Genomic DNA, 132,454 nt, shown 5'->3' with positions numbered 1-132,454 from the left:
CCTCATAGCAGCTGATCCGAGCTCATCTGATTCTTTTGTCTTCTGTTCTTGTTTATTATAAACAGGCCATGTCAGGCTTGACAGCATCTTGCACAGCAGGTTTCAGTAAAAGACTGTTGGCCTCTTGCATGTCTGTCAGCCTCTCTTTCTCTCTGATCCCACTGTCCTGGTCCCAGTTAGCTTAGATGCTCAGCACTCAACCACAGAGGCTGCCACAAAATCTCATGGGACTTTCATCATTAATATCAGCCACGTGCTAAAATAGAAAATTAGCAAAACATTGAAAATATGTGGTCGAAAATCTTCGTCACTCTTTGAAGTTTAAACACTACCAGCTGTTAGCGGGGGTCAGTGGCAGAGCGCGGATAGAGGGGAGTAGAAGAGTGAACTTATTACTCTGAAGAAGCAACTTCCTCCAAAAAAGCTGAACTCGGAACTGAAGGAAGCCACTGCCTCCAAACCATTCACAGCAAATAAACTCACAGTGATTAATGGCTCTTTAATTCCCTGCAGCAAGCTTTATAACGTCTGCGACATGCCCAATGTCAAAACTGATAGTTGTGTAAAGGAAAAGCATGAAGTCACTTCAACAAACAAAGAGGGGAACATTGTTTTGGTCTTGAAGTTTTCCTTTTCTCATGCAGTCAGATTTCTCTTCATCTGAGCTCTCTTCCCTTTTAGGGCTTATTTTTATAATTTAAAGGAATAGTTCAACATTTTGGATAATAGCTTATCTGCTTTTTTTGTCCCAAAAGTGACATGAGAAGATTGATAACAATCTGACATCTTTGTGTTAAGTACGGAGCTGGAGTGGATAAACAGGAGTTATGCTAGCTTTGCATGAAGACTGAACTCATGGGAAAAACAGCTAGCCTTGCTCTCTAATGCCTCGCTAGCAAGACATCTGAAGCTAGCATTTTTTGTGGTTTTACGAGGAATAAGGATTGGCAACACAATCCCCAGATAAATGTTGGCATTGTACATGTCTGCAAAACACAGATGTGTTACAATTGAACATCATGATGTAGCAGATACATTAAAGCTTAATGTTTCTTTATGTTTCAACAATGCTGTTGTTAACATGGTTAGGTTAGTCACAAAAACCACTTGGTTATTGGTTTAGGCTTAAAATACCTGCTTTTGTAGCACAATCCCACCTCATATACTGCCACTTTAGAAATATTGATATGATAGGTAAGAAATGTAACATATTCATGTCTTGCAGCAATGTACAATGCCAACATTTTCTTCTGGCAATTGGTCTAATATTGGAATAGTTTCTTGACAAAAAGCTGTTTCTCCATCCCCCAGTACTTCTGTGCACCTGGCTGTTGTTTGTTGAGACTTCATTTCAGAATGTAATTTGCCCTAAAACCACAACAGTCTTGATTACATTTCTTTTTGTACATGGACTAAACAAAGAAGATACAACTTGCCAAGCAAGGTTCAACACATTACCACTCTGACGTCATCACATATTGATGTTTGGTCATGGACTTTACACGTTATGCTTGTTACATGCATTCTCGTCTTTCAAGATACACTTACGTTTTCACAGGAAATGTAACGTTTGCATACAGTCTCCTTCAAAATGAATGCACTTCATTGGTACAACACCCTGAATTGATGCTTTTTTCCTTCAACAACAAAAGCATGTGGTTGGGTTTAAGGAAAAATAATCTTATGGGATGCAAACACCACTCTCCGAGGTGAAAGCTGGTGTTTGTTAGATGTATCCATTGCCCCTCTTACCTGCCCTTCTCAGATTTTTGCTGCCTTAACTTTCGTCCTTGTCCCTCCACATTTCCCCCGCTGCAGCTGGGCGCTGTTAAACTAAATGCTGTTAAACTATAACAGCAACGGCTGCATATCATGCCGACGTTAAAGGACGGCTTTTTTCGTTGATGTCTGACGCTGCAAGTCACTGGCCAAGCGCAGGATTTTGACAACTTCGGAGTGAGACTGGCTAGGCTAACTACATCCTGATCCAAGCTTATACTTAACGCACAAACATGACATTGATCTTGATTTTCTTATTTCTCTCTTGAAACGCAGATGAATGTATTTTCCCAAATTTTCATCAAATCCTTTAACAAACTATTTACAACATGTGCAATTCCACTCTGTTTTAGTCATTTGGGTTTGCTGTTGACCTTCTGCAGTAACTTGATATCGCAAAAGTGTAACGTAAACAAGAACCACCCAGTCGCCAGAGGAAAATGTTGGCATTGCACATTTCTGCAAACCACGAATATGTAACATTTGTACGTTTCATATGTCTCATATAAAGGTTTCTAAATTGACGTAGTTCTGATGACATGTGTAGGAGCTGACTTTGTCATCTGGGAGTGGAGGGGACAGTGAAGGGTGTGACAGGATGGCTGCCAATATGCAGACCACTGCTCAAGACCAACAAACGACAAAACCGGTTGCTTTAGTGAGACAGTGGCGGCATTTCCAGTAGTGATTGCACCCACAAAGCAAGTGTTTAAAGCCCAAACACATAGTTTTAGCATAAGTTTTAACATATTCACTAAATAATAACGTATGAATGTTACATATTTGTGTTTTACAGAACCGTACAATACTGACATTTATTCTGGTGATTGTGCTGACAAGAAACCTTTCTTGCTTATTGGCTGCCATGTCTTCAGAAATGGTGAGGCCTAATTCGCAATATTTACGGCACTTGTTGTAAAAGACACAGTGCTTTAATATCCGCTCTGAACCTGATGCTGAACCTTGCAGAGCACAGGGGAGACGCCGAGGGGAAGTAGCAAGTTGGTTTCAGGAGCCTGGACCTCAGACCAGTTGGTCATAAAGCCACAGTTGAGTGTATTAGCCGAGCCACAAACCCTCTGAGAACAGAAACTGCCACTTTCTTTGGCTGGCTGTCTGACACAGGGACATTATTCACGAGAAATTAGAGGTTATGCCTCCACGCCTCGGCAGAGGCAGCAATTACGTCCGACTCTGGCCTTTTCTGGTCACCATTCAAGATCCGATGCTTCTCATCAGTTCACGGATGGAAATAGTGGAGGGATATCCCTGATGTTGTTGCTCCTGTTTTGAGGGAAAGTGTGGGCCCTGGCATCTGCCACACCCCTGTATCTCAATTTGTATGTCTCACCATTGGCCTAACCTTCACCCTGTCCAGACTCCAGCAGAGGTTTCCCATAGGTCAGGGTGATGGATGCAACCACATGCGACGACTTTATTACACATTACACAAGACTTATGTGGGGAAATATCTTTTCGACAGTCTTGAAAATTGTCTGTCCGCATTTTGGGTGGACGAGTAATAAATATATATCGCTTATTTTTACAGCCATGCAGTCCTCCAGAGAGTGAGCTTTGTATTGTGATACTAGCTCAATTGTTTTAAAATGGAACAGCTCTTTTGAAGTTTTTAAAAGATCCCACATCTCCTCGGGTGTTCTGCAGCAATATTTCATAAAAGAAACTAATGAACAGTAAAAATTCTTTCCAAATATTAGAAGTGGCTTTCCGTCCCCTTCAGTGTCTAAGGACCGTTTTTTAATATAAAATCACAAACTGTTGCACAGCAGCAGCGTGGTTTGCCTGCGATGCTGCCATTAAAAACATGCACATACACAACGGCCTCTCAGAGCTCCATCCAAACAGAGAGCAGCGCTCTCTGGTAGCCGAAGACGAGGGGGTGAACACGGCTTCTGTTCTCAATCTGTAAATTAGCTTTTATATCATTACAGCATGCTCACACCACCAGGTCTGTTGGAGCGAGCCTCGCGTGTCCTGCTCACACGCAGCTTGCTGCCTCTCTGCATCTGTTTCCTTCCTTCGGTCGCTCACAAGATCTCCTGATTTCACACTCCTCAGAAGGTGAAAGTGCTGTCGTGTGATTCCCTTCGTTTCTAAGTGATTTTTGGAGACTTTTTAAAAAGGGCTTTCACTGCACTAATGAAACCTGACATTCCCTTTCATAAAGTGTAAATAACAAGCCCGTATGACAATAAATAAACAGAGAAATGTGTGAGCAAATACCACATTTCCTGCGTCAGATTTCAAGGCTGAGAGAGTAATGTCTGCAAAAAGGTCACAAAAATACTAATATCGGTCATGACAGCTGCGGCTTTTGGTCATTACAAACATTAGGCTTGTGATTAACGAACATTCTCTGTGTTCAATTCTGACCATCATGCTCAAAAAGATTTTTTGCACGCACAAATATTATGTTTTGAACAGAAACTGTTATGCAAACAATAATTTAATTTTAGCAAACAAAAATCCCATCTGTTCTAATTTCTGTGTTAAATCTTGCTGCTCATAAGAACATAATAATAACTTCTCTCAGTCACTGTGATCAAGCGTCCAAAGGTTGGAGAGTGCTCAATAGGGAATTAGAGAAAGAACACATGAGTACAACTGAATGAGAGTAGAGTTTATTATTGTGTGTTTTTGTGAGTAATAGCAAACATACACTTTATTTATTTATTGAGCACACAATAGATTTTCGGCTGCTTAAATTATATAGTTCTTTGATTGATATAAATTTCTCTACTAAATTTTGCAGTGTAATTAGTTCACTCAGGGCGGCACGGTGGTGTGGTGGTTAGCACTCTCGCCTCACAGCAAGAGGGTTGCCGGTTCGATCCCGGGCGTGGGAGCCCTTCTGTGTGGAGTTTGCATGTTCTCCCCGTGTCAGCGTGGGTTCTCTCCGGGCGCTCCGGCTTCCTCCCACAGTCCAAAGACATGCAGATTGGGGACTAGGTTAATTGATAACTCTAAATTTTCCGTAGGTGTGAATGTGAGCGTGAATGGTTGTCTGTCTCTATGTGTCAGCCCTGCGATAGTCTGGCGACCTGTCCAGGGTGTACCCTGCCTCTCGCCCGATGTCAGCTGGGATAGGCTCCAGCCCCCCCGCGACCCTCAAGAGGATGAAGCGGTTAGAATGAATTAGTTCACTCCAGTAAAAGTGATCATTTCAGTGTTCGCCAGGAAATAAAATCGCATGATTAACTTTGACACATGAAAACATTCTTAACAATTGCGCTGACAGATGGCTAAGCCTTACACCAGAGGTGTCAAACATACGGCCCGCGACAGGGTCCAATCTGGCCCACTCAATGAATTTGCTAAGTGTAAAAATTGCAGAGAAATCATTAATTCCACTTTTTCAATTGAATACACTGCAATTCCTGTTTGTCCAAATGAACCAGTTCCTGTTTATTCACAGAGGTAAATGGGAAGCCAGTGGGCTTGGTGTGCTCACAGCATCTTTCAGTGCTCAAGGAAGTGTACATTCAGCAAAACTTAAACTCATCCTGGCAAAAAATGCAACAACTTACAAGGTCAGCTAAGAACAGAGATCAGTTAATTACTGGCAGGTTTACAGAAACACAAGTCTGGTTTTAGTTTTTGCCCAGGGATCAAGGTTGCAGCTGTGAAAGCTAGCTACCTTACTGCTAACGAAATAGCATTGGCATGAAATCCACACTTGGAGGATGAGGTTGCTGAAAAACAGACATATTGATGAAATTGCGCTTATTTTTTATTCAGCCTTCATCTCAGGCTGTTCATCATTTGTTTTTAAACTAGACTGTTCATTGATTGTGAACCTTTTCAGGATGTAAGCTGCTTGTAATGTTACTTCTTTACACTGAAGAGAGGGACAAAGCTGAGGGCTTTTTGTATTTACAGGTTTTCATGCAATGGTTTTACTGGTCCCGTCCACTTGAGATCATATTGCGCTGCATGTGACTCCATGAACTAAAATGAGTTTGACACCCCTGCCATAGACCAAAATAGAAGAAGCTATCATACCTTATTAGCTGTATTGCACCATCTAGTTTTACTTAATGTCTGTCAGAGCATAAACTTTACTCAGAAGAGGTGTAATTTTAGACAGTAATGAGTCAAATACGGAGCTGAAAGTTAGCAGGCCCAGAGAACTTGTTTCCCTCCCTTCATTGAATGAAATGGTGTACAATCCTGGGAACAAAAAGCTTGGGCACTTATGTGACTCAGCATAAACCAGGCTGTAGGGATGAGTGAGTACACCATTATCTGTATCTGTGTCTGTGTCTCTTTAACCAACTAAATTATCTGTGTCTGTGTATCTGTACTCAAAATGGATAGAGTTTAGACCAGGAGTGGGTGGAGTTTATATTGAAAGTGGGCGGGGCCTAATTGTAAGTTGATATTTTAAGCCTGTTGAGTTGATCAGAAGTTGCTATATTTATTATTGTTTAGAAAACTATTTACATACAACAATCTCAGTATTGAGCTTTAGGTCATTTTTGATCAAAAGAGTCACGCGTACCCAAATGTCCCCACACCAGGAGTACAGATATGCACATTCTAAGCATGTAGTATTCGTTAGGGCTGCAATGATTAGTCGACTAATCAATGACTAATCGACTACTAAAAATAATCGGTGACTATTTTAGTAGTCGACTAATCATTTTGAGTTATTTTTCATAGAAAAGTACTATAAAAGTACCCCAAAATACTCTTATTGTTGCTTCTTACATTCAGATATTGGCAGCTTTACACACTCTCCCATGACGGTGAACTAAAACCCTTTGGCGCAAGTACGAAACAAGACATTAGATGACATAGTTTTTGGGTTTGGGAGAGACAGACAGACACTTTTCAACATTTTAACACAATTTTCGATAAAATGATTAGTCGACTGATCGAAGAAATAATTGACAGATTAGTCGACAATGAAAATAATCGTTAGTTGCAGCCTTAGTATTCGTATGAAAATGAAGTTAACATAGAAGTGCCAAAAACTGCAGTTCCTCTAATGGCCACTTGAGGCTGGCTCCCAGAGCGAGTCAATACACATAGAGCCCTGTGTTAAATTGCCCAGTTTTACACTAGAAATAAAGATGTTTACAGCCTGGTACAAAACAGTTTTTGTCTTTATAACTTCCCTGTTCAATACAGCTTGTTTGGGGGTGAATCCTTATGTAACTCACCCACTTGGTATGGCTTATCAACCAACGGGTGACGTTACGGTGGCTATGTCCATTATTTTCCTACAGTCTATGGCTTTGACAATGCCTTAAAAGGAAAATTCGTCGCCTTTTTTTGTGACTGTCCAATCAGTATTGATGGTAAATGTAGTCAGTTGAAGCAATAAATTCCTGCTTCGAGTCCTCCTGCTCTCTGAGCCATGCCAGTGGTGCCTGCATGTACCAGGATGGATTGAGCGCTATCTCAGATCCCTGCCATAATATCCTCTGGCACCGTTAATGCAGTCGCAGCCTTGGCCTCTCTCTGCTGCATTTCTTAGGCCGTATCCTCTGGCTCGTACACGGCTACCTATCAGTGTCAGCCAAAACACTGTAAAATGTATTCTTGTCCATAACATTGTCTGCACTCTTTTTTTTTATTGATGCCATTTTCGCTGTTGGAAACGTAGCTAGTTTTTAATACAAGCGAAGAGACCAGGAAGTTCTGTTTTTTTAGTAGCATCCAGAGCATGCCCCATGGCAAGCTGAAATAGCCTGTAGTTCTTCCTTGCCTCCAACTATATCAGTGTCACATAAAATGTTGGTGCTGGATGCAGGAAGAACAGCAGATCTTACACTGAGTTGATAGAGCATGCAGAGGAATTTACTGCTTGACTCAACTACCATCAACACTGATTAGACGTCCACATTGAAGGTGGCAAATTTTCCCTTGTGAGCCTTCAGCTGCAGCACATCAACAGTGCAGCTTTTTGTCTTATCAAAACATTTTTCTCCCGTGATTCCAAGAGGCAGAGCAGATTGGAGGAGGCTCTGTGCAGGACTTCTGTTAGATTAGTCATCCTGGCTCTTCCTGAACTGTTACACCACTCAACATGTTAGCATTTCTAATGAAACAGTCTTTACTCACCGGATCTAATGTCTGTCTGTTGTAGTCAGTGTAAGGTAGAGGGAGGGGGGGCGTGGGGTTTAGGATATGCCTGTCAACCACATTAACAGATCATAGCGTTTTTTCTGTACCTGACCTTGAAATTGAGGAAATTGTGAAATCTTAGACACCACTGCTGATTTGATGAAACTTGGACGGTATGACTGTAGCTTTAATAAAATCACACTGATTGGGCCTCAAAAGGTAACTGCATCTTTTTTAAGGAACAACATGTTTGCAGTTATTCTCTGTGTGCTGATTTACTGTCTTTCTCACTCTTCACCTTCCTTCATAATGTGACATGTGATGATGTTCAGAGTACTTTTCAGCTTTGTGTTCACAGAAGTTTTTGCATGACCTACAGCCTTTCTGGACCTTTCCCTCTCGCAGTTACATCAAACTGGAGAGGAGAGGATACTGATAGCCAACAGGCAGTTATATTCATCTGCAGACGAAGGATAATGTCTAGTAAAGATGCTCAAAAATGCCAAGTTCCTCACACAGCAGACAGTGATGAGTTGGCACACGCTCCCAGCTGCACAGCTGTGAACCATAAGCGCGGCCAGGTTTCCCCTGCTGGATCGTGAACCAACCTGAGAGCTCCGTATGGCACCCTACCAAAAATTATATTATCCTAGAGCTTTCATCACAATCTTTTCATCAAGCTATCACAACTCTGGACCTGAGGGGAAGACATGCAACTGAGGGGAATAGCACCAAATCAACAAATCATCAGCAAGGCATTATAGAACATCCTATTTAAATCTGTAACTGATTGCGCGCTTTGAGACATGAGCACAAAGTACAGAACTGTGGTAGACGCCGCCGGCTTGAGTTTCTTCACAGAATTAAGAGTAATATTTTCAAAAGTGGTCAATTAGGCAAATATTCAAAATGCGTTTTTTCCGCTTTGGTGTGGTGTTGCATCCTTTTCATGTGGCATTCTCTTCTGTTTGACCCCTCTACTCCAATTTTTTAGTCTTTGCTTTGACTCTGACATTAATAAATGTCCTTTCCCTCTGTGCGATGCATAAATAACACCCTGTTCCAGTCTAGCTCACCGCTGTCTGTCAGTTTGCCCAAGCACTCCCAAATACTTCAGGGCTTTGCAACTGTCTGCTCACATAGAAAAATACCTGGACGCTCAACAACCAAAGATAGCACGACCAGAATTATAGAGGCGATGACACTCGAATAACTGAAACATTTCACTGAAGTTCTCACATTGGCATAATAAATGACAACGTCAGATATGCCTCTTTGTTATTCTAACATGAGTGAGTGCTTCTGGCGAGGCTCTAGGCACACAAAACGCACGCTTTGTCTGACTTAATTCGACTTGGATCGCCAGTGCAAGAAAATCAGAGGGTCCGGTTCACAATGAAAGCATGTTCTCTGACAGATGTATCCATCACCTCGATGTACACTGGATACTGAGCTGGCATCTCCTCCCTGAGAAGCAGAATGCGTCTGTGTCGTAGCCATTTGTGTATTCTTGGAAAGCCATATTTAGAGAGACAACAGAGGACGGGAGGGTTAAAAGAGTATTGGGTGTTCCAAGTTGCAATTATTCCCCACTGTAATTTCAAGGAGCAATTCCAGTGACTTCTAATGGCACTTGGTTTTGACTCTTGATTATTTTCAGTAGACATGGACAGACAGCACACGTTTCAACTCGCTGATTAGTGTCCCAAATGTTTAAAACCCCTCTGAAAACAGTAATTGGGTCATTTTAAACAACCTGCAAATTTTCTCCTCAGTCACATTTTCCACCAAAGCTGGCAAACTATTGAACAAATATGTCTGTGGCTTTACAAGTAGTCCGTGTGCTACAGTATGTAATTCCAACTTGGTTTACACGGCGAAATTAAGTCCAAGTCTGGAGTGAAAACATCAACTTAAATGAGGGGCAGATTATGGGTGCAGAGGCTGGGGTTTTAAAAAATAATTTGGATTGTAATGGCGTAAGGTGTTGACATTGAGCTCACACTGATTTCAAGTAATGGCCACCTTTCATAGCCAGATCCTTTAATACACATTGAATGATGAAGTACCCCGAGGCAAAAACAGGGTGTTCACTGCTGGATCCATGATGTGAGACGAATGTCTGTTTTTAAATTTTACACTCACAGCCTCAAAAAGGGCACACAAGTCTTCGATTTGGGGCTGCAGCTACGATGTTGATTTCAACTTCTGATGCCTCTTTACTACAATACTTTATTTATTAAAAAGCAGAAACATTTGATTGCCTCCGTAAGTGGTGTGTTTTCTGTAAAGGGATCAGAATTAAATTGGAAGTTTAAGGAGAAAACAAATGTTATGAGTGCAAGGAAATAAAACTTTCACTACAGCCGCCCCTCTGGCAGGCCAGACCAAACCCACATACAAATGAACTCCAGTAGATGTGATATTAAAACAATACAAGACTGAGTGTCATATGTATATAAAACATGTACAGGGATTAGATGCAAGAACAGAGTTACATGTTCCCAAAATTACACTGACGTATAGCATTTAAAATTAAATCGTCTTGGATGGAGGAGGTGGGGTGACGTCAAACTGAGGTTTCTTTTCCGGCATTATATGAAAACGAAGCTCCAGATGTTGGGATGCAGAGCGCAAGATATCTACTGATATAAATCAGTGTATAGATATATTGGGCCTTTATTAAAGAGGTATACCAGCAGAAACACTAAAACAAAGATTGGGAATTAGTAAATGACGGATCTTTTTTTTTTTTTAAATGATCGTAATGGGCAGAGGCCAACACATCTTGACTTCCAGTCACATCAGTTTTGGAAATTTCAGAGCAAAATTAGCTCATTTCAACTGAATCACAGCAATCAACAGATTTATTTACAAGAGGTAAATATGCACAAATCTTTTCGTTTCATGTTCAACTTGCATTTGAAATTTGTACTGTTGACCAGTAGCAATCCATCTTGACTGTGCTGACGTTTGATGAAACTTGGCTGGAGATTCGAAAATAGACAAATTTATCGTTGCTTATTAGCCGTTGTTCACCGTCCACTTTTACTTAACTTTCCTCTGCCAAAGTACACAAACTGCTCCACACATGAGGATTTTAGGCATTTAGGCAATTACACAGGAGGTGATGGTACGAACAGCCTAAGTCTCTTGCATAAACTATGTCTTGCTAGTGACAGCTAACTAGCTCTCATAGTTGGCATGCTAGCTAGCTTAGAGAGCTTTCTTCTCCCTCCTTAGTAACTATTTAGTGAATTTATTGATTTGCAATGGGAATAAAATGCCATGGAGAGTAAACGGCAACTTGTTGTGACTGACTAGTGCTAGCAAGTTCCAGACTTACCGGAGTGTTAGCTGTTAGCTTGCCAGCTTGCCTACAGTAGTTTACTAACTAAGCCAGTACTGAGCTTTGTTGTGACGAGCTTTATTTGGCGTATTTTCGCTGCTACCTTGCCACCAGCCAGCCTTTCGCAATGAGAAACTGTTAGGTTATGCTCTCCTCAAAGCCACCAGACTCCACTGACAGAAACAGTAATTTTATCTCACAGGACAGGAGTCGCTGTTCTTCCGCTGGCTCTCGTTTGGTTAGCTAGTTTGTGTAGTTTGTGACTTTAGGAATTGCTACTCTAAACTAGATCGATACAATTTTTTGCAAGATGCTCAGCCGCGTCCTTCACCCGCACTGCCCCAGGCCCAGCCTGTGTCTGTACAGTGCTGGAGACAGGGGGAGGGATTAGAAAGACTCATGCAGCAGAGCAGCTCTGTACTATGATTACTCTGTGCAGCCCCCATGGTAATGAAATACAGTTTAATATATTTGAATATATTTCTTACTTTTTCTGTGATGGTCTGAATAAGTTGCAAAATCTTTGGGTAGTGGCGTTTCAGAGAAGACGTCGATAAGAGGTTCTGAAAAGTTGCTAAATCTAGTGAGAGAGTCACTCAGGGTGCTTTCACACCTGCCCTGTTTGGTTCGGATCAAGCCTTCATTTGGGCAGGTGTGAACACAGCAATCACACTCAGGTGTGCACCAAAACAACCAGACCGAGACCTTCTTGAAGAGGTGGTCTCAGTCCAGTTACAAACGAACTCTCTCAAACTTCGTTTGTGATAAGAAGGTGTTCCGACCTGGATGTGAAGCAACTGCAGTCACATGACACATTGTTTGGGTTAAACATGAGCATGTTACAGTCCTGGAGGATTATTAATGTGCACCTCCTCCTGTACTGCCTTAATATGCACATTCAGCACATCCAATGCATCAAAACATTGTTTTCTAGTTGGAGCTGCGCCTCGTTTTCAAACTGTATGGTTTGACTAAAATGAACAATGACAGCAATATAGTCCACGATGAGCAGCGCTAAAATCAACCTGCGTAGTTGTCCCTCCATTGTGACATTAGAAAGTGTCACATTTATCTTGCAAGTGTACTCTTCTTCAACGATTGCTTTACTTCCTGGATTTTTCCCACATGGAAATTCTGACCAGTCAAGAGCAGCTTTCTCACACAAGGCATTTGATCTGGTCCTCTTGTAAATGCTGCCATGAGAACACGAACCAACTCTAGGCAATTATACAACTTTATGACAAAATTCGTCTGATTCAGACCAAAGCAAGTCACTCTAGGTCTGAAAGCAGCCTAAGTTGGCACCACTGCTTGAGTCCAAGCTGTGATAACCCCGATGTCATCAAGCTATGTCACCATCAGGGTTACTTTACATTGTTCATTCCTATCAAATTAGCAAAGAATGAAACCAAAACAGTTTGATTTCACAGGTAAAAATGCCACATCATTGGGTCCATAGGGCAGGCACACTGCAGACTTCGGCTGACTGAGACTGCTACTTCCTGTTTAGCGCTCTGCTAACTTGAATGTGGATGAAATGTTTAAATTGTGAGTGAATTCTTTTAGACTTTTGAAATATTATGAGACCAAATTGATCAAATCCTGATAGTCACAACCCCCACAGTCATTTTGTGGGGGTTGTGACGCTCAAAAAAATATATTCACTAATTTTCATACGTCTTTCTCACAGTGTAGGTCTATGGGTAAAAGTTGTTTTGGGACCAGTTGCATCATCTGTTGGACTTAGAAGTTGTATTACACTGTTTGGCCACTACAAAAATTGTCTTCAAAGTCTGGTGCACTTCGGCTGGTCCTGAGACACAGAGGACACAATACAAATGTTTTCACAGGATGAATTGTAGCTCCTCTTTATTATAAGTCAACTGACTTTGATGTGTGAAATTTAGGATTCCCTTTAACCAGAAATCAGACAGTAAAATATTTTTGTAGCGATATAAAGGAACCTAAACGGGTGCTGTAGCCCATGTGTCCCTATCCTATGTACATGAGAGAGTCAGGTGTCACATGAAAAGAAGCTCCTGAGCTCCTGTATCATCTGCACAGTGTTTCAGCTGTCTGCAACTTCAGACTAAAAATATCGGTGTATTGGTATTGGTGCCAGCCTTCAAAAACCATTACTGGTCAAAGCCAAAGTGACCAGTAGAGCTACAAAGATTAGAGGACAAGGAAAGCAGATGCCAGTGTAGTTCATGAACTCCAGCCTGAGATGAAACAGAGCTGTCCAAGGGACGCCTGCAGAGTCCCTGCCACCAACCCCTACAAAGCACGACATCATGATTGATGTTCCTACCTGTTGGATCGTTTTGTACGCCCACACTGGACAACAGGCAGGAGACTGAAACACAGATATAGTGAGCCAAAGCAGAGGTTTGGGAGAAGGTGGATTAAGTTTAAAGAGATGCCAGCGACAAGTCCATATTTTCCCATCCCTAAAGAAGGTCGTTACAGGTTCAGATGACAGTTAAAAGGTCACGGGAGGTAACAGAAGTTCACTTCAGGCGAGAAGGAAAACATACACATTGTGTATAACCTAAGCAAACAAACCCTCCCCAAACTTAATTAAAGTGATTACATGACTGGCTCATTCATAGCATGTTTGCACAAGCTGTTAGTAAAAGTTAACTTCCCCCGTTAAATGAAAATAAGCACAAATAAACAATAATTACATGGATCCCTAACCCTTCATATGGCTCTTGCTGCTTAGTCACGTCCCTTGAATCACTACTTTGGATAAACCCCAAAGGAACACACAGCTGAGGACCTCAGAAGCTATGACTCATAAGCCCATAATGTGACAGCTTTTATAATGGGAGCCAATGAGAGGGTGCATCAGGAGTAATCAGCAGTGGCATGGCTATATACAGTAAGAATCTCTCTTTTTCTCTAAATGTTACCAAACCAGCTCGGATTGTGTTTGAATCTGATGAGATAATTATCATTGCAGCAAAAGCATTGATGCGGACTTCAGCTTCATGCAGCATGAGGAGGAAGATTCTCTACAGAGAGAAGACTTGCAACTTTACTCGGGTTTGTAATACAAAGAAAGTTACTCCTGAGGTGTTCTAAAATCTAATGTGGTAAGGATAAGACTAAAACATTTGTAGGACCAAGGTGTAATCATGCAGTGAAGGAACAAGATACAGTCTTTACAAGCATCCAAAACAGGTTTACTGCACTGTAAAGTGTGCCTGCAGCAGACAGTTGGTAATGGGTTTAACTCAGTCTCCATGCACAGTGCAGAGGCTGTAAAAAATGTCACTCTCACCAACTGACTGTGTTTCAGTATTGAAAGATTTTCCTCTGTATGCAAAGGCACAGAAGAAGATTTAAATTGGTTCCAATCTTGTTTTCCTTGTTTGGTGAATTCCTTCAGTCTAAGGCCGACTGCCACGTGGTCACGGCCTGGGGCCCCAGACTCTAAGTGACCCCGAAGCTAAGGTCACTGCATGTGAGTATGTTTTTATAATTCGATTGATTGCAAATTTGTTCAGGCGAGTGCGCCACCTATGGCCTTTACACACCGGGGACGAAATGATAAAATAGTGGTTGGCGATTTTTCGCTTTCAGATTTTTTTTTACATCAAGACCAACACGAATGTTTGTGCTCCATACATTTAATCGAAAATCAAATGTTTGCATCATCGCACAATCACCAATTGATCGTGTGTATATACAACAAAAATAGACTAATTGATGTAATGTTTTAGCTAATCCAGTGGTCGGGTTTTATAGTATAATGTCAGTAGTATAACGTCATTAGCTTAAACAGTTGGAAATTAATAATTGTTTGTGATATATTACCTCGAAAACCAAGTTTTTACCCTCAACCTCACGATCAAGTTCAACTGCTAAACTTTTCCAGATGTTCTCTTTTCTTTATAATCTTAACTTTGTTAAAGAGGACACTATGTTGTGAGAACAAATTGATCATTCCATCAGTATCTATTGTTGTGTGACAGTGTGAACAATGGAGTTATGACATTGGCTAGTAATATCCGAGAAAAAACGTTCATTGCACAAACAAAGTTGTTATTTTAATGACTGACTTGTTTTTATCGCCATCTGAAATTTATAGAAATTGAAAATCCTGCACCATGAAATTGGAAAGTATTTGATTTGGTGTGGATAGGTCATGGACTTTCACGTCCAGATACACCGGGCACCGTGTCAAGTTCTGCCTGTTACATGCATTGTCTTCTTTCAAAATACACTTCTGTTTTCACAGGAAATTTAACCTTTACATACAGTCTCTTTCAAAATAAATGCGTCGGTACAACACTTCAACAACAAACATGGTTAGGTTTAGGTAAAAAGAACAGGGTTTGGCTTTAGAACTGTACGAGACACAAACACCGCTCTCTCTGGTGAAAGTGGCTATTTGTTGGATCCATCTATTCGCCCTACTCAGACTTTTACCGCCTTAACTTTTGTCCTAGCCCCACCGCATTTTCCCCCTGAGGCCTAAACTATAACTGCAGCCAACCTCGTATCATGCTGACATTAAAGCACACCTTTTTTCGTTGGTTTCTGACACCACATGTCACTGCCCAAGCACTGGATTTCGACGACTTTGGATTGGGACCGAGCCTTGGATAGGTTTTTAGAGATAGCTGGGTTCCCATTTTTAAAAAGACAAATTATATATAATTACTTGGCCGCAGACTGTCATGTATATCAGCAAAGGCAGGTTCTGCATTATTACGTATTTGCACAAATTAAGTATAATTCCAGTGCAGAAATACAAGATTCAGTGGACTTGATTGGACAGGGTGTAGGCCTACACATATTGCACAGCTTAGACAGGTGTAGATACATTTTATCACCATTGCAGAGAGTCAGGCCAGCAGTTTCGTCTGTGTGCTAAGCTAAACTAAGCTAAGCTAGGCAAAACTAGCTGGGCACTTGAAGTAGAATTTAGATACCAGTGATATCAATCTTCTCATCTGACCTCCACTAGAAAGAAAGTTTATGCATTTTCTAAAAGCTGTTCCTTCAGTGACTTGTAGCTGATCTATAAGACATGAGTTGCTGTTGTATTAACAGTTAATGAAGCCATTAGTGACTGGATACTTTAACTTAATAAATCTTTATGTGGGATGCCTTGTTAGAAAGTTGCACCAAGGCTTGAAACAAGGAAAAACATGATATGATGATATTATTAAGAAACTGTAACTAGCATCAGCTCTGTGAGGAGGAGATGTTTTCCCATGTCAGCTGGACACATTGGTTTCAAGCAAAGTAACATTTTCAGACTCCACCATGGATTCAATGATTTAAGGAGCCTACTTTTTACAGCGTGATGCCTCCCTCCTTCTCCTCCCCTCCGCTGGCCGCGGCCCCAGAACCGGCGTAAACCATCCACAGTATGTTCGCAGGCTCGGGCTGTGTACTAGGAAACATGAGCAGGGTGAGATATTCAGAGTCCCGGGCGGCGCGGCGCAGGCCGCTGGATAAAGCGGAGGAGGAGACGGCGGTCCGTGTGGTTTGAGCTCAGGATCTCAGGACGGGAACATGTGAGCAGGGAATGGGCGACTGGAAACAGGATTATTGTTCTACACAGCAGAGAGACGCAGGAGGGGCCCGGGACAGGTAACTGACCGAGACACACTCACTGACACACTGAGGGCTGTTTTAGGAAGGGACCGACAGGATCAGCTTGGACATGGTGCTCAGTTTATTGAGATTAGGAACCAGGGATGTAGGGAAAGATAAACACACTTTGCTCAACTTTGAATGGGCAGGTTTGAGTTCACACTGCTCTTTATTCTGGCGTCTTCTAGAGTCTTATTAACACATAATATATAATATAAATATGAATCCTAAACCCACCGCTGGTATGCTATTTGTTTATTTCATCACTACATGGTCCTGTTGGCTTCATATTTGGCAGCAGGGCACTGATGGCACCACATCACTGTGCGTCTCTCCCCGTGACAGATCCAATATTCAGCCTGTCCAGAGAAATCCTAAACTCAAAGTGAAAAGAAAAACAAAATGTCACTTTTCTGGAGCTTGCAGGGATGTTTGTTTTGCATTAAAAAAAGGGAGAGCACCAACCAAAATAAACCATTCAGGGTTTATAGCGACGCGCGACCGCAGTGCAAAAGAGGCTGGACAGAAATATTCAAGATGCTCTGGAATTTTTAAAACACTTTATTTATAAAAACACACAAATCAAGTTTTTACAACCAAACCGCGGAGTCTGTACTGTAGTTTTACTGTAGCAAATTATATGTTCGCCATAGTTGTTTGTTGAAAATAAAGTGAAACTGTATTAAATAGAATTGAGCGGAATTATGTCACTTGTTCTCAGAAAAATCAGGACTGAAGCTGAGCAGAAGAATAAATAGTTGAGATTATGGTTTTACTGCAGCGCGGCGTTATTACGCGCAGGTAAAATAAAGAGTTTACCCATATGATCCATAATGGACCTGTCTGCACTCATAATCAGTAAAATCATTTTTCCTGATATTTTTTTGTGCGTTTGCTTCTCTCCAAAAACTGATAGCTCACGGATGTGTGGACCTTTAGGCTTTACATAAATCCTCTGTTATGATTTGGAATCGCAGATGCAAATGTTTACAAAGAGCGACCTTATAATGACGCATCACAACAGCGCAGTTACGCACGGTCCGCCTCAGCTCAAGACAGTCTGCAGGCTGGTTCATCCAGCGTATTTGTATGAGCAGGCACATAGTGGAGGGTAACCTAATCACACACACCGGAGTTAAGGTGTCACGTTTAAGTTTAACCGGTAAATGCGTGTTTTATAGCAGAAATATTAAATGCTAACCCAGAGATGATTTTTGCTGATTTAAGAGGATTTTTTTCACCAACCAAAGGTCACATTTTAGACCACACTGCAGTTTGTTGAGTGTATGTGAAGACTTCTTTTGTAAAATATCCTCACTTGGTCCACAGGAGAGACACGGGGACACTGTGACAAACCCGAGGAGACTTTTTTTTCCCTTTTTAATTTTTGCGCATCAGAGAAATCGGAGGAATATCTGGCCAAAGATGAACACCATTGTGTTTAACAAGCTGAGCAGCCAGGTCCTGTTCGAGGAGAAGGCGAAAGAGGTGGAAATGAGCAGCAGAAATTATCTAGAAGTCATCGACGGGCAACATCCAGACCTCCTCTCCAGCAACCAGACCATCAGAGACAACCAGGCCATCAGACACCGGCGGAGCGGGTATGTGGAGCATTCTGTTGGCGTTTAACGCCGCTGGTCAGCATGTGTGGCTTTTATTAGCATGTGGACTAACTGGAGTCCGGAGTTACTCATGAGGAATTCCTCTGTTTCACGGTGATTTCACTCAGTATGATGGTTTTGTTATCAGAGCTGTGTGGTTATCTCTCCACCTTGTGCGCAAACAGGATAAGAAATATCAGCTCAGATCGGGCTGCTTGGGTCAAATTCCTATAGAGTTACATTGGTTATTTATATAAATGTGTGTGTATGAGCCTTCGTGAGTGATAATACTTGACTATTACTTCGATTTCTGTTTGATAAAATAGTTTCTTTAGATGTGCAAAATTACGCCCAGAAATCTGAAATTTACGCACGGATAAAATATTCCCAAGTAAAGTCTTCACAGGTCTAAAACTTTAACTACTTACAGTTAACATCTCAAGACTACAACCCAGATTTGATTATCAAATCTGACTTTTTTTATGTGGCTCCAATGCAACAGGATCTGATGGATCAGGGAATTAATATTTAACCGTCTCCAAATCTGGTCCTCATTTAGGTGTTGATGTTCACAGCTAATCTTAAAATTAATAAGTAGGTCAGCCGTGTTCAGTAGCATGTGTTATAGAAGTCCCCATCTGTTTCCAATAAATAAATTCGCCCTTCAACTCTCTGTGTGGTCTAGTCAATCACAGAAGGGCCAAGTGTTTTTTTTAAACACTTATTTTATTTTTGTTTTCCTCTTATGCGACTGTGGAGCAGGTGTAAGAAAACATCACGCAGCTCTGTTATTTGTTATGTGTTATTTGCATGTTTATCGGGTACATATGAGAGACAGAGAACAGATGGGCAGCAGTGACCTTCAGAAGCCTCCACGAGGAGTAACATTAAATAATAAGAGAGAGTTTAGTGACTGTACGGTGCCACCTCAAGGGAAGCATCAGTGCTAATGAAGAACATTAGATTATTAAACAGAGGTGTGTGTGCGTGTGTGCGAGTGTTTAACCCAAAGTTCAGAACACGGAGTAAAATGTCCTTTCGGATGTTCATACTGATCTAAATTACAAGGAAAATATTTGTAGAACATGAACCTCAGGCAGACTTGAGGTTAGACTAAAATATGTTACATCTGCAGTCAGTGGAGTTTTTGGTGAGATAAAGGGAGAAGTGGAGCACAGCACCATACTGACATCTACAGGTTCATAAAACCTGGAGTAAGGTGAGACTTCACAGAGCAGGAAAACCATCAGGCTGCTTCAGACGCACTTGAATGAAAAATGGTAATATTCCTGTAGGAGCTCACAGAGTATCTGTGTTCCTCAATATGACATTTATTGTGATTTCATGATATTTTGTGGTGTTTTATTTTCGATAATATTCCTGCTCGTACAGGAGCTGTCAGCAGCCGTACTCACCACTGAGTTGCTGATTTTGGATTTAAGAATATACATTTCTAATCTCACGTTTTATATCCCTGCTGTGATGTTTTACAGCACATTCCGGACATGTGTCACGGCCCTTTTTCTGTAAAGCAAAAACCAGAAGTATAATTTCAGTTTTTTTGTCAGTCCCTTGTGTGATGGCTTGGCTGTGACTCTGACCCGGCTACATTGTTCTCCGTCCACTTCTCCTGGGTGTGAAATGTTAATCTGGCAAAAATGTGCGCCTGAGCAAAATGTTTTTGTTTGTTTCGTTGCAACGTGTTGGCGGTTTGTGGGACACGCAGTGAAAAATAAACAGCGAGTGGCTGAGTGTCTCTCTCCCTGCCTCTGTCTGCTTCACTCTCTCTTGCCTATTCCTCTGTCTCCCTCTTTTAATCCAACCTCTCTGAGCTTAATTGCAGAGCTCTGGGTGAGAAAATTGCACACTGTATAGAGTGTTCACTTTATGTGTCATGACTAACGAATACAGACAACATGCTGGTCCACTCAAGACTCCACTTGCAGCTGCACAGCATTGTTTATTTCACTCTAATAGATAACATGTACCTGTTTCTCTTTCATGGCTCTAAAATCTGATTTTACTTTAATTTGAAAAAGGAGAAAATTTAGACTGTTTACCAACATTTTATCCTGATATAATGAACACATCATGTTACTGATAAATCCAGATTAGGTGCATGCCAAATCATCTGTTTTACACATATTGAGAAAGACTTAATCCTGCTTTTTTTTGTTGCCAAAATTTTTAGTCAAAAAAGTGATTTGTAAAACATGTAAATGAATAAATGCACTGGACAGAAAAGAACAAACAGTCCTGGTTTAAATAACAGAAAAAAGGCCCAGAAATGTGTCACATATATGTCCAAGTCCCCTTATACGTAGTCTAACCTGGTTTTATTTGTGCATTATTATAATATCTTGTAATAGGTTTTATTTTACAGTGTATATATCCTGCTGATATTATTCTACTTGCTGCTCCACAGGGGTCGTCCCAGCGGCGGTAAAGTGCGACACAAGCGTCAGGCTCTGCAGGACATGGCGCGGCCGCTCAAGCAGTGGCTCTACAAGCACCGGGACAACCCCTACCCCACCAAGACGGAGAAGATCCTGCTGGCCCTCGGCTCGCAAATGACTCTGGTCCAGGTGAGTCCACTTTGCGGTCTTTGTCACTTGTTGGCGAGATGATGGAAAAAAAAATGAAGTGAGAAAAGTGAGGTTTTTCTGAGTATTCATGCAGGGATGATGTGTGATCAGCGAGGGGGGAAAGTGAAATCTGATTTCTGTGGTTGGGTTTCGGTCTAATCAGTTCTGAAGAGATGGATTTTGACTTGCATTGGCAATTAGGAGGCTGTGAGTAGAAAGTGTTTTTACATCTTGAGCTGTTTATTTTACAGCTCTTGTGCAGTGGTGGTTGATGTTATTTCTACTTGCGTCCAAATGCCATTGGCAATTCTTTTTTATTTCACTCAAATGTGAAAAACTAGCTGTAAATATTAAAATCTGGAGTTATATAAGTCGGTGGTTATGACCCTACTACTCAATCACTCTCGTCATATGACCAGAGAGGGATTTATTTTCTTTTATTTTCAAGTACAAGTAAAAATATTCAGAAGTTTATGAGAAAAAATATAAAAAAAAATCAACTGAATTTTGTGCTCTGGAAATGCATTAGCTTCTCTCATATTCTTTGGGTTGTCTCTCAAATCCTCATATTCACCCTCAGACCCTGTTATGGCCCTGACCCACAGGTTGGGAAGCACAAGGTGTACTGTAGGCATAAATACAGGTTTCGTATATGCTACTGCTCCCTCTACCGATAATTCAAGAGCACAGCGGACAACTTGACTTTAGTGGCTGACAAACTGACCGCTGAGAGGAAAACCCAGTGGTGAATATGAGTGTGTTTTGTGTCTGGCACTTGCAGCTGTGTATGTACAGTATCATCTGGCTGACAAGGTCACTGATACGGCCTCAGAAAGTCTGTGGCGGCTTTTTCGGGCCGCCGGCCACAGTGCTTAATCTGGTTCTCATTTTGGGAGCCTGATGGAGCTGTTTGTTTTGGTGAGGGCGAGCAGAGTGCAGAGGAATGCTTTGTATTGGACACCGGGATGCTGGGCTGCGAACACACACACACACACACACACACACACACACACACACTCACAACCTCACAGTCTCACACACGCATACTGTTTAAGCTGACACCTCCAAATACCAGCAGCAGTGTCAGAGGTCAGCGGATGAGGGGGATGACAGGCAGGTGAATTATTTTCACCGCATTTTCCAACATAAAGGAGGTTTCTCGTCTTCTTTTTAACTCAAGTTATTTTTATTGTCTTTTGATTTGCGGTCATCTATCCAGTAAAAATTTAAAAACTTGATCCTAGTTTCCTAGAATATGTCGCATTTTTTAAGTGTTTTTTATCTTTGTAAATGACATAAAAATTAAATATGCTCTGGTTTTTGACTAAACAAGCATTTTAGAAATGTCACTTTGAGTTCTGGGAACATGGGTGTGTTTTTCATTATTTTCTGACATTTTAAAGACCAAATAATGAATTTATTCTTCAGAATAAATCAATAGATTATTCAGTAACAAAATAATTATTAATCGAAGCCCTAGGTGGCATTCTTTTTATTGCCTATCCATTTATGGAGGCAAAGAACTACCCAGTTCTTCCACTCTTTCATCCAAACACACCAGTGCTGCCAGCAATGTAGAACGCATCACTTCCTGTGCATTTTTCCCTGGAAACACCCACCTGGCACCAGGTGTTTAGAGCAACTAAATCTGTCATGTTTAAGTAAAACAGCCTCCTTCTTTTCCATCTAAACACTGTAAATTATTTCTCTAAAGTTTGTGTTAAAGCGCCGGTGCCATCTCTCCATCACCATGCCTGCATGCCGTCTCCTCTACGGTACACACAGTACAGACAGGCCACGGGTGAAGGAGCTGGTTTGGCTCCCCCTTTTTCAATCTCTCTGGGTGTCATCTGAGCAGGCGTGCCATCCCTTCTCTGTTCTCTCTCCCCATTGACAGCCATCTTTCCTCCAGTCCTCATTAGCGAGCCGTCCCACGCCTCGCCTCGTCTCACCTCGCCTCCCCTCCCCTCCCCTCTGGCCAAGCCACATGTACTAGATGCCGCCTTCCCCCCAGAGTGCCACAGCACTGGGCTCGAGACAAAGGGATGTGGGATGGTCTTAGTTAACGAGAAACACGATACTGGAAGAGGGGATCAGAAAAATAAGTACTCTAGCATAAGGCCCCTGTCCCAGCCCCTTCATAAGCCGCTTGAAGTCTATTGAGCATGAAAAGTTATTCTAGTATAACATCTAATGGTCTCCCTTCCCAGTGAAAGGAAGAGCGCCGGCTCAAGTGTCTTTTTTATTGCATCTTGAAGACAGTGTTGGAAAAAATGTATTATTGGAGGGAGGCTGTGAGTCCAGAATAAGCACGGGGGACGCAGATCTCGGTTGGAACATTAGTTAATGAAACGTTGCGTTCGCTGGCTGTTGGGTGTTTGGAGGGTGTTAAATGTTTCGACATGGCGTTGATACAGAAAAGATGCATGCTGGGGTGTCTCTCCGGAGCGTCTGGGATGTTTCTTCAAGCTGTTTCAGAGCTGCTCTGCAACCTGACTCTGGTTCTGTCTTTTGCCTCGGTCCCTCTTGGTTTTTCTGAATGAGACTGATGGCAGGCAGAGAGCAGACGTTTTCATAGTCCAGTCTTTGTTTTGCTATGGATGTGGAGGTGTTTGCAGTCCAAACAATAACATATGTTTCTATTTGCTGTGTCCTCCCACTTCCTTCTATTTCTCCTCTCTCAGGTCTCCAACTGGTTCGCCAATGCCAGGAGGCGACTGAAGAACACGGTGAGGCAGCCAGACCTGAGCTGGGCGCTCAGGATCAAACTCTACAACAAATATGTCCAGGGCAACGCAGAGAGGCTGAGCGTCAGCAGCGAGGACAGCTGCTCAGACGGTACGGCTCAACTGCAACTTCACAGCAACTCATCTCTCTTCCAAGAGGCAACTAAAAATTGGCAACTGTTCTGTCAGTATTTTCTTTATTTATTTAGCAACTTCTCATTTTATCTAAAACAGCAGTGTTATTTGATTTTTGTCTGTGGCCCTCAGGGCTGGGAATTGTTTCAGAAGTTACGAAAGCAGAAACCTTAAAGTGAAGCCGATACTGAAAGAGCCTTTCAATAGATGCCTTTTATTTCTACTTCATTCGTTACCCAGTATCTGAATAGAATTATCCAGTTACATAAAATGCCACCAGATGCCACAGATGTGTAGTATAGTCATACCTTTGTTTGGAATGTTTTGATGGCATCTCAGCACGCTGAACTGCCAACTCAAATACACTGCACTTGACTCCACCACACCACCGACTGTATGTGTTGTAGCTGCTGCAGTAGTGGGCCAATCACATGTTGTGTTAAATCAACGAACGCTTGTAGTGATCAGCTGTGAGCACAGTCATACAAATGCATACTGTTTTTTTCACCGGCTTCACTGGAGACATTTCGATATGACTTGGCACTGGGCTATTTCAGGTGATACCAAGGCCTCTAGTGACCCTTGACCTCTTTAGTTATTGTTTATTGTAATAAGGACCTAGGAAGTTTGGAGTTGTCAAATCCCAACGTTTTGTCACGACCCTTGGCGTCAGATATCGATGCTAAAGTCACTCTAGTGTCATTGACGCACTGAGCTTTCAGCTAATTCCAGTGTAAACTCATCCGTAGCCATACTCGTCGCTGGGAGCAGGTGACGTTGTATAAAGAGTGAGGACCTCCATGGAGGGAGGGAGGGAAGGGTGGTGTATGGGTCAAACAAAACTGTCACCCAGGACACTGCAGTTTGTATCCTGCGTGAAAATGAAAGTCAATGTTTTAACATAATGTTGCGCAATTTGTGTACGGTCTATGTGCACTGACATCACTCAGGTAATGTTATGTTATATTATGTAACAGACTTATTTTAATCTAAATCAAGATCTTTTTTAAAACCTAACCAAGTAGTTTTGTTGCCTAAACCTAACCACCACCGTTTCACAACATTAATCACGTGATATAATGTGTGTTTAGCTGTGCGTTGCATAGAGATGCTAAAGGGTGTCATGTGTGTCACTGTCAGACACAGGGTACGTGACAAAGTGTCAGTATTCAATTTATAAAACAATGCATAGGATCCATACTAAAAATGTACGTACAGACAAAAGCCAAAAATGGAGTGCACCAAGAATATTCAACAATTTCTACAATCATGCTTCCACTTCATCGTCTGCGTCGCCAATTTCCCGTCTCCAAAATGTTGGTAAGCATGAGTTAAAGTTTCTCCCATCAAGTCTGTTTTCATAGATCATAACTTTTGCATGGAAAGTGGCGTACGCCTCTTTCAGGCCTCGTTTTGTGCGTACGCAGTGTTTATAAATGAGACTTCTGGGAACAAGAACGGGTTGGTTCTTTAGACGAAAGCAAAAGCTACATTAACATCCTTCAATCTACATCTGAATCTCCATCATCTAATTTGTTTGATATAGATCTACATCTTATAAGCATGGTGGAAAACTTTCCCATTTGCGTTCCTGCTCTGCCCATCAGTCTGATTAACAATCACTCAAAGATATAACATCCAAATGCACTTCTATCATAAACTGGTCACATACCCTGGTGTGAACCTGATGCTCTTTGTACAGAGTGACCGGGAGAATCTCCTTACATCATACTTCTTATGCCCCGAAATTGAAATCTAGCATTATGACATGAACTGAAGCCAAAGGCCAGGCCATCTCCCCGTCCGTGCTCGTCCTAAAGCGGGCTGATGCTATGCAGAGCCATGTTCTGGGTGTATATAAATGGCGAGTGTGTGACCCAGCCGAGAGACGCCGAGGCCGGCGGGCTGCGACACGCTGTCATTAAGACACCCCGCTGAGCCAACCTCTGTCTCCCAGCCTACAATTGAAAACGAGTAGCCGTGTATTTACAGCAACTGCCGTTCTCTACTCGCTGACAGCACTGAAAACATGGTCAGGAAACAAAAAAATACATAAAACATACATTCTCGCACAGTGAGAGGATGAACAGAAAGGAAGAGTGCTGTGGTGTCAGTGATCTCTAATTAAATTTTTTGAGGAGGAGAGGCTGAGCGTGTGGCTGAAGGAGGAATGTGCGCATGGTGTTTGCATTGTGTCCGCCACAGGCCACTGTACCACCGGAGGCTCTGTATATCTCCCTGACTCTTCTCCCTGTCACATTATGGTTATGAAGCTATCCGCAGCCTGCTCCCACTCCTGACCCATGCACTAAAAAGCCCTCCATTATGTTTGTAAGCCTATGCTTTTGTTCCAGAGGCTATTTATGGGGCCCGACCTGACCCCTCTGACTCGGCGTACATTCCTCTTACTGTCCTGAAATGGTCCTGCTTGTTCTATAGCGTACAGTAAAACAATCTGAGGGAGAAAATGCTGTTTTTTGCTTGATCTGAAGAGGACATGCTGTCATGTAGGTGTGAGCAAAGGAAGTTTCATTTTAAAAGATGGCAGACCCAGAGGTAAAAGGACACTGCCATGGGATGAGAATGAGTGGTCAGATTTATTATCGCCAAAGCACTCGCTAAACTCTACCTCAAACTGCACAGAGGTAGGGGAGCAAGTCCGCTACGTCCATGTGTTTCTGATATGTGGGAGCTGTAATTTTAATTTGGCCCAGACTGAATCAAAAGTCCAACCTGCCCAAATTACAAAATTACAGTCTTGGCAGGGACAGTATCTTGAGTGAACTTCTCACTGATTTCCCTCCTGCCAGAGGATATCTGGTTTTTCAGTACGGTGTTTTATCTTTCCCCCCCGTTTCTTTCATCAGGTAGGGACCTTTGCTTTAATTCAATCTCTTCGGGCTGCGGAGCACCCTGGAAATTATTTATTTCTGCAGGGGAATAGAGGGGCAATGTGGTCTTGATGGAGAGGAAATAGGCTACCATCCGTTATGGTTTGGTAATGCGTCTTAAGTCTCGGCTGGGCTTTCTGCTCTTGAGGCGATGCCAACAGGAGGGCAGGAGCGCCAGGTTGAAATCTCCCTGCCCTGGAATTTAGATTCAAGATTAGCTCAGAATAACCAGACTGTGAGTCAGTGGGGATGAACATGCAACGCACAGAAGTTAGAAAATCATTTAAACCAGAGTGTGTGTGATTGCTGCGCGCACTTAATGGGGAACGACAACCATTTTCTAAATTCATACTATTCCCACGGTTGAAGACAGTCCCTCTTCTCAAAACTAAAAATTCTAAAAGAAGAAAAAACAAAACATACACACCTTAAAACTCAAAGTGTAGCTTGGAACGCTACAGTAGAATAAAACTCATTTGGATGTAAGAAATAAAACAAACATCCTGTGGGTCCACAGAATCATTGTCTATGGAGCAGCTCCAGCTTTATACCTGGTGACATCACAAGTTTGAGACTTACATCTCTGGTTTCTGGCTGGTTTATGTAGCTCATGTTCATAAATATTGACTGAACTTTCCAAAGCCTTGGAAATAACACTTTGGAATTTTCAATTTAGGTGGCATTCCCTTTTTAATGTATAGACCGAATCACAGTGACGTCATGCTAACAGCAACACTCACCTTCGATTACACATCTTGCGGTTTATTCCAGCTGCAGAGATACATGAACTGGGCAAACTTGTTTTTCTCTGTTGTTCAGCTGTAAATGTAATATTTAAAGATATATAGGTATTATTATTATTATTATTATTTATTTATTTATTAGCTTCCAAATAAGTTCAGAAATAGCCGCCCACAGACGCCATAAGGGAGATATGATGAACCCACTGTCTTTGGTTTAACTTTACCCCCTGTTTGATGATCCAAGGTGGTTCGGTTGGTTTTAGAGTCGACTGATTTGCAGGATGTATGTTGAGTTGCAAGATGACGCTACAAACTGATTGTCTTAGCCGTCGCGCTCAAAAGAATGAAAACAAAAATCCCCAAATAAGCAGGCTTTTACAAAAAACAACATTGAAATCAACGGGGAATTAAATTACTTCATCAAACAATAAATACTAAGATGAACCAAAAACACAGTGGTTAAAGACTGTAACCCCGTAGTGTCTTCCACGCTCCACACTCCCTTCAGCACACCTGACTTTAATTAAAGGTTCCCAATATGCTAGTCAGGATCAGGTGGTGCATTAGAGTGACTCAAAAATAATAGGAAAATAGGACTTGCTAGAAATGGCTCTAACAGTAGTTACACTGGGTTGTCCCACCTATCTGATGTTTCAGCTGTGCTTATTTTATGTACTAATCTACTGGCACGGAAGCTAAACAATGTTCTGATGTAGGTAGGGGCTGTAGCAGAATGTATTTTAGCGACCTAAAAAGACTCACCTAAAAAAAATTACACTACGTCAAATTTATACTGTATTTGGAATATTTTTTCCTGCTTTACCAGAAACACTTAGCAATTGAGGCAGCGGTAGACCAGCAACTACCATGTTATGTTAAGTAAAATTGAGGGATACACGATAATATCGACATGTTATTGGTATCAGCCGATATCAGCTTTAAAGTGAACTATTACAATCGGTCAACGTGTTTTTTCTTAATTTACACAATGAATAAATATAACGCACATTGAAAAGTATTGTATTTCATGTCTCCATCTGCTGGTGGTCCGTCACGATGAGAATATGCATGTATAATATGATGTTAATTCACTACAGAAGAGACTTGATGATCACTAAAATTAGGTGGGGAAAAAAGTGGATATATTGATACTGGTATTGGTTATCGATCAAATGAGATGTGACATACCGGCATATCTGCTGTCAGCAAAAAATCCAACATCTGCATCCCTATTGAAATGACTGGTTTATGTCAGTGGAGACTGGTGGCTTTAAGATAAAGGCTGTCTGACGACAAGGTAAAGCCTTGAAAATATTCTCAAAATAAAATACACTTAAGCTGATACTGATTTTTTCAGGCGGGCCTTTTTTGGGCGGACTATATCTAGGTGCTGTTTTATAAATACAGTGGGGCTAAAAGGGCCTCGACTGGCGTTAATGTTTTGCATAATAATAATCAGGGTTTATGAATTTAGCAAAAGAATAGAAAAATAAATAAAAAGCGGGGAACTGCATTATGGATTTTACACATTAAAAACTACAAGATTATGGCGTAAAGGCGAAACAAAACTAAAAAAAAATGTATTATTCAAATTTTGAAAATATGGACTTGTGGTTCTTCGCCGATTTTCTTCAATTAGAAAACCGTACATGTCACTGTTACAAGCTTATGTGAAGTTAATCAGTGTGCAAAAATGAGCATTTTAAAACCTGAGCGGAGTTCTGATATAAATACAATGTGTGTCTGTAGAGGCTAATTTAACTGTTAAAATGAGCATTATTATAACACTTATCAGTAAATAGAAGCATTCACCTGTCTATAAATAATTACACATGATTTGACATATAGATACAAAGGTTTTTTAAGGTAAGCACAAAAAGATGAACACAGGAAGAAGTATGCAGGACAATATGTGAGCAGTGAAATGAATGAAGATAGTTCTAATTGCTTTGAAAAAATGTATTTCTGTAACAAATCCAATTTTTTCTGATTTTGTCCCTTGATGGTGTAGATGGGGACAACCCTCAGAGGACACAGAACGGACCCCAGGAGCTCAACAAGCCCATGTACCAGAGCGTGATCAAGAAGGAGGGCTCCTCTATGGTGGGCATGGCCATGGGTATGGGCATGGGCGCGGGGCTGCGCTCGGCCGCCTCACTGGCCGAGGACTACGTGTCTCCGCCCAAGTACAAAAGTAGCCTGCTGCACCGCTACCTGAATGACTCGCTGCGCCACGTCATGGTGGCCAACGCCGTCATGGATGCTCGCAAGAGGAACCACTCCGGCTCCTTCAGCTCCAACGAGTACGACGACGAGCTGCTCTCGCCGTCCTCCTCTGAGGCTGAGGCGAACTTTGTTTATCGGGCTGGTAAGGAGCCACATTTCTTGCATTCTTTCCCTTCAAGAGTCTCGCTCACACACGACATCCTTCACTTTTGTTCTTTTTTTGTCCCCTCCATCTGCACATTTTGTTTTAATTCCTGCAGCTGGTCCATTATTTCTGTATTACACTGCGGCTGCTTGCTCTCACTCTGCTCCTCAGTGTGATGTTACCGAATGTGTTTCTTATGACCCCTGACATGGAGATGCAGCAGAGAGGGCCCCGAGCCTTTTAAAAACAAAAGTTCTAATAGATTTAATCGAGGTCCAGTGTGTCCAAAACCCTCCAACACACATATATCACACATAGCAGAGGAGCCCATGTACTGTCACTTCACACTCTAACACAAGAAGACTGGCTGTCTCTCACCCACTGCAGCCGAGCACAGAAGGAATTCCCCCCAGCCAGCTCCTCTGACCAGGCTTTAGCAGGCCAGACACAACAAGGCCATGTGGAACATGCTCACTTTCAGACTACTGTTTGGCATGCCTTTGATCCTGCCATGAGGTCCTGCTGAGAGAGCAGGGACAAGGCAAATGGGCCGTGTGTTTGTGTGTTGGCAGACTGCGTGTGTGTCTGTGTGTGTGAGCGTACATTTCTTATTATAGGCAGAGAATAATACCTTCAAAAAGTCTTAGGTCATGTGATACAAAGTTTAATCTCTTAATTCAGGACGCTGGTAGTTTACATTATTGCTGCTGATGTTCTCGTCTTCAGCCGCACATTGCTTCTGTCACAAAAGGTCATTTTCTGTCATTAATTTTTCTGCAGGATGAAAAACACATTCCAGAGTGAGATAAAACCAGATGAAGTGGGTTTTTTTTGGTTTTGTAAACGCCACAGCTTTATTGTGCCTTTTTCCTTGGATGTGTCTTTGCACAGTGTGTTCTGTTTCTGGGTTCTGACACCTACTGGAAGGAAATAATCCCTTAAAAAAATGTCGACTTACGGACTTTATTACAAGCACGTGTTTTTATTTAGGGCATCTTTGTTGTGCAGCAGAGCACGTCGAACTCGACTCTACATTGTGAGCTTTTTCAGAATTAATGACAACCAACTAAAGATAAAAAAATATATGGCACAACTTGAAAAAGTAGATGTAGACAGAAATGAATGAGATGTAATCACTGCGAAATGTAGAAGAATTTAGTGGAATCAACAAATAGTTTATCTTTATTTTAAATTTATTTTCTAATAAAATGACTGTAGATGAGCAGAATGAAATGTTGAGAAGCATCATAATTAAATGGTAGAATTCCCAGCATGCACTGTCTTTCCAGGGACACTATTTGTAACTGAAGAAACAAACCCTGACGCGTCCTGTTTGTTAGCAAAGTAACTGATAGCTTCACATGTTGTCTTTGTGTCAGGCAGCAGGGAAACTTGTGTTTTTTAACTTGAACCAGATTAAAATGTTTTACAGTGATGTAATTGACGCTGATCTCCGCCTAATTGTGAATGTAGTGTCACGACCTTGCAAATCACAAAACTCTTTCTTCAGCTCACAACTCGTCTAAGCTGCGAACAATCATGGTCAGATCTGTCCAAGTCCTCCTTCAGCTGAGAACACTGGGTCTTTGTTCACAACCTATAGTGATGTTTTCACTTTCTGTTGAGCATGGATAGGGCCGGGAGGGGGGCGGATTTGAAGGTGTAGGTGATGGAGTGACGGAGGAGGAGGATGGGGGCTTTGTGCGGGGAAGAGCAGATTTTATTGTGTTTCATTCGGAGCTCCTCTTCAGGACAAATGTGTTTCATATTATCTGAGCGTGAAGGAGGGTGGGGGCGGGTGTGGGGTTTGTATGAAATGCATCAGCGGCGGCGACGGTTACAGTCCTCCTGATCGAAGAACTTGAAACCCTGTGACCTGAACAAGCATCGGGCTTTTTCACATTGAGGCACCTGCTGGGACTCACAGATGGAGAAAGAGAGAAAGAGATGGATAGACCAAGTGAGACTTATAACTCCCTCTCTACCAGATTTTAATAAGAGAAATCCCCAAAAAAGGATTAATTCACCTGGCTGGCCTGCTGTTTTTAATAGAGAGTAACTATTTTATCTCTATGGTTAATATAATTTCTTGGCGCTGACGTCTCCCTCTTGGATTTCTCGGGCTCTGGCACTTTTACAGAAGTGTTACTCTGTTACATGCAAGAGAAGCTTTTGAGTCCACACATGGAAAGTTCTCCGAGGCGGTGTTGACTCATGGGACCGAACACCTGCTGGGGCCCTCTGCGATGCGATCGCCCAGTTGAACAAACGAAACAAAAGAGAGGTCAAGAAAATGAAATTTTAATTCCACATCTGATCTCACCGACGCAGACAGAGCAAATGAAAGAGGGAGGCAGAGAGGAATGATTTTAAGCTCTGGTTTGCATCATTTCCTCGGTAGTTTTCTCTCCTGTGGCTGCACATTCCAGATATTTTTGTAGTGAATGCATTCCTCTTTTACAAATACTTTTATTGTGTTTTTATAATAAGAGAAAAATGTTTCCCTGAGTAGCATATTTCACATAAATCGCAACTTATATAGTAAAACAGAGGAAAAAAAGAGAGAATAAATCAGATTTAAGCTCTGAATGTTCCCCCTCTGTGGACAATGACAAAATGTCTGACATTTTCAGTAAGTAGGGAGGAAAAGAATTTCAAGTTGAGAGAAAGAGCACAAACGGTGTCTCTTGGCACATTCTTTTGACAAATCCATTCCTGCAAAGCCATTTGGATTGGTCAAAGCAGAAGTGGTGTGCCTGGCAACCATCATCCCATTGGCTAAAAGTCCATTAATGGGCCGGTTGGCTGTTGTGGCCGCAGCCTGAGCCCACAGTGTTATCTGTGACTACAGAGGGCAGTCAGACGTGGCAGGAGATGGAGAGTGTAGATTTACCCCAGTGGAAAACTACACTTCTGCTGGCTTGAAAGGGCTAACACACTTGCACACACACACACACACACACACACACAGTCATGTACCACTCACAGGCCTCATACAAGCACACACACACATCCAGTACAAACACCCACATGCACACACACACCTACAGGCCAAAGCCTGTGGGGAATTTCATTGAACACAAGGAGCAGTAGAATTCCATCACACATGCCAGGGGTTTCATGCCAAATTACCCTTTAATGGGATATTAAATGGCAGGAATCTGGCTCAATGTTTTTCTTCTCCCCCCGTACCAGATTTCGCCCCGTCCGATATCATATAGATCATTATACGCCAAATAGCTCCCAACGTTTCTGCGGACGGAGACGGAGAGATCTCGGTCAGACATTTTACACGAGGTTGACACTGGTACATTTTCTCAGGTTCTCTCCTTTATGGACTCTGGTTACAGCTGAGTACAGGAGCCTGATGGTGAACGTAGAGCGCTTGCCAATGCTTCTATTGATGTGGAAAAGTACCGATAGCTGAGAGCGAGTCAGTGGCCACCAGCAAGTTTCCAATAATTTGATTTTCATGTGCCTCTTTCGAGAGTGCATTTATTGAATTAAGATAATGGACATTTTTCTGAGTCCGCAGCAGAGTGGCTCTGTGAGCTAAATGCTGATGTTGGCATGCTGGAGTGCTCCGAATGAAAATGCTAACATGCTGATGTTTAACAGATAATATTTACCCTCTTAGTTTGGGATGCTAACATTTGCTAATTAGCACTGAACACAATGCGCACATGAGAATTGTGTCATTTTATTGGACACATTCTGATCTTATGTAAGTCAGTAAAATTTATTTATAAAGTGCTTTTCGCAGACAAAGGTCACAAAGTGCTTCACAAGGGCAACTATGTGTACCAAATTTAATTGCAGTCCATCTGATAGTTGTCAAAACACTTCACTCAGAACCACAAATGTAAACTCATGGTGGCGCTACGTTAAAAAATCATGCTTCTAGTGCAGCTAAAACGTATTTTAAGAGGGTCCTGTACAGCAGTAATAGCTAAATGCTAATGCATGCTAATGTACTTTGAATGTTAATGCCCAAAAACTTATATTTAGGGACTGTTTTTTATTTATGAGAGGGGACGGGGTGGTGCATCACAGGGGAGGCATTTTCCCAAAAATTTTAAGCACTGGGGAGGGATTTATATTTTTTATTTTGGCTCAGGGGAGGGACATAAAACTTTTATATATATTTTAAATACCCTCTGAACCCCTAAATTCACTGGCAGGTTTTAAAGGCATGTTTTCTTTTAATAGAAACCACCAAAGTTCCACCATTCATCATAGCCAGAAATTGTGAGCAGAAGTTGTCGTCAGATTTTTTAATTTTCTGACAGTCCTTGAACAAATCATGTGCGACGAACGCCTTCCTTCAAGAAACACAATCAAATGTAAAATTTAAGATACTAATATTTTATCGAATCATTTTATTTGTGCTGTCTCATTCAAAATTTCGCCAAAAACACAATTTGCACAAACCAGATCCTGTAAAATAAATAAATAAATTCTGCACTCTGCATGCATGACAACAGTGAAAAACTGAGGCTTTTGTTTTCAACCTAAAACTTAATTAAGCATGCTAGTGGTTTGATAGCCTCTTTGCTAATTAGAACTACACACAAAACACAGCTAAGGGAATCAGTTTTGCACTGACCTGATGATGCGGCTGAATGAAAAGATAAGGGATTCCCAAACTTACTAAAATAATTCCAAAGGGAGCACAAATCTGTCTGCTATGGCTAAAAAATAAAATTTGTCTTTTACTGCTGTTTATTACGTACTGCATCAATCAGAGATTCTTGGTCGTAAAAATCACCTCACCTTTATTTTAAAGCACTAGCGTGACTTACTTCTCGGTCACGTGCCGTTCAACATGTAGTTTTCTTAGAAATACGTTCAACGAAAACACCAGTGTTTGACGGCAGCCGCTGAGATCCTAAGGGCCTTTTTAGAATTAGGTCACAGTGAGCGCCAGACAGTTATTGAATCCTGGAGAGTTTAGTGGCACTTAAGGAGCTCTGGAGTCGTCCAGGTGAATGGAAGAAAAGTAATCTTAATGTGGAAAAAAAAAAAAGACTGTTTGGATTTCTTGTCTTGAGGTAGAAAGATGTGATGGTTGTTCCTGATAAAAAGAGATTTCTATCACGGTTTTTCTGACTAATAAGATACACTTAACTGGATTTCCTTTACCATTAATGTCTCTCGTGTTTCCTCTCCAAAGAGAAGCCCCACAGTGATGATTTATACAGCAGTGTTGTTGAGGGATGGTGGCTGTTATGTCTGATTAAAGACTCCAATGTCAAGTTTGCTGACTGATGAATGGTGGTGTAATTTACTGTCGGCCGCAGAGCAACAGGAAAGACAATGCTCAACGCGGGGCGGCTCTGTGACAATGAGCCACTCCCAGACAGTGATGGATGAGGACTCCTCATCTTAGGAATCCAGAGATGTGGATAGACTGGCTACGATTTGCTCTTTCCACAGTTTCATAGGAAAGGAGAAAGGGAAGACAGAGAGAGGAGGGGGTTGGGGATGTTGTTCCAAGACAGCGGCTTTCGCCAAGACTCACTGGGTTCAGGTTGGGCTTTAGGAATCAGTGTGGAAGGGATGAGAGGAGGGAGAGGGAGGCACTTGTTCCATCCAGATCTAGAGTTGAGTTTCTCCAGCAGCGGCCTGTTGGGAGAAGAAAGACAGCGCGGTGGCAGTGACTAAGAGACACAGAGACCGTGGTTGGAAGAAATGAGAGTGTGTGTGTGTGTGTGTGTGTGTGTGTGTGTGTGTGTGTGTGTGGTTGTATTCCTTCTCACAAAGATATGGAGAAGAGGGAAATCTGTCGGAGTGAGGACAGCTGACCAGGCCTCGCTTTATTAAGGGGCTGTTTTCGGAATAGGACTTGGATTTAAGGGTTGGACTGAAATGACATTTAAACTGAGGCCAGGGTAAAGCTCACGTTCATATTTCTCATAGTTTGTTCATATTTTTGCACTTACACCAAGTGGTGTCTGGCCATGTAGATTTTCTAGTTTTACTTTTAATATCCGCCTCTGAAATGTCTGCCACTGACTGAGGTGATTTGAATTTTATTTGTGCTCCTCGGAGTATTTAAAATTTTCATATTAAAACTCTACAGCAAGATGTCTTTCCAAAACCCCATGTCCCTGTTATGCTGGATTATCCAGAGACCTTACTGCCAGCTGTTTTCTCTGGTAGAAGACTAGTTGAAATTGGGAACATTTTAAAACTTAATTTTGAATGGTGTATTCTCATGTTTTGAAAGAAACTGAATCATCAGTTTTGAGGTTACTGTGCAGATTTGCAGTAACCTATTGAACTTTTAATATAGAGTATGCTAAATGGTTTCTTCCATATGTATGTTGGCCTGAATTATTTTTGTAGGAACAAACACACATGACATCATGCTGTGTTTTTTTATTTCTTGCAGTTCCCTGAAGTATTGCATGTGATAACCTTTCCGTGCAGACGAGTCATTATGGCGGATTTATTGTAGATATTTCCTGTTTTTTCTCCTGTTTTGGCACATTTCAAAATGTGATATGACAATCTAATTTTGCGGTGAAATGCTATTTAAAATAATGCACTGTGGAAAAATGAAAATTAAATCTTGTGGCAGGCTTTGTAACAGAGCAAAGGGACATTGTTTCTAGAAAGCAAGTTAATTTTTTTTTTGGCAGATGCCATGCTTTCAATGCCGTGAGCACCACAATCCCAGTCATCTCAGTGGTAAAGGTGGAGGAGAGGGAGGTAACTAAAATATCTGAGTGGCTACATATTACTAGGGGTATGGTAGAAATTTGAGTGAACTGACCCTTTAAACTCAGGCTAGAAACAAATATGCACAGATGCTCCCACCAATGTTTTACAGTTAAGACATGCTCATGCATCAAAATAAGAGCCTCACATAACATCACATGACATAGGCTTCTCTTAACCCTCTAAAACCTAGAGTGATGTCACTTTTCTTGTGCTGCTTTCATCCGCCTTTAGCAAGTGTTTAAACCTTTGGAGTATCAGAAAATGCTGCTACCTGGTGCGTCTTGCACTGCCGCTAAAGGTCACTGAGGGTCACTGCCCAAGCTTCAGTATTTGATGGGTTGGGAGTGATTCCACACAAACCCAAAAAGTTAATTGTCTTATTTTGCCTGTGACTCTCACAACCCTGCGCCGTATTTTGCACTACAAATGTAGCCAGTAGAAAGATAGATTCTGCAGCACATTGTCTTTAATGTTGCCAAAATATAATAAAAATACCGGGGCTGTCAAAGGTAATGCGTTAATAACAAGTTAACACAAATTCCTTTTAACGGCACTAGTTTTTTTGATGCGCGATTAGTGCACGTACCTTCTGTAATTTTGACCCTCGGCCCACCCATGTCAGAAATCAGGAAGCGATGCAGCAGCAACACTATGGATGGTAGGCAGAAACAAACCTGTGTGAACAGAGATGGATAAAGAAAGGCACCTTTTGAACGGCAAGCTCAGCTTCAAAGCTCGGCCACATGATTCTCTCTGCAAGACCAAAGTTATTTGCATTTCCTGTCGATGTAAATTGAGTTAGAGACCGAGTAAGTTGAGCTGCTTAAAAAAAACAGGAGATGTTTATTTAACATTTCCAAGTGTAAAGTTAGACATCATATTGCGTCAAAGCTAAAATATCCCTTTAAGGTTAATTTAAAACAGATAAAAAATGTGCAATTAGTTTGCATTTAATAACAAGTTAACTGTGGACAATCATGCGATTAACCGACAGCCCTAAAAAAATCCGTACCCAAGCTAGCTCACAGTGACAGCTTTGCCACTCAGGCGCAACGAGGTGTGACAGTGCACCTGCACAAACTAGGATGACGCACAACCCGCAGCTTCTACTTTAGTCATACACCATCTTCCAGCAGCCTTCTCTTTCTAACTTTGAGCACAGAATTGTATTGAAAAAAAGTTATTTGTCAAAAAATATTTGGCTAACAGTGTGGCTCATCAACACTGCCAGGAAATGACTAAACTATGAAATATAAAAATGCCAAAACACCCTGGACTGGAGCTTTAAGTCTTTTTGCACTCGGTCTGGATGATGTGGAGTCCTCAGTGATGTATATGAAAGGCTGTGAAGTGTCCTGCAGGGTGTGGCTGGTCCAACGGTGGGAACGACTGGGAGTTGGCAGAGGTGAGGTATAATCCTGGCATTAAGCTGCGGTTCAGCTTCATGTGAATGGAAAGGTGGATAAAAACACAGAGAGGCAGCGAGAGGAAGAAAAAAAATACCCTGATGGTGAACCTCTGTCACTGGAAGATGGGATATTGGCTTCCGACCACTAAACAGAAGGTTGGGTGCGAGACAAACAGAGAAGACAGCACCAGACTGAGACAGTGTTCATTCTAGCCGTCATCCTGCGGAGAAGTGTTAACAGACAAACATCGGAACAGACACTGTTTATACGCAACTCCCTAACATAGAACTGGGAGAGCACGGAATAACGAGCCCTCTAAACCTGATCGTTTTTAAATCATCAGCACGCCAAGGCTTTTAGACACACACACACACACACACACACACACACACAATCGGGTCATCAGATTCAGAAAACACAGCTGCCTGCCTAGTCAGGGAAACCGAGCCGCACTGCCCCGGTCTGTATAAAACACAAATTGTTTCCATTTTAAAGGCCGAGCCGCGTCTAGAACAATAGGCTGCCATTGTGTTCCCACGGGATAGAGGAGAGCAGAGAGAGGTTTAATGAGAGAGCAGAGGTGTGACATGGAGAGGACACGGGACGCACGCACACACAGAAATCCCCCAAGAGTGTGAGACGGCAATTCAACCTACCACTGCGAAGAATTGCAACATAATGATGCAGTGAGTGCAGCTCAAACATATCATTTGGCCTCCAGCTCCCGAAAAAAAGGATATTTTTGGGCACATGAAAACACTTAAAAATCTGAATAATGTTTACTCGTGGTTTCTTCTTTTTTCCCTAATGTGTGTGTTTTGTGCACCGCAAACAACAACCGTTCCTCCCCAGAGGATGTTACTGGGAAACCTGTGATGGGACGGCCCGACTGGGAAGAGTCAGCCCTGTTCTGTCTCTCTTGTACCTGTAGTGTCGAAGCAGCGGCGAGAGGCTCATCTGTTCATCATCAGCAGTGTCGTTACTCCTCCGTTGTCATGAGGTCGGCATTTAAAGCATGAGCTCGGAGATCCTCGGATGCTATCGCTGTCCTCTCTTCAATCGTTTGTGATGATCGTTTTCAGGCGATCATCTGTTGTCACGCCAAATCCCAATCCCTGATTCCTCATGATGAGCCAGTTGGTTCCTTTTTTTGTTTGTCCATGACACCCCGGCAGTCCACGCGCACACCCCCGCACACACACACAGGAGAAGACACTCGCCATGACAATGTATTTACTTCTTCGTCGAGACGCTCTCCTCATTTTGGCTGATTTACGGGGGCCCTGATTACACTCTGTTTACTGGCACTCGTAAACACAATGACAACCTGGCAGGGCTTTAACATCTGAAACACTGTTATTATTTCTCCATCTAGCAAGAAGACACAAAGCGTAATCCTCATTGCTGGATCTTGGTTATCTGCCCCGACCGCAGCCACACACACACACACACACACACACACACACACACACACACACACATACACACACAGCAGTGTGTCATCTGCCGGGCAGACATGGAAAAAAAGCAACACAGAAAAAGAAAGGCAGCGGATGGGAGAGTCACTTTTGGGCAGCAGCTCAGTATCTGTCTGGCTCTGTCACCGTGTGTATGTTCTGTTTAATAGCGTAAGAGCTAATTATTCAATATTTTTTAAGTGATGAAAGTGTTGTCAGGGCAAAAGGAGAAGGCATTAAATTCACGCCGTGTATGATGTCTTTGGCTCAGTGAGTGGAATTGACAGTTTGGTTCTTTGCAGTCTCAGACTCAGACTCCTTCGCCACCCGTAGAGACAGAAACAGGGAGGGGGGAGAATGGCTCGAGGGCTAATATAAAAGTACCGTTGGCAGAGTGTGAGGCAGCAGTGCCAAGGCATCTCTAACTTCATTTACAGACTCTTCTTGACATTATAAAAAAGCACAGATCATTAAAGAAATAGATCTGAGAGCTCCGTGTCGCACCTCATGCTCAAGGCTCTGTGGCTTGGTCTGGTGTCAAATCAAAGATAGCATCAGTGGACGTCGCCATAAGTCGCCTGAAGCGTTCATCATTTCCTTTTTGGTTGGAACCAAAAACACTCGGCAAAAAGAAAGCGGTCCAAGAACTCGCATGTCTGCACATTCAGTGACTTGAATCTAACTTTATATCCGGTAAGCTTCATGACGCAGGCGTTGCTGGAGGTAAAGTGCGGCTGCAGGATGAAACATTTTCTGTCCAGTGCAGAGTTATGACTCTCCTGTGGTGACAGTAAGCCCTGACTCATCCTCAGACCTCTTAGACCTCGACTAGCCCGCCTGAGAAATCAAAGGAGCCGCATAAGCACATGATGATCTGTTCTCATGCTGACCTGTTCTGTGGTTACACAGGTCAGCAACGAGCAGATTGTCGAGTCTGCAACGCCACTCTGGTTCTCATCAGGTGCTTTAGAGGAAATCGGCTTAGCTCATTTCCTTACTTCAACAATTGAGTTTGGGTGTGGGTGTGTGTGTGTGTGTGTGTGTGTGTGTGTGTGTGTGTGTGTGTGTGTTTCCAGCTATCTGTCTTTCTCCAGTGGTGGAATAATCTTCTCATTCTGGTCAAAGTAAATGCATTTCACCTCCTGCACGCTGACACACAACTGCTTGATTACACTTTTTAAGTCCAGGCTTCCTTTACAGAGAGTTTATTAGGTAAAATGAATTGCTTTTATAATTGTTAATACATATTTTCTAGATCAGTTATTTCAGCTATTTTTGAGAACAACTATTGAGTTGCCAGGTGCTTAAAAAGACTCCCAGCCTGGGATTTATCCAGTGTAGTATTTCTGATAACATTTATAGCTGCAGTCTTGGTGGATTTTATCAATAGAATATGGTAATATTTATACTTTTTGACAACTTTATTCATGACTTTATTAACATGAGTAAGTGTAGACTTGATAGTTTATCAGCAATAATAACTTACTCATCATCAATTAGATATTTCACAGCCTGGCAACACTGAAGTTATTATTGCTAATAGATCTAAAAGGTTTAAGTAAATTAGGTAATCATTAATAAAACAAATTACAACTCATTAACACTTTATAAACGGTAACCTATAAAAAAGTGGTTCAGACTTTTCTTCTTTACTTTTTTAATTTTTCTTTACAACTTTGACAAAATAACCTAAAAGAATAAATTTGGTATTTTCCTACGTCTTGTGTCTAAGTTACTATTGGAACAACAGTTTTTGACACTGGTCCAGCTTTGAGCAAGAAACCAACATAGTCTCACTTAGAAGTTGTCGAAAACTGCGGCTTGGTCAGTGACTTCAGTTGTCACAGACACAGACGAAAAAAGGCATTCTTTCACATGGGCATGATACACGGCCGGTTCCAGTTATTGTTTTATGGCACCTGGTGGCATCAGGAGGATACGCAGCGGGATAACAATGAAAGTTAACGTGAAAGGTGGGCGGAAGGGGTAGCAGATGGGTCCAACAACAACCTAACTTTACACGGGAGGCTGGTGTTCGCTTCCCGTATGATTGTTAAACCAAACCCTGTTCTTTTTTTCTAAACCCAACCGCGTGCCTTTGTTGCCTAATTCCGACCATGAGCATGTGTTGGCAAAACATAACCACGTGCATTTGTTGTTAAAGGAAGTGTTGTACCGACGTAGTGCATTTATTTCAAAAGAGTCAGTATGCAAACTGTACATGTGAAACAGAAGTGTATTTTGAAAACAGACAATGCATGTAACAGGCTGAAGTTGACTCGGCGTCCCAGAACGTCAACAACCAACACACCCAGGGTACCTCGCACATCATATGTGGACGTGGAAAGTCTGTGACCAAACGCCGATATGTGTGACGAGGTCGGAGTGAGAATGTGTTGGAGAAACAGAATGCAATGTAACCACTCTGGGCATGTTTGGTCCTTCAATTTACTTCCACTAAATGTGTTTATTTTTGCACTGACAGGCTCAGATTGTTATTCCAAGTGTCTGACAACATGAAGATTATTTTTGTTCAACCAGAAACAGTTTTACAATCAGTATTGCCACACACACCAGGCTCCATTTAAATAAATAGTATGATTTAACTTGTTGGAAGTTGTGAATTTAAAGCTCACAGCAACTTGATATGATATGATATGATATGATATGATATGATATGATATGATATGATATGATATGATAGGGCTTTTGTTTTATTCGACTGGCATAACTCAGAGTCAGGTCCAGTCCTCATACACAGATGGTGCGAACACAGCCCTGAGTGGTTACATCGCCGTGGTCTCGCTTCATACTGGACCAGTTTTAAAAAATGTTGTCTCCATTAGTCACTTAGACACAAAAACATGGGAAACTAGGGGCCAAATCAAACTTACACTTTAACTTACTCATTCTAGATTTTTCTTTAACTTTGAACGACGTCACGGTCTGCATCAGCAGATGGAGTTGGCTCAGTCGTCTTCACGTGATCTAAGTATGGAACTTTGGTTTTTGTAATAACAGGCAGTAGTAGCTCGTCAGGGCTCCATAAAAAGCTAGTAAGTGGACTTAGAGTTGAGACAATCTTCTCAAAGTCTGTTATATTTACTTTACATTTCTTTAGCTGATGCTTTTATCCTAAGCGACAACACACACTGCAAGAATCATGCAACAATCATTCAAACTACCACCAAGAATAACAGTTGTTTGTCGCTGACAGTTAGATGAGTCTCACATATGACAGTGGTAACAATCATCTCATTTAACCCTCAGAATCAAATAAGCACATTTCCCTTCAATGTCAAACTACCCCTTTAAAACCCCGTCCTTCCTCTTATCTGCTCTGGTCTTTAAAACACTTTATGTGGTTGTTTTATGATCATGGGAACATTGTAAAGCCACTGAAGGCTTATTTTAGGCAACATGTGATTTCTGGTGACCTAAGACTTGACGCTTATTCTAAGTCGCTTTGGATAAGACCACCAACTGAAAGTCTGCAACGTAAATGTCATATAAAATGTGTGTGTGTGTTTATTTGTCTGGCTAATTCAGCCCAGCCCTTGGTTTGTGCAACAGGGCCTGCCTTGTTTATTGTTGTATGTTGCTAACAACAGCACCAGATGGTAATGATGATAGTCAACCGCTCTCCTCCGCAGTCGTCTTAACAGGTGTAACCTCATTCCCTTTCTAATTTGTCAGCCCACGCTTGTTTTCTCTCATTTTCACCCAGTTTTCTTAAAACTCGTCCGTTTTTTTTTTCTCATCTTTTTTTGCCCTCTTATTGCTCTCCCTCCATTGCCCCGCGGTGATGTTAAGTGAGCTAGTATTTTTGGACTTCCAGCATGACGCCAGAAACCATCAAACTTCTTAGCTTTCCCCTTTGGCGGTCTGTGAAACCCCACTGTCAGTGGAGCCCAAAGGCAACAGCAAAGTGGACGGAGTGTTCAGTAGCAAAGTAGTAAAGAAAAAAATAGGAAAAACAAGGAAAAAAGGATGATAAAATAATAAAAGGTTTCTCCGTGATTTATTGCCGATTTATTGAGTCTTTGGCTCTGCCCTTGTTTTTAAAAATCTGAGTTTTAAATGTTTTAGGCACGGAGCTTTGGAAATAGAGTTTTTCTATGCAGTGGTGCATTTCCAGATCCTGGGGTCCGGGGTTCCCAAGGGCCGGGACTGGAGCCTAATCCAAGGGGGGGTCCTTGGGGTCTGGGTGGCCTCAAAAACCCAGTTTTGTGGAGCATCTGGACAGTGGCTGCCTCGCACACACTGGAAACACTTAAAGCTGTGGATGGAAAGACTCGCACACTACATATGTCAGCCCACAGTGACTTCACAACACACAAAGAGACATTTTATTCTGCATGTTGTTTGTCTTTGATGTCCCTGCTGTCGACCCTCCTGCTGCTGTCACCAACCAATCTATACACGGAGCGCCGTGGCAGTAAACGCTGAGCTAATATATTTTGGGGGGAACGTAAACAACACATGAAAACAGTGTAATTGGCCTGTAATTACAGAGCTGTGATTATGGAGAATGGTGCATATTTTTACTTAGGACCAATCTGCCTCCGAGCACTGGGAACAATCATGGAGATAGAGTGCAGCGAGGACGCTGTTGGCGTCCTCAAGTGTCTCCCTGACAATCACAATTTAGGCCAAAACACACCTGCTAAATATATAAATATATATATATATAAGTATGTAAGTTTGAAAAATGGCTAAAAACTAGAGAATAAGAAAACAAAGATGATGAAGAGGAGATGGATGACAGTGAGGGCTTTCAAAAACAGCTTTTGAAAGAATGGAAGAAGTGCTTTTATTCTTGACATAGCACAGAGTCACCTCTTATTAAAACATAGTCGGGAAACATCACATTTGTTTTGGCTGCGCTGCATGAAAATGGTCAGTCTCCGAGTACCTGGATCAGGGGGGTATTACAGCAGATCGCTGCAGCAAGTGGAGGACGGAGGACGAGGGACCTGAGGAATATCAATAAAGGGAAAAGGGACTCGCTGATGAAGCAAGATAAAGGCCGAGGTAAAGATAGGACAGCAGGGAGTTGCGGCCAGACGAGAATGTGAGGATTTTGTTGGAACGCTTTGACGCACTGAAACCTCAAATCTCATTCTGTGGTTTGTACTTCTGGGTTATCATGTCCTCATCTCCCTCGCACACGTGCACACACATTCCTCTCGTCTTCTGTCTAAGAATCATCAACAGGAGAAAAATGCGAAGACTGAAGTCCATCTCTCTCAGTGGAATACACCTATTACAGAGCGAACAGGAAAACTACAGGAAATTTCATAATCAGGTCCATATTAGCCTGAGGCCTCGCAAACCCGGCACTGTCAGCGTGGGTCACGCTACACAGGAACATTTTTGGAAAACAAGGGAGGGCGTTGGGAATAATTAGGCACTTATGGCAGCTTGCACAAGCCTGAACGCTGGATCCAGATCTTTGGAAAGTCAATGAAGAGCTTTGGCGAGGTTAGAGGTGACAAAGCAGAACGGTAAAATCTTGTTTGTGTGTGCTTTCTCCGAATTTGGAGTTTTGGCTCTTCGTCTCTGCGGCTGTCTGCAACCACGATAAACCCCAAAACACAGTGTCCTCGTGCAACCTTTTCCAGTCTAACAATCATGGGAATGAAATTCCAGTGAAAATGAAGGGTGCAGATTTTCATTAGCAGGAGGGAACGATCAGGAACGCCCGTTGACTATTGTGTTGCGGTGACGGTGGCACAAGGAAGGGCTTGTTAAAGCAGCAGCTCAGGTTTATGCATTTGCTTTACTGGGAAATGTGGCGTGGATGGTGCAAGGCACTGGTTATCCCTGCTGGGAGAAAAACCTAGTTAAGACGAACTCTTTTTGGAAATTTAAGATAACTGCTTTCTTTTGAGCGTTCTCAAGTTGACCAGTCATCTATACCTGGTCACGACTGAACTTCTTAAAAGCTCACAGGGCCTGAGCTGTTTGTTTAGTTTACTTAAAGAGAGCGCCTGGAGGCTGCACGGCTAGGAAATCCAGATGCTCTGCTCTCTTTTAATGCCTCATGAAACGCCAAGCCTGTGTCATCATATTCACTGCTGGGCAAAACCTACCTAGAGCTGGACCCAAGACAGAAGACAGGTTCAGCCCAAACACACGCGCGAATTAACCCACATACACGCGCCGACGTGCACATGGCCTTTCTTTCGGAGTGAGCAGCATGCTGAAGTAAACACACTGGTTGCCCTGAAGAGAAGTTTGGTTTCATTGTTTAATGACTCTGCTATTCCCCGCTAATGTTTTACATATGAGATAGAGATTGCTCCCATTTGAAGAGAAAAAAAAAGCGAGCAGACATCCATCTTTCTCTCACTGACTCACTTGCTGCCTTTTCATTCCCACTCAAATCTTTTACGCTCAGTCATTTTCAATCTGATTTCCTCAGACAACTCAATTACGTTGGCCGGGGCCCATTTGTTTTCGAACAAAATATTAGGGAATGGAGTTTATGAGTCATAAGAAACATCTTTCAACTCGATCCTATTAGTCACCTTGTTTCTTGACGGCTTCTTGCAAAACGTCCTTTTTGTCCAGCATCTGAGTAAAGAGAGAAAACAGAGCAACACATGTTTGCACAGGACAGGGTGTACGCTTACAGTGCAGACCTCACACAGAACCACGCACACACACACACACACACACACATCCCGAGCCTGTATGTTCAGCTAGATTTCAATAAATCCTCATTGACCCTGGAGAACTCTGCAAAACTAACCTTTTTTTCCCCTTCTTGTACTTTCAGAAACCACAGACCATGGATCAAGTAAATGTGACAAGTGAGTGGACTCTCGTACCTTGCTGACCTTCTATTTTCATTCATTACAAGCTGAACTTGACCTCTAACTCCCTGCTCTCTGTTTTGTCCTTTCCTGTGCGTGTTTGCGTGTTCCTCTGATCATCAGCAGCAGCGGTGGCGTCGTAGCTGCGCAGAAAGAGCGGGTGAAGGGCAAAGACGAGACGTACTGGAGGGAGATCAACGCTGCCATGGCCTTGACCAACTTGGCGCAGGGGAAGGACAGCGCCTCCGGGACCACCAGCTGCATCATCCAGAAGTCCTCTCATATAGCAGAGATCAAGACTGTTAAAGTGCCGCTGATGCAGAAATATTAGCCCTGACGTCATCCTCCCATCTCTCTATGCAAACCAGCAAACATTCCTGTTTCAGCAAACTCGCCGGAGTCCAAATAAACTCCCTCAGCAGTGAGAAGAGAAACTGTCGTTTAGGGAGGGGGTTGGTGTTTGAGGCGAGGAAGTGTGGAACAAAAACTTTTTTTATTGGTGTCTAAAAAAAGTGCAAAAGAGGCCTTGACCATCATTTTCTTTGCTGACAGACAAATGTTGATGAGTTTCACTGCAGTATTTCCTAAAGCAAGACACTTTTGTAATGTTAACTTATTTTTGATGAGTCTGATTTTTTTATTTCTTCTTCTTTTTTTTTATGCTACAAAATTTGTATTTTGCCTCAAGTGCCTTTTTGTTATTTAGAAAAATAACTCGCCGACTGTGGTCAGTGCAAAGTACAGAAACAGAGGTGCCTCTTTTTACTAAGTTTAGTGTCGCAGTCGTGATTCAGGATTCGCTTTGTGAATGAAAACTCCCATAACATAACAGCCTGTGCCTTAAGGACTGAATGAGCACACCATCCGAGGCACTGATGAACTCAAATAGCATACACGCTCTTTTAGAATATATCCAGCAGTAACTCCCTGAAGGCATCGTGCTTGTTTCGACTGGAGTCTTCATTTTGACTGTAAACCGAACGCTGTTTTGTCTCAGTCAGCCCCTCGCTGCTGGCAGGCCGTCGGATACGTAGATAAGTTGCCCTAATGTGAGCAGCAGATCGATAAGCAGCCAACGCGCTGTGCCGTGTCCACACGTCAGCCTTGGATTTCAGCACCCAGCGAAGGATTCCTTTGTTATCGTGGCTTATAGCTGCTGAAACGTGCCCAAACGTCAGCTGGACCCAGATGAAGTCACATTCACCCTCGCAGTGACACAGATGTACGGGCACGCTTTAATACAGTATCTGTTCTGACAGAAGAATGCCATGACCTAAAAGGGATGTTTTTGCTTTGCATTATCAGTGTTTTTATGTGGACAGTGTTGCCTTTTCACATGTTTGTGCTCAGAACAAGATAGTCCGGAGTGAATGAAAGAAAAAAAAATCCACCACCAGCTCCCCCAGCCTTTTGATCCTCAGCCCTCTCAGCTGTTTAGCATTACATTCAAATTGCTGTTTACAAGAAGCCAGAGGATAGACTTAAAAGTTTGACTTTCTCCCCCCTCGCTTTTTTTTTCTTTGTTTGTCTTCAAAAATACATTTCAGTATTATCTATTTGTCAGCCAAGCAAGTGTTCAAAGTATTTGTTATTGTCAGTCTGTATATGTGTGGTCGTTTTGTTTTTGATCAGAACTTGGTTTCACTTAGCCGCACCGCATTAAGAGCTTCTTTCGTCATCCAATGGAAAGAGTCTCTTTTCTAGAAAGTACTAATGTACGGTGCATATGTTAGAAACGTTTGCGGCGAACGATGCCAAGTTCACAAACTGGGGGAAATCGAGTTGGACTTATGGAAGAAACTGAAGTTGGCTCTCTGTGCTGACTTTGTAATTTTATGTATATCTTAAAGGTACTGTTTATGTGTGTCAAAATGTACACTCCTTCATAAATTGTGCCGTTTTTTTTGTTGTTTTTTTTTGGACAGCCCATACTGTGCTTATGGTCAAGGACTTTGAGGGAGTGAAGCTGCACAAAGTGACTTTTTGACCTTTTTTATGTCTTGAATGTGCAAACTGTTAACAAAAAAAAAAGCTGCACTTACAGTTTTCAATCAGAAAACACACAGACTCCATTGAGAACTTCTGGTGTTTTTACATTAAGGTGAAGAGACGTAAAAGAAATGAAGGACAACCCTATATTATTCCTGTTAGCGTGCCTATGGAGGTATAATGAAATCAATCGCACTAGCCAATCCCCAGGCACTATTTGCTTATGCAGTGGGGGTGGTGGGCTCCCACATGTGTTTTTTATACACCTGATCCAGGCTGGGTAGCTGCGGGGTAGTGCCTGGCCCACTCCTTGTGTTTCCAATCGCACCTCTGAACCTCTGGATCACTCACGACCCTCACACCTCACACGATACCCGCCTCGCTGGGAAGAGAAGGAGCGAGGGAAGGAGGCTTCAGAGACAACAGAGTAGCCTTTGTTGTTCCTACCGGCGGTCACTCCTCAACAACGACACCAGTTCTAACAAAGGGGTTTCCACAGCCGAGACTTTGGTACTGTACACGCCTCTCTCCAGCACAAGCCCTGCTCTCACAACCATGCTGACAAATGGGAAGCTATGGTATGTATTAAAGCCTATAAATTATTATTGCGGACTTTGTAAAAACAAAGTGGTGACCATAGTTTGTTTTTTTTATTGTTAAGTTATATAAATTGAGATTTTTTTTTTGTTTGTTTTGATAGAGACTGGATTTTCAATCCAATGACCAAATGCATATCTCCTTGTATTGTCCGAGTTGCTCTCATGTAAAATTTCTTTTATAAAAACAGTTGTTACTTGGTCAAAGCAAATAATGAATGAATAAACCTCTGAATGAAATGAAAAGCATCCTGTGTTTTAATGTTCTTTTTTTTGTTTATTTACTTTAGCATCAGCACATTTTTTGGCCACATGGGGGCAGCAAAAGCAAATGTATACACAAAAATATATGACGTATATTGACTTAGTATCACCATATATCAGGCTGACATGTTTTATTTTATACATTTTATACATCGCCTCACAACCCGTTCTTGTTCCCAGGTCGCCAACTTTGGCGTCTCATTGTGATGTACAGTGCGCCCATTAGCGTCTCTATGTTAGCACAGCTGTTCACGTTGTAATTCGTGGTTATTGTGGAATTGTTATGGTTTAGAAAAAAGATCATGTTTTGGGTTTAAGTCAGTACGTTTGCTACCTAACAATAAGGTCATGTGACATAATACCTCACACAAGTGACATCATTGCGCAACAACTGTACAAAAATGACATAACTTTCTATCAAAACATTGACTTTTGGTTTAACGCTGGACGTGGGTACATAAATTATGTAATATTACATCAAAACAACATTGACTTTTGGTTTCACACGGCACACTAACAGTCTCCTGATGAAAGTCCGGTTTTGTTTGACCACCCACCTCCCCAACCTCTCACCTTACAAAGACTTTATTGCTCTTTATACAACGTCAGTTGCTCTCAGTGTCAAGTATTGCCACGGATGGATTTACATTGGAGTGAGTGTGAAGCCCAGTGCGTCTCATAAAGATGCTATAGCGTCCCTTCAACATCATAATCACATGCAAAGGGGCGTGGCACTAGCATTAGCATTACATTAGCATTTAGGAAGAGACACATCGTTGGGTGTTGTCAAGTTACCCTTTAACGCAAGTTTTGTACTTTAAGTAAAGTTACTTAGGTTTGCATTTGTCTGGAGTGGTGTCTGTGCTCACCTGAGATATGTGAGTGCATCATTCACTCTCCTTTTAGCTCTGTTTTGGTCTCCACCAGCAACTTTATAAACGTTTCTGGCTCTTTAGCTGCTGAATGCTCCACTATGTTCCTTAGTTGCTGTCTGTCTGCTGCTTGGTGGCAGCCAGCTGGTATACAACTTGAGTTTTTGTGAGACTGAACCCAAAACTGTAAATTTTCATAATGTACATCAAAGCAAATAACTAAAAGACGCTAAAAGACTGTGCTGAGAGGAACTGCAGAGTTGGGAGATAATTCCTTGTGGGTTTGTCACTATGAGCAACACCTTTTACATTAGTTTTAGTTATTTGATTTATTTTTGATATAAAAATCAACAATTAGTGCAGCTTTAAAAGTGCAGTGTGAAGGATTTAGGGGGACATATTGGAAGAAATGGAATATAATATTTATAACTATATTTCCTTGCCTGAAAGTAAGAATCTTTGTGCTTTCGTTCCTTCCGAGTGAATGATACGTAAAGTCAACGTAAAGACACGATTAGACATAAAGGCCCTGTTTAGACAACAACGGTTTCTCTAAAAACGTAAAAGTCTGTCCGATCCACATTCACAGCCGCAAAGTCTACTGGAAACGCTATAGTATGCACGCCAGGCCAATGGGTGGCAGAGTAAATTTGCAAAGCAACACCACGGCATGACACCATGCACCTGCACTGAAGCGCCTTCCTCTACAACGCGGTGATTACAAACCAAAACAAAGAAGACACAATGGCGAAAGCATGCACAGATAACTTTGTCTGGATGGACGACGAGGTGGAGTTGCTCCAGTAACAGATCTACACTTCACTTCAACTCAACAGGGTGAGCAGCACAAACAGAGCTCGGCATTGTTGTTGTGACCGTCAGCATACCTAGTGACTGGAACCGTAATGCACATGTGCGAAAAGTCTTCAGAGGAACTGCATATTGCAAGTTTACATGACAACGGAGACGCTGCCATTTCCAAAAAGTTGCACTCTGGAACCTGTTTTCAAAATGTTGCGTTTTCAGGCAGCCACAACGCTGCTGTCGTGTAAACGATCGGCCAAAACGCAACTAAAGTTTACCGTTTTCAGTTGAAATCGTTGTCGTATAAACGGGGCCAAAGACGCACTGGGTAGCTCGATGGACAATATGATAATAAAGCTAAATATGCAAATTAAGTGACACAGATGAAGCAAGTAGTGCAATTTCGCATCATACGTTTATTCACAAGAGTTAAAAAAAACAGAACTTCAGGGACCAATTCACACCACAATAGCCAATCACAATTGAGGTCATCTGGGGCCGTATGACGCCAAGGACACACTGGCAGACGTTCATTCATCACTTCAGCAATTCTAGTGTTAAAACTGGCACGAGTAACTCAATGTGAAAATTTGCATTGCGTTTACTGTGAACACAACATTAGAATGGGCTGTTTATGTCTACATACAAAGCAGGTCCTCGTCCACAGAGTCCGCCATGTTGTTTCTACAGTAGCCCAGAACGGACAAATCAAACACTGGCTCCAGATAGGGTCTTAGTTCTCTCACACACACAGGAGTTTCAGTTCTGTAACCTTACTGCTAGACGCCACTGAATGTACACATTAAACCTTTAAAGACAAATATTATACATTTGACTTGATCATTCATTTTGTCAGTAGCCTCACATTCTGTGCTGAGGTGTCAGAGTGTTTATCGTTTGAAAGGAGAGGGAAAGAACAAATTCTGGTCTGCTGAGGCAATTTCAGTTTTCCTTTGTTATTGTCACCAGGCTAAAGTCTTAATTCTAACCATGGGCCACCGCTCGACACTGATCGCAATATGGGAGATGTTTGTTTATGACACACAAGGCGGGGTGGTTTTTAAGAGCTAAACAAACTAATCATGACAAACCATTGGAAGAGCTGAATGTATACAGCAGTGATCTGCGTCAACCACACACCGCACATTAGTGGTTTGGGCCCCAGCGTTTGCTATCTCCTGTGTATTTTTGCTACCTTTAGAAGGATGTTGGGCGTTTCACTTTATTTGTTTGACCCAGTATCAGATTGAAATCTGTCTCTCAGGAGTTCACGAGGGCAGCAGCAGCAAGAGATAAATGGCCTTAAATAAAGATTTCATAAAGTTTGGGTTTGGCTATATCCGCTGTCGTGATGTAGATACCTAGAGAGGTCTGTACATATAATTTGAACTCTTGTGGTATTGTGGATCCAGTATGATAGCGTCAATAGACAACCAGGCCTTTGTGTAGCGTCTGAGTCTGGAGGCATCTCAGGGAGGCCAGGGGAAGACTGAATTTATGTCTCATACTTCCTAGGTGTGTCCCTTTCCTCAGGGCTCAGTTCTCTTTCCTGTATATTAATGGCTTCACCATGCCACCGCTGAGCTCTGCCACAGAGCTGAGACCCATCTCACGTTGGGAACGAGAAAGATACTGAAGGAGAAAACAAGATTGCAAGAAGCCATTTGAGAGACGGGAATAAAGATGTTGACAGCAGCTCTTCAAAGGCTGGTAGCAGCGAACGCCACAAACTGTAAATGCTGCCCAGTGCTGGACGGCCCTGCGTCCTGTGGTTTCATTGTCAGTCAGAACCAATCAGGACGCAGCCTGTAGAGCGGCCAAACACCCAACAAGATGCCCCACTGGTTTTCCTGTGGATCAGCTGCCTCCGGACCTCAGCGTGGCCCCGTGAGACGGCTCACCCCGACACTTCCTGAAATAATCCTATCAGGTTTGTTGACCCCTCGTCCCTCGCTGCACTGAGCCGGCCAAACCCCACCTTCTCTGAGCCACACTTTCCATTGAAAAACTAAGTGATATTCCATGCTGCCTATAGCTTCTCCCTTCATATTTTTCACCCATGCCTCCTCTCTGTGCTGCTGACAGATTTGAAAGGAGTCGTGGAACTACACGGTTATCTCGGCGCACGAGACGGACAAGTGGAGATTCTCGCTTGGCGCACCCCGCAACTTGACAGACTCCAGACTTCACCTTGGCCATTTAGTCCGCCAGAAACTCAGCTTCACCGACAGCGGGCAAAACCACACGGAATGAAATCCAAGAACGCAGACGTCCTGAAAATCATTTCCCATTTGATGAGGAAATATGACTCCCGTGGCATGCTGAAGTAATTAGTTACCTTGCTGTGAAGGATGCTCCAAGGAGCCCCTGTTCATTAGAGCCAGGACTTTGTCTTTTGCTTACTCCTGCCCTTGGACACAAATATGAGAAAAATTGCCGGGCCTATAATTGTTAGATTCCTGAAAGAATGAGCTGATTAAAAATTGGTCCGGCCTTGCAATCATTTTGAGACCGGGGCTGTTTTGGATCAGCTGTTACTTCATGGATGTTTGAGGAGGTGATGCATGCAGGGCCACTGCTCAGATCACGGACACTGTGTGAACCAAAACTAATCACACGGGAGACAAAGGGTCAGAGACACGTTATTACTTTGCAGACAAATTACACCCCTGAAATTAGCATATTTTCCCAAAGGGCACGTCTGTCGTCTGTAGATGAGCGCACTTTGAGTTTGCATGATACTGGGAACCTGAACTGGATGATATGAGGAAACATTAGCTAACACGGAGGCGGAAAAACTGCACAGTGCTTACACCGATTACTGACTAAATGAATTATTTTAATGAAGGAGGTATGCACTGGGAACAATGTGTTATTTCAGTGTTAGTTCTGATTTCTGGATTTCCTGCAAACATTTAATATTCTTTGAAATACTTGCTCATACATATGTTCAAAATGGAGACAACCTGTTGATCCAGGCTGTTCTCACCCAAGTAAGAATCAGATCCCTGTGCTTTTCTTCTAGATCACAGACTTCTTATTCTACTCCTTGATGTCTCATTTCCGCAAATCACTCATTTTAAAGTAAGCACCGTGTTCCCTGTTTGTATTCTTGATTGTATTAAACACATATTTCAGCTCTTCCTCTGGATCTAGCTCGGCTGTGAGGCGGTTTGTGAGTCTCCTCTGTGTTGAGCTAACCTAAGGCAGTTGAAAAATATTTCCTGTCTTCATTTCTCATAATAAACTTCTTCAGAAACCACGAGGAACAAGAGGGAGAGAGCTATGCTTACACGGAACCGCAAGTAAACGCTGCGTTTGGCCAAATGGGGACATGCCGGCTGTTATTCCAGGTGGACATCATCTCTGTTTTGTTTTGTGAGAGAGTCTGGGTCTGAAAGCGAGGGGGAAAAATGTGACACATGCCAGTTTTAAACAAAAAGGGTCAATTGCTCTTGTAAGAGCAGACTGTGGAGGCATGCACATTGTTCTGACCTGAGAACATTGGGAAATGGATAAACGTAGATGGTTTAGAAACACTCTGCTCGGCTGCCAGAGTAAACTGCTCTCACAGAGGGAGAGACACACTTTTTGTGAAATGGAACAGGAATGGGTCTTTGGGGGCGAGGGAATGCAGGAAGTCTCTGCTTTGATACCTGGTGTCAAGTTTTCATTCACATGATTTCATCGACTGCGGTTGCTCGTACATGCACTGCGCCGTGTTGTCGGCGAGACGTCGCTTACACAAACTCCAACCACGCAAAACATTTCTTCCTCCTCGCTGTAAACTGACATAATCCCAGTCACAGTCTCGCCGCAGAGCCCTGCAACACAACAGGTCTCATGTTCAGTGCTATTGTTCAGAGGTTAGTCTGATCCTTTTTCATTTGCCTCCAACATCCAAACAGGCCCACCATGCTCAGCCACATGCAGCCGATCTCTCTGTTTGTTTATTGGAGGATAATGCTTGTGAATTTCCTCCCTGGATCCCTCGTCTCAGTCCATCCAAGAGTCACTCGCACACACAGCTAACAGCAACAGGGCTGGACATGCAGGCGGTTTAGCTGCCTGCAGCTCAGCTGTTTCCTAACAACCTAAATCCTGGTAATTGGCCGCTCTCTGAGCTCCTGAGACAGACCGACTAAACAGCTGCTACAAACAATGAGACCCCTTCCAGAGGTGCAGTGGGTCCAAGTCAGTGCACGCTGCCAATATGGGATCAAGACGAAGCAGAAGAACCTGCGGAGAGCAGAATGATGTGCAAACTGAGGGGTGAGAACTGGTACTTTCTCTTCTGTTGGTGCAAACAAAAGTTTAGATGACATATCTATTTTCATATACACATGAAATCCCCCGATGATAGTCCGTATTTCAGTGCTCAAAATTACTCTGAGAAAGTTTTTAACGAGTCGTCTTTGATTTCAGTCAGACATAAGCTCATTCACAGTCATTGTTTGGAACTCACAGAACACATTGCTGGCTCTAAGGGATGCAACCCCACCAGAGTGCACGCATCTCATTTTAGGTCCAAAGATGGGCCAAGGAAAGTCAACGCCTCAGATTTGAAATGCTACCTCAGATCTGGCCGTGCTTGGCTCCTTCTCCCCCTAATTGTTTTTTTTTCCTAACATTGGCCAATTACTAGGAAACAATGTTCTTCTATTTACTCTAGCCCACTATGGCTGGCCACAGTTTTTAATTAGCCACACCCCGACACGTTAGTCTGAGTCAGGTGTATGGTTTAGGGCTGTGGTTCTCAACCTGGGGGTCAGGACTCCACAAAGGGTCAAACCTGTGAGGTCACAAAATGATTATATATTTTATTTCTGTTACAAATAAATATGCTTTGAGCATGAAAGTATGTTTTTGACTTTGAGCACAGTAACAAAAAAAAATCAAGCTGTTCCCATGCACTGTTCGTATGTATACCTACGAAAAGTAATGCACCAGGATTCGCACATAACCCACAAAATAATGCGTTCGTTATTCGTTATCGGAGAGGCTGCAGTCACATGACCAATGAACTAACGGCCATTAAGAAGGATGTAGTTTAAAGAGCAAATGTCCACATAATGAGAGAGGCTGGGCTGGTGGATTGGTCAAATAAACACAGGACTTTCCCCCAGGAGACTAGTATTCATGTCTCAAGTGAAACCAAGTGAACTTTGAGTTATTTTAAAGTATGTCGTCACCATGTTTCTTTTCCTAAACCTAACCTACATAGCTTTACTTTAAGTATGTAATTAACATTAAGGGAAACGTGACAATGCCCTTTTTCCAAACCTAACCTACGTAACTTTAAGTACGTAACTTACGTTAGGGGTAACGTGGCCATGCTAAAACATGTTTCTTTTCTTAAACCTAACCTACATAACTTTACTTTGAGTATGTAACTAACATTAAGAGGAACGTAACGACACCCTTTTTCCAAATCTTAGTACGTAACTTACGATAGGGGTAATGTGACTGTGCTAAACCATGCTTCTTTTCCTAAACCGAACTCATGGAACTTCATTTTAAGTAACGTGACAATGCCTACCCATATTCCTTTTCTTAAACCAAACTTACGGACCTTTACTTTAAGTATGTAACCTACGTTAAGGGGTAACATGACAACACCCAACTGTGTTTCTTTTTTTAAACCTAACTTACATCATTTTACGTTCAGTACATAGCTTAATGTTAAGTGGGTAACATGGCAACACCCAGCCACTTTCCTAAACCTAACCTACGTAACTTTACTGTAAGAATGTAACTTACATTAAAAGGTAACGTGACAATGCCAAATCATGTTTCTTTTTCTAAACCGAACTTATGTAACTTTACTTCATGTCTGTAACCTACATTAAGTGGGTGACATGACAACACCCAACCATGTTTTTTTTCTCTAAACCTAAACTACGTAACTTTACTTTCCTAAACCTAGCCTATGTGGCTTTACGTTACATAATATAACAACACTATTTGTGTGGTGATTATTAATTAGATATAAAAATGAACCATTGTATGTGCATTTTCGTAAGATACCATACAAACAGCTGTGTGGGGATATTTTAAAGACTTACAAATCAAGGTACACTTCTTTTTTTTTTTCCAACTACCTCTCATGGTTTGCTCAGTTTTCATTGCACAACAGAACTTTGGTTAAAGACAGAACAAAAACAAATGAACGGCTTAAAGTAATTGGATGTTGAGTTACGAATATTTACTCACCAATATTTACACCCACGAGCCAAATTGACATCCAAAAGGAAGCGTGCATCTACTCATGGACGAGAGGCTTGGGCTCTGGACACCGAGAGATGTAGACATTAATGTCGTCCTCTTGGCTGAGATGTAACGTTAACTAGCTCAGTAGTGCTAGGTGAGCTAGCAGTAGATGCACACTTCCTTCTGTGCGGTCGGTGATACGGTTGGTGGTTGTAGGTTAGAACTAAAATAATTTCTACCTTAAACTGCCCACAGCAAGGTCTGTGGATTATCTTGAGTAACCAGGTGATGATTTCTGGGAAGAGACATTGCTGTTGAGTTTTTCAAATGTCCTTTTTTGGTGCTTTGAGCACCACAAGCCGAGTGCCATCTAGTTCTGTCATATTTAAATGAAGGCAGGCATCTATCCGGCCAATATCGCCAACACTCTGCAAGTCACATTAAAACATCTAAATTGATTAAGGTGAGAGGGAAAATATGTATTCTTGATTCTGAGGTGAACTGTCCCTTTAAGTCAGAAAGCTTGGGAATGTCTGGTCAAGCTCTTAGTATTGCAGAAGTCATAGTGGGAAACTGAGGATCTACTGTTCTGGAAGACTTGGTGTGCAGACAAAGGTCATGGTCGTGATGTCAAATATTTCAGCACAAAAATATTATTTTTGCATTTGAGGAAACCTCTCATTGCAGTCTTATTTCAGCTCCTGTGAATGAACATTGGGTGTTGCCAGTCGCTGAGGCAGCATAACTCCAAAATAACACTCACGGCAGCACCATATGCCATGATTGCATGATTGTTGTTTTCGCATTCTGTGGTGTCACCAGCAGAGCCACTTTGCCCTCCGAAGTTCATCCTCCAAAGCAGATAGGACTGCCCGTTCTGTGTTGGGTTTTCCCTCAACCAGGCACTGAAATGTTGGTTTCAGCCTGATGGATTGGGCTGTTAAGGAAAGTGGAACCTTAAAAGGAGGGCAATTTGCACAGACAGTGTCTCACTGAGGTGGCTGTATCATCCCTGCACGTTCACACGGCCACTTAAAAAAAATCTTGGATTCTTACCTCAAGGAAGAACATTATCAGTATACATATATACGTGTCTATAAGTGTCGTGTATCTCTGTAATAGTTTAATTATCATCTAATTCAGTAGCAATAAAAAAAAGTCTTGTTTCTATCTTGCTTGATTGAACTGAATTTTTTTCTTTGGCCAAATGGGGGGAGCACAACAGTCTCATTATATCAGTTAATATGGCTGAAGTGTTAGCAAATAGCTACACACCCACACAGAGCAACATTAACTTTTATTGAAAGTCATGATCCTGGCCATGTGATAAATCTTAGTCCAAGATTCACTCTACATTTAGTTTGGTTTTCTCTGAGAAAAAAATCTCGCTCTGCACGTTCACTATGTGCTAACAGTGCCCTCTGTTTGGTGCTTGGCAGTTAGTTCAATGGGTTTATCAGAGCTTCTTTGCTGAGATGAGCTGTCCACTGTATCAGAAAATAAAACAGATGAGAGTGATGAGACTGAACATAAACATTAAAGATGTGAGCCACAAAACCAAAACAATGAGCTAAAGGAAGCTAAACCGGCTCTGTACAGCTGAGGGCAACTGCAGTTGGGCAATAATCTCTATGTGCTCACATTTCATGTTGATATTTTTTCTATTGTTAATATAAAAATAATGATGGGTGTTAAAGCTTTAACTTGTGTTTTTCATTTCTTGTCACTGTTTTGTTGATGTTATGCCTGTTATCCTGCCTGTGTAATATTTGTTCTCTTTAATATCTTAATTTTTAAGCTGTATGTAACTTCTGTTAAAGATGTCATGTGTAAGATATGGCCAGAATGTTTAAAAGGTTTCATTTCTTTTTGATACCCACGATATCTTGTAATAAAGTTCAGCAAATATTTTGTGTCCTTTACTTCCTCTTCCGTTATTGGAAAAGCCTTTGTGGTCCTATCTTGCTTGCTCTGTGCGATGTGTATTTACCAAAAAGTGTTTGCAGAAAATAAAATAAAGCTCACAATTGCTACATTCGTCAACATGGCCGTACGCAGCTAATCCGAGCCAACTAGACCAAGTTAGCTAGCAGGCTCACCAACCCTGTTTTGTAGGCCTGTGCAACAATCCAAGGTCCAAAACTGACAATCCTATGCCGAGAGGCCGGGTCTTTGTCATTGGTCCGACAGCCCATTGGTCCAACATCCCATTAGTCCGATGGTCCTGGTGGGCGTATTTCTACCTTGATGGTGCGCTGCGACCGGCTCTGGGTCAGCTGGGAAAGGCTTGAGGCGAAGCAGGCGCACGGCTTATGTGTTTGTCACTTTCTTTTTCATTTTAACCCACACCATGATCTTTTCCTGACCCTAACCAAGTGGTTTTTGTGCCTAAACCTAAGCAGACCTTAACCACAGGGCATCATGATGATTTCGGAACGGACTTCGGAACAATGAGTTTAATATGGTCGGAACAATGGGATGTCGGACCAATGGGCAGTTCCTGTGAGGCCAGCCTCTCCAGGCCGGTAAACGGCCAAACTTGCTAGGCTAAGCTAGCTTGCAGGCTTACCATTCAAAGCTAATTCAAGTACACAGTCTTAAGTCGATGTCTCAATCCAGGTATCTGTTGAAGCCAAAATATGTCCAAAGCAAGATAATCAAACAGGAAAGAAGCTTTGTGGTTTATTACTATGCCAATCTTACAAAGGAGGACGACACTTGTTTGTTTTGCTATGGAAGCTAACGTTAGCTAATGTGCTAGAAAGTTAGCGTTCCAGAGAAATCCAATATTCCTCTTAATCCCTCCCCAGTTTCTGATGAGGTGGACATGATAACCCTTAATACACATAACCTTATTCATCCCTACAACAGGAAATACTTTTTCCCTAACCTGATATGAAGTGTGCGCTGCACATGTGAGCATTTTTGATGATGGCCTCCGTCCAGTCCTTTGGTCTTATCACATTTAACCATCTTTGTTTTGTTGACAGGCAGTGGTGGCTGGTTTTGAGCCATGACTCCTTCTATTCTGGCTCCCAATAACACAACAAGACGATATTTTAAGACTCCTATGTAGCCTCATTTTGACATCGGCCCTTAAACGATCTATTCTTGCCCTGCTGTTAGTGAGTAATCGGCTTCCACATGAAATACTGCCCCCCATTAGCTGTGGCCAGGCATTAGTCATTGCACCTTTAAAAACTTCAGTCTAAATCAATCTTACTCAGACCTACTTATTGACTGGCAAACTTAACTACCTATAAATTATTATGTTGGGGGTTAAAGTGGGCAGTTTCATTTCTGGGGTCTCTCTGATCAATCTCCTTTTACACGGTACTTCGGAGCCAATGTCCACATCAGGACGCTGTTGGAAGTCTTACGAGGGCAGGGAGTATTTCCACCAGCCGTGGTGAGTTGTAGCAGCAGCAGCACTGGGCAGACAGCGGAGTAAAACAGAAGCCACAACCACTCATAACATAATGACAGCCGGGGGATCACAAATAAGACATGGAGGAGAGCAGGGCCTGGTGTCTCTGTGTAATATTTCATCACAGAAAAGCTAAATAAATTCCTCACAACAGTCAAGTGAAACCACGTCAATGCAGCAGATGTAAGAAATGGCAGCTGCCGGAGGAATGCGGTTTGGCAGCGAGCGAGGCCTGGAGAGAGACTGGAAGGTCCTCTCACGTTAACACTTTGTGTTTGGGAACACAAAGATACATTGTTGACGGACTGAGTGGGATTCGAACGCCTGCTTGTACCGTGTGTGTGTGTATATACAGTATATGTGTGTGAAACGGACAGGGTGGTGGGTCCAATCTCCTTCATAGTCACATGGAAAAATCCCACACAAATCGGGCCTCCATGTGTCCAGACCTAGTGAAACTCCCAGTACATATTTAAAAGGATGGCATTACGGAACAGTCACAGTGTTATTTGAAAGGTATTAAACACAGATGCACACACACACTGTTTTACCATTTTATAAGAGCATATTGTGATATTTAAACACACAGGGAGGTGGAGGGAGAGAGACATGAGACACAGAGACAGAGTGAGTGGCTGTAGACCTGGCACGCAGCATGGCATGAGTGTGGCAGCCAGTTTTGAAGGCCAGCAAATAAATAGGCCTCACATTGCTCAGGCATACAGCCGGAGCCAAAACTGTAATGTTACCATAAATCTGGAATCGAATGGGCACACTCAGCCAACGCAGGAGCCCATTCCTCCAGATGTTAGTTATGGAACTCTTATTTTTATTTTTTTTCCCCCTCTCCCCCCCGTCAGATAAATATATACACATGTTAGGCGTAAAATCGTGGAGTGGTGGTGTCTGGATTCACGATCTCGTCACGGGTAATTCGCAGTTTGATGAAGTCAGGTTACGACTTCACTCACTGCAACCACTCTGCTTTAGCGGACTGACATTTATCAGACATCTAACTCTGTCCAGAGAGTGTGGGTAAAGGGGCTGCTGGGTAAAAACATGTCAGGAGGGTTTGGTTTGACTCCCTGCAGCATCAAACACTTCATCTTTTTTCACATACACAGCCCATTAATGTTGGGAGGAGTAATTATTTATCTCAATTTATGTCTCTGCTTTAGAAATACTATCTGACTGTGTCATCTATATTTATGCTGCCTCCATAATAACCAATTCATCTTTATTCACTGGCTGTAATTTGAAAAATTACCAAATTTCATCACTTTTAAATTCTGTTGGAGTAAACTGTTGCTCACATTTTTAAGCCATCTGTAATCAGAATAGTGTTGTGTTTTCACAGTGTGTAAAGGATAATGGAAAGCAGCTGGTATTGATCATCAGCTGAGTCGGCTGTTAGCGTTTAATACCAATGGTATGTTTACTGTCAGACCCTTTTTTTATGACATGTATGATTTGGTCATAGATTTAGAAGGTGGAGTTACAGAAAGTAGAGGATATAAAGCTTGCAGTATGTGATGCAGGTTTTACCAACCCCCACACAAGATGTGTTCAAGTGATGTCAAGGCAAGGAAGCTTTATTAATATGGCATATTCCAAATATTAAGTACATTATCTCCATTGTATGTTTGAATTTTTTGAGGCACATGCACTTTAGCTGAGGATTTCCATGTTGTGCTACCTTTCTACCACCCAGATTTGAGATGGAAATATTGCACCTTTTATTCCACCACAGGTGCAGTTATTAGTTATTTTGTGAATTAAGATTGTACACGCTTAACATATGATAATTTTTAAAAAAGTACAATGCATTGCTATGACGTAAACTGCTTAAGAATGCATGAGTTAAATAAACTCTATTTGGGCCAGATACATAAAACACAGCTCATACTGCTTGTTGATGCATACATCAAAGTAAAGCCATTATGTAATACAACATATGTTGTTTATTGGGCTTATTGGGCTATTCCATGACTGTACAGATTTAAAAAATACGGAAATATCTTTTCGTTTTTGACACAAGGCATCACCGCAATGTTAAGAAAGACACAGTATAGTGCATCAAAAAAAGTGACTAAAAATAGTCATAGTATAGTATGTCATAAAAAAGTCATTAAAACAGTCAGAGGATAGCATATCGTAAAAAAAAGAAAAGTCATAAAAAAAGTCATAGTATAGTATATCGTCCAAAATCATGAAAAAAGTCATAGTATAGTATGTCGTCCAAAACCATGAAAAAAATTCATAGTATAGTATGTCGTCCAAAATCATGAAAAAAAGTCATAGTATAGTATGTCGTCCAAAACCATGAAAAAAAGTCATAGTATAGTATGTCGTCCAGAATCATGAAAAAAAGTCATAGTATAGTATGTCGTCCAAAACCATGAAAAAAAGTCATAGTATAGTATGTCGTCCAAAATCATGAAAAAAAGTCATAGTATAGTATGTCGTCCAGAATCATGAAAAAAAGTCATAGTATAGTATGTTGTCCAAAAATCATGAAAAAGTCATAGTATAGCATGTCGTCCAAAACCATGAAAAAAAGTCATAGTATAGTATGTCGTCCAAAACCATGAAAAAAAGTCATAGTATAGTATGTCGTCAAAAACATGAAAAAAAGTCATAGTATAGCATGTCGTCAAAAACCATGAAAAAAAGTCATAGTATAGTATGTCGTCCAAAATCATGAAAAAAAGTCATAGTATAGTATGTCGTCCAAAACCATGAAAAAAAGTCATAGTATAGTATGTCGTCCAAAATCATGAAAAAAAGTCATAGTATAGTATGTCGTCCAGAATCATGAAAAAAAAGTCATAGTATAGCATGTCATCCAGAATCATGAAAAAAAAGTCATAGTATAGCATGTCGTCCAAAACCATGAAAAAAAGTCATAGTATAGTATGTCGACCAGAATCATGAAAAAAAAGTCATAGTATAGTATGTCGTCCAGAATCATGAAAAAAAGTCATAGTATAGTATGTCGTCCAGAATCATGAAAAAAAGTCATAGTATAGTATGTCGTCCAAAACCATGAAAAAAAGTCATAGTATAGTATGTCGTCCAAAATCATGAAAAAAAGTCATAGTATAGTATGTCGTCCAAAACCATGAAAAAAAGTCATAGTATAGTATGTCGTCCAAAACCATGAAAAAAAGTCATAGTATAGTATGTCGTCCAAAACCATGAAAAAAAAGTCATAGTATAGTATGTCGTCCAGAATCATGAAAAAAGTCATAGTATAGTATGTCGTCCAAAACCATGAAAAAAGTCGTAGTATAGTATGTCGTCCAAAATCATGAAAAAAGTCATAGTATAGTATGTCGTCCAAAACCATGAAAAAAGTCGTAGTATAGTATGTCGTCCAAAACCATGAAAAAAAAGTCATAGTATAGTATGTCGTCCAAAACCATGAAAAAAAGTCATAGTATAGTATGTCGTCCAAAACCATGAAAAAAGTCATAGTATAGTATGTCGTCCAGAATCATGAAAAAAGTCATAGTATAGTATGTCGTCCAAAACCATGAAAAAAAGTCATAGTATAGCATGTCGTCCAGAATCATGAAAAAAAGTCATAGTATAGTATGTCGTCCAAAACCATGAAAAAAAGTCATAGTATAGCATGTCGTCCAGAATCATGAAAAAAAGTCATAGTATAGTATGTCGTCCAGAATCATGAAAAAAGTCATAGTATAGTACAGAACCTCATAAAAGTTGTTAATAAGTCACATTATAGAATGTGATAAAAACTATCAATAAAAAAGCCATTCAATATTAAAAATGTCATTGGATAGTATGTCCTTGAAATTCATAGTATAGTATATCATTAAAAAAGTAATTTGTCAAAAAAGTCATAGTTTATTTTATTATAAAAAAGTCATAGTATATTATATTATTGGAAAAAGTTAGTTTATTTTATTATAAGAAAAAATCATAAAAACAGTCATAGTAGATCATTCAATAACGTCATTTATTTTAATCATAACAACCACTGGTTGAGTTTCATTGGAAGGAGAACCAGACAGAGGAAATCAGTGACACAACATTACAGTGACTTCAGCCTGCTGAGGTTTCTGAATATCTGTAGTTGCTTTTTCACTGGATGTTTGGTTGGAAATTTCATCAAAAATATAATCAGTTCCTCCAAAATCCTGGATATATTTGACAGTCATATGGGTGCCATCACCAGCCAAACCACACACTTCAGTTCCAAGACCAAGTCCAATTTCTAGAGTGGACCTCTGCGTGGCTTCCTCTCTTTGGAGACACAGCGGCCTCATCTTCAGCCGTGGTTCATCAGCCTCGGAGGAGACCTCAGCGATGTGTACAGTAGCGCTTTATGGCCCGCAGCGTGACTTTAGCACCATTTGGCAAGGACCGCACGAGACCTCCCGAGGCCTTCGGAAAATATGGTCCTTTCACTGCCTACAGAGCACGCACTGTGCAACACTCTGAATTCTTTCTCTAATCACGCTTTATACCATTTTTGGGTGCAGATGGCTGTGGGACCACCTCGTGAGGACATATATGGTCACATACAGTATCCTTTTCATTCACAGTCACCTGGCTGTGACCATTGTGGGCTTCATTTCAGGGCTGTCAGACATACGCAGAGGAGGCCATCCTGTGAATCAGCATTACTAACAAGAGGCGTGCAGAGATGGCAGGTTGTATTCTCACTACAGAGGAAGTGTCCATAATTTTGATTCCTCCCTCACATGTGACACAGACTTTAAGTCCAAAAAATCTGCATGGAGTTGCATTTTGTTCCAGTTGCATCATAGTACATACAACTAAAACTTCAGTCAGTGTTGCCATGACACAAAGCAAATATTGCACTCTTCACCTGAGACAAGTGTCATAATTTTTGCACCAGCTTGGCTGAGCCAGAGCCAGTATGGAGACCAGTGAGATATAGTGACTGAAAGAAGCCTAATGGCCACTGTGGTTATGTACTGAAACAAAAATGTGTCTGAACAAGAGGGAGGACATCAAGTACAGGAGCGATGATACATGTGTTGTCTTCTGTTATTACCACTCGGTAGGAATGTGTGTCTGACTCTGGTCACAAAGCAGATACTGCATCTGAAATCTGATTTAAAGGTCCAGTGTGAAGGATTTAGAGGCATCTATTGGCAGAAAATGTGTATAATGCTCATGTGTAATCACCTCAGCATTAGGATCTTTGTTACCTTAGAATGAGCCGTTTATATCTACATAGGGAGCGGGTCCTCAGAGCGGGTTCTCTCTCATGGAGTCCGCCATTTTGCTTCTACAGCAGCCCAGAACGGACAAATCAAAAACAGGCTCTAAATAGGGTCAAAGTTCTCTTACACATAGGAGTTTCAGTTCTGCAACCTTACTGCTAGACGCCACTGAATTGTACATACTAGACCTTTAAAGACGAATATTAGACATTTGACTTGATCATTCATTTTCTCAATAGCCTCACATTATATGCAGGAGTGTTCATCGTTCAAAAGTAGAGGGAAAGAATAACTCTAAAAGACAAATTCTGGTCTGTTGAGGCAATTTTAGTTGTCATGCTTTTGTTACCTTAGAATGAGCCATTTATGCCACATGAAAGGCCTTTCCCAGACCTTTGCCTACAACCTCTACCTCCTCACTTTCACTCCATTTCCACGTTCATGAGGAGGGTACGCCACATTGAGAGCGGTCCCAAACTAACTAGTGAGGAGTGGAAGTGAGTTTTAAGACCCCCTGACAACGAGCCTGCACCAATGCCGCCTTGCTGACCACGTGCAAGGCGGTAATGTGTTCGTCATGGAGGGTGGTCCGCACAAATAAAGTTCTGCCTGCTCTCAAACAGACAGACAACAGACTCTCATTTGATTGTGGTGCTGTATATTTACAAGAACCAGCAGTGGTTAGCATTGTTGTCTTACAGCTTCTGTGTGGAGTTTGCATGTTCTCCCTGTGTCAGCGTGGGTTTCCTCCAGGTGCTCCAGCTTCCTCCCACAGTCCAAAGACATGCAGGTTAATTGGTGACTCTAAATTGTCCGTAGGTGTGAATGTGAGTGTGAATGGTTGTTTGTCTCTATGTGTCAGCCCTGTGATAGTCTGGTGACCTGTCCAGGGTGAACCCTGCCTCTCACCCAGCTGGGATAGGCTCCAGCTCCCCCGTGACCCCAACAGGATACAAAAAATGAATGAATGAATGAATCTTACAAAAACCAAGCAGCTTCTAAACATATATATTAAGTTATTTATTTCTTTTAATGATAAAAACACAATATACAAAAATGAAGGTAAGCAACAGCAGAACATACAAATTAAATACAAGTGCTACAAGTACATATGAAGAAGATAAAAATTGATTAAGCTTTATTTTTCTCCATGGTTACGAAAGGTTATAGCAGAGAGTGAAGCTTGCTGCTGTGTTTATCCCCTACACCTTGGTGAAGGGAGCTTCATTCAGCTGTGAAGGTGACTACAAACAGAGTGACACTCCAAGACCGAGTGGGAGTGGGTAGGGTCCAGATTTGGAAAGGCCCACAGAGAGGGTCCTCTTGCATGGCCTTCCATGTTCGCCCTGTTGGTTTCTACATTAACCCAGAATGGACGACCACTGGCTATAAATAGAGCCATTTGCATTTTTGCGTTAGCCACTGCTATCATATCTGTCTGTTAAATACAAGGCTTAGTTTAGTTTAGCTTAACATAAAGATTACAATATAGACATAGCTATGGAGTGGTTGTTTTACACTTTAGTTTTTGCACAGATTTTTATAGATAAAAAAATATGACACGTTAATTAGTGAGCTTTAGAGGTGCTAGTAGTTGAATTATATTATCTTTAGACAAAGCCAAGCTAGCTGTTTTCCCATTTTTCAATTCAGTTCAATTCAATTTTATTTATAAAGCGCAATATCAAAAATCGCTATTTACTTTACAGCATACGACATGCCTCTGTCCCTCTGGACCCTCACAGCGGATAAGGAAAACTCCCCCCAAAAAAACCTTGAACAGGGAAAAAGAAGTCTTTATGCTAAGCTAAGATAACCGTCTGCTGCTTGTAGCTTCATATTTATTCTACAAAGACAAGAGAGGTGTCATTTTCTTCAACCAACTCTCTGCAACAAAGTGAACAACGGTATTTTTGTAGAGGAACTCTAGCTGTGTCAGTGTCAGACCAGAAAAGGAAAGAATCAGACAGAAAAATTAAGCAGAGGACATCCTCAGTAGTTTTCCCCTTGAAGTCTGGTCTATTCTGGAGACAGGCGCTGGTCTTTGATCTCTACATAGCAGAGGTGGTAATGGATGGATGAATGGCAGCTCATGACCTCACTGAAATATATATATGTGCTACTGTCTGCTGCTTGATTGGATGAATGTAAATATTTGAGCGCAGCACTGCTGCCTGCTGGGAGGCCGAGCCCACGATCCTGCACCGTAAATTTGGGAGCCGCTCCGGGCCCTGTGAGCGAGAAGCCAAGGCTGGAACTGTGGTGAAGCAGAATCATGCTACACCCACACACCACTGTTACACTATCTGTTCACAGCCCCAGGAGGGCACAAGGCAGCGCTGGGGTGGAGGTGGGGGTTGGTCTTCCATTACAAGCCCACTCTGGGCACCGTGTTTGTAAAAGCTGGTGTAAAGCAAGACAGGAGAGAAGAAACAAGCCAGAGCTCTGCAGGATAATAACATGAGCTATGCTGCAACTGGAGGTGGTGAGGTGTAGACAAAATAGCCACCCCAGAGCTGTAGCTACCATTACACTCCACTGCTTTCACACACAGACACAGTCACAAAGGCAGCACATACAGGCACGCATTAATGCCCACATGCACGCACATCTGGTTAGCAAGTCTGAGGCATCTGAAGGTGTCGGTTTCCTCGGACATTTAACAAACACTTGAAAAATGTTCCTTAAATTCCAAGAGCAGCATTACCCTGCAAAGCCAAAACACAGTCACAAGATATTTAGTCCATTAAGGCCAGAGATAAGGCTGCCACCTGTTCTGTATATTATCGCCCTGTAGGATAATGAGGGAAAAAAAGCACTGTCCCTTAATGTATGTTCATGCACACCCTCCTCTACTGTGAACACTAATCTGACTTAAAAAAGGAGAGTTTATTGTAATGGTTCCACCCCAAAGCCTGAGGGCTCTGAACCCTTGTCCAAGAGCTCTGTTAAGCTAACCGGTGAGATGACGAGTTCGTCTTCCCAAGTATAAAATCATCTGCATCGTTGGGCCAATAGAGCAAGCGCAAAAAAAGTTACTAAAACAAACAAAATGAAAAAACAGATTTAGTCACCTAAACCCTCCACCCTGCAGCTGCTTATGCATCGTGTTACTCAGCGACGTGACCATCAGACAGTGAGGAACACCGGCTGACAGACAAATGGACGAGATAGACAAGACGGACAAGACAGAAAGACAGACCATCAAACGGACACAAATAGACAGGCACCACAGATTTTATAATTTCACAAGTTTGGATCTGCAATGGGGCGTCGATAGCTTAGTGGATAGTGCCGGCGCCCCATATACAGAGGCGATGCCTCGTTGCAGTGATCTCGCGGGCTCAACTCCAGCTCGCAACCATTTGCTGGATGTCATCCCCCCCATTCTCTCTCACTCCCCCATTTCACTCTCTTCTGTCAATTAAAGGCAAAAAGCCCGAAAAAATAATCTTAAAATTTTTTTTTTAGATGTGCAACATGAATATTATATGCATACATATATAAAACAGTACATGAATGAACAGAAACAAAACATTCTTGAGAAAAATGAGCAAAAAAACCCAACAATTTTCAATCAAATCCCAATGAAATTATTTAATTGTCGTTTTATGACAGAACCATTTTTGGTCATGAATGTTGACTAATTGCCTGTGACTGTTTGGGCTCTGTGAAAAATAAATAAAGAAAGTTTGAATTTAAAAAAATTATTTAATTGTCAGTCTCTTCTCAGCTTTCAAATAGCTATCCAACCAACTAGATGAAAACCTGATAGTGAAATGGTTCATTTTGCAGGAATTGTGACGCTCCAGAAATTCCATCCACTTCTTTACAGACGTCTCTTTCACAATAAATGTCTGAGGGAAAAAGTCTTTTTGTGCCCAATCGCATCATGTTGTTGTAATTCCAGTTTGGCCACAATGTCAAATTGATTTCAAAGCCTGGCACTAGCAATTGCACTTTTAAGTGCGACTTTCTTAACTTGCAAAATTATGTTTTGAATTAACAACATCATATGTGTAATTCATGGCACAATTCAAACAGGATTTGCCTCTTGCCACAAGGTCCAGTGGGAAGCTGGAACAGGATGGACTTTGTCTCTCTATATCCTATCATGGCAGAGACAAAAGTAACACCTGCCAAACTGTTCTGCTAACTAGCTCAGTGGTTCCCAACCGGTCCAGCCACAGGGTCCAGATTTCTTCTTAGTCATTAGTTCAACACATTCAACGTTGTACTTGCATTTGGCCATGTCATTGAGCCAGTTTGCTGTCTCCGTCAAGTATCTGTTGGTTAGTCACTCACTCTACAGCAGGAACAGCATTTCAAAATAAAAGCTCTGTGCTGGAAATTAACTGTATTTTAAAATAAAGTGTGTTTTTTTACAAACTTGACACATTTGGAAGTCACTTGCGGTCCATTCAGAATGGGCCTGCGACCCACTTTTGGACCGCAACCCACCAGTTGGGAACCACTGAACTAGCCTAGCTTAGCAGAGCTGCAGTTACTATTACCAGCTATTTCTCACTTTGGTGGATTTCATGTGGTTAAGGGCAGTTACACTATGTTTAAACTACTCAGTTATGTGTATTAAATTATAGATTCATTTATTAAACGTGTTCATTAGTTAAAATAGACGAGAGCTGAATACATGGTGTTTGTAGACACTGCGTATGTCTTTGTAGGGCTGAGCAATTAGAGTGCAGATTTTTATATGAGGCCAATAAGACATGTTTCATGAGTGAAATGGATGCAGACTATTTAACTAAAATCTCTTTTTTTAATCTGTTATTTGTTCATCAGTTAGACCGGATTGATAATTTCTTTCTCTTCAGCATAACAAAGCTGAACTGCCGTGCACTTTGTGCCATGCTGACAAACCTCCACTAAAAGACCTGCTTCCTCATTTCTTGATCTTTAAGTAGCTTTGAGTAACCAGAGATCAAACAGTGTCCTCTGTCAGGCCATTAGGCAGACAGACGCGCCTGTGCTTGAACCCTGCTAAATGACTCTTGCAAGCTATGTGATTACAAAACACTTGTCACGCCTCTGTTATTCCACATAATCTGATTGTAAGGGAATCCTGTGACAGAGTGGATAGTGGATACACGCAGCCCGACTCAAATGAAACCCGCGTACATGTGAAGTGTTTGTGTGACCTGGGTATGATGTCCTTGGAGGGAGCTTTATTTGACTTGAGCTTGCTGGTGGGAGGCTGGGAGAGGTAGAGGTTGGCTTTGTGTTTTCAAATTCAATTGTCCACTATGCAGTCAAAGAGCCCCGAGCTTCCTGTGGTTTGCACTAATAAACCTAAACTTGGGTTACATCCAAGGCACAAAGGACTGCAAATGGTCAGGAAAAAACACAGTGATGTGGACCTGTAATAAGATTAAGGCCCCAAGAAGACCCTGCAAGACCTTAAGAAAGAGCCACAAGGTTCATTCTCTGAACTCTGTCCCTACACTCTGCTACGCTGAGATCTGGCCTGGTGGAAAAACAGCTTCTATGAAGAAACAGCGGATCTTCCAGGGCCTTCCAGACCTCCTTGTCTCTTCAAAGTCAGTGAAATTGAGGTCTTTAGACTTGGTGGTTTACAACAAATTCTCTGGTCCAACCCCAAAATCGAGATCAGCTTGGCAAAGAAAAATAAGCAGCGCAATTACAACACAGGGGCCAGATTATTTATACAAAATAATGAATTTGTTTCTATACATGCCAATCATCTCACCCAAAAGGGAGTTTATTAATGTGGATTTTTTTTCTTCGCTGTGAGCAGAAGCAAGCGTCTAGTCCATGAAAGTGTTTGAGGCATGTGGAAAGCTTACACCCATCCCATGTTGACACAGAGTGATTAGTTTATTATAGAAGCCGATGGCCTGAGTACATGGGTATTTGCTTCCATGTTGTAGCGGTAGCATGAGTGAGATCCGGCTTGGCGTCCTGACACACTGAATGACGACAGGGCCGCGGAATCTGAGAAGGAGAGGCGGCGTGTGGCCAGAGATGTGCCACATGGGATGGGAGGACCGTGAACAAGGGGAATTATGGGTGTTGAGATGATGAATGAAGTTACTCATCCTTCCATTTTGTTTCTACCGGGCTGCAGTGACCCCGCTGCTGGTCTGTTTGCGGACCTTGTGCTTATTGCCACAGTAACCTGAGGCCGGGATGAAAGCAACCCCCGCTGTGAGGGGAGTTTTCTCTTCCAGGGTGAGGAGTCCCTGTCTCCTGCTTTCTTTAGGGCCTGTACACAGGGCGCTGTATTTTTGAAAATAACAAGAGTAGGTTACAATACAATCATTTAGGTTTAAATTAGATTGACAGAGTATCAAATATGAGGAAACTCAATTAGAGCTCTATTACTAGCTGAATTGACTTACATGGATTCGAGGCCAGAAGTTCACACCAAACAAGGACAGAGGTTTCCTGCTTACCCGAGGCCTGTTCTTATTAAGTTATGGGGTCTGGTGTGATTGATGGGTACACACACAGGCCCACTGCTTCTAAGGATGTAGGTGGGACTGTGTTGATAGAATCCATAGAAATTCCTGATCGGACTTACTTCCAAAGATGTTTTTACTCTGTTCATTTAACACTACGACCATTCAGGTAATCTCCTTTGCTGAAATATTATTTAATATAAAAATACCCCCAGGCCCACACAAGAAGGTTCAAGGACTGTCACAGTGATTCAAGAGAAGGGGGGCTGACTGACTTCTCTGTAACCCAAAGGACCTAAGGCCCACAGCAGGTCACACAGCTCAAAACAGATCAGAGTCCTGAAACGGGACGCTCCCATTGCCTGATGAAATGTCAGAGGGTCTAAATGCAAACGGGTGCAACAATGTAAACATGAGGTTCCGCGTAATCAAAGTGTTTCCACCTGCAGTGACAGAGCCATCAGTTCTGCTGGTCATTACCTCAGAGTTTTCTGGTGCTCAGAGGGTAACCTAAGAGAGGCCAGAGCTTGGCTTTGGCTGACTTTGGAGGAAGGAAAAAGCAGGAGCGAAGGGGCATTTTCCTCTACGTCACCTCAGAACGTAAACACTGAGACAGTCTGCAGACCTACAGGTGCCTCGGAGTCTTTTGTCCAGGACAAGGCAGGTTGTATAGAGAGAAAGGAAAGCGAAGTTTGATCATGTTTGTAAAGGTTCAACCCAAAGAGCAAAGGACCTTGAATTTTTGTCTTGTTAAAGTGAGCTCCGCGAAGGCCTTCTGCACCTCAGTGTCACCCAAGGGGTGGACGCAGCCAGACTGCCAGGAGCTTCTCAATTTTAAGGCCACCCTAAAGGGCATTTCGTCCAGCTTCCTCCACTGCAAGGGCACCCTAAAATCTCCAGCCCCAGCCTGACCCTAGCCTGACTGAAATGACTGAACTTGCCAGGGCCAGCTGGGTCCAGATGGGCTTGTAGACCTCTACCCTAAAGTGCTCTTCATCAGGCTTTCTCCACTGGAAGGGCACCCTGAAGTAGAGCCCTGCATGGGGCCAAAAATAACTCCAGCCCCAGCCCAGCCCTGGCCCGTGGTATTTAAGCCCTGGACTGACTGAATTGACTCAGCTTGTCAGGGTGAGTTGGGTCCAGACGGGCTTGTAGACCTCTACCCTAGGGGGCATTTCATCAGGCTTTCTCCACTGGAAGGGCACCCTAAAAACTCCAGCCTAAGCCTGGCCCTGGTCTGTGGTAGTCAAGTCCTAGCCCAACTGAACTGACTCAACTTGCCAGGGCCAATTGGGTCCAGACGGGGTTGTAAACCTCTACCCTAGAGCAGTGGTTCCCAACTGGTGAGTCGTGGCCCAAAAGTGGGTCCCGGGTCCATTGTGAATGTGAATTTCTGGCACGGAGCTTTTATTTTGGAGTGTCGTTGGAAAGCTACTTGAGGACATAGCCAACCACAAGTATGACACTGAATGTATTAAACTGTGTGGACCTTAAGCTAATGCTGAAGGAGAAATCTGGACCCTGTGGCTGGACCGGTTGGGAACCACTACCCTAGTGAGCACTTAACAGGGTGGAAAAAGCTCAGTCCCATGGGGTTTGGCTTAGGAACCAGGAGGTGGCAAGTTCAATCCCGTACAGACCAAGAATGGAGAGTAGACTGGCAGCTGGAGAGGTGCCAGTTCGGCTCCTGAGCGCTATTGGGTGGCCTTCAGCAAAGCACCAAACCCCAAACTGCTCCAGGGGCTCACTCCTGGAGACCTCACCAGCCCCCATCCCCTGAGTCCACCAGCTGTGTCACCCAGCCCTATCACCTTCTCATTATCACAAGGCTGACCTCATGGTGAACGTATTACTTCCTCACTTCAATACACAGTTCAGGTGGTTGTGGCAGAAGATGATCTTTCCAATCATCCTCTCACCCTCTTCTTTTCTCTTATAAGCCAGCATGGCAAAACAATTACCTGATAGCAACCCGGCAATGAGCATGACAAAGTGAGTGACGTCTGGGAACCCAACACCTTATGAAACGATGCCCGACGTCTCGTAACATTTTTATACATGACAGCATGACTGCTCTCCAGAGGGGCTCGTCTGAGCTCTAATCCATACAGCTCGCCGCAGCGACAGGCAGAGGAGGAGCAGGGAGACAAGACTGTGTTAATGAGAGCCAGATCTGCTCTGTAAGCTTTGCGCCTGGCTGCATGCTCAGACACAGACAGCAAGACAGAAAGCAGTCCATCAAGCTGGAACTGCAGAGCAGCACACAGGCTTCTGAGGCAACAAGGTCGGGCAGGACATGAAGGCTCTGGGAGTTTGGCATGTTACTAAGTCTGGATTTGCAAATGAGTGTTTAGTCTCACCCTTCATTTTTACAACAGCACAACTTCCTTGCAGTTTTTTGTTGTTGCTGTGCTGCCAGGCATCGTCACTGATCTTAAAGACCATAGGGCTCTATGTTCAGTTTGTCAGCGAACAATTCTTAGCTGACATGAAACACATCTGTGGGTGACCTGGTCAAACAAAGAGTAGCCTGCTGAAATATATATACCAACAACTGTTGGATGGATTGTCATTAAGTTCTTTAAATTTTTAATTAACATTCCTCACAGGATGAATTTAAGTATTGCGTGATCCCTTAATTTCATGTAGCGCCATCATCAGGTCAAAATATTATGTTGTCCAACACTTTGGCTCAAATACCTGCAAAACTATTGACATTTCCAGCAGCCGCAACTGTACTGTGCTGAGCTTGTGTTCTAATATGCTAAACTTTGATGGCAAACACATTAAACTGCTAAGCATCAGCATGTTAGCATTGTTGTTGTGAACATGTTAGCATGCTGAGGTCAGCACTCGTGCAGTCTCACAAAGCCATATACAGTTGAAACCAGAAGTTTACATACACTACATAAAAAGGCACATAACCTTTTTTTCTCACCATCTAACATTAAATCAGATTAAACTTTTCCTGTTTTTGGGTCAATTAGGATTACCAAAATTATTTCTATTTGCTAAATACCAGAATAATGAGACAGATCATTTTTTAGACAATTTTTTATTACTTTCTTGAGAGTCAGAAGTTTACATACATTTCATTAGTATTTGGTAGCATTGCCTTTAAACTGTATGACTTGGGTCAAACGTTTTGGATATGCTTCCACAAGCTTCTCACAATAGTTTGCAGGAATTTTGGCCCATTCCTCCTGGCAGAACTGGTGTAACTGAACCAAGTTTGTAGGCCGCCTTGCTCGCACATGCCTTTTCAGCTCTGCCCATAAATTTTCAATAGGATTGAGATCAGGGCTTTGTGATGGCCACTCCAAAACACTGACTTTGCTATCCTTAAGCCACTTTCTAACCAGTGTGGCAGTATGCTTAGGGTCATTGTCCATTTGGAAAACCCATTTGCGCCCAAGCTTTAACTTCCTGGCTGATGTCTTGAGATGTTGCTTCAGTATGTCCACATAATGTTCTTTCCTCATGATGCCATCTATTTTGTGAAGTGCACCAGTCCCTCCTGCAGCAAAACAACCCCACAACATGATGCTGCCACCCCATGTTTCACAGTTGGGATGGTGTTCTTAGGCTTGCAAGCTTCCCCTTCTTCCTCCAAATGTAACGATTGTCATTATGGCCAAAAGTTCAATTTTAGTTTCACAGACCACAGGACATGTCTCCAAAAATTAAGGTCTTTGTCCCTGTGTGCATTTGCAAACTGTAATCTGGCTTTTTTATGTTTCTTTTGGAGTAATGGCTTCTTCCTGGGAGAGTGGCCTTTCAGCCCATGTCGGTACAGGACTCGTTTCACTGTTGATAATGACACACTCTTACCAGCTTCAGCCAGCATCTTCACAAGGTCTTTTGCTTTTGTTCTTGGGTTGATGTGCACATTTCGACCAAAGCACGTTCATCTCTGGGACACAGAACCCATCTCCTTCCTGAGCGGTATGATGGCTGGACATTCCCATGGTGTTTATACTTGCGTATAATTGTTTGAACAGATGAACGTGGCACCTTCAGGCATCTGGAAATTGCACCCAAGGATGAACCAGACTTGTGCAAGTCCACAATTCTCTTCCTGATGTCTTGGCTGATTTCTTTTGATTTTCCCATGATGTTACACAAAGAAGCAGTGTGTTTCAGGTGTGCCTTAAAATACATCCACAGGTGTGCCTCTAATTAACCCACATGTTGTCAATAAACCTATCAGAGGCTTCCAAAGACATGACATCATCATGTGGGCTTTCCCAAATTGTTTAAAGGCATACTAATCTTAGTGTATGTAAACTTCTGACTCTCAAGAAAGTAATAAAAAATTGTCTAAAAAATGATCTGTCTCATTATTCTGGTATTTAGCAAATAGAAATAATTTTGGTAATCCTAATTGACCAAAAACAGGAAAAGTTTAGTCTGATTTAATGTTAGACGGTGAGAAAAAAAAGGTTATGTGCCTTTTTATATAGTGTATGTAAACTTCTGGTTTCAACTGTATGGTGGTATAGTGAAGTTTTAGAAACCTGAAGGAAATTTGTGGAGTCTGCATGTTCTCTTCATGTCAGCGTGGATTTTCTGCAGGAACCCCAGCTTCAAAGGACCAGCAGTCACCAATGAGAACGGCAGTCACCGGCAGTTGGCTGCGGTCGGCGAGACATCTCTGCTACCCACTTGAGGGCGGGCAGCCCGGCTTTTGGACCTTCTCCTGAAAGGGTCCATCTCTGGCACAGCTTGGCGTGGCATGGTGCGTCTTAAAGGACAATGGAAACACAATTTGGCACTGCATGGCTTTACTTGGCGCAGCCAAGAATGACAATCCCCCCCCCCCGCAACCCCTAACAGGATAAGCAGTTATGGAAAATGTATGAATGAACAATACACATTGCTCTCATAATGCTTACCTCTTGCAATCCCCGCGACGGGACGCCCAGGGAGGGAACAATATGCTACCTCTGTGAAACAAAGTCTGATTGTACTTGTTTCTCTCATTTAAAGCGATGACATGCTGAGGTATGATAAACCATTAATAAAAAGAACTAATTAAGAATTAATAAATGATTAACATAAAATGAAAATTGAACATAAAACTGTTAAATTATTCAAGTAATTTATCATTTAAGAAAAAAAATTCAAGCTTCTCAAATGCAAAAATTTCCTTTTCTTCTCTGTTCAATTTGATTGTAAATGAGTATCTTTGGGTTAGGGAGAGTTGGTTGGACAAAACAAGTCATTTGAAGACGTCACCATGAGCTGTTGGAATTTATTTTCATATTTTTCAGTTTTTTCAGACATCCTATACAGGGTGTCCTACAGGTGTCAGATACTGGTTTTAAACCAAGTTTAAGACCAAACGGTTAATCTACATCTTGCCAACAGTTAAGTTCAATTATAAAGTAAAACCTCTGTATTAGTTCCAAAGATTTGTAACATCAGAAATGTGGACCTCCACACCCAAGTGCTCATTTTGACTCAAAGAAATTAAAAGGTGGAAAATTTAAGTGAAATGAGATAAAATGTTTGCGGCTATTATGACCTCACAAATTTAAATTTAAGACTATTTAACGACCTTTAAGGCCCTTATAATTATGACACTGAATTGAAGACACTGTATGCCTTTTCAAAAACCTGCAGACGTTTATAGATTAAAAAAAAAAAAAAAAATCAATAACTGATAGAAAATTATTCTGTTGCAGCCCTATTAGTAGTCAGTTCTGTGTTAGATAGCATTTCTGACATTGCTTGTGCACCAAAAAGAGGCATTACTCAGTTTTTAAAGGGCAGTGACTGTATATTTTGAAGGCTACTACACGCTGCCCTACTTCTCATGATGTGGCTATAAAAGAATGTGAATCAACCAGCTTTATAACTTATTCTCAGAAAATATCGAACCCGTCAGCTCAGCCGTTGGAGCAGCTGATGTTTTTCCAGTGTAGGCATGAGGAAACAGCAGTGCTACCGCTCAGCACATGGTTGGACCACATGAAGGCATTATTATGCCGTGTGCCTCCGTTGTTGTTTGACTGAGACATATTTCCAGACGGCTGCCTGGACTGTGGCAGGAGATGAGGGATATGCTACAAGGGAAGAGTCCCTCATTCTCGCTGCCAGCTCTGACCCTTTCATAATCGCCCAGGAATTATGCACATCCCAGTTAAAGCACTGGTAGAGTGAGTTATGGCTGTGGTGGTGTTTCCTGAGAAGTCTGCCAAAAAGATGATTTAGGTAGATCACACGTCTGGGGTCTGAGGGCTCCTCGGACACTGTTTAAACACAGGTCTTTATTCTGAGGACAGAGGAATGTGAAGGGTGCGGAGTGAAAAACCCATCACCTAACAGTGACATTTCCAACATGGCAACCACCACAGCAAAGTTAATGACAGCCAATTACTAAAAAATACTTATCCCTGGCTCTTGGAGTTACAGATGTTTCAGCTTGGAGCTGCATTAAAACCAAAATATTCACTTGTGTTTGCTTAAAAAAGAATTTTATTTAGTTTAATACACAGGGCGGTTTGTAGTGAAATATGTTTACATTCAGCTTTACAATTCATACAGGAATTCTCCCACCAAATTCCTAAAATACACACAATTTACAAGGTTTCAACACATTTCTGAAGACAAAAAAGACAGCTATACGAGTTAAATAAGTAAAAGCCTACTTCCTTTTTGTTTTGTTATACCATTAAATTCAAATGGTACGCAACCTTTTACATTTAAGCTAAATATAAGTTAAAGTGTTTATAGTAAACAGCCTCTGGAGGCCGTTCACTGGACAAACAAATACAAATAAATGGCACGCAGAGTTTTCCATGCAATTAAAAACAGATTAAAAAAACAACTTGTGATAAGACATGCTTGCATCCATGTCATTTTCACCGTCCCTGTTAGAAGATCAATCTCTCAGAACTACATTTCCCAGAATTTCCCGGAACACACCAGCACTCGAATACGACAAACATGGTCAGAGGTCAGGGGTCAGGGGTACAGTACATTTATAACTGCGCCTCGGATACAAATACAGAGATAGGAGTACTGTGAAATCCATTAGCAGTGTGGAGCACACAGCTTTTGCTTTGATTTTCCAAATTCAGTGGAAACACCCTTATGACTCACTGCCCCGTCTAATATTGAACACTTTTCCTTTGTCTCTGTCCAGTCAAAGGGATCTATATGAAAAACCATAGTAGTGTTATTACTGATATTATCTGTCTGAGTGAGGGAGTGCCAGTAGGTCGCACTCCATTAAAGCAACTCGTTACAACAAAAGGCGTGCAATTTTAAGAGGTTCCCTCTTCTTCGGCACCCAGTGGAAAGCTCGCTGGTGCCAATCTCTTTGATTTATGCGCTCTTCAAAAAAACACCAAAAGTTTGAAGTCCAAGTCAATAAAAGTAGTAAAACGTCATTCCAGACGGTTGGTAACTCTATTATATTCTGAAGAAATGAGGCAGTTGTGTGGACAACAGAGACACATGATCCAAGCTTCAGACGGAGAGTGGTGAGATGGGATACAAGATGGCTTGGCTTGATAAGCTTCTCCATAAGCAGCACAATGTTCAGAGAGTCTGCGGGCAGGATCGGGACCAAGCACGGGACAACGCAGGGGAAAGACAAACACTGGAGGAAAAGTCGGCCCTGCATTGATACAGATGTGCTCACTAAGGCAAGGTGCTCCGAGGACAATAAGCATGCTGGAAACGAGAGGGAACCCTTGGTCAAAACTTTCCGTTCTCATTATCATACCTGAGACATTTAGCCACACGCCTGACAAACTTTGGTTTACACTTTTGGACTTGTTTCACTGCACTGCTTTGAGTAAATCACACGTATGAAATGAGAACAGTTAATATTTGGACCAAGGACCCCAAACTGCAGAAAACTTTAAACTCGAAACAAAACAGAGGAGAGAAAAACTCACTCAAATTCCATTAAGAGGAAGGCTGAGCTGCGTTTGCATTTTAGCGCAGCATTGTTATTAGAAAGTGTGCAAAAAGTTGTGTCTGTGTGAACACAGGTAGTGTGTGTATGTGTGTGTGTATGTGTGTGTGTGTGTGTGGACGGTCAACCCTTACAGCTCAGTGGAGGGGAGACAGTTGGACCTCGCCTTCATGTCTGAGGAGGGAGCTCAGCTCAGGACAGCACACAGTGGGAGGGGGGGGGCTGTTCTTTCAAGTGTGTTTGTGTGTATGCTTGTGTGGCACTGTGTGTGGTACTCACATGTATGTTTGAACACGTGTGTGTGTGTGTGTGTGAATGTATTTGTGTATGTGTGCGTCGTCTAGACCAGGGAGCAGTAGCCGCCGCAGCTTCCGCCTCCCGCGTCTTCGTCGGTGAGCTGGACTCCTCGGCCGTGGTTCTCGCTCTGCCATAAGCCGGGCGTCTGGATGATCTTCTCCACCAGCTCCTCAAACGCACACTGAACACCGTCCCTGGTTTTAGCACTCGCCTCTGGAAGGACAGAGTGAGGAGGGGAAAATAAAGGAGGAGAAAAAAGAGGAGGGAAGGGACAAAAACAAACACAGAGGAGAGGAGAGGAAAAACAAGAGAGGAGAGAAATGAAGTGGATTAAAAGAGAAGGAGGAAAAGAAGATGAGATACAGATACAACAACTGGTAATGTCTGCATCTTGATGTCATCATGTGCCGGAGTGAAAGGGCGAGTGGTGGAAAATGTCTCCACAATAACTGTCAGTCCCCGGACGCTAATAGTGAACCTTAGGAGGTCATTAGGGGATATTGTCCACCCCGGCTACACAACATGATGAAACCAGAAACATTATGAAACAGTAATAATCATAGGATAAAGAAATCAGTGACATTAAAAAAGCCAAATCGGAATTAACATACTGGGAAAGATTAGAGTGAATTCTTTCCATTTCAACAAACATTTTTAAAATAATTCTTCAGCACTCGATGACAGTAAAAACTAGCACAAGTCACTTTGACTTTTTCCAGTAGTCCTTTACTGACAAATGTGAAAAACAAAAGCATGGGGAAAACAACAGAGTGCGTGGAAGATGATATATGACGCCTGTTTTATTAATAGAACTATGCGAGCATTCCTCAGCAAGCATGATAGTTATTTCAAAAGCTGTTTCCCCCTGTGTAGTAGTCTGCTGTAACTCATGCCCAGCAGGTCTTTGCGGAGAAGGGAATCCTCCTGACTTACCTATAAAAAGCATGGAATGTTTTCTTGCAAACTTCAGCCCTTCGGCCCTGTCTAGCTCGTGGTTTTCCTAAAACAAAAGAGAGGTAATGGCTTATTTGAGGTCTGCCGGGGCGGAGCTGTCAGCTACTGTGGTCGTCACGGGGCAGAGAGGAAAAGTGATTTTCGCAGACAAAGAACAGGACACAATAAATTCATAATGCTCTACTTAGTGGGCATTTTTATCCCCACTGACTGATTCTGGTATCCTGGTGAAGGAGCTGCTGCCAAAAATATGAAAGTGGGTCTGCCACGGTCGTTTAGTTCGGTAATTTGTCAACTGGCTGTAAGCTGAGTTTTATTCTTAAAGATACTTATTTTTGGCGATTTATTTTCCTCTTTGGTGAAAATGTGTTTGTGCAGAGTTACTGTATATTCCTGTTTTATCTATAGATCTGTAACATCAGACAGAAAGTGCATAATAAGACCATTAAAAATAACAAATTAAACAATTAAAAAAATCATAATGTGCTGCTCCTTTTTAATCAAACAGCCTCGTAAACCTGAGTGAGAACACACTTAATACATCACCACAAACACTCACCTTATCGATTTTATTCCCCACGAGCATTTTCACCAGGTCGTTCCTCGTGCAGTACGTCTCGAGCTCGTTGAGCCAGTTGTCGAGCTTGGCAAAGGTTTCCCGCCGTGTGACATCGTACACTGTGCAAAGCCAAATGAAGGAGACATGCTCAGGATGAAGACAAACACATACACACATCGTACATTTCCAAGATAAGTTGACGACACATTTGGTTCTGAGTAAGACTACAGGAAAGGCTTCGGGAATTTTCCATCTCTGAATCAATGATGGTACAAAAGGTTAATTTTGCAGCATGGGAATAATTAAACCAGTGTAATCATGGCACTGTTTTGCAGTATTAACAGTTTATGTACACATACAAGACAATTAAAACAGTGTTTTCAAGAATGATTAAGTCCAACAGAACATATTTGATTAGTTATTTAAATAAAAAACAGACCTGATAACACTTCTAATAATTCTGAGGTATTTAAAAAGCTACAACAAATTAAGACAAAATAAATAACTAAAATAAACTGTTATCCAACTAAAAATACATGGCTGATAAAACCAAAGGGCTTGAAGGCTTCTGATAGTGTCACACTGGGAGCTCTCATAATCCCTGTGCTATAGCACGGCGCCTTGTGTTTCTATATATCATTAGAGTGGTCAAAAACCATAAGCTGCAGAGGAAGTCTGTTTTAAAGGTTTAACTTAGTTCCTGTGTGTGTGTGTGTGTGTGTGTGTGTGTCTGTGTGTGTGTGTGTGTGTGTGTGTGTGTGTATACATGCTGTACATGCATGTCCATATGAGTCTGACTTAAGGGTATAAACTAACTACCAGAGAAAGAGAGGCAAGAAGAGTGTGTGCGTGTGTGTGTGGGTCACAGGATGAAAAGCCATCACTCTCTTTACAACCAGGGGCCTGACTCTGAAGTGAAGAAGGGCACACACACACACTGAGACACACACACACACACACACACACAGGTGCTTGAACCATGATAGCGTCAACAGCTTGGCTTACCCAGGATGACTCCCTGAGCACCGCGGTAGTAACTAGGCGTCAGGGTTCGGAAGCGCTCCTGTCCTGCAGTGTCCTGCAAAACACAAACGGCTCAGCACTACTGGACACACTCGCAGGGAAAACTGGAGGCTCAGACAGAAGGAAAACCGGGGCAGACGGACATAAACAACAAGTCTGACTCCTCTGTGTCCCTCAACCAGCATGTAGGAAGAAATCTGTGTTACGTAAGCGCCATCTTGTGGCCACTTGAGGGAACAGGCAGAGGGAGCCGTGGAGGAGTTTGATAGTTTATCTCTGCACTGACAGACGGAGAGGAGCCACATTTTTGTTTCATGAGCGTTACTCAGAGGCCAAGTGAAATGATGAATACAATTTCCCAGTTTCAATCATGTGCGTCTGTGTTAACTGATCATTTATCTCATGGTATTTGCCAAATATATATTTTTTAAAAAGTCAGTATCACTTTTCACTTCCTGTAGAACAGTTTTAAATGTTCAGTGACACATCCTGCACTCGAGTCTTTACAAAAGTTCACCTTATCATACGTGACTTTGGGCAACTAGCGAGCAACACAGGTTGTAGCAGCTAACAGAGCAAAATAAAGAGAGATTGGAAGAGATGTGTGTCTGGATATAAGTGGGTTAAACCTTTGTTTTCATAACCAAAACAATGTGGCAGTCCTCATCCTCCTCCTGATCTAACTGTGAGGAAGGCGTGTGTGAAGCCAAAAGTTCATTACAGCTGCTGAACTATAAGCTCGCCTACTTTTTATCGGTCCAATCAAATGCAAAAGATTTTAATTAATCCCTCTTGCAACTGTAAACTGCTCAAATGATACATTTCCCCCAGAAATATGTCACAGTATCAATGCTAAAGACGCTCTAACTTCCATTTCACTGGGACGTAACGAGAGTGAACAAACAGTGAACAGTGTTTGACACTTACCCATATCGCCAGCTTTGCCTTGTTCCCGTCCACGGTGATGGTCTTCACTTTGAAGTCGACACCTAGCCAATGAAATGCAAGTCAATCACACATGCTGTCATGTAAGGGAGGGCGATATGGCCCTAAAATAACATCATAATATTTCAGGGTATTTTTGCGATAACGATATTCTTGACGATGTGACAAATATATTAAAAAACATATATTTTATTATTGATTTAAGAAAACAGTACTGCAACAAAATAAGTCACATAGTTTTACAGTTTGCTTTCAAATATGATCTCTCATTTCTTTAGTTAGTGAACAACAACAGTAACTCAGAGTGAAATTCAGATCCTGTTAAAATATTAATAGTTCAACTAAATAAAATCTACCACAAATTACACATTTAAACAGCTCCCAAATACAAAAATGTCCCCTGGGATCTACATATATAAATCAACAGGTGATTTCCTTCTTTTAGTAAAATCCTAAATGATTTTTTTTTTCCCACCTGGACGTTTATGCTCTGCCATTTCTCCTCTAATCATCACGCTGTAACCTGTGACAGGCTGTTATGATACCACAACTATCACACACTCACATATATGGAGTTTGTTGTCGAGCAGCAAGCATCACGTTACCAAAGGTTTATGACAAAACAACACCGACTCGTGTGTGCGCACGGCGAGAGAGGAGAGGGAGAGACGCTGTGCTGCTGCCAGAGGAGCCGCTGAATGAGTTCCCTCTGAGCGCTAAGTCACTAAAAGAGTCTGAGAAGTCCGGGGCTGTTCATAAAACATTCAGGACGCCACAGTTTATTCCACACTACTGAAGCTGCTCCTCTTTTTGACAACATCCGGAGTCGGTAATAATTTCACTTTCAGCTATGCTTGCTGTTGCCGTGGGTAACAGTATGACATCAATATGTTAACAAGTCGAAACATCGCGAGTATCACAATATGAATTTTTCATATTTTTAAAAATATACCGGTATTATCATGAACAAGATGATATGACACACCCCTACTGTCATGATGACCTCATCCTGCATTAGCTGATATGAACTTCTGCTAACCTCCGCTTTTCACACTGGCATTATGCCCATCGTATGTCCTGTGTATGTACAGTATATCCACCACACAGGGACGGTGTGTGGTTTAATATCCCAAACGGAAACAAATCAAGGTCTGCATTAAACAATAAAAATCCACCACCTATGCACTGGTTTTGAGAATCATTATTCACCCCTAAAGTTTCAACCAGGTCCAAAAGAACCAGACATTTACATGAACGTAACGATGTTGTCCCCCTCCCCTGCAACAAGTAAATCTCCTCTTGCCTTTGTGCAGTGTCTCAGCGAGCAGAGCGTACAGTGTCTGGATGACATATCCACTGACAGATTTACCAGGGAAATGTACACTTGTGTTGGGCTTGTTTTTACATCTGGGGCTAGGGAGGGGAATTCAGTCCTGAGCCAGAACAGAGGAGGAGAAAAGGGACATTAAGACAGGCCGAGGATATACGACGTACAGTGTGGGTGCCACACACACAAATATACAGTCTGTTCACACAGTCAATCACAACAGCTAGCTCTTCCTCCAGTCCAGCAGGGTTGCTCAGATACCACTGCCAGATGCATGTGGAGATGAGTTTACGCTGAACATTTCCCTGAACCTGGACGAGTCTCTCCTGCTTTCGTCCAGCACAAAGTCAGACGGGCCTTTTCCAGGGAACATACAGTAACGCATCTGTTTGTGATATCACAACACAACAAGATGCCACTACAGCTGGAGTCAACTGAGCTGATCTGACCTGAGAACAGCCCTTTGTTGTATGATATAACACTGAGAGCATCACAATACATGCAGCTGTCAGCAGGCGATAAGCTTATGAATGAGAGTGACGAGACAGACGGCGTGCTAACCTGTCTGCCGAGAATCTGTAACCTCATTAAAAGCAAAAGATGACGTAAGTGTTGCTGTGATTCACCCCCGCCTATTTAATACCATTAATACACTGTGTGCTAATGTGACAATGTTCTGAGAAACCTATTATCACTGGAAGAAATACCTCAGCTGCACTGCTTTAGGTGGCAGGGATGAAAATACTGTAGATTAATTGAGATCAAGTGACGCCAGATTAAATGTGATTTCTGTCTGAATGAGGGAACTCGAGTCAATGAAGGAGGCTTAACGCCAATAAAGACATCTGTTTGGCAAAGAGTCGCAGCTGGCCAAGTCAAACAGCAGAGATCCATGCCTTAACCTTGGAAAAAAAACATTTAACTGTTTCAACCTCTCCTGGAATCTGTGTTTGAGTCGGTTTAACAAAGACGGCATTGTGAGCTACAAGCGCTTCACGAAAATCACAATAGTTATGGTGCAAAATAAATCTCGACATGTTGAATGCTTTAATAAACATAAACCTCAAGGCCACCAGAAAATGTAGCAGGCGTGTCCTCGGTTTATCAAATGATTTATACCATTTAAAAAGATGATATCATTCGCAGATCCACCAGAATTTTGTAAAAACATCCACTTCGGAAAAAAAACGTACCACTAAGTTCACAATTTCACTGGATAAGATGGATCATCTGGTCTTCTGCAGGAGTTTTTTCCAAACTCCTCATTAAGTTTGAAATAAATCAAAGAGCTTCGTGGCTGTGTGGGTGTGTGGTATCATGGTAGCTTTTACTTACAGCTCGCCAAATGCTCATACCTTCTTACAGCAGATCTAACAGGCCAAATTTCTGTGCTGTGACCTCAGCTTCACTTTGATTCCAGTATGAGAAAAAAATCTTTGACTTTCAATTTCTGATTTAAATTATTTGCAATAAATACTGGGTGTGTAACTGACTCAAGAAGCGAGTGTGGTGATTGAGCTAATTCTAGTCCTGGAGCAGATCACAAGGGTTCTGTCATTTTGTGGATTGTTGTGCAGTACGGGATCTGCCAGCAGCTTCACCCGAGCCTACAGATGACCAAGAGGCAGACTGGAGAACAGTTTGTCTATTTTACTGAATGTGGTAGCCTTTGTTGTCGGCGGTAAGGCTGAACCATTAATTGAATTCAAATCTGTTCAACAATCTGACCCACCAGAGGATCAGAAACACCTGCTCCTGTGGGCTTTACATGCACACTGTAGACTGTAAAAATAATGGACGTAGCTACCATGACATCACACAGTGGTTTGTGAACTCACATTCTTGTTTTTTGGAGCCAGAAGTGACCATATTTGGACGAAAGGTGGATCTGACTGAGAAGCCGAGGACACTATCAGCAGACAGCCTGTCACTCAAAGCAGCCCGCCCTTAATTCTGCGTAACTTGGAGCCTTTATAAAATGCAAACGGGTGAGTTATACAAATATTCATTCCCCTTATAGTCATCATGAATTCTGAAATTAGCTTTAAAGATCAAAACCATATTTGTACCAGGCTGTAAACTAGGGCTGCCACTAACGATTATTTTCATTGTCGACTAATCTGTCGATTATTTCTTCAATTAGTCGACTAATCATTTTTATCGAAAAATGTGTTAAAATGTTGAAAAATGTCAGTCTGTCTCTCCCAAACCCCAAAATTATGTCATCTAATGTCTTGTTTCATACTCACGTCAAAGGGTTTTAGTTCACCGTCACGGGAGAGTGTGTAAAGCTGCCAATATCTGAACGTAAGAAGCTGCAATAAGAGTATTTTGGGGTACTTTTATAGTACTTTTCTATGAAAAATGACTCAAACCGATTAGTCGACTACTAAAATAGTCACCGATTATTTTAATAGTCGATTAGTCATCGATTAGTCGACTAATCGCGGCAGCCCTACTGTAAACACATTCACTTCTGATGTATATTTGGGTATTTTCCCATGGGCGTCTACGGAATTGACTAGCTTCCTGAGCCAACCTTTAGTGGCCTTTCGAAGAACTTCAGTTTTTGGCACTTGGCCTCACTTATCAGCTCTTAAAGAACTGAAAAACTTGGTGCAAACAAACTGCCTTACACTCCATGTGACATATGGGAATGAGCGTAGATGAAGAAATGCCACATCACAAGGTTTAATGCTAGTATGGTGTGAAAATGGCCAAGCCCGGGTTTAAGTGCAGTCCACATGTTTATGTGTTACATTGTTGAAAGAGTAGGGTAACGTGTGCGTAGCGAGTGAGGGTGGATGCGCTCAAAGCAAACAGGTGTTGACGATCAGAAACAATAACAAGTTAGTGGTAAAGTTGTCAAGTGTTGTAAATGTGCAGTGTAGGTTTCAGTTTGTCCAATGAATGCTGCAGCTCATCAAGACTCAAGGTCAGGTTTACACAAAAACCATCCACTGAAAACTAAATAGTTTCTCATTTTTGTTTTGATGACAACGTTTTGATAACAATCACCATGCACACGGATCCACAAAGATGACCAAAAACGCTGTAGTACACATGCCAGGCCAGTAGTTGGCAGTGTGACTCTGTAATGAAACAACATGCGTTTGTGCACATGCGCCTCCTTCTACAGAGCAGTGATGTATAAACAAACAAAATGGCAACCTCACGCACGTTTGTCAGGACAGACGATAATCTTGATAGATTCAACAGGGTGAGCAGCACAAACAGAGCTCAAGAGTCCGCCATTGTTGTTGTGATGGTCGAGTTTCTCGCGCATGCCTAGTGACTGGAACAATAATGCGCATGTGTGAAAAGTCTCAGTTTTCAGAGGAACTGCATATTTCAAGTTTATATGACATTTTTTCCAAAAAATTGCACTCTGGAACCCATTTTAAAAACATTGGCACCCAAAATACTGCTGTTGTGTAAATGATCAGCCAAAACACGACTAAAGTTTACCGTTTTCAGTTGAAATCGCAGGCGTATAAACAGGACCTAGAGGTGTTTTCACACTTGGTCCTTTCCAGCCCTCTAAACAGACTCTGAGTGGAGACTCCTTTTTTTACGCATATGTGAACACTCCAAGAGAACTCAGACCCCTCTGAAGCAAACTGTACTCAATGGTCTGAACCTGAAAGTGAGGTTCACTTCACATTTGCAGTGCGGTTTACTTAACCTGTGCCTTGTGAACACAAAGCGCTCCAGGTTCACTTTGCTCTCTGTCATGTATTTAGCCCTCTAGATCACATGCTGTTGCACTGGGACGCTTGAAAAAACAGACAAAACCAAGTTGGCCTTAACGCTTGCGAGGACGCAGGATGAGGAGTAGTTTGGTCCACGGAAGATACTGCATGTCTCCAGATGTGGAATGTAGAGTACATCAAATAGCAACAGCCTACAGCACAGAAACACTAAGGTTTCCTCAAAGTTCATCTGAAGTGAGGGGCTTCATAACCGCACTGCAGTGCCACTTCAAATTTTAAAAAATAAACCACGTCAATACATATATAGGCTATAGTGTGAACAGAAAGAGAACTGAGTCCCTTTTCTGTTGGTGCACTTTAAGAGGACTGAGTTTGGTTTGTGTTCTGCTTCCCAACTGCTGGCTGAAGTGCAGGAGGGTCAGCCCTGAAGTGAGCATCAGCGTCCTGACCACAGTCTGGAGGCTGAGGCAGCAACAATGAACAACATGTTTACAACAAGGATTCGAGTTATGTAAATATTTTTGAGCAGCACAGCTGTTGTCAGTGTGCACTTCAGTTTGTGTGATTTAACACAAAACTGTTACTGACAGGAGAACAGTCAGATTCATGTTTATAATTCAATAACAATATCAGTAATTCAGATAAGGAGGAAGATTAGAAACCAGATGTAATATCGGTCTAACAAAGACAATCACTATTAGATTATTTTCCCTTATCGTTCGGCCTGGTGGTCATTTACAGTTCTTAAAAAACTCCAGACAGTTTACTGGCCAGCACAAATATTCTGACAGACCTAACGAGCTCTCTCTGCCAATTAATGGCACTGGCATTTAGTGTGCAGACAGACTGCTGTAATATTAACAGAGCTCCAGGGATATTCTAACCTATTATTGTTTACTAAATTTACAAGGTACTATGTTAAATATACTTTTAAATTAAAATACACTCCTTTGACACTTTATTAGATACACCTATATGATCTAATGTAACCCAGTACAACACCTCAGCCACATATTCTCCCCTTTTTTTTGTTGAGACTTTCAGAGAGGTGTTACTTTAACCGTGTGTTATTACTGTAATTATTGGTGGTGTTGTGCTGGCCTGCATTATACTGAAATGTCTTTCTCATGATCTTCGCCCCTCGTGTTTGTAAATGGGGTGAGCTAAACATTAGAAACACCTCTCAGTATGATGCAGCAGAGTTCATAATCACTGCAAACTTTAATAATAACATACAGTGTCAATCAAAACTGATCATTAATATCTTTTTAAAGGTGAAATTTATGGCTGAGCTGTTACATCAGAGCTTTACCTGAGGTGTACTAAATAAATAATAAAATCATGGGGGGAAAAAACATGCACTCACTGTATGTTAATATGTATTTCTACCTATCAGATGCACTTACAACAGTCCTTACCATGTACACACTTTGTCCATTCTTATATACGATTATTAATCTATGAGTTGATAAGTTTACGACCACACCACCCATTTGCCAGTGTCCTTCATGAATAAGCAAAATGCGTTACTCATAATTATTTCAGTGTAAATTATAAATTCTGTTTGTCCTTAACTGCTTTCTGATCACACAGAAAGTGTTTCAGCAGCTGGAGGCGGCTTTTTGTAATTGTTTTTTATAACAATGAAGCTTTTTGCTCGCAGTTTTTGCGTTCCGACGCGCCTCACGTTTCTGTGCTCTAGGCACCTAACATTTTTGCTGGAGTACTCTGAACGAACTTCAACTCAAAGCCAAGAAGCACCCCACATCATCTCTTTAAACAGCAGGTTGTCAAAGTGCCCCCGAGTAATCCTAAAATATGCCTGGAAAAATCCATCATGGAGGAGAAGCTCCTGGACCAACTGGTGGTACTCAGAAGGCAGGCATCCCGTTGGATGATATCTAAAACACTCAGCGACTCACACAAAAACTAATTAATAAGAAGAGGAAAAATATCTATTTTTGATTTCAGGATGAGCTGTCCCTTTAAAGTTTGTGGCTCACGGGGCGTCGGTGGCTTAGTGGGTAGAGCAGGCGCCCCATATACAAGGCCGTTGCCGCAGTGGCCTGGGTTCGAGTCCAGCCTGTGGCCCTTTGCTGCATGTCATCCCCCTCGCTTTCCCCCTTTCAAAACTGACCTGTCCTGCCCATTAAAGGCAAAATGCCCTAATAAATATCTTTTTACACACACACACACACACTCTCATACTGACTCCGGTGATAACGGTCTTGCAGTTGCCACCGTCTGATGCACAAAACCTTACCTTCACTGTCTCATTACCTGACCTCATGTGTTACTCACCTATTGTTGCTGCTTGCTCTGGGTCAAATGTGTCATCTGTGAATCTCAGGAGGAGGCTGTTGAGAGGAAGAAGGAAACAATTACATTAAGACTTACTGTGAATCACTGCCAAACATATCAGAATGGCATTTTTCAGTAATTCTATTCCACACAGATTGACCAGGCTTGTGATGTGGCATCAGATTCCCATTTGCTTGGTTCACATTACCTGTCCTGTGGCACCAGACTTATTGAATTCTGTATCTCTATCTCTTCATATTGATCACTTTGTCCTTCACTTGCATTACGTACACAAGATGATGTCACAGTTAGATTGCAGTCAGGAGGACAGGGTTCATTTCTTAACTATGACTAATCAAGTGCAAAGGCCTTAATCACAGCGCTGATGATGGGGATAAGCTCACTCCTCTCCCTTGACCCAGGCATAATTGTCTTATTATTCCTCATGGGCCATCAGGAGGGATGCTGGAGCAATGAGTGTTTGTTTGAGGTCCATGCAGCCGATGAGCTGCGCTCCGAGACAGCCAAGTTCGAAATGTGCTCTGTGTAGGTCATTTGTTCAGGTAAAATGAAACTTGTGTATTCCCTGCCAGGCAGACATCTCCCCGATGATTTAAGAGCTTCTACGGATTGCGGGGAAACAAATTAAATATCTGTGCGCTGTTCAAAAATCAGTCAGTGTGCCTACTTGACAATAGCACAACTGGCCCAGGATAATTCAAGTGATGACATTTGAAACTAATCACAGCCTGAATTTGTTTATTGTATTAAGCAAAAGCCTATTTAATAATAATACAAAATTGCATTCTGGAAACAACGTCTTTGGCCTGGATGATGCACAGCGTAGAGCACAGCTCGCCACAAAATTCTTCTGTTTTCTGGAAATATAAGCAAACCTAGCTCAATGTTATGGTGTTGGCATGAACTGAGTCTCTTCTCTGCGTTCAGTCAATGCAGAGCTGCCATCACAGTAAGCAAACTCGCAGCACTGCTGGAGAAAATGTGAGAGCAAATTTCTATCGTTTAACTAAAACAGGCGCGCACCCAAGACTGAAATTACAGCTGTGTGGTGTAATCAAGAAATGATCTACATGGGATCAATAAAAAAAGTGAGTGTAGGAAGAAAGAAGTGACGAAACACTGTGGAAACATTGCTGCACACATTCTGGGATGTAAAGCACACGTATTAGGTCAAACATTTGAGACTGCTTACAACCTTCTGGGCTACCACAAGATGAAGGGTATTCTCAAATCCCTTTTTGATCATGATGAAGATCCTAGTTTTGTGATTACAACATAAAACTCCCTACACCCTTTGTGGTTCATGTTACGCTTTATTACTTTGAGAACCAGAGGCTTGGTCATCAGTGCAGTGAAAGATGATTTTTTTTGTTATCTGGCCAGACAGTTCACTTGTCAGAAGGCTTACAATAAAGCTCTGGGCAGCTCATTACCCATGTACCGTGCTACGACCATGGAAGGCACGCTGTACTTGATACCATCGTTTGCAATGTGATGGTTGATGGCTCAGGCTGGCTATCAGGATTCTTTCACGCAGTCTGGACCACAGTCTCGGAGACCAGCGGACCTGACCAGGCGCTCTGTTGGCATGCTGCATGATGTAAACTGCCAAGGCGAAGTTGGTAAAAACATTATGCTCTGCTTTGGATATTAGGCTGATTTGCGGTTGCTAACAAGGACCACTGAATACCACATAATGGCAAAGGCAACTGTGTGGTGAGAGCTGTACAGGCTTTAAGTCCCTCTGGAGAGGCCAAGCTTGCTCAACCATGACCCTTTACATTAAGATATTTTATACAGACGTGTTTAATTTATAATGATGTGTGAAGCACTTGATTTTGGAGGAACAAGACAGATAGAGTAATTAACATTAAAAAACTAGGGATAGTTCAGGCATGGCCAGTGCAGTTATCCACAATATAACAGACTGTTGCTGCTCCTCGTTAATTAAATCCTCTAACACACAGTTGGCTTATGTAAGTGTGTGTCCTGTGGCAGTAAGGCCATGAAGACGGTGATGAAAGGTGGTCTCGATTGCAACATCTCCAACCAACTGTGTCAAACATGAACAAAGATGATGTCACAGTTAAAGCTAATGTCAGCTAGCTCTTGCTAGCCGGGCAGCCATTAAACCACAAGCCTTATTTTGTTTAATAACATCAATGTGAGCTGTTTTCTTACATTGAAGAAGAGACGACAAAAGCCGAGTCGTCTCCGTAATAAAAAAAAAAAAAAAATCCCGCACCATCTTTAAAGCTCACACTATCTGGTTTGCTGCTAAGCTAACGCTAGCTAGCTAACGTTAGCATCGAGCCACGACATCAGTTTCTTGTAGATAACCACATCTTACCTGGACTTCCCAACACCGCTTTCTCCTATTATCAGTATTTTCAGCGTCGTCAGTGTGTCGTCCTCCATTTTGTTTCAACGTTGAGCGGTGTTACTGTCGATAAAAGGCTAAAACAGCCGGTTTAAAACGATGCTCCTGAGTAACTTGCGCTCCTGTTTACAGCTCGCTACAGAGATAGTTTGACAGCGTCTTGGTGAGAAGCCTCACTCCAACCGTTTCCGGTATGACTTTTGGGCACTTCCGCTTTGTGTGAGAGCATCAGATGATCTTCTTATCTATATGACTACGTGACGAAGCACATGCTGTTGTAACACATGGGAGTCATGTGTAATAAAATATAAGATGTCGGCAAAGTTTTTTGTATAAAAATACCGAAAATGTGTATTTTAATTTGTAACAGGACAAACTTGGAATCAAATTCAATTCAATTAATTTCAATTCAATTTATTATCATTCTTAAAATACAATACATTGAATTAATTGAAAAAAAGGTCAATTGATTCTCATCGCTTCTTTTAATATGCATTTAATTAATTTTGGTTGTTTCTGTTCTAAACATTTTTCATAAATACTGTGAGTAAAATTCATGTTTTTTTTTTTTTTATTTATTTATTTTTATTGCTATTATTATACAGTTTGTCCATAATACTAAATACTTTATTTTAAAGAACCAGTGCTTGGCAGGCTGTTATGGTAAAATATGACATTGTTAATATCAAAAATTAACTATTAGACTTGTGAGTTGTAGACATCATTAATTAGAATTACAGCTAGTCAAAACTTGTCGATTAATAGCCTCATTTCGACTTGACATTATAACACGTCAAAATTAAATTATAGGTATCTGTTATTGAGTTTGAATGGAAGTCAGTAGTAAAAGTTCATTACTGTAATAGTTAAGATTAAAAGCCTAGTCCCAATTAAAGGCCTAGTTACTAGCCTGTTGTGGCCGCACATTTTGACAAATAAAGGCCTGTCTCAGTTAGAGGCCTGGTCTTGTTTCCTAGCAGTTCATTTTTATAGAAGTTCTTTGGATGTATAAACCTGGATCATTGACCACACACTTGAGCTAACTGTTTAGATTGTTAGTTTGATTAGATTCTCCACAATTCAGGGCTTTATTTGTCAAAAACTGTAGCCACACCAGGCTAGTAGAAGGGAATGGGTTTTAACTGGGACTAGGCTTTTAATTGAAGTTTTACAGTAAGCTACATTGATCTACTATACACATTTCCAGTAGTAAGAAATGAACTGTCTATGTTCTTAATTAGAACAACTACTAGTCAAAATTATATTACGGATATGTTGGCTTGGAATTCTAAGTAGTTAAGACACCGTTGTTGAGCTCTAATATCACCAATACCAATATTAACTCGAGGTTTGATGGGTCTCCCTACATTGTACGTTTTATTTTCTTTATAAAGTCCACCCAAACATGATGGACTTATGTGTGTCTAGCTTGTCTCCATCTTTCTCACTGGTTTGACTCAAGATTTATTTGAGCTTCATTTTCAATTCAACACAGCTCAATACTCAGTCCTCCTCTGTATGAATCCTATCAATGAACCTTTAGTACGGGAAACACTTATGACCATCCATGGGCCAAACCATGGCAGGATACAGTGTGTAATGGATGTTACGCTCCATACTTGAGTTTTATATGAAGTCATTGTCATTTTGAACTTGAATAACTGCTTCTCAGATTCAGCAGAAATTGAATTTAGAACATTGGCCTCTAGTCTTCAGATTTAATGTGTCATTACTCCTGTTTTGGTCCAGTATTTAAAAAACGGAGATCCACACCTGAAATTAATTTTAAAGAATCAAAACACAAGGGATTATATCATAGTTACAGTTAGCCACCGAGAAAGACATGGACAGTTTTTGTACTTTATTTAATAAATAACTCAAACAGCATTGGGAGAGAACATGGTATTGAAATAAAAGGCACTTTGAAAAAATACTGTAAAGGCTTGTGTGTGGTGCTTCGGAAGCGTTTGGGCGTGTAAGCATTTCAGAGCTGAGTCATGTCATGTCTGAACAAATACTCTTATTTCAGTCTTCTAAATCTACCAAAAAAAAAAAAAAAAAACTTACAGAATCCACTCACATGAATGAGTTTCACAGAACAAGCTGACATAAAACATATTTTTGGCGTGCTTGACAAGAACACAGGAGAGGACCTGAGAATGAGTAATAAAGTTACTGCAGTTAGCAAATACAACAATATTTCATTAGTTCATTGTATCATATACAAATCCTTTGATTGTTCAACATCGCCACATATCATGATTTCAACAAGTGGTATACAGTCCCTTTGTGATCGCGTATCAACAGTTCAAATAATGCGTGTTGATATTTTCCTTCATCTTGTGTATTAACTTCTTCAGAATAGACAGTACTCAATACGAGTGCAATAAAGTGTGTTTTTAAGCTGCAGTTCAAACCTACATTTACAACCACTGCATAATCTACTGTGATTCAACACAACTGTCCAACCTAAAGCAAAATATCAGTCAATACTCCCTATTGCAGTTGTTTTCTATATATACACACACACACTGACATGATGTGCTGCCATGGCTGACGATTTACATATTAAACTCAGGTCCTGTCTGGAACACACGGAGACACACAGGAAGTCAGTGCACAGAAAGAGACGAGAGGACAGCGAAGTGAAAGAGACAGAAGCTGAGGTGTACATATGCTGTGTATCCATAGTTTGCACATTGTGTTGTTAAAAAAGAAAAGAAGCTAAAACCTCTGCCCTTACCAGTCCTGTGGCAGGAAAAATACCTTCATGTCATCACTTTTGCAAATATTCAACTTAAAAGTATATACACATACTGTATACTGTACATCTAAAATACAACCAATTCATATAAATCGTAAGTGTTAGTAAAAATACAGATGCAGTGGCCACATGGTACATTATTATTATTATTATGGTAAAGCAACAAGAAGAAGTGACATAAATTCCACCACAGGTTCCCCTCAGACCCCACACCTGCGGTAAATACTGCAGCTGTACTTGATAGCAGAGTCCATTGAAAAGTATGACGTCATCATTTTCCTTCATATTTGGGGTTGACCACAGTCGTGACAGCACTTTTGTAGATTGGATTTTCACCCTGGAAACATTTAAGTTACAATCACAACTCAGATCCATTCACCAAATCACACAGAAAAAAAACAATGGATCATTCACTGTACGTGTCATTTATTTAGATCACACTCAGCACTCAGTCATGCTGTTGTAACATCACACCTAAAATCAGGAGGTACACATTAGGCATCATGTCTGAACACATTTCACTAGACAAGGCTTTGGTATTTGTGCCCTGCAGACACTTCATATCCTCAAACACTGACCAGGTCTTGGGACTTTTCACGGCACACTCATGCACTCATTTTTTTTTAGAAACTATGAAGGCAATGTCGCTCTGCTTGATGCTCTACTCTCTACTTAAAGGGTATCATCAGTATTTTTCAACCTGGACTTTATTTTCCCATGTTTTTGTGTCTAAGGGTGCTTTCACACCCGTCCTGTTTGGTTCGGTTCAATCGAACTCAAGTTCATTTGCCCCCTCAGTGCGGTTCATTAGGGCAGGTGTGAACACAGCAATTACACCCGGATCAAGACCACCTCTTCATGAAGGTCTCAGTCCGATTACAAAGGAACTCTGGTGTGGTTCGTTTGTGGTGAGAACGTGTTCCGACCTGGATCTGAGGCAACTGCAGTCACATGACACATTGTTTGGGTTAAACATGAGCATGTTACAGTCCTGGAGGATTATTAATGTGCACCTCCTCCTGTACTGCCTTAATATGCACATTCAGCACATCCAATGCATCAAAACATTGTTTTCTAGTTGGAGCCGCGCCTCGTTTTCAAACTGTATGCTTTGACTAAAATGAACAATGACAGCAATATAGTCCATGATGAGGAGCGCTAAAATCAACCTGCGTAGCTGTCCCTCCATTGTGACATTAGTTTTTATTGTCTCTCTTGGATGAAACCAAGAGAGACAATAAAACCAAATAAACTAAACCCCTGCACTTGCCTGAGAAGAACTAAATGCACAAACATCACCTATTCAATTTAGTTCTGAAAATGTTGGTGTGCAGCCTTGTTCTGTGGACGGTAAACCAGGTGTAGACTGATAAAGGATAGAGGATACAGTGAGTGCTGGACGGAGCAGTGAGTGACAACAACCCCGCCCACATTTAAGAGGACTGTTTGCAGAGGAAACACTAAGCGGACCAAAGGTCTAGGTACCATGTCTGAAGGGCTACTTTGGTTCCAAAGGTACCATATTGAAAGTGTCTGGTGTCTACAACGGACATGAGACACATCTTCGAATTTGCTCAGATTCCAGAGTTACTCTGTTATCCTTAAGGAATCTGACCCCATTTGATTCGGCGGTGGGACCCTCTTGCGACCGCATGTCTTTGCTGATGTCGATCCCAGCAGGATTCAAACCCTGGACCATCCGCATGGAAGACGAGTGCTCTAACGACTACACTAGGGGCTTTAGACCAACATGGGAAAATAGAGTCCAGAATGATACTTTTAAAAGACAGGTGAAATAAAGAAAAAGTAGATACAGAGTGAAATCAAGACACACATAAACAGACCGTGCAGGAAAATTAAGTGGAAAGGAAAAGAAATACAAACTTAAAGGACAGCAGCTCTACGTCCATAGTTTGGATTCTGGAACTGATTGACAGGACTCTTGTATATGGGGTTGTCTTGCTACAGGTGGAGAACGAGGACAGAGTAGAGTTCAGCAGGAAAAATAACAGAACAACACAGAAACAGAATAAAAAAGGTGGCAGGAAAATATGAATAAAGTCCAATGAGAGGGATGAAACGAGGACAATGAGAGAAATGGAAGGTAAGAGATAAGGATAAGCTCTGGATTAAAACTAAGCAGTGTTTAGCCTGGTGCACAAGAAGCTTTATTGTTGAACAAGTGATCAGAATGAGGATTTGTGCACTTTATAATTGAATATCTTAAAAAAAAAAAAAAAAAACTTCGCTGGCTCAACAGTTCTGCTGTTGATTGAAAAAAGACTCTCAACTTCAGTAGTCTGTTGATGCTGGAGATGATGACAGGCTGTATAAATCTTTCCAAAGATTCCTGCCACAACAGATCCACTGTTATACACCTCCCTCTTAGATACAAGCATATACTTAATCATTAAAAACATATTTTAAAAAAAAACATGAAAGAAACCCGTGAGACTGGTTATGTTTTCTTAAAGGTTCATGTTGTAATATTTGGGGGATTTAGTGACATCTTGTGGTGAGGATCGCACATTGCAACCAGTTGAAACTTCTCTCTTCCTTCAGGGTTCATTCTTCAGGAGGCTTTTACAGGGCGCTGAATTATCTACAGAGGTCTCCTCCTCTCCAAAACAAACAGACCAGGTGATCAAAGCTGGTCAAAACACTCAATAAAGCAGTTTCACATAACAAATCAGTGTTTCTCCTACGCTGTTTGACATGTTGGAGATAGATGGCTCGCCTACGACATGCTATTGTGTGCTCACTTTTTGCCTCTAATAAGTTAAGATCCAGACAGCCTGGAGGTTCTCACCAGGAGCCAAATATCCCACAGAGGTCTCCTCCTCTCCAAAAGAAATACGTTATAAAACAATGTGTAGGATCCATATTAAAAATGTACGTAATGGCAAATGCCAAAAATGGCGTGGACCAAAAAATGTTCGTCAATTTCTACAATCAGGCTTCCACCTCACCGTCTGTGTCACCAATTTCCCGTCTCCAAAATGTCTGTAAGCATGGTCCAAAGCTTCTCCGATCACTTCTGTATTTATAAATCACTACTTTTGCGTGGAGAGTGACGTACACCTCTTTCAGGCCTCGTTTTGTGCGTACACAATGTTTATAAATGAGACCCCAGGTGATTAAAGCCGGTCAAAACACTGAATAAAACAGTTTCACATAACAAATCTGTGTTTCTCCCACGCTGGCATGTCCAAGATCGATGGCTCGCCTACAACATGCTATTGTGTGCTCGCTTTTTTCCTCTGATAACTCAAGATCCAGACGTTCAGGAAGTTTTCACAAGGAGCCAAATAACCCGCCGAGGTCTCCTCCTCTCCAAAAGAAACAGACTCTGTGATTTAAACCAGCAAGAACACCGAGCAAAGCAGCTTCACATTACAAGTCAGTTTTTGCTCGTCGCAGATGGGCTTCAAACGATGATGTAGAAACATGGCAGTGAACATGGCAATCTCCATAAATGAGGAACTGCTCCCTATGTAGATATAAATGTGTCATTCTAAGGTAACGAAAAACACAAGTTATCATTTTCAGGTGATTATACACTGACGAAAACATACTGACTGTATTATATTCCATTTCTGCCAATATATTCCCCTAAATCCTTCACACTGAACCTTTAAGTAGTTACATTCAATTTAACGTAGGTTTGCTGTAGCCTTCGCAGGCACTCTACAGCTGCATTAGAGTGAAAAAAAATGTAATAAATATTAATATAGATCAGACAAATAAAGGATCAGAAGCAAAGAAATGTGATCCAGACGCACCTACATTTGACTGAGCAAGAAATGCTATTAACAGTCATTTCAAACAGGCGACCACTGAGCTCTTGAAACCTTGATGCCGCTACGTAATCCATTCACAGAGGCTCTAAACTGTAGCAGACGTTTTAAACTATTTGTTATCATGTATTCTGTGACCTGACTCTCACGTGTTTATAACAGAGAAGGAAATATTGCTACAACCCTCCCAGACTGTGTGACACTCTGATGAAACTGAGATCTATTTAAACTCACTAAAACCAAGCACTCCACTGAGGCCAAGGATCAGAATGATGTGGCTGCATCTATGAGAGATCACAGGAAGCTCAGGCAGTGTCTTTGAAATTCCTTTTGGTTCCTTTGCCTTGTTATCTTGTCAGAAAACCCAGGTTCATCACAGTTTCACTGACAGTCTCTCATTTGTTAAAATTAAAGGGATGCGGAGGCAAAGGTTGCCCTGCCCATGGTAATAAGTAAGACCCCAACAGACAGAGTGGGTGCAGCAGTGATCAGGAACATCTGCATCAAACCCACACACTCTGTGGGTGTGACACTATTCCACCACTAGGTGGAGGCATTTTACTGCACATGAAGTTGTGCTAAACTCCAGTCCTCTGTCATATTGATGTTGGCTGATGATGCTAAAGCAGGGAGGAAACAGGGAGTGGAGGAGCTGTGGCCACTCCCCGGAAAAAGTCCAGCTATGCTCAGAGTGCATAACATTCCCAAAAAAGTCCACACAGTCCCCGACATTTTTCCTATTTTATTTTGAGCCCCGTTCAAAAGCAACACATTCGATCCGTTTCTGCAGCTGCGAGACGGAGGAGAATGCAAGTGAGACACTTTGTTATGATATCAACAAGTCTGCAAATGTCATCTGCTGCTAGGAACAACACACGTTCTTCACAAGTTAATCCCCTGACAGTGGCCGGCTTTGCAGAGCAGCCAAACAACACCTGTTTTCCACATTTAAGCTGCTCGACCAAACTGAGAACTTCAAAAATATTTATCCTGCTCAGCTTTCACTGACTTCAAAAACTCACCGTGTCCCATTTGGCGTTCATCTTCTCCTTCTCAAACTTGGCGAACTCTCTCCTGTCGTGGATGATCATCAGCAGCTTCCAGATGAGCAGCAGGGCTAAGCCAATCAGGACAATGCCGGCGACCACGCCCGCGACAATGGGGATGATGTCAGGACCGGCGGGGCAGTCTGAAACACAGCAGGGTATGGCGGTGTTTATGCAGCTTGGAATAACACAGCAAAAATAACAAGAGCATGGGAATAACACACGATCACACGGCTGTATGTGAATAAACAAATGCCCTATTTTTGCAGCCCTAACCACCACAGCCCCTGTAATTAGCTCTCTGTGTAACAGAAACCTTCCACACCCTGGCTCATGTTCACCCAGCTCTCTGCTTACCCAGCGTGTCGACCACATGGACCTCCTTCTCCGTGTTGTTGTTGACGGCGTAGGTGTAGTAAAACCAGCAGTCGTTGGCGTCCCTCTCCTTGCAGTGCATCACGGGGTAAACGGCGTCGTTGGGCTGGGGCAGCTTCTCCCTGTCCTTCACTTTGATCAGGTTGAAGTACATGCAGTCTTTCTCACACGTGTCCTTCTTCTCACCGGTGCCAAACGCCCGGCACTGGACGCACTCTCTGGAGGGAACGGGGCGTTGATGTTAGTAATGAGCAGCGGGATTTAATCTGCTACCAAAGGGTCACACAGAGTTCCATTATATTGGAGAGAAGGCAGACACCTCTATGTCCAAAATCTCCAACACTCTGCAACTCACACCAAAACAATGTAGACTGATAAACAGCACTACAGGCAACAGGAAAAATTTAGCTTTAGTTTTTTCTTAACCTTTATCTGTTTAAATTTTGGTAAATTAGCAACATTAACAGTACGCTGAATTAGCCATTAGCATTCCCTGTTTGCAATGTATCCATGGATGTACAATCAACTATCACTAAATCTAAAGATCTAAAAGTAGGGCTGCCCCCTGATAGCCGACCAAAGTTAGTCGACCAGAAAGGTCATTAGTCAGCATGATTTCATTGGTCGCTCAGTCGCAGAAAAACACAAACAAAAAACAAACAAACTTGAAACTCTATCAGGAGCTACACCTTGTCAAAATAAATCAAAACCTATACGACTGGACCATGTGGGGATTTAATTTGAAAGGACAGACACAGGAAGTGTCCACGCTCAGCAGTCAGACAGGAGTCAGGTTAATCTCCAGGGCTGGTACCTGCGGTTATTCCACAGGCTAGTTAATAACATGTCGGGCAGGAAATCCAAAGTGTGGGATCATTTTGAGAAGGTGAAGGACGAACCCAAGGTGATATGTAAACTCATCTTCATTGGTCGACTACAAACATGACGTATCATCTGAAACATGGAAGTAGCTACATGCCCATTAGCCCACAGCGTCATTAACAGGCGGCTCGCTCAGTGTGTGACGTGCACTTGTAGATAAAATATAGGCCTATATTAATGAAGGTTCATTAGTACGGTTTTGCATTTCTCTGTAATGTAGCACAGTGTTAACAATGGTACTGATACTATTCTTTCTCACACCTTCAACTCAAACCACCAAAATATATCATTTAATAATTAGATTAATATCGTAAATATGTGGGCGACTAGTTGACTAATGGCCCTAAATGATGACTGTTGGTCGACTAGGAAAATTCTTAGTTGGGGGCAGCCTTAAAACATTCTTAAATGAATATTAGGCTAATGAGGCTTTAGCAGTCTTGATTTATCCCAGCTGAATCTTTGACCTGGTGTATTATTGGTATTGTGTCCCAGCAATATCCTACATGCCACTTCCCAGGAAATGTCTTTGTTCTGCGGCTCATAAAGGAAACACCATCCAGGGAAACACAACAAGACATTCATATACCAAAACATGCAAAACAGAATATATTGAAAGTATTTGAACATTGAAACGTCCTCATTTCAGACTTACTTGTGTTCAGTACAGACTCCTGGACAGGTAGGACAAGTCTCACAGGTGGGACCCTGGAATTTGGCGTCGGTGCACTTGCAAATGCCACATTCACACATTCCTCTGCCGTTACAGACCTGCTTGTTGCTGGCCATACACGTGCTGTTGTCCAGAGAACAGTCACAAGCACTTCCGGTCCACATTGGGTCACAGACACACACTCGGCACTCACAGCGTCCATGCCCTAAGGAAACGGGGGTAACATCATCCCAAGGTGTACGAAACAGTCTCTACCACACCGTGTAAAGCCTTTGTACTGATGCTCCTCTGTGGAGCTGTCGTACTCACCGCCACACAGTTTGTTTCCAGAACGGTCACAGTTGAAGTTGTCACACTCGCAGTACTGGCCGCTGTACCTCTCCTCAGGGTTGTCTCTCTTCTTGCACTCACATGTGCCGCACACGCAGTCTCCGTTGTTGCTGCAGATGTCGGTCCCGTTGTCTTTACGGCAGGTCCGGTCCATGTCCTCTGTGGCCACGTCGTTGCTGCTGCACTCACACTGTCTGCCCACACGGCCTTCATTACACCTGAGACGAAAGAGAGGTCGTGATTCTAAAGCATTTCTTAAAAAACAGAAATCTGAATATGAGCCTTAAAGGTTTTGTATATTTTCCTGTGTAAGATAAGATGTACAGTACATTAAAGGTTGCGGAAATGTTCACAGACTTACTTGCAGGCTCCGCACTCGTAGGTCCCGTTACCAAAGTGGCAGAGCGGACTGTTCTTGACACCCTCCTTGTTGCATTCACACTCACAGATGAAGTTGAGCGTGATCTCCACCTCCTCTGTGAATCCCAGGGGCTTTATCTTGATGGTCTCGGGCTTGCCTTGTTTGGGACAGCCCTTAGATGTCACGCTGATGGTGAACATGACCTAGGAATGAGGGAGAGAGTCTGACTCAGAGAGCGAAATATGGAATTTGTCGCATCTCTGTGAGAATCTCAAACCAAAATTCAACCACTAAATGAGTTTCCATGTGACATCATTGTGAGAAATGTGCAGAAAAACCACAGTTACCAAGAGCAGATTTTGTGCTATCAGTGTGCAAATTACAAAAGTGATGGTTTTTGGATGGAAATGCATCAAGCTGAAAGAGAAAATAATCACATATAGATGCGCAGGGATTCTTTTCTATCCCCTATGTACAATAAATAATGCTTGTTAAATGCTATATTGACCTACAGCAGGGGCTGACAACCTACAAGCTGCTAGTTATAGGCTATGTTAAAAAGATGTGTTTTGAGTCATCACTTAAAACTGTCCACTGAGCCCGCAGGTCTAATATTTAAAGGCAGGGTGTTCTGTATTTTTGGTGCATGGTAGCTAAAAGAAGCATCCCCAAAGGTTTTTGTAGTGACATTAGGAACATATAAAAGAGCAGCTGCGGAAGATCTCAGGGTTCATGGAGGGACATAAGGTGATAGGGAATCAATTATATAGGAGGGGGCGATGCCATCAAGAGCCTTAAAAACCAACATCTGTCGCTGACAAACGGACTTCTAGAAAGATATTTTATTGATTTGCAGCAAGTTGTTCTATTTATAAATGCTGAAAATGTTCCTCTATATAAGCTGTGATGACATTGTGCAATGTGTTTCCAGCCAAGCTACACATACACTAATGTGCATCTATGCGTATATATTATATACATATTGTATCACTGAGAAACCATTCATCGTCACTTATAAACCTTCCTAATGATCTAAATTTAATCTGACATTTTTGGTCTCATAATGACCTGAGTGTTGGTGTGTGTTTTCACAGCTGACAGACTTAATCACCTACTGAGGAAACACAGTAAAAGATAAATGTTCCAATCCTCACCTCGTCTCCGATTGAGATGTTGGAGCACTTCCTTCCACTCTCACCCTCACTAACCACTCCGTTCTTACAGTGGGATGTGTAGGCTATGGTCACTCCCTCTGGAAGCTTGCTGTTCTCCAGGATGACCTCCGACGACAGAGACTGCCAAAAACCGAGAGATAACAACACCAGCGTTGGAATGTCATCTGGTAGCTTTGTTTGGACAGCATACGATACACAAAAGGATTAGCTGAGTATTAAATGAGAAAATGTGTTTGGAAAAAGCTTCGACTGTTCCAACTCGGCCACAATGTTAAATGCTTTGATGTGGTTTGTGTGAATAAATGATAACTTAATCAAACTTTTCCACAAGGACGCTTAAAGTCAACAATCTCGATGGCGTACTTACGTTGTAAGCGTCTATAATCAGGTTGATTACATTACTTGAGTTGGCAGACAGAGTGCCCACTGCGGACTTTGGGATCAGATTCTTCAGCTCCTGAGGACCGAAGAAAAAAATTTAGAATAAAGGTTTACCAAAGTTAGCTACAACACAGGATCAAGAAAACCTTTCTATCAACTTTTAGGAGTGTTAATCACAAGTTAAATCATGATACAGCATTATGTAGATTCTTTGGACGATGATACAGTATTTGCTGATATCATGATTCAGTTCAGGGGCCTGCGATCGATATGAGATGACATCAATAAATAGCCTCATTTGCTTTCTTGGCTGCTTGGCCTTATCTGCCTGGCGCTAGGCTGCTAGCGCTGTTTGAATGTTTAGGAAGGAGGCGTGGACAGAAACGGTGATACAGACGTGCCATGGGTGTTTCAAAGCAAAGGCATACGTTAAAGTTGTCAATATGTATTGACGTTTTTACTTAGCATCAATAATACTGGATCAGTGCTCATTAAATCATTATATTGATGTATTGTTCCACCCCCATTCATCCATCCATTTTCATCCGCTTATCCGGGGATGAGTCACAGCAGCAGCAGGCCAAACAAAGCACCCAAGACATCCCTCCCCCCAGAAATGCTTTACAGATCCTCCTGGGGGACCCCAAGGTGTTCCCAGGCCAGATGAGACATGTGATCCCTCCAGTGTGTTCTGGGTTTGTCCCGGGGCCTCCTACCAGTGGGACGTGCCTGGAACACCTTCAGCGGGAGGAACCCAGGAGGCATCCTTATCAAATGTCCGAACCACCTCAACTGACCCGTTTTGATGCGAAGGAGCAGCGGCTCTACACCGAGCTCCCTCCGGATGTCTGAGCTCCTCACCCTATCTCTAAGGCTGAGCCCAGTCACCCTACAGAGGAAACTCATTTCAGCTGATTGTATCTGCAACCTCATTCTTTTGGTCACTACCCAGAGCTCGTGACCATAGGTGAGGGTTGGGATGACATAGATAGAGGAGTAAATCGAAAGCTTTGCCTTCTGGCTCAGCTCCCACTGGACCACGACGGGCCGGCACACCACCTGCATCACATCCCCTATTTGTCAAGCCCTTAAATATACTGTTTGAGGCCCCAATGAGACAGAGCGCTTTCTGCAGCTTCATTCAACTGCTATTTTGCTGTCAAGTTAAGTCACAGATATGTACCTTAAAATCTACAAAAAAATGGACAGGCCGAACACTTAGGGACTGGAAACAGGGAAACTGAGATCTGTGTAAGTACATGAGACCTACGGAACGAGGAGAAATCACAGGTAGTATCACCAGCTGGTCCAGGAGCTTCGCCTGGATCTTGGTCTGCTCAAGGCTTATTTTAGGATCAATCAGGAAAAGATTGATGATCTGCTGTCAACTGTCAAGCCTAATCATGGTTGGTAAAAGGTTAGAAAGTAGTCAAGGCTAAAATGTGTTCACAAATGTCTTACAGCTTGCCTCAGGCGACAATGAAAGTGAGCCATGTACGCTATTACTTGTTGTCACTGCCACTACAGAAGGCCCGCCTCTGAATTAATCTAAGTGGACAGTCTACAAAGTCTTTCAATGTGAGGTGATCAGGGTGATCCTGAAAACACAAGGCACTAGGCATTCCAAAACCAACAGGCACAAAAAGCTGCCCCAGGCTGCTTCGTCAGATTGAGTCTATGACCATTTAATTCCAGATTTCAATGGATACAACATTGATTTCAAGCTTAAAATTATGGACTTGTTATTGCTTTGAAGCATGCTGAAGCTACTGCGAGGCTACCTAATGAAAGAACTTTATCAATCTCAGATGGGTTGAACTGGCCTGAAAAGCAGCAGCATGGCACAAGGAAATAATTAAAGCTTTTATGGAGATGCTACCATTACAACTCACAGCAGAGGTTAATGGCCTGGGTGGATATTTTTACACACTGGGCTTCTCCTAATCACACACACGCACACGGAAGGAATGAGGAAGAGTATGCTCGAAAAGAAAGGGGTAAAAGTGAAGTAAAAGAGAGACAGATAAAGAAACAAAGAACTCACCTGGTAAACAGGCTGGAACTCTTCTGTGACCGCAAAGATGGTTTGAATGTTGTTGTCACTCAGCTTCTGAACCAGGTGAGCGATGGAGGGATAGTCCTTTAAAACAAGATGGAGGAGAAAAGTCAACACCAGTCGCAGTGAATGCCCACACGCAGAACAGACCAAACAGTATTACTTACATAGTAGTGGCTCATGGTGTACACGTTGTTCTCCAGGTGACATTTTCCATCATTGGGCAGAACGATGCCGCCCAGTTTGCCATCGCCAGCAAAGTGGAAGCCAGCGTCAGTGGAGAACACTAGCAGACGAGTCACATTCCTCCAGCCGATATGATCCTGAGAAATGAGAAAGAAACACTCAAACTAGGAGTAGTAATTGTCTGCCAACAGCGATATATATCCTCTCTATAAAAGCAATGAGCAGTTCATAATGTGATGCATGAACTTCTGATTATCACTGCATCCAAAAATCTCCTTGTAAACGCCAAAGACTCATAAAATACAGCTTCACACATCCCCACATAAACGCATTTATTGGTGCTGTATCCCTCCGAGCAAGTGCCGTAATTGTGGGAAAATTACCTTGAACTGAGAACCTGAGAATGATTATTTCCCACAGGATCACTGAGGAGAAACAGCTTTTTCTTTATTCCTTTTTTTCTGCTTACCCCACACACAGCCACTTGCATGATGGCATCAAACCCCCCCTCGGGAGAGTCCAGGTTTCCAGAGATGTGCTGCTGGCCCACCAGGGTGTTGAACTTCTTGCCATCGCTGGTCAGCTTTAGGACGTTCTTGTAGCTGAACGGGCTGGTGCAGTTCTGGTCGCCTGTGCATGGGTTAAGCAGCTTGGCTGGGGTGGTGCTGATGTATGGCATGACTGTCTTTTCCACGAAGGAGCCAAAACCTTTGAAAGACGGTTGGATACAGAATTTTACTTTAAACATCTTGGATAAAGGCTTAAGAAGATGCTTGGTTTGAGACTGGCTAGCTACCAAATTAATTCCGTGGAGGTCGTTGAACTCTCAAGGGTTTAATTCCTTGGTTTGTTTGTGCAGGTCACAAAAAGGTCAAACACAAGTGGCACTGAATACCCCCCATCAAGACACCTGAAAATACAAGACAGTCGATCCACTTCAGGGATAGGAGGGTAATCTATTTTATCTAACCCCCTACAAAGTAGATTATTACACATTATTTTTAGTCAGTGTTACACTTCTACTTGGGGGATAATAATTCAAATTTTGGTTGCTTTGAAGGATGAAAAAAGGAAGTTTAATGCTGCCATTGAGTCATTTGTGCTGACTATGGTCTACATTTTGAATCCCATATTATTTAGCCCATATGTGTTTACAATGTGGCACAAATTGGCACCATTAAAGCATGCAAAAGAACCTATTAGCAGTCTCTGTTTGTGATGTGCCTATAAATGTGCAGACAAACTCTATTCGGAGCTGCACCTGCACCATCACCTCAAAATAAATCAAAACCTATATGACTGGATTATGTGGGAATTTAATTTGAAAGGGCAGACACAGGAAGTGGCCACGCTCAGCAGTCAGACAGGAGTCACGTTACAAACCAATCTCAGCCGACAGATATCTATCCCTTCTTCCGTAAATATTCAGTCTGACAAAATATGGAAAAGTTGGTCTTGTTAGCGCAGGGCTACCCAGAGCTTTACATCTATCCCATGGATGATAGGCCTACACACTTATAAACAGCTCCTGGAAGAAGATCAGCTCTGCTCCGATCTCACGTTTTCCAGGCAGTTAAATACGCAGCACGTGTATGGCCCCTAATTTCCAGGGCTGGTACCTGCGGTTATTCCACAGGCTAGTTAATAACATGTCGGGCAGGAAATCCAAAGTGTGGGATCATTTTGAGAAGGTGAAGGACGAACCCAAGGTGATATGTAAACTCATCTTCATTGGTCGACTACAAACATGACGTATCATGTGAAACATGGAAGTAGCTACATGCCCATTAGCCCACAGCGTCATTAACAGGCGGCTCGCTCAGTGTGTGACGTGCACTTGCAGATAAAATATAGGCCTATATTAATGAAGGTTCATTAGTACGGTTTTGTATTTCTCTGTAATGTAGTAATGCGGGCGACCAGTCGACTAATGGCCCTAAATGAAGACTGTTGGTTGACTAGGAAAATTGTTAGTCAGGGGCAGCCTTAGTTCGGGGTTCACAAGGAGCGAAACAAACTGTCAAATGTGATCAGACTCCAAAATAAAAGTCCTCACCTATCCTGAAGTCAGAGGTGATCTTTGACATCTCCAGCATTAGACTTGTTCCCAGGTTTTTGACATTCTCCAAATCGTCCTTCATGGAGTAGGACAGGTCCATCAAGTAGTACAGGTCGATAGGATAGTCTTCTGCTCGTTTGAACTTCAAGTCAAAAGACTGGGGCTGACCTACAGGAAGTTACCATGATTCAAAAAAATGTGTCACAGTGGTAAGTTAAATATAATCCAAAACAAGGTAAGAAAAGAAACTTCAGGAAAATCATAATAGAAATGTATCCTCACCAGATCGGAGGGTGAGGGTGAGTTTCTGAGGCTGGATCTGAGTGATTTCTTCTGGCTTCAGTTTCTCGGCTCCCTTTTTGCGATTTGTCACCGTTTTGTTCCTGAGGACCATCTGTTCCCCAGTTGGGTTCTCGATCATCCCTTCATCACAGCCCCTTTTTATCAGAGACTGCATCTCGTCACAGCGGGTCGACACAGTCTCACCCTGTTTCAAGAAGTCCTAACAACGGCAGCACGGGAAGAATTAAAGGGACAATTCATCGATTTTACAAGTGAATTTCTGTTTGTTTATCATAAGAACCACCACTCAGTGTGTGAAAGCTGTTGCATAATGTCTTTTGGGGCTCTGGAGGAGCTTTCTTCGGGGTCACTTTCTCAGACTCGAAGTTAAAAACAGAAAGCTTGCGTTGCCAGCTGGGGGAATTGTGAGCAAGATATGGGTCTACCAGCAGAAAGGGACTGACAAAAGACACTACTAAGTGTTTGCCCAGGAGCTTTTGACTATGCAAGGGACAAAAAGTCAGGATGTTTTGGCCTCTGCTGCTGCTCTGACTTTAGCCATTAATTTTGAATATTTCTTGCAACTTTATGAAATCATAATACAAAAAACATGTCTCAATCAATGACAGTGACTTTAATGGTTCATATTAGTCTAGTTCTGAAATGATTCATCTGAAACTTTTTTCAGTTTAGTTATCTAAACTGTGGGGGGGGGACTGTCATCAAAAAGCGCCGTGGCCATGAGAGAGGTGTACTTGGTCTACATCAGTGTTTGGGTGGGTGCTATGCGTCAAGTGGTATCCACATGAATGCCAGGACCCAAGAACACTGTGTGTAACAAGATAATCAATGTTGTTCACTTCACCTGCCAAACGTTTTAATGTTTTGGCTGATTGGAGTGTGTGTAAATTCATGTGTGGATACATGTGTGCGTGTGGTCGCAATTATTGCAAATTAATACATGATTTTGTTGATTAATGATTTAATAAGTTTAAAAAAAACATAAGAAAATAGCTAAAAATGCCCGTCCTGGCTTGACGTGACGTCTTTTAACTGCTCGTCCAAAATCCAAAGATATACAGTTTACAAAAATATAAATCAAAGAAAAGCAGCAAATCTTAAAACAGTTATCAAAATAGTTTTTGGTTGGTCGATAAATCCACTGATCAACTAATCGTTACAACTGAAGATTTTCTGTTTTTGGTGCCATTGTTGTAAATTTTAAGTCTTTTGGTTGTGGACTGTCTGACAAAAATAGGACTTTGAAGACATCACCTTGGGCTCTGGGACATTATGGTGTTTTGTGTCATTATTTTCTGACATTTCATAGACTAAACAAGTAATTGATTACTTTAAAAATTGATCAAAAACGATCAATAGCAGCAGCACTACATCAGGCACAGTCAAAGACCACATGCTCACTATCGCTATATGCCTAATGGCATCAAACTGCACTTCTCAGCAGCGATTATAGCTGACGGCTTCGATTCACTTACTGGGTCTTTACACCAGCCACATTTGGCTCCAGCCTGGATGCACTCCCCGCAGTATTTGGCGTTGGCATTGATGCACTCGTTCCCCTCTGGATGGAAAACAAAGAGAAAAGAGAGGAGGAGGCAGAGTCAGAGGGAGCTGGGGCACAGCACAGGCCCTGCAAAGTAAGCAGCCCGTTAAGCCCCCCGTGTTTACACATCAGTTCATCTGGAACACCGTGCGGCTCGACGGTAATTGGAGACAGAGAGGAATATTCCCTCTTTTCCATTATCCTCCGCGCTCCGTAGGTGGATCTCTGGTCAGTGACATCATTAAGATAAAGTAGCTGGCCTCCCTCTGAGGAGGTAGTCATCATTATAAACTTTTAATATGTGTGCTGACATCAACGAAATGACATCATGTGACAGAATAATGATGATACAGCGATACAGTGTGTCAGCCAACCTTACCTTTCTGAGCACTGCTGAAACAGAAGACTCCTAACAACGTGGAGATCAAGAGCAGCTTCAGGTCCATCTGAAAACACACACACAGGAAAGATATGCTAAATGTGCTGCGGTCTCATCAAAGAGATACTGCTGTTCTGAAAAGCAATATGTCATTTGTGACGATGTCTTTGTTCACAGCCTGAAAGCTTCAATTCATAATTTCCTGGACAAACGGCTCCAGAACAACGAGAGAGGGTCTCAGAGATGACAGATTGAATGTGTAAACGCCTTTGATTGGAGATAATAAATTATCCAGTGGCAGCGGCTCGGCTATTCTCAGTCGGTCAAAGGGTAAAAGGCAGTTAATTCAATTCGGACCACTTTCACATACAAACATGCAGCACACATCCGCCTACAGTACAGACACACAATCACAGTGACTTGCCCCTGACCTGGACTGAAGCCTCCTTTTTCCCACAATCCCTTTCACTGTAAATAGCTTCAGCTCCCCAGAGTCAACCCCTCTCTGGTTGTGTTTATTGATCCCGTGTCTGTGTGAAGGCCCTTTTGTCAGCCATATCGATGCGTCTTGTTGTGCTCTTAATGCAAAGCTTATGACTTACAGAGGATAAGTGAGCAGACGGACGTCTCTCTGCGCTAAACGGCTGATTTGTGAGCAGTCTGCAGCCATGCTAGCAGCTCTGTGGGACTGCACTTAGACATAGCAGGTATTAAGCAAAGCTTGCCAACATACTTATAGTGAAAAACATGCTGATGTTTAGGTTTATTTATCATGTTCACAGTCTTAATTTAGAGTATTAACATGCTACATTTGCTGATTAGAACTAAACACGGTTACGGCTAAGGCTGCCATTTAAGTTGGGACTAGGAGTGATGTGACATACTGGTACTGATGATAACCATATTCAAAAATTAAACATTGCTTAGACATATGACAGTATTGCCTCTTACATCATTTCTGTGTTTTTATTATCTCACTTTATCTCCCACTCCAACACCATCTAGTTGCCTTTTCAAGATACAGTTTTGTAGAGTGATGGTTACAGACTCTCTCCGCCTCCTTACACTCGTATTCAAAGCTTAACCCATTTGCCAAAAAGAGACATAACGCACACTAAACAAACTTAAAGATGAATTTGACTGAAAGCATGATAATTATTTCAAAAATTTCTATAGATACTGTGATAATGTTGTTAACGTGAACCCTTTTGGCCGTGATAATCGTGCATTGAAAATCATGTCTTTACTAAATGTCATGGCCATCCCGCCAAGGGTTGCAAAGATTTGAGTCTGGACCAAAAGGATGGACCAACCAGCCTGGTTGAGCATTTTACTAAAACCACTAATTTCAACCTCATGTTGATGCTACAGAAAGAATCAGGGACCAACCAGGCTCAGTGGGATCCATCCTCTGGGAACAATGAATGTCTGTATACAAACTGTGCCAGTTGATTTAGTAGTTGTCGGGTTGGGTTGTCAAATTCTGGTTGGTTGGTTGACTGGTCGATATGCTCTTGTCTGACCAAATTCTCATTGGTTGGACAATCGCTGCTGTTACTTTAACAAGGTGGCGTGTTCACCAAAGTGTGTCTTTTCCCAGCTGAAAACGGCAGCTGTTAATTGTCCAGTGCTTGTAAATGTCCTGTGTGACAGCTGGTCTTTGTCCTGCCTCTTATCAACTGTGATTGGACTGCTAGTGACACTGACCAGCGCAGCGTTTTACCCCAACATAGTAAGCCTCGATCGCATTCAGCTTAAAAATATTTAACGCTAGTGACATTATGTTGTATCGCCAGCCTTAGAAATACTTTCAAGAGTGTGCAATATTTAATGCTTGGTGGTGAGACAGACTCGTGCATGCAGCTCAGCTAGATGCCCCCAATCCTAATACCATGCACAGATGACGTGGACATCATATTTATTTCTCACTCAAGGCATTCAACTTGCCCGAACACAGAGAACTTGCCCTAGGTAAGGTAGAGTGCATGTGGAGATAGTGTGCAGAATTTCTTTCCCCACTGACCAATCAAATAGTTGAGGAGTAGGTAGAGTTTCAGTCGACTAAGACTTTCTTAGGTTGATTACAGCCCTGGTAGATGTGAAGATATTCGGTAGATAAATTAAAACTTTGACCTGCTGGTGCCAATAAATGAAAACCAAAACCTCTCAAGCTCACAGTGGTGCCAGGCGAAAGGTTAGGAGGTGACAGAAGTAATTAAGGATACACCCTCTGGGACCATGAATATCTGCACATAACTGACATCCATCCAGTAGTTTCAGAGATATTTCAGTCTTCCACAGACCAACAGACCAACTGCTAGCGTGACTCCAAGACACTGCCTGAGAAGACCTCCTTCAGTTTGAGGTTACAGCTTTATTGACTATAAATAATCATGAGCAAAGAGCTGAGGTTATATTTACAGTCTGCACTGTAAGTTAAGGACAAAGGTTTTTCGGTGACCCCTCGCTATCATTATAAATTCCACATTAGTGCTGCTGTCTCAAAAGATTCAGTCAGCGCTGACATGCGTTTGGGATTCTTATCACGGCTTATTGGCAGCTCTAATAAGCAACAGCTGGAGAGGCTCCTCCAGAGAGACACAGAATCAATGGCCTGATGTTGCTTTAAGGTGCGCTGGCGAGGGGTCAGCATGGGCCGAATCTAATTAACATGTGGAATGTAAAGCTAATATCCCGCTTGACCATAAATCACAAACTCATGGGAGTCATTTCTACGGGAATCTCCACAGTAGCTAAAGTTGTCTACAACACTAGATATTAAAGCATGAGGTTCAAAATTAGAGCTGGACAGACGGTGATACAGCGAGAAAACATTTTTCTTCTTCCTTTTTGACTCCAGTGGCCGTTGCTGGCTATTCATAGGGGCTACATTAAAAGACTGCATTCCCTTACACTGTGGTAAAGGAAGCTCTGACGTTCAGTGTGCGCGGTGTTGAGTGATGCATTCCTGAGTGCCTGTGTGAGCATTTGTGTGTGTGTGTGTGTGTCCGTTTATATAGACACAGAGGGGCAGACGGCCTGTCTACAGCCCCCCAGATTAGATCAGCTGGCTTGGATCTCCACTGCTGTACATGGGCAGTATGTGTGTGCGAGATAAATACCACATTTGACCTGGTTCTGACACTGTTACACCGTCACAACACACTGAACCCAACAGACTTTTAGGAGAATAGCTGTGTTCCATAATATTTGTGTAATGACCTGAATAAAGATTTCCTCAGTCGCTGATTTACATGAAATAGGTTCAGACATTGTGAGTCTTTGATGTGCCGTACGTGCATGTACAATGAACGACTGATTTCAGTTAAAACCGAATCAAAACAAAGGAATTTAAGTTCACATTCCTCTTATAACAAAACCACACACTCAGATATTTTCTTCTCGCTTTGGCCAGGGTTTCAACTTCAGCTCCAAGGAATCATTCAAATGCAAACTACGTCTCCAAAATGCCAGCGAGGTGTCAAGTTAGAAAAATAACCATGTTGTCTTCGATCCTGCGAAGCTTAGCAGCTGCACAGAGGAATGCTCAATAAAAGGCTACAGTAAAATATAGCAGAGAGCAGCGAGCGGTCCAAGAAAGGGCTCAGAACAGGATGTTACGTTGCCTTCAAAGCTCAGAGTTCAGAAGTCGTAAATACAACTTGTCATCATTTCAAGGTGGTTTTGGTTAACACGGGCACTACAACAAACTTTTTGTCTGTAGCGTTTTAGAAGAAGATATTTATGCATTTGTCAAGAAGTGCTGATGAAGAACATGAGATCTGGCTAAAGCCCTGAAAATAAGTTCTGATTTGATTAATTTGCTTCTCTGAATCAAACATGTTTTCTCTCAGCTACAATTGACATTTCTGGCAAATAAGTTCTTTGTTATACCCACACAGGACGCAGCTGTGCAGACCCACAACTTAATCTAAAGCATGGTTTGCAACCTGCCTTTTCTTAGTAGATAAGCAGAGACTATCCTGTTAGTTTCCTGCTCATTAAAAGGATATTTGTTCAGTAAATTTCTACACTGGGTTATGTTCAAGACCACCGCCAAGCTGCAGCTGAGGGGAGTTTAGTCATGCTAGAGAGATGACTCTAAGGATGGCAACATCTCCCTGTCGGCCAGATGGTCAGTCCGTCCACCATCACGTCACCACAATAAAATCTGATCAGGTTTTGGATCTTGTCCACTTTTGTGTTTCTAATTTTCTCTCAGCACTGCACGAACGAATGCTGGATGCCCATCTCCTCGAGCATCCTTGCATTGGAAGTATCGGTGTTAGTGCCACGGAGCAAGCCAAAACGACATGCCTCCACTTCTCTTCCTCCAAATAAGGACTCCGTATAAGATAATCCAGTTGAAATTCATATACATTTTTTGAGGGATACCCCTTGAAAGTCAGAGATTGGTTTCGTCAGTCAGAGACCCCTCAGTCAACTGAGATTGCTTCAAGTCATTAACATGGCATGATTTGATTTGGCATGCCCAAAACTGCCTCTAGAAAATCCTTTCATGGAGCCAAGATGATGAATCCTACTGACTTTGGTGATCCAGTGGTTCTTCCTCTAGCGCCACCACTTGTGGTTTTGAATATTTGCAACACTCCCCGACAGCCTTGGACTGCACTCCTCTGTGGGAAAGCTCAGACTCCTGATGCTCAGAAACCATACCCACATACCATTTGAAACAAGCTAGATAATGCCAAGAAAACATGATCTTGTATCACTGTATGACATCACTATCAGTAACAGTCAGTTTGATATACGAGGTTTGAAAAGTGCATGCTCCAATAAGTACGTTTCCGTAAACTATTTGAACGTTTGGCACAGATCACGATTGCTACAGAGAGAGGGATGAGGACTATTAGGAGATGTTTCCATGGCAACCACAATGCACAGATGTATTTGTCCATGGGAAAACACAAAAATAAAGATGAATGCCTGACAGTTTGCTGACTAAAGCAAGACAGAGCAGCACTGGTTATTCTCTTACAGTAGTTTCTGTAGCTCCCACGCTCTTCCTGCCTCTCTCAGGCGCTAGCGTGCATACATGCACATTTGACTTCAGAATGCCTGTCCACTTGTCACACACACCTGAGCTGTGACTCATGGCGTCCCAGTGCATTATGGGCTTTCCAAAGCTCTATCAGTTGGCAGGAGAAGGTGATGCATGGCAGACACTGTGGTGCGTGACTAAAACGGGCTGAGCTTCTCAGGCATTCCTGAGGGACTGAACGCTGCCTGACCAGGATAGCAACCTGCAGCACTGTGACTGCGCTTTGGGGAAATGTGAGCTGTGAGACCCATGATGAAGGGATGCTGTATTTGTAACACCCTGACTCCTACAACGCCCTTTGGCCAGTTTGAAGCTATTAATTCAGTTTAAGAAAGTGCTGAAACAACTGTTTAATCAACCAATTAGTTAACTGAATCAAAAATTTAGATATTAAGTTCAACAATTTGCAATTCTAATACTTTTCCCCTACAAAATGTGAGACTAGAACATGATTAAAACACATTTTTTTCCAGGATTTCATGCACAAAAGCAAGAAATACAAAATACCAGCACTACTTGCAGAGCTGCATATGCATATTAAAAACATACAGGTTAACCCACACAGCTAGGGACTGTTGGTGCTAGATGATTTAACTAAGTAGAGCACTGACCTTCACTTTAATGATCAGTTTTACAATCCCTGATACATGTACTCCTGTTGATTGCCTCTTTCGACATCAGCCTTATATCTGCAGACAGCTAGTTAGTGTAAGCTACCCACAGGTAGGGACAATACATTTTGGAACTTCCACACAAACAAAAAAAATGTCTGCCTCAGATGAGACAACACAACCAAGGACTTAGCTTTAAGGTTCCTGAGAACTAGGGCTGACCACTGATAGTCGACCAAACATTAGTTAACCCTAAAAGTCATTAGTCAGCAAGATTTCATCTGCCCCGCCCACCCCCAAACTCTATTAGGAGCTGTGCCTTGTCAAAATAAATCAAAACCTGTATGTCTGGACCATGTGGGGATTTAATTTGAAAGGACAGACACAGGAAGTGTCCACGCTCAGCAGTCAGACAGGAGTCAGGTTAATTTCCAGGGCTGGTACCTGCGGTTATTCCACAGGCTAGTTAATAACATGTCGGGCAGGAAATCCAAAGTGTGGGATCATTTTGAGAAGGTGAAGGACGAACCCAAGGTGATATGTAAACTCATCTTCATTGGTCGACTACAAACATGACGTATCATCTGAAACATGGAAGTAGCTACATGCCCATTAGCCCACAGCGTCATTAACAGGCGGCTCGCTCAGTGTGTGACGTGCACTTGCAGATAAAATATAGGCCTATATTAATGAAGGTTCATTAGTACGGTTTGTATTTCTCTGTAATGTAGCACAGTGTTAACAATGTTACTGATACTATTCTTTGTCACACCTTCAACTCAAACCATTGTGTTGCCCCGCAGAGGCCCGGTTTTATTACCTACACTGCAGCCAACCACCAGGGGGGCGGTTGAGATGATTCAGCTTCACTTTTGAGGAGCTGTCATTTCGTTTTTGTTTAGATACAGTCTATGTTCTGGACCAAAGGTCGAAGGGGGTTGTTTGTGGACTGATGTGTAGGTATGGTAGGGGGGGGGTCACGTAGCTGCTCCAGCCACAGCTTTACCAGCTCGACACAGTCTGCCCTGAAAAGCACCCGTGGTAGAAATGGTACTGCCAAATCTCTATAGGCCCCCACTGTTTCACCTCCTGTGTGCTGACTCTTCTCTCAGTCTGTCCCTGTTGTAGATTCAACAGTTAAGTTAAGTGAATGGGGTCAGCCAGCCTTATATCATAATACACTTTTATGACTCTTTCTGAGCTAGGGCTCCCCAGGTGTTCACTCAAAGAACCTCTGAAGGTTTCTGAACCCCCCACGTGAAAACCTCCGATGCAGAGAAACCAGTGTAATTGAGCCACACAAGCCTTAACTGTGAAGTGGATTTACTTTCCTTTAAATTGAGCTGCATTTGCAAGTGCTTAGAAGTACTTACTTCAGCGAGCGCTGCCATGAATAATGACCAGCAGAGTCAGGGAGCTAGACACAGTAAAAGCATGCACTGCAGCAGTAAAGAAGCTGGCGGCTCAGAGTCACAGCGCTCTTTTGTAGGAGAAGGCCTGGACTTCCCTTGCTCAGAATGGCTGTTCTTCTCTGGCCGTGAAAAGAAGGAATGGAAAAGAAGGAAAAACAGGAAAGGGCGGTGCATAACTCTGAGGGGGAAAGGGTTGCTTCAAGTCCAAAGGAAAGGAACTTACAGACTTTCCTTGCCTCTGCTGAGTTAGCCCTTTAGTCTTACCTAATCCTCCCTCCTCCACTTGTACAGTAATGGTGTGGTTGTTTAGGCCTTTTTTTTTTTATATTAATTTTGGTGAAGGAATCTACGTTTAAATGAGCAAGTGTGCAGAGCTAAAGAAAAAAAGATGCATTCAGTCACTCCACTGTTGTCTGTGCCATATCTCTGGCATCCTATCCTCCCATCCTCCCTTTTTCTCTCCCTTGTTTCCTCTCCCTCCTCCGTCTCCCTTATATATCATACCACCCACACAACTGCTCAGTTCACTCCGTCTGCTGTGCGCCAAGCCAAACCAGTGGCCCCTTGACTTCACATACCCTTCAAACAGTGCAGAGCGGGGAACATGTCTGAGCTCTGAGACGTACAAGCCGCCCGACAGAACTGAAGGAGAATACCAAACAGTGTCTGTCTGTGTCTCTGTCAACCCCCCCACCCCCCCCACCCACCCACCACCACCACAACCACAACCACCACCTCCCACTACCCTCCGGAGGGCCCTCTCATAGCAGACAAAAGCAATGAATCAGGCTGCCCTCTGAGACCATGACAGAGGGTCTGATCCTTAAAGTGTTCCCACTCACCGTCCCCTCTTTGCCAGAAGAGCCTCCGTGTGATAAATAATACTAATGAGGCAGACGCTGATGTCTTTAATCTTTTGGTGCTTCTTTGCCTCGAGGACGCTGATACAGGCAGACAATCCAACATGATCTTTCCACTGACGAAGAAAAAGGGTAAAATACTCCAGGAGATAGGAGTGAAGGCACAAATGCCTAGAAAAATGTCATCATAGTTTCCACATTACAAAAGCATTCCAGTTTTCGAACTACTCCTCAACAGAAGAAGCTTTGTCAGATAGAAAGCAACGTGAAAATAACTGTATTGAACAGTTAAAGTTAGAGTGGAACTTGTGAGCGAGGAGCAGGAATGCCAAGGAGTTTCCATCACGTCGGATTCAGTCTGCCATCCTTTATTTTTAGCCTCAAAGAGAAACACACAGATGTGTGTTAATGACATCAGACTCTATTTCTGTCTTCACATTTCGAGAAAAAGGTTCAGTGATCTAGGGCACTGGAATGATAAAAACGAAATCGTACAGCTGTAAAATTAGCTAACAAGATAATGTCAGCACTGATAGGACCTTAGGCATATTCTACTAAATTTATACCACAGGTATGTGCGAAGGAATATCCTGAGAGTAATGAGGCATCACACTGGGTGAGAATATTTAACATTTGCTGAACAGCTGCCAAGGCTAGAAGAGACAAATAAAGTTTAACAGCACATTCTGTTTTCATTCATTCACTGAAATGTTTATCAGTGACACTTCAGTTACAGTTTAACAAATACAGATGAGTCATTAAGACAGTGAACCGACTTCAGTAATGTCCATTTCACAGCAGTTATCTATCTTAACCACTATTTTTATGGTGTGTGTACCACCGGTAGTACATGGGCTCCTTCTAGTGGTATGAGGGTACTCCAGCTTCCTCCCACAGTCCAAAGACATGCAGGTTAAGTTATAGTAATTGGTGAATCTAAAATTGGCTGTAGGTGTGAATGTGTGCATGAATGGTTGACTGTCTCTACAGCCCCGTTTCCACCGAACCCTCTGGTACAGTTCAGTTCGGTATGCATTTTTTTCCGTTTCCACTGTGAAAAGTTGTGGATGTACCGATAGAACCATTCTGTACAGTCCCCATTTTTGGTCCCCCTTCTGTTGGGGTACCTAGACTCTCACTGCAGCCTGTTTGTGCAGACTGATAAAGGAGTAAATACAGTGAATGCTGGACGGAGAAGAGAGTAACAACAACCCCGCCCACATGAAAGAGTAACATTTGTGGTGGAAACACTAGGCTCTAGCTACCATGTCCGAAGGGCTACTTTTGGTTCCAAAGGTACTATACTGGAAACAGGGCTTATGTGTCAGCCCTGCGATAGACTGGTGACCTGTCCAGGGTGTACCCCGCCTCTTACCCACTATCAGCTTGGATAGGCTCCAGCCCCCCCTGCGACCCCTACTAAGACAAGCAGTTACAGAAATGAATCAGTAATTGTTTTTAAATGTACATGATAGTATCAAAATACTCAGCCTGCTATGTCGACACATTCTTGAACGTGGCACACACATAATTATGATAAATTGCAATGGCAAGATAAGCTGAGGTAAAAAGAACAGTTAAAAACACTTCAATCGTGGCTCCTACCGGTGACTATTAGAAAGAGAAGTGTGGGTCAGGAGGAGAATATTTCCAGCAGCCCAGCTGAAACTGAAGTGGATGACAATGAACCGAGCGAAAGCGCTAGTGGCCACTTAAGCAGTGCCAGTGAAGTCTCCACAGAACCTGACAAGAGGCTGGCCCCAGCCGTGTATGAGAGTTGTGCGCAAGAGTTTAAGTGCCAGTTCTGTTGAGAACAGTCACCATTAAATAATCTTCTGATTAGGAATAAACCTGCCTCCTGCACTGATTGCCCATAGCTGAATTCAGTACACCAACACCATTAAGACCAACACCTATGTTGGTCTTAATGGTGGCACTTAAAGAGCCTTGTATTTTCTCAGATGGTATGTGGTGTTTAAAGTTTGAGAACCACTGGTCTAAAGTTCGCTAAAGTTAGCCACCATGAGACTCTTCTGGGTGTGATATGCCTTTCTGCAGCTGGGGTTTGACTGGTGGACTTCTGTTCTTTGCACTGGTAAGAGAAAAATAAAGAAGTGGTTGATGAAGGCGGAAGTCCATCAACTAACTAGGACACGAGCTAACCACGAACAGTGAGTCACATTAGCTCTCTGAACTAGATAGGCAGATATTACGCCATTGCATCGAGCTTTTTTGAGTTGCATGAGAAGACAGTACAATTGCAGTGAAAGCCTGCCTGACACGAATGTGCAGGGATGAATATGCACGGTGATATGATCAGTTGGTAAGCTGCCCCAGATGTTGATCGCCATGCAGTTAGCCATGATGGCCGTTTCAGGTGGCTACTGTCTGTGTTTACTTTCGGTCAGACTCGGAAAGTGTTTGAAGTGCTTCGTGTAAAAATCATGTTTATTTGGAAAGCTGTGGGAGGCTCATGCAGCTTGGTCCGATATATGTTGTTGTTTCCCTGAGCAGAGCTCATGGGTGCAAAGTTAGCACGAGTCATGGAGCCATATTTGTAGGTTGTAGCAGCAATCCCAGAGTGTGTTTTATGGCTTATGTGATCTCCTTTCAAAGGTAACGGTCTTGCTTTAATGATTTAAAATGGTGAAATGTCATTGTATTATAGGGTGTGGCTACACAAAGTCATTGATATGATAATACAAGTGGTCTATGTGTTTTTTTATTCAAGATATACACTATGAAAAGTGTATGAAAACCAGTTTTCATGATGGTTCAGCCCCGGGACACTCAATGATCCACTCTAATAGTTTAACAGAATAATGGGGGTGGTAGCTGCAGCCTAGATGTCAGCGTTATGAGTAGCTCTGCAGACAGCTTGTTGCTGGTTTTGAAAGTTATGCTTTACTTTCCACACAAAACTCTTAGCCACATAGATTGGCTCTTAGCCTGCCCAACATTCCCCTTGTATGAAGGAGGCTAAAGATACACCTCTTGAGGTGAAGGGGGGAGGCTTCTGCCTTGCAAGGACTTTCTGACTTTTCCAGTCTGAAAATCAATAACACTTAAGCAGTTCTGGTTTCTTTTCAGTGCCTTAAATACATTCATATTGAACAGGGTTCACAATTCAAATCTCATCACAACATGTCCTCCCACGGCAGTTCAGCCAGAACAATTGAGGCGAAACCACAACCTCTGGACGAGGGCCAAGTCCATATCACTATTCAAGGCTGCATCTCTGTGTTGAAAATAGCTGTGCAGTGCTAACAAGTTATTTCGGACTCCTCTCCACCTGGCCTCTGCAATCACTCCAAAAGGTGGACGAAATCACAGCAGACACAAAAACAAATCTGCCTCAACCCCTATAGAGACACAAAAAACCCACAACTAACCTTGTGTTAATGGAAAAGGCAAAATGTCTGTGTGTTCCAGAAAATTAAAAAGCTGAAATGCTGATTCACTGTTGCATTGTAAAGTACACTTGAAAGTAGACAAGCTTTGCTCAAGCATCTGTAAAATATGACATTTTTAGGCAGCCATCTGTTTAACCATTTATGGCGATCCTCTGATCTAGAGAAGGACGGAGCATCCAGTTCTCACCACGAACCCCCAAGCTGAAATTTAGGCTCGTTTAAGGGATCTTGTGGGGTTGCCTGGCTGTGACAATGTGAGCTGAGGGCTCTGCATGTGAAGCTTAAATCTGCTGTACAGTAAGCTTCCCCCAAACTCCCGGTCTTTGCTGACTCTGCCCTTCCTTTCCTGAAACACAGGAAGCTCAACAGGATCACACAGGAAGCCTGTATCGTGGTGCCTGGAATCCAGTCACATCTCCCTCTTACAGACATAAAGATGACATATTTGGCATTCAATAGAGAAAGGAAGAGAGACACAGAGAGGGAGAGGGGGAGAGGACCAGACTGACTCGTTACAGAGCGCTGAAAATACTGCAAGCTGCCAAAACGGGAGCATATTGTCTTTGTGAATCAAGCGTGTCTGATTCCCAAACCTAAACCAGACCATCACTGTAATCTAAGCTTTGGGAAAAGCTAAACAAGCTTGAAAAGTGCTTGATAAAATGCGAGTGACACAGCCAAAGATACACTGGACATTAATAAACAGCTGTCACCGATGTTAATTCTCTGGGATGATCTACAGAAATCAGCGCAGCACCTGCACTGCTGAGACACTGAGAGGGATAATTTAGATACATGACAGCAGTCTGCAGTCTCAGGCAAATATTTACAGCAGTGAGGTGATTATTCAACTGTGTGTGGGGACGGAGACAAGGACGAAGACCATTTCTCCACAGATAATGGTCCCAACAGTCAGTCTGCTAAAGAAGAGCTGCTGCTACTGTATAGTTGGTACACTACACTGACAGTTTGAGGGTGAATAAAAACAGCTCAGGATATTCACTTCATTTATCTGTCTGAACACATCCTGACTGTCATGCTAATGCCAGCATGCTAACACGCCAATGTTTAGAGCAGGGGTGTCAAACATACGGCCCGTAGCCCAGAACCGGTCCACAACAAGGTCCAATCTGTCCCACTAGATGACAAGAACAATGCGGGATTTATACTTCTGCATTAAATCGACGCTGTTCCTGCGGCCTAGGCTGTGCGTCAATGTAAAACCTATGCCGTACCCTACGCAGTAGCCAGACGTGCACCTCCACAGAGGAATAATTTTTTTTTTTTCTGTAAGCTGAAACCATTTCCCTCAGTGGAAACGAAGCTTTAATTTACTTTAATTTCACAGAGAGAAAGAAACAATAAATTGTGAAGACAATAAAGCCTCCACAAAAATATCATTTTAAGTCTTGTGCATGATTTATCCTGGCTTCATATGAGCAGAGGAAATCTTGGCTCGTCGCTAGGCTAATTTATACAATGTAAAATGCCTTAAGCTTGTGCTAATAACTTTATCATGTTATATTTGTTTTGAAAACGTGTTTAGTATAAGACAGTTGTTTTGTCAGTGAACCTTGTGAGGTGTAATGGAGCCAAATTTTGTACCATTACCTTTGTTAAATGTTGCTGTTGTCCCTGGCTTCATAAAAGAAGAGAAAAAAGCCAGCTAGCTGCTAGGCTAATTTATACAATGTAAAATGCCATAGACTTGTGCTAATAACGTTAGCATGTTGTATTTGTGGGGAAAATGTGTCCAGATAAAGACAAGTGTTTGTCTGTGAATGCTGCGAGTTATAGTGAAGCTGATTTGTGTGCTTGTGTTTGAAATTGTCTCTATTAAGCCATGTTTAATGTGTGTTTAATGTGTGTTTTGAATCAACTAAGCTTTACAGCACTTCACAGAAACCCCTGTAATTCTTTACACAAAAAAGGGAACATTTTGGAGCTGATGATACGATGATAAGTTATTGCGAGATGGTTTTATTGGTCCGGCCCATGTGAGATCAAGTTGAGCTGTGTGTGGCCCATGAACTAAAATGAGTTTGACACCCCTGTTTTAGAGGGTATAATGATTACCTACTCACAATTTTAACTTAAAGTGTTAGCATGCTAACACTTGCTCATTAGCTCATTAGCACAACACAAAGTACACCTAAACCTCATGGTGGTGTTATGTCATGCTAGTTTTGCAGGTCTGTGGTCATAAGTCAAATTATTTTATGTGATTACAAAGCTAGATGAAAAGTTAAAGGATCACTAAGTTATTACAGTTCATCCCAAAGAAGGAATAAATGTGTGCCCCAAATTTCCATCCATGCAACAGTTGTCGAGACAATTCACTCCAAACCACAAATGTGAGCTTCACGGTGGAGGAAACGTCAGGCAAAACCAGCCACATCCTTTTATGAGAACAGCGTCACCGAGTGCAAACTACAGCACACAAGCTGTCCAACAGAAGCCAGCAAGTCATAAAGACTGTGGAAATGGCTGCAGTATGTCCCAGGCTGTCAAAGCTCCGTCTTAATCCGATTTGAACCCGGCAGCGGCCCAGCTGTGGACACCTCCGTTGTCTTTCTGCTAAAGGCTCGAACGCTTGCAAACTGGCACATTAATGACACTCAGCTGTCTCACATTAGGCCACAGACTTGACACTTGAACCAGAGGGCCTCCGTTTCCGCTGCCATGGGAGAGTGAAAACTGTGCAGCTGAAACAGTTGCATACATGCATTTCCTCTCGGGAACACATGTCATGTTTAATTCTCAAGACGTTCTTTGGGGTCACTGACTGAACGTCGTGTTCTAAAACTGTGTTTGAGCTCTGCGGTATCACTTCCTCAAAACGACAGACTTACTATAGAGAGTCTTCGTCAAGCTTGATGTCCCTGAACTATACAGCTGGTGCTGAATATAAATGAGTGAATTAGATATCATGTTGTTGTGGTACCGCTTCCTGACATCCACTGATTTAGCGCATGGGAACAGTTGATTCTTTTACGCATGATGTCTATTGAACTAAAGATATGTGCACTGTTGGTTTGTATCTATTCATTCAGTTGGTCAACTTATTATGCTCAACTGTGTGTTGTGGGAATGACGTCACCCCAAAAATACAGTGCGGGTTCAGTCAGGAACAATCAGCTCCTTTAATCGAGCTGCATCAGATATAAATAGAGGGATTTCCAAGTGTAATGAGTGGCTTTAACGAAGCCCATCCATGAGGCCACAGTGCTATACTGTGTTTCTGTCTCTGAACTGGTGGGCCGCTGGTGACTCACTTAACACCCCTGAGATGTCAGCGTCTGACAGACCACATTCTCTCACACACACACACACACACACACGCAGAAAACAGTGTGTGCATTGTATTGGTTCTATGTGTTCATGTATGTAGGGCGCTGAGGGGAGGCACATGGGAAGTGATCAGTTAATGATCAAAGGTATGGAGACAAATTCTGATGTCAAAAAATTATTAAACAGAATCTTTTCTTTTTATTGTCACTGCTTAAAAATACTTCTAAATGTTAGAATATAACATATATGATAGTAGAATTCATAAATTAAAAGATAAACTATTAAAAATCAGCTAAATAAACTCACTGGCAATGCTGTCATTGGTGTCCATCACATTTCTGGACATGTTTACAGAAAATTCTACATGGCACATATCAAATATTAAATTCAGTAGGGGCGGATATCTTTTTCGTCTCCTTTTTTATTTTCAATGCCAATGCTGTTATAATAATATAAACATTAGAACAGAAAAAGATTATTGATATATCTATTAGGGATGGAAAAATCGCATAGTATCACAATATTTGTACGCTATATGTGTGGTAATATTGTATTGTTACATGAACGCCAAGTATCTATTTTTTCAATTAAATTAATTAGAAATATTACAAATACAAATTACACTTTTGTTAACCTATCAAAATAATTAAAATCAATTGCTTTTTCAGTCCACTTGATACATTTTGCTGCAACAAAAAAGGCTGAAGTGAGATGAACAGACTGAAATCTTTATCTTTTTAGATAAAACAAATGTTGACAAAGTTTTACTTTGGAGGAAAAAAATTGCTGAAATACACACCACACACAAATGTGTATTTTCATCTAATTGTACTGTGCAACAGTTAGAATAAAGTTTTTGTATTTGTATGATTGCATTTGTGTTTATTATATGCTTGTTTTAGTATAGCAAGTATAATGAATATAATGTAGGAATCGGTAAGGAATCGGAATCGTTAAAATCCTAACGAGTCCCAACCCTAATCGTGACTTATGTACTGTGATAATAGCCTCTGGTGATTCCCATCTGTCATATTTAATTTAATTTTATTTTATTTAGTTATTCATAGTTTTTGTACTGTTGACCAGACATGTTATTGTGGGCTCTAGGAAATCATAATCAATATTTATTTATTTTATTATTTATTTATTTTTTTTTTACATTTTATAGACCAACGATTACTCTGAAACACAAAAATTAAAATAGCCCTAAATAATTTCTATCTGAGACTTTGGACTCACTCTGCTCACTCTATAACTTTTATATTTAAAGGTAAAGCTACAGTTGGTAACTAATGAAATAACTTTGTGTCATATTTGCTGAAACTGTCATTATATTCTGATAGAAGTTTGTTTCCCGTCCTCGTCCTCTTCCTACTGCTTCTGATGGCATTTGCTAAAATCAACCACGGCACTCCAAAAACAACCAGTTACAGCGGAAGAGTGTCTCATGCAGCTGCATTGCATAATTCTCCCCTCGAATGTTTTAAAAACACATTTTAGTGCACTGTTTAGCTGTAAAATGGGAAAATTTGTGATCCGGCTGCCATGTTGAAAATAGTCAACTTAAGCACTGCTCACCAGCTGCACCAACTGGGGTCTAGGTACCATGTCTGAAGGGTCCATTTTGATTCCAAAGGTACAATACCAAAAGTGTTTGGTGTCAAACAAGGCTTTTGTTACGTGTTGTCTCATATCCCTCTCCGTTCACTTCCTGTCACCTCTCTCCTATCTACCAAAGGCAAAAAAGTCTCAAAACACATAAAAAACAACAGTATTTGATACTCTGTGGGTAACTGTTTTACTACCAAGCCTCAGTGACCATTTCTGCTGCTGAGAGACAAGCCAGCGTTCATGTTAGTGAAGAAAGCCACATTTCTAAACACAAACTCTTTTATATCCTTGAACTGAGTTGTTCTGTGAATGAAAGGCACATAAAACTTTTTTCCCCCCCGACTCAGAGGCCCTCGCAGTTAAACCTTCACACTGTCACAATAATAAACACAGTATGACGGAGCTCGCAGGCCGCAGAAGTCTGCTACTATTTACAACCGACATAACATGTTTAGCCTCGTTTTCTCAGCGGACCTTGGCAAGCAGAGGTCAGCTTTAACCGTGCCATTCCTCACCAGTGTTTCACAGGCTGTTTTTAGAAGCATGAGCCCCTCCAAAAAAAAAAAAAAAAAAAAAGGCCCAGAAGTGTATTTGAGCCCAACGTGGAGAGGAGGAGTGGAGAGACGGGAGCAAAGGCAAAGGTTTTGGCTCTGGAGGTCACAAACCAAAACCAAGAAAGGCCCACCCCGCAATCTAGCTGCAAAAATAGACGAATCTGTGCCAATTTCCAGAAGAATAAGATGGAAGAAACGCAGCAAGGGGAATTATTGTGTTAAGCTTAGAGTCTTAAATTTCTGTAATAGTTGGTTTTAATCTAACTGGTTTGAGACTGTAGGAAAAACTGCAGAGGTTTGTGCTGCGGGTACAACATGTGATTCAGAGCCTAACAAATCACAGATAACTGCTCTGCTGGGATCAACAGTTGTAGCCTCGCTTTCAAACCTGCGGGGTAAGTGTGCGTGCGTGCATGGGTGTGCATGTGGTGGAGGTAAATGGCTGTAGCAGGCGATTATTTGCACCGCTTCACGCCTGTGAGCCTAGATCTCCCCCTCCGGCACAAAGCATGTGTCACAGAGGGTGATCACACACATTCATCACTCCTGTCCCTCAGGAACACAGCAACACACACACACAGAAAATCACAAAGTGCATATTTATCACTTCCGTCTCGAGGGGACAAGTTCACACATAAGTTGGACGTCATTCACTGGCCGAAAAAACAACAAACACACACATGTGAAACGTCACATGTGCAGGAGACAGGCCTGGGTGTGGCCCTGTGTGTGCACTAAGTGACCTCGTAAATCAGGTGGGAGTCGGCAGCAGCTGTTCCCCGGGGGCCCGAGGTCACATCGATTCAGCTGGTGGCTACTGGCTCTGCTACCGTCTATCAGCTCCCCCACTGTCCTACATTTACCCTCCTCCTCAATTAGCCTTCCTCCCCATCCTCCTCTTTAACGGCCCTGCCTCCACCCCCTTCAACTTCCATATCTCCTTCTGACATCCTCTCTTTCACTCCGCCCTTGCCTCCCTTCCTGTGTCCATTTCCCTGATTAAACTGATGCCGAGGCTCTCCAGCTTCACTGTGGAGTCAGCGCGGTCAGCGTCCTCTCCTTCAGATGAAACGGGGGGGACTCTGCTTGATCCAATCAGTGCGTGATGTGCAGCCCGTCGATCATGCACCGCACGGAGCAATAACAAGCAGCAAGCTCTTCATGTATGTTGATGTATTTAAGCATTCCCCTCATTATATTCATATCTCTGCTTCAGGTTTGCTACACAAGGCTTCAGGATTTACTTCACTCTGTCTCTTTGGGACCTCACTGACTCACAGCGGATTTAAACTTCTGAGGCATCTCTCCCTCTGGCCTGTCAGCATCTCAGGTCAAGTGATCCCTGAGTAATTTAAATAGATCATGTGAGATCGCTCGTTGAAGCTCTTTCATATGACCGTCTGCATTAAACAAGGAGAGGTGCAACAACAGCCTGTTGCTCTGATCCAGGAAAGATGAACGGGTGAATAATGTTGTGTAGCTTGCATTATTAAAGCAGATTAGTTAATGAATTTTAAGAGAGCACACTGCCCTCAAACCACACACATGGACACACCATTATCATCCCTTTTATTAAACCGTCATAAGCTACAAATCTGGTTACAGCAGTGTACTGCTTTCAAGGTACACCATGGTGTGAACATTGACAGTTACCATACTATGTAGGTTTGCTTTGCTATTAGGGGAGGGCGAACAAATAAGCAATATCGTATCGTCACACAGTGCCAAGTATCGATTTTTTAATTATATAAATATTAATATTACAAATTAAACTTCAGGTAGCCTACTAGAATGATATAATCAATTGCCTTTTCAGTCCTCTAAATACATTTTGCTGCAAAATGAAAAATAAAAAAAGGTAATAAATCGCAATGTATCACAATGTTTTACCGTGATACTCAGCATATTACAACATATTTAAAATCACAATAATATTGTATCGTGTAAAGTATCGTGACAATATTGTATCAACGATGCTCTGGTGATTCCCACCCCTCTTTTCTATGGTACTGACCTCATCTTTATTTTAGTTATTTTCAACTAGCGACTTAAAATGGCTGCACGTGTCGATTAAAGTAATAAAACGTTTGTTGGAAATGAAAAAAATGTTTTTGTTCCTTTAAGTGTCATTGTATCTAATAATAATTTTGTAATACTGTAATAAGACAGTTATCTTACCGTGAAAGTTGCACACTGTTCCAACCCGACAATAACAATTACTTTAAAGAACATAATTTAAGCTAGCACATTTTGAAGCTTGAATGCTCGATGCGTGATACTGGATTTTTTGCCGATATGTAACAACTTATTTGACTGATAACTGATACTGACATATCCACTTTTACGTAATTTTAGACAAAATGAAGTGAACCCCAAAGCCTTTGTAATGTCATGATATCGCAATATTTTCTGAGAATGTTATCGTACCGTGAAAGTCCCGCACCATTGCAACCCTTCAACAACTTTTGAAAAACATTATTTAAGCTAGCCCGTTTTGAAGCTTGCATGCTATTAGGGATGCACGATATTGGATTTTTTTTGCTGATATCCCATACGCTCATATGTAACAACTCATTTGACCAATAACCACAACCGATATCGATATATTTTCCTCTACATAATTTTAGTGATTGCCAAGTCTCTTCTGTAGTAAATTAGCATCATACTATACATGCATACTCTTATTGTGATGGCCCACCAGCAGATGGAGACATTAAATACTTTACAATGTATGTAATATTTGTACATTGTGCACCATCAGAAAAAAACATGTTGGCCGATTCTAATAGTTCATTTAAATGCCGATATCGGCCGATACCGATGATGTACCGATGTTATTGTTCATCCCTCCTATGCTGCACAATTATACCAAGTGATATCTTAACATATACACCACACATTCATTTTTGAGTGCCATACAGGAACATTTAAATGTTGCTACAAGTGATAACAAGTACCCTGAAGTACCTCTGCATCAGTGTAAAGTTACTGTCCATGACACAGACCTCTACACAGATATAAAATAAAGTGAATCTTTATTTACCTTGGCGCTGTGGTTTTATTTCCGAGGCGACATACAGAAGAAGTGAGCGAGCTTTTCCTCCTCAGCAGCTCCCAGTGATGATCCTCCACACTGCAGCACAGACAGACAGACAGACAGCAGCAGCAGCAACTATCTGCCCTGTTGGCACCGGGGGCCACTTTCTCCTCCGACTAAAGTCACGGCAGATTGCCCCTGCTGCTCATTCCCTCCTCAACTTCCCTCCACAGAGAAAATGTACACAGTTAATATTAAAACCAAATGTGGGAACAGTATGGTGGCTGGAGAAGGAAACAAAATCCCAGCAGCGCCTCTGTGAACCTCTTCTCCTCGGTCTAATTCAGGAGAAAGCGGAGAGGCGAACCCGCAGAGCTCCGCTCCTCCTGCCTGAACATCACTGCTGCCAAGAGACAACGGAACACGCACCACTTCCGGTTGTGACCTTCAAAATAAAACTCGGACGCCAACTACATGAAGCATTTAAAAACTCACTCTATAATTCATTTTATTAGTCTGTTCACACTCAGGAACATAGAAAAATATGCCTATTTTACTATACATATCTAAAATTTATTTAAAGCATAATTACTGCAGACTGTGATATAAATATAGTATTTACTTACCTGCCACTTGAGGACACACAGCGATTAAAATGCAAACACACAGCAAACACCGAAAAATCTGCTACATTGATACTGTTAGCTTACACATAAACACCTA

The 132,454-nt window shown here is 42.1% G+C and overlaps 3 protein-coding genes across 8 annotated transcripts; 1 reads left to right on the top strand and 2 right to left on the bottom strand.

Moving 5' to 3' along the window:
* Positions 1–12,524: 12,524 nt before the first annotated feature.
* On the top strand, positions 12,525–49,032 carry mkxa (mohawk homeobox a). 5 transcript variants are annotated; one of them, XM_049564758.1, is made up of 10 exons: positions 14,075–14,105; positions 14,187–14,269; positions 14,616–14,690; positions 16,538–16,831; positions 18,164–18,435; positions 20,861–21,020; positions 23,705–23,930; positions 29,527–29,883; positions 46,263–46,296; positions 46,423–49,032. In XM_049564758.1, exons 5-10 carry the CDS (start codon positions 18,260–18,262, stop codon positions 46,628–46,630), a joined length of 1,161 nt encoding a protein of 386 aa, XP_049420715.1. In that variant the 5' UTR covers positions 14,075–14,105; positions 14,187–14,269; positions 14,616–14,690; positions 16,538–16,831; positions 18,164–18,259; the 3' UTR covers positions 46,631–49,032. The 5 variants fall into 5 exon arrangements, with proteins under 5 accessions (XP_049420714.1, XP_049420716.1, XP_049420718.1 ...); XM_049564757.1 differs by having other exon boundaries at positions 12,525–14,269; XM_049564759.1 differs by having other exon boundaries at positions 12,525–14,690; positions 46,426–49,032.
* Positions 49,033–78,577: 29,545 nt separating this feature from the next.
* On the bottom strand, positions 78,578–93,779 carry rab18a (RAB18A, member RAS oncogene family). Its single transcript, XM_049564763.1, has 7 exons — positions 93,541–93,779; positions 91,170–91,225; positions 83,811–83,872; positions 82,866–82,938; positions 81,861–81,979; positions 81,281–81,347; positions 78,578–80,560 (listed from the first exon to the last, which is right to left on the bottom strand). Exons 1-7 carry the CDS (start codon positions 93,606–93,608, stop codon positions 80,391–80,393), a joined length of 615 nt encoding a protein of 204 aa, XP_049420720.1. The 5' UTR covers positions 93,609–93,779; the 3' UTR covers positions 78,578–80,390.
* Positions 93,780–95,416: 1,637 nt separating this feature from the next.
* On the bottom strand, positions 95,417–132,136 carry itgb1a (integrin, beta 1a). 2 transcript variants are annotated; one of them, XM_049564745.1, is made up of 17 exons: positions 131,738–132,136; positions 111,881–111,947; positions 111,434–111,519; positions 109,938–110,157; positions 109,653–109,823; positions 108,066–108,304; positions 107,578–107,733; positions 107,399–107,494; positions 105,341–105,430; positions 104,953–105,093; positions 103,799–104,001; positions 103,417–103,655; positions 103,090–103,312; positions 101,535–101,770; positions 101,154–101,320; positions 98,219–98,296; positions 95,417–96,671 (listed from the first exon to the last, which is right to left on the bottom strand). In XM_049564745.1, the coding sequence occupies exons 2-16, from the start codon at positions 111,945–111,947 to the stop codon at positions 98,219–98,221; spliced, it is 2,412 nt and encodes an 803-aa protein (XP_049420702.1). In that variant the 5' UTR covers positions 131,738–132,136; the 3' UTR covers positions 95,417–96,671. The 2 variants fall into 2 exon arrangements, with proteins under 2 accessions (XP_049420702.1, XP_049420704.1); XM_049564747.1 differs by lacking the exon at positions 98,219–98,296 and having other exon boundaries at positions 131,738–132,134.
* Positions 132,137–132,454: the final 318 nt, after the last annotated feature.

The sequence above is a fragment of the Epinephelus fuscoguttatus genome, linkage group LG21, assembly GCF_011397635.1.
Source record: "Epinephelus fuscoguttatus linkage group LG21, E.fuscoguttatus.final_Chr_v1".
NCBI lineage: Eukaryota > Metazoa > Chordata > Actinopteri > Perciformes > Serranidae > Epinephelus > Epinephelus fuscoguttatus.
Note: the sequence above shows the minus strand (reverse complement) of the source record. Positions and strands in the feature narration are given on the sequence as shown.

Bases quoted from the DNA above. Each gene is read 5' to 3' on its own strand.
- mkxa (XM_049564757.1), top strand. From the start codon at position 18,260: ATGAACACCATTGTGTTTAACAAGCTGAGCAGCCAGGTCCTGTTCGAG. The intron at 21,021-23,704 runs GTGAGTCCACTT...CTCCTCTCTCAG, and splicing joins CGCAAATGACTCTGGTCCAG to GTCTCCAACTGGTTCGCCAA. The intron at 23,931-29,526 runs GTCAGTATTTTC...TTGATGGTGTAG, and splicing joins TAAAAATTGGCAACTGTTCT to ATGGGGACAACCCTCAGAGG.
- rab18a (XM_049564763.1), bottom strand. From the start codon at position 93,608: ATGGAGGACGACACACTGACGACGCTGAAAATACTGATAATAGGAGAA. The intron at 81,980-82,865 runs GTAAGCCAAGCT...GGCTTTGCACAG, and splicing joins TGCTCAGGGAGTCATCCTGG to TGTACGATGTCACACGGCGG. The intron at 80,561-81,280 runs GTAAGTCAGGAG...CTGTCCTTCCAG, and splicing joins ACATTCCATGCTTTTTATAG to AGGCGAGTGCTAAAACCAGG.
- itgb1a (XM_049564745.1), bottom strand. From the start codon at position 111,947: ATGGACCTGAAGCTGCTCTTGATCTCCACGTTGTTAGGAGTCTTCTGT. The intron at 107,734-108,065 runs GTAAGCAGAAAA...CTCATTTCTCAG, and splicing joins TGCAAGTGGCTGTGTGTGGG to GATCATATCGGCTGGAGGAA. The intron at 103,656-103,798 runs GTAAGTCTGTGA...CTTTCGTCTCAG, and splicing joins TACGAGTGCGGAGCCTGCAA to GTGTAATGAAGGCCGTGTGG.